The sequence below is a fragment of the Nilaparvata lugens genome, chromosome 3 (genome assembly GCF_014356525.2).
Source record: "Nilaparvata lugens isolate BPH chromosome 3, ASM1435652v1, whole genome shotgun sequence".
NCBI lineage: Eukaryota > Metazoa > Arthropoda > Insecta > Hemiptera > Delphacidae > Nilaparvata > Nilaparvata lugens.
In genome coordinates, this window is record NC_052506.1 from 61,353,823 (window position 1) to 61,498,001 (window position 144,179).

Here is a 144,179-nt window from a genome sequence, read left to right on the forward strand (position 1 = left end):
AAAAACTGCATGACTGAAAGGCCAATCCTTTTGATTTTTGACGGCCATTCCAACCCATCTCAGCCTGGAAACAATCAAAGTGGCAATCGAGAATGACGTGACAATGCTGAAGCTGCCAGCTCACTCCAGTCACCTTCTGCAGCCACTGGACATCTCTGTCTACAAGGGTTTGATGGTGAGGTGGGACCAGAAGCTGACAGCATTTCAAAGAAAACATGTTGGTGTGAAAATCCCAAAGAAAGAGTTTTCAATCTTGGTTGGTGCAGTGTGGAGTGAAACAGGTACAGATATTATAAAACAGGGTTTCAAGAAGGGAGGGATTCACCCTCTGAACAAGAATGCAATTGAGAGGATGAAATTTGACTCAGAGGCACTCAATCAGTACGAAAATAGAAACACAGAGATTCTTCCACAGAACAAAAGTGCCAATGGAGCAGGACCTTCTTCAGCTACGGCTACACATGATGAGAGTACAGAGTAGCAGAATAGAGTAGCAAACATGCTTCATTCGAAGAAATGCTTTTGGAAACGATAAAACAAACTCCTATCATGAAAAAGGCAACCAAGAGAAGAGTTGTGCCAGGTGCAGAGGTTGTTACTGCAACTGAATCAAATCGTATTTTGGAAGAAAATGAAAAACAGAAAAAAAGAAGCAAGTACAGCCTGAGAAGAGAATAAAGTCATTGAAGAGTCTTAGCAAAAAGAAAATATCAAAAAAGTTTATGAAGATGAAGATGATGATGATGAAGATAGTGACAAAAGTATTAGAATTGATGAAATATCGGACAGTGACAATGATGATTTGGAAAATCTAGACCTGAGTGAGGAGGAGAATGAAGAGACAGAAGAGGGTTTTGCACAAGATCAATACAAAGTAGGTGACTGGCTGTTGGTTGCTTGCAGAACCAAGACAAAAGTAAAGCATTTTGTTGGACAAGTAGTAGAAGTTGATAATAATAATGATGATGATGAACCTATTGTGAAATGTGCAAGAAAGAAGAGTGGTCAGGGAGATGTGTTTGTTTGGCCTAAGCAGGAAGATATCTCAAAATTTCAAATTCAAGACATACTAGTTGGCCTTCCAGTTCCCATTCTGGGTCGCAGAGAGGAGATCAAATTCAAGGTTTCCTTTACATCATACAATATACATAGGCCAAAAAAAGAGAGAGAAACCCCAGTGTATATAATGTAAATAGACCCTTTAGCCCATTGACTGGGCTCAATGACTCAATAAAGGTTTTTTCGATCCGAAAATTAAATAAAAGCTGAATCTTTTACTCCCAAAAGTCATTCTCCCAAAAGTCCCAAGAAATCCCCTTGGAGCTTTCCCCCCTAGCCACCCTCAAAGTTGAAAAATGCAGGTAATCACGGAAAATCAATTATCTCTGTAGCCATTGATCGGAAACAGTTCTATTGTATGCCATTCGATTCGTTACATTATGGACTACAATATTAGTTCTATTCATTTTTTCAATAAAATTGACAGTTTTCTTGATAAAATAGTATATATGTAAAAATTTAGGGGGTTTGCGATTTGATTTTTTTGTATTAATATGGCCACTCTCATTGCAAATTCATTGATGTATATTGTTATGTATTTGCGATTCAATTTGATGCTGTGGAAGGGGAAACAGTTGACTCTCTTAGCCATAGTAAACAGCAAACTGGAAATCAATTATCTCTGTAACCATTAATCGGAAAAAAATCTATCATAATTATGTCATTCGATTCGTTAAATTAAGGACTACAATATTAGTTGGATTCATTTCCTCAATAAATCGAACAGTCTCCTTGATAAAATAATATAATGTGAAAATGTAGGGGTTTTTTGATTTGATTTTTTTGTTTTCTCCGATTAACTTCGAACCAAGTAATATTAAAGAACAATGTGACAAATAATTAACTTCGTAGGACAATATGACAAATAGTTATTGTAGCCACATTCATTGTGAATCCATTGATGTATGTATTTGCGATTGTTATGTTTGCATTGTTATGTTATGTTTGATTGTATGATTGCATTGTTATGTATTTGCAATTCAAGTTGATGCTGTGGAAGGGGAAACAGCCGATGCGGCTGACTCCCTTAACCATAGTAAACAGAATAATACTGCTGTCTACATTGCATCTTATTCACACTATGGCGCTCGAAACAATTAATTTTGTCTATTGTTTTGACAAGCGCTGTATATAGATTTTCACTTTTCTAAAAAAATATTACAATTTTCTTGATTTAACCATGCTCATGATAAAAGTCAGGATTCCGTTGTTTGCTCACAGAATTTATTATATTAATTTGAAGTGTGCCTTCTCCATAGGAGTCAGAGGTAACACAATTTGATAACTCTAGTTTCAGATATTGATGTTTTTCAACGAAGTTTCATGATATATTATTATGTGTCCGACTCCTTCATCTTATCCTTATTTTTTGAAAAATGAAGATTCAAAATTCCTTTTCATAGCTTTTTTTGTGTTTTATCTTGTTTCATCACTCTTTATAATTTAAAAACTTGATAATGGAATGAATATCATCAGATCACGTGAACAAAAAAAAACTAAAGGGTGAGCCTACCTGAGATACTATATGATAACACTGTACTCCTGATAAGTTGAAAATTCTCAAGCTGAAAGTAGATTAATTTGTTGCACATTCGGTTCAAATATTAACAAATGTTACCAAATATTACCAATATTATCACATATAGTGAGAACGAAATACTCTGAAGCTTTCTATTCTCACTGAACATGAAGAGGCAATACCAACCCAGAATCGCAGTACAGTTCAAATCATTATTATCAGAGCTTTCAAATTGATGCTATGTACTTATGGATGTTATCCCCATCTCACAATTTCCCTATTTATCCTTATCCTGATTCATAATAAAGTAGTTGATCTCTATAATCACAAAAATCAATGTACAGTACCTATAATAAATAGTAAAAATAACAAAATTTCTAGTAATAATGCAACTTTTTCTAGGTACGAAATTCAAGGCTCATAAAATGACTTTTTCTCAATCACAGGCAGAAATTCCAATGATCATCATAATAGTAATTTGATGAAAATTGTTTGTATTGTACATCTTTATTTACATCAATTGTTCGACATCTTTAAGGTAATCAACGTATTTAGGACTATCATGTTTATGAATGAAAGTGAGACTGTGATAGAAGATTGGTCAAACTAAAATATAAACATTATATACAATGCATATTTCTGATCAACTCAAATTTCAAATGATAGTATCAAGCCGAAATGAATTGAGCAACTAAATTTCAAAGTTACCATCAACTGTTCAAATCTCACTGTGATTTCCTTCTACTTCCAAATGGATTGAATTGCCTCACTCTTCAACGTAACAATAATTATTGTAAAAAAACCAGTGGAATGTGAAAGTCATCCAAATAGCATTTGAATTTCAATTTTCAGATCATGAAATTCATAAAAAACTAATTCTTGAGAGAATAGTGATGAATTGCAAACAGTGCAAGTAACATTGATACAAAGTGATACATTGGAAATCAACATCAATCAATTTAATACTGGACTTATCAGATATATATTACCGTTAATTTATATTATCTATAAAGCTTATAAAATGTAAAACCAACATTTTAAATTTTCTCTACTGGAGCAAAACATCGATAGAAAATAAAGAAGAGCCCATTATAAGCACAATATACTTATGTACTTGAATTCACTTGAACTAACTCATCACTTCAACCCTTCAATGATCACAATGAACTGGAATGGTATAAAAACCATGAAATTGATAATAGCTTCACCCAACTAAATCTGTGAATGCTAAGTCATAAGAAGTCATGTTCAATAGATTTAATTTGGATGCTTCAAATAGAAAATGATCTATTCTTTTGGTGCCCTAATCAAAATCTATTTCAATCAACATTAATTGACATAAAGAAAAGCTTCTGCCAACCTTGTGTAATAAATGGCAAGATGCGAATGGAGGTGAAAAATCGATATGTTAACAAAAATAACAGAAGATGATGAATCATCTTCTATTTATGAATAGTCTCTGTGTTTGAAATTTATGTGACTCATGGAAACATCATGTTGTGGTCATGGAAAGTGGAAATATCTTTTGATGTAGTTATATCTTTTCACTGATTCAAATTTCAATTTAATCTTATATGGAAGGGTACATTGTGGTTAAATGTGAAACACATTCATGATTTTCCTACCTTTTATGCATGCTTACTCTTCCTTAATTTGTATGTTTGCATGGCTTTCATTTTTAAAATCTACTGAATTTTCATATTGGACTGTCTAAATAATGTAGATTCAACTAGTAAGAACGGGAGATAAGCTACTTTACAGAGAGAATCATAGAAAGTTTCAACTCAACAAGCCCAATGAATGAATTTTTTATGCCTCAGCCGTCATATATATTTGGCTCAACTGAAATATTATATTTTCAACCTGGCTTGGAGAATATTAACTGTAGAAAACAGCAAACACTGCACGCTATGATTTTTCAGGAAATTGCCACTGTTAACACTATTGTAATCTATGATTTATCTCAGTTTTTGACATTCATAACTTATGATAGATTTTAGCATAGAATTATGATCATACACACATATTTTAAATATGTATTATATTATGTAATAGTATGAATATTTTATCGGTTGCAAACAATATATTTGTCTGTCATAGAATGCATGATTTAGCACATATATAATAACAAAATGATTTTAGAGAATTAAAATGTAAAAATTAGTTTCATTGCATGTCAAAACAATAGACAAAATTTATTGTTTCTAGCGCCATAGTGTGAATAAGATGCAACTTAGAAAGTAGTAGGCCTACTACTGTATTTTACTGTTTACTATGGTGAAGAGAGTCATCCACGCCGTACTGTGTCGACTGTTTCCCCTTCCACAACGTCATATCAAATCGCAAATAAATAACAATATACATCACTGGATTCGCAATGAATGTGGCTACATTAATTATTTGTCTAATTTTCTTTAGATTATTTGCTTCAAAGTTAATCTGAGAAAACAAAAATCAAATCGAAAAACCACTAAATTTTTATATTACATTATTTTATCAAGGAAACTGTTCGATTTATTGAGGAAATGAATCCAACTAATATTGTAGTTCTCAATTTAACAAATCGAATGACGTATGATAGATTTTTCTCCGATAAATGGTTACAGAGATAATTGATTTCCAGTTTGCTGTTTACTATGGCTAAGAGAGTTAGCTGCGCCGTTCCGCATCAAGTGTTTCCCCTTCCACAGCATCAAATCAAATCGCAAATACATAACAATATACATTAATGGATTTGCAATGACAGTGACTACATTAATTATTTGGCTTATTTTCCTTTAAAACTACTTGTTTCGAAGTTAATCGAAGAAAACAAAAAAATCAAATCACAAACCCCCTAAACTTTTACATATATATTATTTTATCAAGAAAACTGTAATTTTATTGGAAAAATGAATATAACTAATATTGTAGTCCATAATGTAACGAATCGAATGGCATATAATAGAACTGTTTCCGATCAATGGCTACAGAGATAATTGATTTCCCGTGTTTACCTACATTTTTCATGTTTTAGGGGGCTGGGGCAGAAAGCTCCAAGGGGATTTCTTGAGACTTTTGGGAGAATGACCCTCCGGGAGGTTTCTATCGATGGTGGGAAATTCAGCTTTTATTTAATTTTCAGATCAAAACTTTTTTTTTGGACCTTCATTGACTGGGCTACTATGGACAATATGTTTTTCATAATTATCAATAGAAATACAATATTATACTACCAAGAGGAAGAATCAACTGAATTTCAACACAGGTATGTGAATACAACACTTTTATACATTTAAATATACATTTTAACTATTTTCTTCATTTGCAAGATTTCTAAAGGTCATGTCATGAAATTTAAAAAAGTTCATAACTCAAAAAGTATTCAAGATAGAGATGAGATGGAATTTTTTGCGGAAAGGGAATTTAAAAAGCTATATTCCTATTGCCCCAGAATAGCTCTGCATTGAATAATATAGAAAGTAAGGGCTGAGATTCCAATTGCCCCGGTTCCATGGGGTAAATGGGATCACGCACAGCAATTTTTCAAAAAAAAAATTTTCATGCAATGTTAACTGCCCCGTGAGTCCACGTTGGCATCACAGCGAGTGCTTCACTCTGGCCCCGTGAGTCCACATTGGCATCACAGTGTTAGTCATTACTTCAAGCCCCGTGGTATCACAGTAGCATCACAGTTACTATTTATTTCCACTGGGATGCTTAGAGATGGGCCACATCGATGTGAATGTGCCTTTGGCCTGTGCAAATAAGAGATATGACAACAGAAAAAATTATAAAACTGACTTGCTGCTTAGCAAAGCTCTGAAATAATTGTTATTGTTGAGCTTTCATTTATTTATCTCGAAATACTTTTCATATGTTATCCAGTTAGTTATCAAATTTTGTTCACTGTTATTTTCAAGTCATGATACAGTTGGCATTGCCTATTTTACCAGCATGGTCAAAGTCAGAGCTAACCTCCTCAGTGATGAAAGCATTGTTATGTGAGTTTGTTTACAAATGAGTTTGCTTACAAATGAGTTTTTTTATATGTGAGTTTATGTATCTTTTGAATAAGAAACATTGAAGTTGTGTTGTTGTTGTTTTCTACAATGTCGCGAAGCTATGATGAACAACAAAAACAAATACTGAAATTGTGGCAGGAGCTTATGTCTGATGAAGAAAGTGAAAGTGATGGCTAATTCAACTCCAGGTACTCATTTTTTCGGATGCAATGATTTGGCTACTCTGGTTTCAAGTGTAACCAAAAAAAAGAAATGTGTTGTTGTATTATCAACTCTACATGATGGAAATGAGGTTGATGCTGAAACTGGGAAGCCGGTACAAATAATGGACTACAATTCGACTAAAGGGGGTGTCAATACAGTTGACCTGATGTGTTCGCGAATAACAACATCAAGAAGAACACAATGTTGGCCAATGGCACTTTTCTTTCGCCATCTGGACATTGCCGGAATCAACTCAATGAGGATATACCAGATGAATAATCCACAAATATCTTTCTTGAGGCGGGAATACATATATGAGTTGGCACTGGAGCTGATGGAAAAAAACTTGAGGCAACGGGCTAAGCTAACTTGTCTTCCAAAAGACTTGAGCTTATTTCTAAGTGCATACAAGGAAACTGATGTTCCAGTTGAGAAGCCAGTGAACCCAAATAGGAGATGCTTCTGCTACATTTGTGGTTCAAAGAAGAACTGCATCACCAAACTACTCTGCAACACTTGTAAGAGAAGTGTTTGCAAAAAACATATTGTACCAATATGCTCCAACTGTGAAAATGCTGACCTGGAGAATTCAGACTGAGCAAAAAATCCATATCAATAATATCAATATGAATAATTATCACATTATTAGTTAATTCATTTATTATATTATTTCCAATATTAATTTTTTCTTATGTACTGTATTTAGTTTATCACATTATTAGTCAATTCTTTTATTATATTATTTCCAATATTGACTTTTTCCCCTTTTAAAACAGCTGTCTGTGTATGAATGTTTGTTGCACAATAAAGCTGGATTCCCAGACAAAAGTAATAGTAAACAGTGAAAATATAATTCCCATTAGTTCAAATAGAATTATCCATATGGCCTGAGTGTGAATAGTCCAATTAGAACTCGTGGGAATAATATTTTCACTGTAGTGTGGGAATCCAGCTTGATAAGGATCTCTACAAGCAGTACGACAGCAATCATCCATACACAGGCAGTAAACTGTCTCAGCTGTTTGAAAAATTTTTTAAACTTGAATTTTTGACTATTATATTGTGTGAAACGCAGTTAATAGCTTCATTACACATTCACAACAGGTTGTCGGTGATGGCTGGTTTCTACCAAGATTCGAACGCCACCTTCAAGTAAAATATTATTTCCTTCCATTATGTCATGACCTGACTAAGTCAGGTAGGCCTGTATTGAACTGCTACTTCTAAAATGAATTTAATGATAAGAGCTGGCATGAAAGCTGATGCTGAAGCTGGAAAAACTGATCCTGATTTGACTGTAATTGCATTTGATTTAATGAAAACTTTACCTACACCTTTACTTTCTATAGGAACAGCCTACTACAAGAGACAATTATGGACCTATTGTCCAGGAGTGCACAATTTGTCCACTAATGATGATCATATGTATGTATGGGATGAAACTATTGCTTCCAGGGACCAGCAGAAATAGGTTCTTGTATTATGCATTATATAAAAAATCATGTGTCTACTAGCAAACTGATAATGTACAGTGACCAGTACAGAGGTCAGAATAGAAATATAAAAATCGTGGCATTTTGCACTCATATTACTGATTCAGTACAGTACTGTGTCAATGAAATTCATCACAAATTCTTGGTCTCTGGTCATTCATACTTACCGTGTGATCAGGATGCCACGGGTCTACAAAAGGCAACCTGGCTCCAGAAGATACTGCGACTACAGTGAAGAAAAACTGGAGCATTGTTTGAATGCAGTAAGAAACAAGGAAATAACACAGAGACAGGCAGAAGAAATCTACAACATACCACGACGAACAATCATCAACAAATTGAGAATTACAAGTGAAAAAAGTGTTAGCTGGGTTATCAACGAATCTTTTCCAAACAAGAGGAACAATGCTTTGAAAAATGTGTGATTGGATTTTGTGACTTTGGTTTCCCCCTCACTACGTTTGATTTGAGAATGATTGTCCATGCATACTTGAACAAGATAGGCAGAACTGTATCCAGATTTAAAAATAATGTGCAGGTGAAGAATGGGCATTATTATTCCTTAAGCGTCATCCAAACTTGAATGGGTCATGTTTGGCTTCCAACATTAAAAGAAGTCGAGCAGCAGTAGATAAAGATGTCTTGAAGGATTCATCAGCAACCTGAAAGAGGTTATTGGTGATGTACCAGCAGACAATATATGGAATTATGACGAATCTAACTTTACTGATGACCCAGGTAAGAAGAAAGTCATAGCCAAAAGAGGCTGCAAATACCCAGAACGAATTTGTAACAGCAGCAAAACCAGCATATCATTGATGATGTGTGGAAGTGCTGCTGGCGACCTCCTTCCACCTTATGTTGTGTACCGTTCACAGAAGTTATGGGATTTATGGACAGAAAATGGCCCATATGGAGCTCGCTATAACAATACAATCTCTGGTTGGTTTGACTCTGATGTGTTCACTGATTGGTTTAAAATGCTACTGTTGCCAAAATTAAAAAAGGTAGAAAAGTTGTAATTGGTGACAACCTGTCATCTCACATCACTAGTGATGTGTTGGAGCTTTGCTCTAGCAATAATATATCATTTGTGTGTCTTCCACCCAACAGCACACACTTGACCCAACCACTGGACATTGCATTTTTTGCTCCTATGAAAAAAGCTTGGCTCAAAATTCTATCAGAATGGAGAGAAGGTTCTGAGTCAAAAAGTGGCAACCTTGAAAAGTCTCAATTTCCAGGTCTATTGAAGAAGTTGATGGATGCAACACAGCCTAATTCCAGAGAAAATCTTATTTCTGGATTCAGAAAATATGGAATTTTTTCTCTCAGCCTGGAAGAAGTGTTCGACACGATTGCCCCAAACAACATCTGACCCTCAAGGATTGATTGAAGATTCTTTCCTACAATCCCTTGAAGAAAAAAGGGAACAGTGGACTGACACTCAAACTAAGAAACCTCGACACAAAGCACTGCAAGTACCTGCTGGAAAAAGTATTGGACCAGAAGACTTACAACCTAAAGATGACTTAGAAACCCCTGGACCAACAAAACGATCAATGCTATCTGCTAAATGCTTTGGAAGAAAAAAGAAGAAGCTTATTTCAATTAGAAATAAAACACTAAGCTCAGAAAAGTCTAGTGAAGATGAAGAGGGAGATATTGAAGATTTTTTGAAAGATGAAGAAGCCTTGGAGGCTGAGAAGAAAACAGAAGAAATTCTTGTGTCCTATGCAGAGGGGAAAACAAGTTTCTGAGGACTTCTTAATTTAAAAGAAGCTGATAGAGATGTAGGAGAGTATGTTGCATTCACATATGAGGGAGAAGTTTTTCCTGGAAGAATCATTGAATTAATTGGAGAAGATGTGAAAATAACAGCAATGCAACGTTCAATAAAATCCTGGAAGTGGCCTACACAGGAGGACATTCATACATACAGTTGGGATGATGTGCTCGGTAAAATCAATCCTCCTAAACAAATTTCCAAAAGAGGATTTTATACAATTCCAGAAATGAATTGTGTTTGGGACTTGGCATAAGTTGGTGTCTTTTCAGCAACATTTTTTTATTGACTTATTCTTAGATTTGAAAAAATATTCTTATTTCTATTCATCCAATCTATCTAAACTATAATTATTATAAATAAATATGTAATTATTATAAATAACTTATTTTGAATCATTCTATACCCAGTCATGGTCTTACTTTTCCCAATATCTTCATTCTCTGTATATTTTTCATGTGATTCAAGTCATGGAGCAAAGTATACATGTCCCATTGGTAGACTTTGCTCCAAGAAAAATTTATTTATATCCGCATAGATAAACTTGAAAACCCCTATCATTTTATCTTAACTATCAAATAAATCATTTAACTTTGTACAGAAAATAAAATTTGATGATTTTTAAAACGTTTATCATCTTAGAAATATAAATGTATTTTTCTAGTCAATAAAGTGGAGCAAAATAACCCCGATTGACGGTACCATAAGACACGGCCAAATTTCAAATGTTCTACATGAAATAAAAGATAAGGTAAAGAAATATTTTCAACATTCAATATTGTTATACACCCTTACAAAATATTGTGGCGGTGCTCTTTTCATCAATCAAGATCAAAATACACTATTTACTACCAACCTATATACCAATCAAGATGAGAATACTGTTGAAACTGAAGAAGATAAGGTGAAGAAAAATTTCAATATATATTTTATATGCCATAACATTCAGACGAATTTCAAATGTTTTAAATAAAATAGAAGATAAGGTAGAGAAATATTTTCAACATTCAACAACAAATATTGTTTTACACCCATAAAAAAGATTGGGGCATTAATAGGCAAAATATTAAGCAGGTAACTTTTTATTGTTCTCTAGAATGAAGATGTGGAAATTGGCATTAGCGGTGCTCTTTTCATCAATCAAGATCAAAATACACTATTTACTACCAACCTATATACTGCCCTGCCAAGGGAAACAGCAGTATCTTCAAAATTATCGATTTTTAGTTTTTAATGTGTTCCCATGTTTTGGAAGGCGCTGAATTCAATAAGCCAAGCAGAAAAGCCGTATCTGCCTCTGTTCTCGAGATATAAGGATACTAGTTTGCAGTAACTGTATGAAATAATGCTTTCTTACTAAGGATAAGAGCAGTAACTACATCAACCTAAGCAAAAACGCTGTAACTGTTCTCAAGTTATATACATATAGGACAATAGATTTAAGAACTGTAGAGTAAGCACTTTGTACTAGTATTTAAACCTCTGTAAGATTATTTCTTGTGTCATTCCGTTACCAATAGTCATGCTGCCATTATGTATGTGTTTTATTCCTTAAATAAATCTTTTTAAAAAGTGAGTTGCGCATTTGTTCATCTTATCTGGCGCCCTAACAGGGACTACAGAAGTTTTTTCGGTAAAAGTTCAATTACCTTTTTCACGACCTACGTTCTCAAGTGCCGAAAAATGGGAGTTTCAACTCTTTATCTGTGGTTCTACAACCCTACATGGACAACTCAACTCCAACTACACGCTGGCAAGCAGACAAGACATCACCCGATAGAACTTTCCACAGCCCATCGTTGGATGAGGAGGAAGACCCGGATCAGGACTCTACTGCAGTAAGTCCTTCCATCAATGCAGAGATCATCCATCAAGAAACAAGGTTAGAAACACTTTCTAATATTACCATGGCAACCAGCAAGCCCTTACCACATGAACTTCTTAAGTGCATACCAAGATACGATGGAACAGCTTACAAATTACCTCATTTCATTCCAACTTGTGAAGATTTACAGAGAGCTTATTGTACAGATCATATTGTAGAAAAGGAAGGTAATCATTGGCTTCTTTTTAAAACAGCTTTGTGCCACCTAGAAGGACCAGCGGAGGCTGTAGCCTACAACAATAGTTGCTCAACACTAACAGAACTGATAAATAGCTTAAAACAGAACTTTGCAGACAATAGGCCTGTTCCAGAATTGATAGCAGAAATATCAGCAATGTGCTCATTCAATAGGGAACACCCGATAGACTTTCTAAACAGACTAGAAGAAAAACGTACTCATATAATAACAAAATACAAAATAGATGGAGTATCAGGCGAATTGCTAACACATTTAATACATCAACTTAATGCAACACTAGTGAACACCTTTGTACATGGAGTCCATCCCATGCTAGGATCCCACTTGCGGGTGCTTCAAATTCAAAATCTAGATGATGCCAGAAGCAAATTGATAAATGATTGCAGCATTGTACTGAACCAACTAAACCTAAACAGAACTGACAACAGATTTTTTCAGGCTTCAAATACATTTAGAACCCCAAACTATGAGAGTAGTTATCAATCACGAAGCAGACAAAACAGAAACACCCAATATTTTTTTCAAAGCAGACAATGTCGATTCCAAAACAATGAGAGATTTTATCAACTGCACTTCCAACAACAGAGCTTCTACTCGCCACCAAGTAGCTCCCAACCTCACAACTTTCAACAAAGTTTTTCAAGTCCAAACTTTCAGCAACAAAGAAATTTTCAACAACAAAATTTCCAACAACGCTTCCCACAACAACAAAATTTCCAACAACGTTTCCCACAACAACAAAACAGTAATTTAAAACCAAGTACTCCGATAAATAAGTCATCAAACACAGTATCCATGCACACTCAGCAAACGGATCCAGTACAAAAATTGAGGAATTATAAGTCTCCATATGAAGTCAACTATCTGGAAGAAGACCACTTAGATTGCCAGAGTAGTGAGTACACTCAGAACCCGATTCAAAATATGCAATCTCAACTAGACACTTTGACTGAATCGCTGAACAGTCTAACCGACCATTTTTTAGGGTCAGGCCCCCAATATGCGACAGACCCACCCAGCGATTCAACTTAAACATCCTTAATGAATCGCTTCCTTACTTTGTAGATCAGAAGGATAGGAAATGGCTAGTTGATACTGGATCTGCAAAGAACTGTGTTCATCCTCCACTAGTCTCTCCTGGCGTAACTCGTCACAAAGAGGATTTTATTGTGAAAACTCCTGTTGGAGAAAGCACAGGGAATGAGTATGTGTTTTGTAATATAGAGCATGTATTTTCCAAACCTCATAAGATAAAACTGTATATATTTGATTTTTCGTCCAAGTATGATAATTATACTGCTTGGGAATGAAACCATGCGTGCATATAAAATGTGATTAAACTTTGATAATAATAAGCTAGAATATAAGGATGGAGAGAAAGATTTGTTATTTTTGTTCGATAATAAGAGTGTTAAATTGCAACCTGGCTACAACGTGATTTCGGTCCCGGTTAAGTCAGCCTCGGATATGACAGGAATAATTAAAGAAGTAAATGCAGATAAATATAGAATTGAAGAAGGACTTGTTAATATTGATAGTAATGAATGTATGTGTTTAGTTTTCGCCCATGAACTTACGACCATTTGTCCTGAGCCAATGGAGGTTGAACAAGTAGAAACTATAGTTGATTGTACAGATATAAATGATTCATGTAAATCGAAATTTTCTAAGCTTATACATGACATTCCAAATCTTCTACAGATCATATGAATGAGGAGGAAAGAGACAACATCTTGAAATTAGTAAAACAGTATCCTGAAATTGTAGAACTAGAAAACGAGATATCAAGTAGCAGGAACTTAATGAAACATAAGATAATTACTACAGATGAAAACCCAGTTTACACGAAAAATTACCGGCATCCCCAAATCTTCCAAGAAGATATTTGATTGGAAATAGACAAACTTTTGAGAAACAAAATAATTCAACACTCAAACTCTCCCTACAACTCCCCGATTTGGATCGTACCCAAGAAACCGGATGCATCAGGACAACGAATGATCAGAATGGTTGTAGATTTTCGAAAATTGAATAACAAGACTGTAGATTATAAGTATCCCTTGCCCAACATTGAGGACTTATTTGGGAAGATAGGACGTGCTACTTATTTCTCTGCTATTGACTTAGAATCAGGATTTCACCAGATTGAACTGCACCCCGACTCCATCCTGAAAACAGCTTTTTCTACTGAAAATGACCACTATGAATTTCTACGTCTCCCCTTTGGACTAAAAAATTCATCCAGTTTCTTCCAGAAGTGTATGGACATGATTTTCGCGAAAATGGACAATGTTTTGGTGTACATGGACGATATTATTGTTTTTTTCTGACAACCTCACTGAACATTTGAAACACTTCAAATCAGTATTTGAAAAATTAAAAGAGCACAACTTGAAAATCCAGCTTCATAAAACAGAATTTTTCAAGCGTGAACTGTTGTACTTAGGTCATATAATTTCAGAAAACGGAATACAACCAAACCCCATGAAAATAGACGCAGTGAAGAATTTCCCTTTACCTCTTACTCCTAAAGAAGTTAAACAATTTTTAGGACTTACAGGATATTACCGAAAAATGATTGAAGATTATGCAAAGATAGCAAAGCCACTCACCACCGTTTTAGGTAAGGAAAAACCATTCAATCCACATGATAAGGACTTCCAAGCAGCATTTGAGAAATTGAAACTTATGTTACAAAATGGACCTATACTACAATTACCTGATTTTTCTCGTCAGTTCTTACTCACATGTGACGCGAGCAACTTTGCAATGGGAGCTGTTCTTTCTCAATTATTTGATGGGAAGGACCTACCAATCGCGTTTGCATCCCGTACTCTAAATAAACATGAAGTAAACTTATCAACTATAGAGAAGGAACTACTAGCAATCGTTTATGCCTGCAAACACTTTCGCCCTTACCTGTATGGAAGGAAATTCTTAATTCAAACAGACCACAAACCATTACAGTGGTTACACAATATCAAGGAACCCAATTCGAAACTAATTTGATGGAAACTCTATTTAGAAGAATTTGATTTCAACATCAAATATGTGAAGGCCGGACGAATTTCGTGGCTGACAGCTTATCTTGCATTCCAAGTCACCCTGTTAACATGCTCAACCCTGAACCAGATGATGATTTAGAGGATCTCAGTTGAGTTGTTTTGGACGAGTTTCTTCATGAATGTGGAAATGGAAATCAAGATACTAATAATGACGATGCCGCGAGTATAGGTGTAACAATTCACAATTTCGTTAAAGGAAAAATAATAACTGAGAAAGAGACCAGAACAACAGAGTAAATCAAGAATGTGAAAAAGAGATTGAAATTCCGGATGAACCGTACATCAAGTCGACGTTCAATAAGAAGAATAGGCCGAAATATTTCAAAGTGAAATATGATAAAAACACCAATCTAGCAACAAATTCAAGAGCGATCCAGAAACGCCCCTTCAAGATTCATCATCCCAATCGCATTAAGTGACCATGTAAAGTGAACAAAACTAATGATAATTCTGTTTCAGATGAACAAACACCTCCGCCGAAGGCGAAACAACCCAAAGATCCGCCACAAGACAAGTCTAAAACTGGCAGACTTCGCCCTCCTGATTGTCAGCCTGGCACCCCTCAACCTGGCCCCAGTAGACACATTCAAGACAACTGACCTCTCACGATCAGCAGGAGTTGTACCCATCCGAATCCAGGATGCTTTCATCATTAACAGAACCTACACTTACATGCATAACATCAACATTACAGCTTTACAAAATGAACTTTCTACACTCAAGAATTCAATACAATTGTTAAATAGAAAAGAAACCGATAAAACGAAAATTAAATTACTTCAATTACATCTCGATCAAGTTACCATGAAATTCAATCATATTTTGTTAAATAAATTTCGAATAAAAAGAGGTCTTTTTAATGGATTAGGTTCCGCTATTTCTTGGTTAACAGGAAATATGGATGCTGATGATAAAGCTGAATATGATGAAGTTTTGACAAAAGTGCAATCTGTATCATATTAATGGCATAATTATGAAAAAAGTAGAAAATTTCAAAGACTTGGGAGTTGTTTTCGATCACAAGCTCAATTTCTCTCTGCATGTTGAAAGGATTGTGAATAAGGCATATCAGCAGCTTGGTTTCATCATCAGAACATGCTCACATTTCAACAGCATACGGACTCTGTGCTATCTCTTCAAGACACTTATTTGTAGCGTTCTGGAGTATGGTTGTGTGGTTTGGAACCCATACCAGAATTCACTGATACATCCTTTGGAGTGTGTTCAAAACAGATTCCTTAGATATTTATATTTTAAAAAGTTCAACAATACATGCCCCTTCGACTGTCCCACATCACAACTCAGAATGATGTTCGGTGTGGAATCATTGAAATTGAAACGTGATTTTAATATGCTTTTGTTTGTTTTTAATGTATTCAATGGCAGAATCAGCTCAATGTTTTTGCTTTCCCAGTTAAATGTGTACATTTCTGCAGTGCCTTGCCACTCCACTTTTAGATTATTTATACCTTTTTGCAACACTTTAAATCATCAGAACTCTCCCATATATAGATCATCATTCATTTTCAATTGCTTCTCGGATCATCTTGACCTGTCATTCGGTTACAGTTGCTTCCATAGGGATTGTAGGCGACTTCTGCGAGTGTGACTGTAGAGTGTTTTAATGTGTCTCTTGTCTGTTGAGTTGATGTTGTATGTTTTTTTGTTTTTTTAAATCCACTTTTGTACTAGTCCTCAAGGGTATGATTAGTACTGATTCGGTTTTTTTTGTTGTTCATTTCTTTCTTTTCTATTATTTTTCCTCTTCTTTCATTGTAATTTTTCAATATTCTTCTTTTCTGTACTCTTATTATGTATAATGAACTATTGTAATTGTGTTGTTATGGAAGCAATTTTTGGGAGAAATCCTGTATGCTTCCATGTTTTTCATAAATAAATAAATAAATATATATTTCAGAATTGTTATTGCAAACTTGAAGTTTGCAACCCACTACAAGCTCAAACCAGCTTTGGTCAAGTGAGCTTGTGCGATTGCACCAAAACTAAACTTGGTTTATTGACATATTTAGCCTGGTTGGCCAAGTATAGAAATTCAAATTCACAACCAGACCCACAATAAGCTTGTTCGCGGGAGTCTAGAAAACACAGATGCGCGCGCTGATTCTGACCACCAAGATTACCCACAATCCCAGTGTGTGCTTCTTGCTTTGTGTTCTCCATCACCATCTTGTTCTGTTCTTCACTCACTTTCTCCCTCGCAAGTCGAATTAACATTATGCTTACACAAACTCGACCTTGGTTCATCTTTCGTTTTATCCTTCAATCTTCATCGTTTTATATGGATTTCTTCTATTCTCGAGCACTTGAGCTTGAGTGGACCGTCGACCCAGCTGCAGCTACAAATCCAGCAGAGACTGCTCAACCATTGCTTTCGGTGAGTGTTAAAATCTTTTTTATACCTCAGCACATGGGCCAGTTAAAGATTAGACATGCAGGATCGTAGTTTTTCCGATTATTCATTACATATTATATACATTTTTAATATGTAGTTTATAAATAAACCAAGTTCAAGTAAGTTATCACAAATTTGACTAACTTATTCAAGTTGCTCTCTGGTGAGGATGACTCTGATGAAGACCCTGACTTTGTTCTTTCAGAAGAGGAGGAAGATGGCTCTTCAGATGAAAATATTGAAGATGAGCAAATGGAGAATGAGGTACTAACTAATGATTCTAATGACCTTCCAGAATATATTTTTGGGAGGACGAAAAAGAAAGAGTATGGACCTCCATACCCATGGTGCACAAAGGAACCTACAAGGAATCCTCACATTCGAACTCCAGCCCACAACATAATTAGGGGATGATTACCAGGATTGACTAATTATGCTAACCGTCTTGGAACTAAGCCTGAAATGAAACAAGTCAGGGATCTGATATTTGACTCTACAATAATTGATACTATTGTTGCAAATACTAATGTGAAGCTTGCATCAGTAAGAATGAACATAAATGATGCATCTAATAAATCCAACTACAGGGATACAGATGCTACTGAGATAAATGCTTTGGTTGGCTTGCTACTTCTGACATCAATTTTGAAATCAAATCATGAAACAGTCCAGTCTATGTTCACAAACGATGTTACTAGTAGGCCTTACTTCAGAACTACAATGTCAATGAGACGATTTGAAGTCCTTCTGTCTTGCCTCCGGTTTGATGATGTACAGACTCGAGCCCAAAGAAAAGAAACACATAAAGCAGCTGCAATATCAGATATCTTCAATAAAGTGATTAATAATTCCCAAAAGACATACTGCCTATCCGAAAATGCTACAATAGATGAAATGCTTGTCCCTTTCTGTGGCAGATGTTCTTTCAGGATGTATATCCCCTCCAAACCCCATAAATATGGGATCAAGATAATGTGCCTGGCTGATTCAAAAACATCATTCTTATTGAACACCTACATTTATACTGGCAAAAATAGTGATTGTGTTGGTCTTCCAGAGAAGGAACAATTGAGGATGAGTAAGCCAACCCAATCTGTTGTTTGACTTTGCAAATCAATAACACAGAGCAACTGTAACATAACAGCGGATAATTGGTTTTCAAGTATTGAAACTGCCGATGAACTAGGAAAAGTGGGTCTAACCTATGTAGGAACAATGAGGAAGAACAAAAGTGAAATACCAAAGGAGTTTCTCCCCTGCAAGCAGAGACCTACAAACTCTGCACGATTTGCTGTAAACGGACCTAGGACTTTGGTTTCATATGTTCCAGATAAAAACAAAGCCGTCATCCTTATCTCAACTATGCACCACAACTTTGAAATAAACAAAGAAAAAAACAAGCCAGGGATTGTGAACTACTACAACAAAACAAAATGTGGCATCAACCTTTTGGACATGCATTGTGCAGTATATGCTTCAAGCCGTAGGACCAGGCGGTGGCCAATGGCTGTTTTCTACCGTCTTTTGAACATCTCTAGTATAAATGCATTTATACTGTACATGTGCTACAGAGAGAATCAAATGCTGACACGGTTCCAGTTCACCAGGGATCTTGCTAAAGTGTTAGTGGAACCACACCTAAGAAAAAGACTGACTGTGCCAAATATATGCTGAGAGACAAAAGAAGCAATCAAGAAGATTTTGGGAGAAAATGTTGGTGTAAGAAGAGAAGAAGGAGTTCCTAATGACAAAATGGAGAAAAGAAAAACATGTTCCAAGTGCCCTTCTGTCAAAGAATGCAAAACACAATACAAGTGTATCAAATGTGATGCAACAATCTGTTTGGAATGCAGTCGGAAAGTCTGCATAGACTGTGCTATGGAATAAGGACTGTGTAAATTTTATGGACAAGATCTGAAGATTTTTTTTACGTTTGGCAATTTTTACAACTGTGTAATTTTCGATAGTTTTGTAATAAAAAAAAAGTTGAAAGGTATGTACATACTTTTATTTTATTCCTCAAAAAAGATTATCTTTCATTGAAATGCAATAAAATCAGATACCAGGAACTTGAGCAACACTTAGTAGCATAATTATCAAATTAAAATGATTAAACAGATTTATTTGACATCAAAATCAGTCTACAGGTCTCATAGACCGGTATTACAGTTAGTGTAATTTTAATCACATTACGGTTAAGGTGTTAAAGGTGTTTGCTGTGATGCTCCGGCAAAATCATTCATTTTACGCACTAAGGGCCACACTGGTTACTTCTCCTGTACTAGATGTAAAGAAGAAGGCCAGTATGTAAATCAGCGTGTGACTTTTCCTCAAATTGATAATCTGAATCCTAGGACCCATGAAGGATTTTTGAATAGAGAAGACAAAAATTATAATTTAAATGAGACGCCTTTAACTGCTTTGCCAGGTTTACATTTCGTACACTCCTTTCCACTAGATTATATGCATCTTGTATGCTTGGGTGTTATGAACTTTTTAAATATTGTCCATTCCACTACAGACAAGGTATATCTCATTTTCAAGAGATTTCTCACAAAGAAAAATATATTTGGACCACCCCTTTGCCCAAGCAGCGCTATTGGAATTTTTGAAGTTCAAAACATGTCAGAAGAACTTGAGATGCGAAGTATAGATGAAATTTACGAAAAAATGTTATTTTTGGAGTTCGAAGAAAAAACCATAGTTTTCCCTAAGTTACACTTTGAATAATTAGGATTAGGAGGAGGAGGATTAATAGGGCGGAGGAGGAGGAGGAAGGAGAAGGCGGAGGCGAAATAACAGTAGGAGAAAGGTGAAACATTTTATTTTGTCTTATTTTTATTCTTTACTGGTATTGTATCATTCAGGGTGCCGACATGCAGTCATTTTTATAGTAAATAAACTTGAAACATCAGTTTTATTAATTTACTCAAGTTTTATTTATTACTTTCAGTTATTTACTATAAAAATGACTGCATGTCGGCACCCTGAGTGATACAATACCAATGTAAACTTCGCAGTTCGTCATGGATCAAAACATACAAAGTTTTTATTCATCTTTTATCCAAGCACATCCCTTGAAAATTATTGTTCGATTCAATTATTATTACAGTATTATTTAATATCGAAAAAAGTTTCAAAACTACTTTTCTTAAATCCACCAAAATGATATTTTCATCATGTTACTAGCACAGACCATTGAAAAAACACTTCTGTTTTAATTCACGACAAGAAAATAAATGGAATATTTTCATAAGGCAAAGAAATTCACCACTAAAAAGAGGGAGAATTTTTAATGTTCTCAAGCGGAAGTGGCTTTGCAGATTATCCAATAAATAATGAAAATTCAACTGGCAATACAGTCTTTGTTTTAATGTAAATAATAAAGTCGACCCTAATAATAAAGAACCCCATCCATGTTAATATAGAAATTAAAACAGAATTATTATTGTTTTCCAATGAATAAAAACTCAAGTTCAACTCTCACATTATTGGAAATATTGTCTCCCAGAAACTGTAGTTCAATTGTGTAACATAAACTTATTAGTTAAAATAATGAAAAGTGAGACAAGGAACAATTTATTTTATACAGATTTTTTTATAAGTCATAACTGTGATATGTTAGTTTTCATTATACTGTACTATATAGGCCTAGTATCTAAAATATTCAGAGTAGATGATAATAAAATCATTTAAAATTTTTAAAACAACCCTAACTTGAAAACACGGTTTTGTTTTAGGACAATGGAGTTTGCTGTAGTGAAGTTTACAAAAGAGGATGACGCAATCGGAGTCATTCCTTTGACATGGGTCAAGGAAATGTCAGACTCTGAAGAGCGTATAATGGCCTCTTCTTACTACCCACCATCAAAATTGAAAAATGTTGAGCGTCTGGCAAGAAAAAAAGTCACCCCCAGAATCGATTGGGATCTGGTCGAAACCGAAATAATTCACCAGTACAGTAAGTATATTCTACTATTGTATTATTTTAACTGAGATTAGTATGTTACACAGACTCAAATCATGCCCATCCTAGCATCAAAAAAATAGTTTTAAAGTAGTCAACTGGTTCTTTCGGAATTTATAAGCTTAAAAATAGGAATCCTTTTTATGCTGCAGTAAATCTAAAACCCAAAGATGACTGATTTTTCAAATACAGTAGAGGAGCAGAGCCTCCATAGTCAGAAACTTGGTTATCCAAAAGTCTGATTAATCTGAATATAAAAATTAAATTCTGCATTAAATAATTTTGCTTATTCTGAAATATTCATTAATCTTTGATGGGTCCGGTCCCAATCATATCAGATTATCGGGGCTCCACTGTATCTGTGTTTCAAATTGAGTAGATAACAGAATAGGTGTGCTGAATTACCTCAGAATTCAATTTTTGAAGGCTATACTATCCCAAATGTGTAATGTATTTTTTTTCATCTGTGTCTCATTGCTGCATCTAATAAGGTGTACCTATAAGTCGTAAAAGCTTGTTAGAAATTGGTTTTCATAGCTCCAAATCACTACTATTGGTAGGATTATATCCTATTATATTAAGCAAGTAATTTCTGTATTTTTATATCTGGTTATTTATGTTAAACGAATCTCGAAAACGGCTCTAAATTTTCACGAAATTTGGAACATAGAAGGTTTATGATATAAAAATTTGATTGCACTAGGTCTCATCCCTGGGTAAACTTGCTGAAGGACATGAGAAGGATAATTCATCCTTGGAAAACAGATAATTTCGTCGTCTGTCGATAACAGAAGATGCGTGTGCCCGTGTAGGAGATCAGCTGTGTAATCAATTAGCTTACCGTATCTCGCAAGAAATCTATAAATTTTAATTGACTGCTCGATCAAAATAATCTGATTTGTTGACATGAGATGGTATATAATTATCATAATATTCCATGTTAATCATTATTTTACAGTTCTAAGTGATTAGTGAGTGTTATTTTGTTATTTAATCAATCATCGAATTTGGTATTTAAACAATCTAAATTAGAACTTCAATGTTTTCAAATATTTGGACTGAAAATTTGACCTGAATTAAAGTGTATGGAACATAACCAATTTTTTGGAATATTTATAGTGTATAAATCAAAAATCGGGGAAGAAACAGTTTTTGGCTGTGCTTGTTAGTCCTTCCCCAATCATTTTAAAGAATTGAATTTTGTTTATCAATAACAAGCGAAGCTCGGTGCCCCGATATTATCAATGAAGTAAGAGCGATAGCCTCTAAACCACCACTGTAAACCACTGGTAGCTGGGTCCATGGGACCAATGTGTTATTTTCTTACCAAAATAATAATAATTCTTTTAATTTCTATTTTTTAGAAACGTATGATGAACCAAGAAAAAAACTGCCAAAAGCAGCAGTAACATCCAATTTGAGTAGTGATGATGGAGAAGAGGAATTAAAAAGGAAAAGGAGACCAAAAAATTTCCTTTTTCCTGGAGAGGATATTCAAGAAGAGGATGATTCAGATGATGATCCAGCACCAACTAGAAAACATACCTCTTTCCCAGAATATCCTTCCCTTTCATCCTTTCCTCCACAGCCAGACTTTATCCAAGAGCATCCTATCCTATCATCACAAGAAGTCTTGAATGATAGTAACTTTACTCCCCCTGAAAATAGATGTCCCCTCACCCCACTCGCCAGACCCCTATTTCTAACTTCCCCTGCACTTCCTCCCATCATACTAACTCAAAATCATCCCTCAACCCATCAATCTGAGTCTGATTCTGAATCATATACTCCTCGTCCACAGCTGTTGACGCACATCAACACACAACACCCAGCACATCGACAAATGATTGCAAAAACGAGAGTGAGTTCAATTACATTAAAGTACAATTAATCCTTATGAATAATTTAATGGTCAGTTGTAAATGTAACAGTTTATAAACAGTTACAGTGCTGGTTGTGCAGCTGGATATTTAGCACTCATCATTTACATCAGTTGCTTAACATGCATCATATAAATTAGGGGCCTATTGCTGAATAACACTCTAGGCTATCAAATTAACCATATCTCCAATATGATCCCACTTAAACGCTCCATTTATTTTGTCACAATTAATTCTATCACCCTGAAACTATTTAATTACTAACAACACTAGGATGTTTTTTATTTTGTGTGATTAATATATTGTTTCTTGGAATTTCAATTTAATTATACATTCAATTATAAATAATTTTTCAAATTGTTTTTTATATAGTAAATTGGATTATGTATGTTTTATTATTTTATAACGTTTTTATTAGCTTGTTTTAGTGTCTGTCAGGCGAGTACCTAGTTATAGTTGAGGATGAGGAGTATTATAATTAAATCACATTCATTTAGATTGCCTGCGCCCCACATATGTACTGCACGTTTGTATACTGTTGTACTACATAAAAGTATTTTTCACTTCAAGGTATTCTGAACTCAATAGCTGTATTTCCCATAGTTGCCGTTATTACATATCTTTCTGGGTGAGATAAATACAACTCAAAAAACATCCAATTTGCAGATACATGTGTTGCATTGATTTTTTTCTATACTGACTACTTTGGATACATTTTAAATTAATTATGTATTTCCAGATTGTAATCGACTATTCGTCGTTGTGGGACAGTTACAAGAAACGGTTGCAGACCTCACAGACGTCGTGAAGAGATTAAATGAAAAAATAAATGAGCATTTCAATGTAAACACTCGTCAAGAACGCACCGATGAAAAATCTTACGAGGTTTTAGGAAAAATACCAGTACAAAGTTTGGAGGAAATGGAAGAGTTGGAGAAAATGATGGAAAAACCTCAATTTAAGAAGCAGCTGGTAAGTTAGTGTGTTTTTTATGTGACATTTTTTCTATTTTGAGTCTTGCCTATTGATAATCCAGATTACCTATGCCAGCAATAGCAAGTCTGTCAACCCCGCTTCCTATACAACTATCTTGTTTACAGCCAACCAATGAGAACAAAAGGGAGGAGCCCAACAGTACAGTAATGTTGAGAAAATCAACTGAGTTTGCCGCCATCTGTCACTGTCCGACTTAAAATTCAAATTTATTTATCTGAACCCATTGATTTACAAAACATAATGTGTTAACACAATATAATATACAAACAAAAACAATTATGAGCGAAATAGTCATATTAAATAGTAGGGAATGAAAACAATCTACCCATAAGACACATAGTCTAAGCGTGGGCATGAGTTCTAAAAAACAAATGTATGACTTACGGATTAATTGGAAACATTATGAAGTATATACACAGAAAAAAACTATTGACACAAAGAAGTTGAGAATTGAAAAATTAACAAAATAGTATTTAGAATAATTCAACCAGTAGCCTAGTTAGAAAAATGATAAATTTTGGGACTTTGGTGTTGTCTTGCTTCAAATTGTGTTTAAAGAAAACACAGGATAGTATATTTTTACAATTTTGCTGTCTTGGATCTGTGAATTTCACAAATTAATACAGCACTTATACTTTCATGAAATCTTTTTCAAAGTTCATCTCCATTTATCCACTTAGTCAAACAATCAACTAATTTTTTTTTCATTTCAGTTCAAAGTTCTGACTTCAGTTGGGGGAAAGGACATAAAGACGATGGTCTACAATTGCCTCCGGAGATTAATGTCCTACAACATTGCAGTTGAATATTCCTACAGCGGAAATACTGCCCAATTAATAACAATTTGAAAATTTAAATGAAAAATAGAAGCAGGTGATGTTTGCAATTGTGATGTTTGTCTCAGAAATTCTGAGACTCTAGTCTAGAATATACTCTAGTCTCAGCCGACTGTAGTATAGCTGTGCTCCAGCTAACATATTATGATGATACAGCAGTCTCCCTCTTTCCTATAGTAATCTGATTTGGACCCAGTCAGATTAAAATTTGGCAGGTTATACCAATGCATCCTAAAAATCATTAAATAAAATATACAAAAAGTATTCTCATTGATATATATAAAACTGATTTCTACTTATTAATTGCAAAAATCAAACATTAATATGATAGTGTGTCTTCTTCATATCACACGGGTGAATGTTAAACTGGCACATTAATGAAAGTTTAGTGGTTACAAATAAATCAATTACACACGGAGTATAGAGCCATTAGACTGACAGCCAGTTTATAGGTAGCTCAACAAAAATGTCTACTGTAGTACAATGCCATCCATTAGAGTTTGTACTTTGCTATGTCATAAAACTTAGAATTTCTTGAAGTTTCTTCAAGAATATGTTTGATTACAGAAGCTGTAAGGCAGGTCTACCCAGCGGCAACGGAGGATGTGGTGAAAAACTTTATGGGAAAGTGGCTGCAACAGGCAAAATACAGATTAGGTCGAAAGTGAGTTATTAAATTACTGTATACTTGTACTGTATTACTGTATACCGAGTTACAGTACTGTATAACTGAGTCATTTTTGGTGAATTGAATAACTTTCTCAAAAATTGATATTTTCAGAAAAGTTTTGTTTTACTAGATCAACAATACCATAAAGAATCTATCCGCTTTAATCTCATGGATATATATATCTCTTACCGAACTCGAAATGTTCTGTCCCAAAAATTTAAACTTTAGACGCTCATATCTCAAAAAGTAATGATCGGAAAAAATGTTTTCCTGAGAAAACTTTTTCATTTTGATAGTTTGATAGTATACAAATCGAAAAACTTGAAAACTTTGAAAAATATCACCAGTAGAAAGTTTATTTTTATCCTTTGCACAGCTTTAAATAACATTACAGTAATGTGGTTAACGAAGTCTATATTGTATAAACAGTTCTCATTTTGTGTTGCTGTTATTTGATATGCCGAAATTATGACTTTTGGCCAATCACTTTGCCTAGATTCTTGTGCATTGCAGAAACTGTCACCATTTTAGATGTTGCAGCAAATGTGTTCATTGCACTAATTAATCATTTGTACATTATTTATAATTTTTAATAAGATCTGTTAGAGGTCATGCGGAACTTGGTGAGCCTTGGCCTTGAACGGAGAACCAGCTGAAAATCGGGTTTGGGGGATGCCAAAAATTTTATGGGGTGGTAAATTATTGAGGGGTAATTTTGTGAGAGAGGGAGGGGGGTTTTAACCGGTGTTTAGCTGGTTCTCCGTTCAAGGCCAAGGCTCACCAAGTTCCGCACGATTTCTATAATTGTTAAAAGCAGGGTGTTAGTTCCTTGCCATGTCATCAGGCCGACACTGAATTCCCTTTAGCTACAGTGACTTTATAGAGATAGTCACTCTTTATATAGTCACTGTACCTTGAGCCTTCCCTAAACATGATTATGAGGTTATGATATGTTACTTTATAATGTTAATTTTCATAGTCTTATGTATATTGTACGTATTTTCACAGATGTTCTGAAGTGGGTGTGTTTTCAAACGAAAATGAAGAAGAGGAAGGATAATACAGAAAACTATCTACAAAACTGTAATTTGCTGCAGCATTGTAATTTGAGCAACCTGCTATTTAATAAATAAAATCATCTTGAAATGTGAACGTCTTGTTTTCTAAACCTAACAGATAATTTGTAATCTAAATTTATTAAAATTTTGTAATATAAATTTTGTCTTATTGTTTATCACTCAAGAATGATTATATTTAGTCTTTATTTTAATCTTATGAATCTATCTTTTAGTAGTTAATAATGAAAACATTAATGTTTTCATATAACAAGGTGGGCTGAAAAATTAATGTTGTGAAACAGCTTTTATATTAAATATACATATAATAAGGTAATTAAATAAGAGTTTTGACTGTCCGCTGCTTAAAATAATGAATATTTAGGTTATATTCATGTTTTATAGGTCAGAGAATCTGAATCAAAGCTTTATCTGAATTTCTGTTCATCCATTTGTTGGTTGGTGACGCTGTACAACACACTCTTGTCCATCTTTCACACAATAACTGCTGAAACTTATTTAAATCTAGTCTGCTGAAGCTTTTTCCATATACTTACATGTATGAGAGCATTTTAGACGCAATAATTAATTCAGCATAAGCCATTTTGATGTTTTTTAATCATTATTGGCAAAGCCAGAAAAATGCTTGTAATATTTTTATATTTTTTATTTCTTTATCTCTTGTGAAAAAAGTAAATAGAAGCATTATTATTGTTGATGACTAGAATGAATTTGTCTTTGTAGTTAAATAATTCAATTAAAGTGTTCAACTAATTTTTATCAATATTAATTAATACTAATCAATATTATTATCGCATCTGATCACGATAGTAATTGATGTGTATAAACATAATAGTTAAACACTTGAATTAAATTATTCAACAACAAAGACAAATTCATTATAGTCCCCAACAAAAATAATGCTTGTTTCACTTTTTTACAAGAGATAATATAATTTGAAAATTGTTGAGGGCTAAACCAAAACCTTGGTTCATAGCAAGTTCAGAGTAAGTCTTTCAGAGTGAGCCTAGAGTGGGCTTGTGAACATGAGTTCACGGTGGGTTTGTGTTCGGTCTCTAAACCAAGTCAAAAACAAGCCTATCAGAGTGAGCATAGAGTAGGCTTGTGCACATGAGTTCATGGTGGGTTTGGTGTTGGGACTTGGGTTAGGCCGGTCTCACACTGGAACCAACTTCATACGACTTTTGGTCGTGCGTAATCGTGCGACTATGCATGAACATTCCCGACAGTAGAAATATAATGAGCGCTCTCACACTGCAACCGACTTAGGCCCAATTTCACCAAAGTTTCTGAAACCGCCGGTTTCGAAACTGTGGTTCCTGGCTGAACAGAAGTTTTGAATGCTGACGGATTTCACCAGCACAAACTGACCAAAGATTCCGAAACCGTCGTTTTGGGGTATTGTGAAGGCAGTGAACCCACTTGACGTCATTTTATAACCTAAAAACTTTGTTGTGCTCTCGTAGATTGTTGTTCTAACATTCAATACGAATAAGAATCTTCATTATTAAAGACATTGTTAACAATGCATTTACAAACGTCAATAATAGGTACTAGATAATACATAATAGTACTAGTCTGCAAATATTTGGTCTAGTCAATCACATAAAATTCTTGTATGCTATATAAAATTTAGGCTTTCAGTAGTTTTCAATTTTCTTCTGAAGAATGCAAGAGACAATGATTTGATTCCTAGTAGTAAAGAATTGTCAAGTATACACAAGTGATGTATACTTAAAGACAGATGTATACACAAGATTTTTTTGCAAAGTAGTGATCCTGAGCTTTTGAGCTCTGATATTATTCCTATTTCTGAATAGGTGATTGAATATCTATTGTAAGTGGACATAATATTAGAGTTTTTTCTAGGTTCAATGAGAGATTTCATTATTCACATGAATCATTAAGGAGTACAGAGCTATCATCTAGAAAATTTTGTACTCCTGTTTTGGATTTACAACTAACTTTGAGATTAAAATCATCAGCAAAAAGTAATCCTGCTTTATGAGTACCTTCTATGTTACAAATTATGTCATTAAAATGTAGGCTATTAATGAGTATGTTCCAAGTATGGAGCGTTGAGTGACCCTATACCGATCCTTCCTGCCCTTAGAGAACTGACAATCTCTGTAAACAATCTGGTTGCGGTCTTTTAAATATGACATAACGAGATCGATTCATTCAGAATTGCAGCCATAATAAGAAAGTTTGCTACTAAGTATGTTATGCCAGTACCATATCGTAAGACATACCAGCATATGACCTAAAGCTAACAGAAAGATCCTTATCCAAATAATCAACAACACTATTTACTAGTCTTGTAACTTCATTACATGGCCTGAAGCCAAATTGTTTTTCAGTAAACATACCAAAGCTTTCAAAATGACTTGATATCTGGTCTTGCATTATGGCCTTGAATACTTTGGATATCACAGGTACAATAATTGATGGTCAGAAGTTTTTTATCGCCTTTTTTATGTACAAGTAATACCTTAATGTTTTTCAATACACTTGGAAAAATGCCTTGCAAACCAAACAGTCATACATATACGTATAAGTTGCCTTTTTCTTGTTTCTATAGTTTTTCCGGTGTTGTAAATTAGCTATAGGTATTATTTGTAATCGAAAATTTATTCGTTTTTATCTGTTAATTAGTTTTAATTGGGTCATTTATATATATTAGGTACCTAGTTTAATAAGAAACTCATGGAGAAAACGTTGAGTGGGAAAACGATTGGGGAGCCTCTGCATATATATATGAACAGTTCTGATTGATCTAATAGAAAAACATTTTAATATTATTGAATGTAAGAAGACTTATTACTTTAAATAAATTATTGAAACTGTTGGATTGGTTAAAAATAGGAAGCGAATTCAACAATTTTAATAAACTACTGCCTAATGAATTAACTAACAAACTTATAACTAAATCCAACAATATCAAAATAATCAACTGACTATTGAACAACATTTGAAATGTCAATACATGAGTGTGTGTGACCTAACATTCAGCTCTTACGATTACAGTAGGCTACACAAAAACGCGAAAGTAGTGCGATATAAAACTGTTTATAGGTTATAATCACCCGTTTTCGAAGGCTAACCGACCAAACTTGGCCGGTAAGTTTGAACTGGAGTTTTCGGAGTCACGTGACCCTAAACGAGTGTGGTGAAATTCGATTCTGTCGTTTACGGCCAAACAGCAGATTTCATTTTGTTAAACTGTTGGTTTGGTGTTTGGTGAAATCGGGCCTTAGTCGTGTGTCTGCGTGCGTTTGGATCCGACCTGCGACTCGATCCCGACTAGCTGGGATTTTCAATCGACTTGGTACGACCTTTTATAGAATTGAGTATCTTGTACAGTGTTCCAAACTGAGTGTTTGCAGAGTTTGTGTGTATTGTTTTATTCAATATGGATATGGAAAGTTTGATTATGTTGATCAAAGAAAGGGAAAGCCTCTGGAATCAAAAGAGTGAATACTATCATTCAAGAGATGTCCAACGGCACCTATGGAACGAAGTTGCCCAAGAATCAAAGATCAAAGGTAAATGTAATAAATAATTTAGGCTAAATGCTTTAAATTAGTTTTATTATTATATCTGTGTTTACATAAATGCATTCCTTAGATACATATGAATAGCAAGTTGTAAGTATCAACCTATTATGATATGCTAGGAAACAAGGTTAAGCTAGCAAACTATATGTATATAATGTTCGAGATTTATAAGGGATTGTTTACAAAAAAGTCTTGAATTGTTCTCGAATATCATATGCTCGTTTAGCAGCTCGGTTTTCACCCAGAGTACTTGCTCGAGTTGAAGTGGGTACGTTGTGGTTATAGTGATTGGTTGTAGGTAAGTTTAAAGGTACGTGCTCTCTTTCAATAACGATGTTGTGAAGGAGACAAATACATTTGATTATAACATCAGCTCGTTCGGGCTCAACTTCAATGGCTTTGGTTAACAGTCTCCATTTCTGGTTATAATGCCAAATGCACACTCAACGACCTGTCTAGCTAATGATAAACGTTCATTGTAAACTAATTGTTCACGTCCTGCATTTTGTAAGGGTAAGGGCGCATTAGGAAGGTCTTTAATGGGTATGCCTCGTCCCCTATGATTACATGAGGTAGGAACACTTCAGTATCAGGTAATTTTCGCTCTGAAGCAACATTGAGGGAACCATTTTGTAGCATTCTTGATAATTTTAATTCGAAAATACTCCTCCATTGCTTTCTTTACCGTACGCTCCAACTTCTATGGCAATAAATCTGTAGTCTGGACCAACAAGAGCTTGCAGAACAATAGAAAAGAATTGCTTGTAATTATAATGTAAGCTGCCTGAGTGTCGAGGGGCTTTGATACTAATATGCTTCCCGTCGATGGAACCCATACAATTGGGGAACTTCCATCACCGCCAAAACTCTTCTGAAATGCTGATGGATTCTTCATTTGACGGGAAATTCATGTGTTTTTCCACTAGTTTTTCCCAAATAGTCCTGCACGTTTCGTGGACAATGCGACCAATAGTATTGTTAGCAATTCGGAACCAATAGCCAATCGTTTTGAAAGACGATCCAGTGGCCAAATACCTAAAAAAAAAACTATAAGATTTTTCTAATCTTAAAATACAATGTGATGAAATAAATTCCTCTACTCATTGTTTGCATATATAGTGAGCGTGTTGTTTTGATGTTCGGGCTGTTCATAAACATCTGTCCTTGTACCATACATTCATAATACAACACAACAGACGCCGTATATTGTTTTCATAACATTCCTCCTTATCCGACCAATCTGCTAATCCGAACAATGTTCGGTCCCAATTAGTTTGGATTAACCGGACTCCACTGTCATATGTCAACAAAGTTTTTGGAACCTTTCATATAGGTCTACGTGTAAAATTTTGAAACTAGACATTTTGAAACCGCAAATTTTCTGTTTCAGTTGAAGAAGTTGAGAAGAAATGGAGAGGTATACGAGACATTTTTAGGAGGGAATTTAAAAGAGCTAATGCGCATAAATCTGGTGACCCAGGAGAAGAGTATATCCCTAAATGGCCGTATTACAAAATCATGTTGTTTCTAAAAGATACAATTACTTCAAGAGACTTGACAGGTAGTGTCCATCTGAGGTTGATGAACGTGATGAGCCAGAGCCCGACGTTTTAAGCGAGTTTCCCCCAGAAATGATATTGCGACCTCACCATAAATTCTGTCACCATCAACACAAACAAAAATACCCTCCCGGACTGTCTTCAAGTCACCACCGAAGAAAGCATCCAAACGGCCCAAGGAGACATCTACTATTGACGACAAACTTCTCAAAATTGAAAAGAAAAGCTAAAACTTTTTAAAGGGAATATGGCTGATAGCGAAATGCAGTTTTTGATGAGACTGCACCCTTTTCTAAAACGGGTACCCCCTGCTCGTCAGCTGGCAGTACGTGCAAGTATTATTTGAGTGATTGATGATGAAAACACTCAACAGTATTCCCCGAGCCCTTCCTTCCACTCATCTAGTGCTGATGAATGTCGAAGTCATTCCTCATCTTCAAGTATGAATTACATGGTCCTACAAACGCTACATCATCTAATCAACAGGGGCAACAAACGTATTTTGAAGATTTCGATCCTACAAAAGTTCATCTCTAAAGATTAAAATAGCCCAATAAGTGACCTGTTTGGTTTATTGTTTAAAAAAATATTTACATATCTCTGAGTTAAAAATGTGTCAAATGGAAAATGTGCAGTAGAGTTTAGTACCCTAAAACACATTTATATAACTTTTTATGATCACACATTATTAATTTTTTATGTTCAGGAAGATTTATAGACACATAAGAGTTATTTTAATTTTTGGACATTTTTGACCATTTTCAGTTTATAATAGCCTTAATACGTAGAGTCCAATTTATTAACTACCAAAATGTAAACATAGTTAAAATAGTGAAAAATACAAGTAAACACAGTAGAAATGTTGTTTTATTGACTACTTACCTCAGTGTAACAGCCAAACGCTCTTCCGGTGATATCACTTTGCGAAAGTTGCTGTGTTTTGTCAGCCCTGTATTAACTTGTTCCAGAATATAGTTGAATGTGTCCAAACTCATACAGAAGTAGTCAAAGAATTTTTCCAGATGATTTTTCAAATCACTCATTAAATGGTGAAACTCTCCGTTCTCTTCTCTCTTCACAAATATCTCATTAACCATTCCGTTCTTCGTTGACGTCTTTTTCTTCTTCTCCTTGTCAACAAACTATTACTCTCTAACAAGTAAAACAACCCATCCATACTTTAAATTATATATTTAAAGTCTAAAATTTCTAAATAGTGCCCAAAGCTTACTGTATACGAGGAGCAACTATGACGGAAAGTATGCTACAATGTGAGAGCTCAGGTCGTGCGACTTAAGTCGCACGACTACGCACGACCAAAAAGTCGTACAAATAACGAAGAAGAAAGTGAAGTTCCTGCAATACTTAGTGGAACTAGCTGAACAGCTGGTTCTCACAGGTCGTCAGACTGCTAAAGTATCACGCAAGCTCAGCAGTTCCAGAGGGCCTCGATCTAAAAAATCCAGGACAATGCTGAATATTGGTGATCATCTACCAATTGCGGCTAAAGGCCGTCGTCGTTGTGTCAGGTGTGCTGAAGAAAAGAAAGAAAAGAGAACAAGCTTAATATGTGGTGCATGCAATATGCCCCTTTGCAATGCGTGTTTTACTCCTTATCATGAATAATAATGTCTCCAGAACATTGGAATTTCAATACTGTACATTATTTCAATTATTTTATTTGTATGATTATTTTATAAGATGACATTGATATAATATTACATTGAATCATTTTTAATATTTACAATAAATATATTGAATTACATTGAATATGTTGTTGCTCAAATTGGTCACTATTTGTTCCAGCATACCATTGGGATATATGGTCCCACCCAAAAATACAAGTGGGACAATATGTCCCAAAACATTTTCCAAGTTTTCCGGGTTTCCTGTGATGATGGAATTTTTTTACAATTTTTTTCATATTCATATTTGGCACTTTTATGAATATCCATGTTAATATTTGAAAAATTAAGAAAAAAATAATTTGGTATTTTATGGGACAAGTGAATAGCAATAGTTTGGTAGTCTAAGGGTTAAATTTTAGTAAACCTTATACATTTTGGGAAAGTAATATTCTATATCCTACTGAAGTACCGACTTATGAAAATAAAATAATCACTAATTTTACTTTTGACAAAATACATAAAGCAAATACTTATTTAGAGCCATTACTGATTCTTGAAGATTTTGTAGTTAGTAGCAACTTATCAGAATATGTAGTTTATATATTAATGGCGAGCTTAATACTTATATTATATGTTGTTTTTCATTCTCATGTATTCAATAAACTTGTGATTCCAGACAAGAAATTAGATACTGTTCAATCTCACTTAGAAAATTCTAAAATATTTCTTACACCCCAGCTACACTTATGAAGGTGAGGACACCTTCATCTTAAGGGGGGAGGAGTTATATACATATAAGACAATAGATTTAGGAACTGTAGAGTAAGCACTTTGTACTAGTATTTAAACCTCTGTAAGATTATTTCTCGTGTCATTCCGTTACCAATAGTCATGCTGCCATTATGTATGTGTTTTATTCGTTAAATAAAACTTTTTTAAAAAGTGAGTTGCGCGTTCGTTTATCTTATCTTCAGATACTGCTCATTTCCTTAGTATAGAGCAGATACTGCTTTCATGCTTGGTAAACTTGTGAACAGCTGATCATATACTGCCAATTTGCGCCAAATTCCTTGCTTTTGAAGGTTATGTTCGATTGCTTGTTAGTAAGCTGTTGATCAACTACAATTTTACTGTTTCTTGTGATTTGTTGTTGTGATCAGTGTTTTAGTTATGAAGAAACTTAAGATTTTTTCATCAAGAACAAGGAAGATGGTACTCCTAAATAAAATAGCATCTACTAGTGCAAAAGCAGCTGAAGACTGTATTCAAATTGAACCTGCTACTACAACAAATGAGGAACCAGTACCAGCATTGAGAGGCAAAATTTACACAAGTGAGCCCATTTGTGGACCAGGTGAGCATATTTTCATGAATTTAGAGAAACAAACTGATATCATGAACAGACAAAACAGTGACATTGAACTTGAACTTGCTTGTGAAAATGAAGTGAACAGACAGGACAGTGACAATGATTTTGAACTTGCTGGTGAAAATGAAGTGAACAGACAGAACATTGACAATGATTTTAAATTAGCTTGTGAAAATGATCTGAACAGACAGAACATTGACAATGATTTTAAATTAGCTTGTGAAAATTATGTGAACAGACAGAACAGTGACAATGAATTTGAATTTGCTTGTGAATATAATATTAATACAGTTGATGAGCTCCAAGTAGGCTTAGATTTGCCCATCATTATAGTTGAAAGTCTACAACAGGATTCACTTGCTCCAGCTGCTGAAGACAATGAGAATATTGAAATGCACAATAACGTTGGAAAAGATGACAAACTAATCCGCAAAAGGAAGAAAAATCAATCCACATCAACGGAACGAAAGAAAATTAAGACTGATGCTATTAAGAGGGAGCATACAATTCATCCACCTTGTGAGAATTGCAAAAAGAATTGTTTGGCAAAAATTGATCAAGAACGAAGAATTTCCATAAATGAGCAATTTTGAAACATTGAAAAATATGAGGACAGAAGAACATTTGTATTTAATAGCTGTGAAAGAGTTGATGTGAATAAAAGGACAGTTACTGTTTCAGATGAAGAGAATAAGTTGAGAAGAAATAAAACAATAAAATACTACTTAACTGATGGAGATGACAAGAGACATGATGTATGTAAAACGTTTTTCTTGACAACCCTTGGATTCAATAAGAAAAACGACAAGTTTGTAAATACAATTCTCTCAGCAGAAAAAGGGTCAATCAAACCTAACATGAGTATGAGAGGAAGACAACCTTCTGTAAATAAAGGGCCACATGAAGAAATTATTCTTCATATTGAGTCATTTAATCCACAAATTGCACATTACAGAAGGGAACATACACCTTTGACTCGTTATTTGCCAAGTGATTTAAATATTGTATTGATGCATGGAAATTTTCTTCAAAAACATCCACATTTTAAAAATTCAGTATCATATGAATTGTACAGAAGATTTGTCAAGGAGAGAAGGATATCTTTCGCAAGATTGGGAAATGAGGAGTGTGAGCAGTGTGAGGAATTCAACCTCTATGAGCATGATGAAAATAACTTGATTGATGATTGTGAAATTTGTTCCATCTGGAAAAAACATAAGAAGCTAGTTAAAGATAGTAGAGAACGTTACAGACAGTATGCTGAGAAGTCTTAGAGTTGACTCTACATTGTGTGTTAGTGCAGATCTTGAAAAAGTTATCATGTTACCAAGACTTGAAATGTTTCAGCAAGTAATATTTGCACCAAGACTTACTGCTTTCAACCAAACGTTTGCACCAGTTGGTAAAAAAAGTAAGGCAAAACCTTATGCAGTACTTTGGCACTCTGCATTGCGAGGAAGGAATAAAGAAGACTTGGTAAGTGCATTTTATGCTTTTTTTAAAGAGAACAGAGACATGAAAAACATAGTTTTATGGCTGGACAATTGTAGTGCACAAAATAAAAATTGGTGCTTGTTTAGTTTTCTAGTGAAAATGATCAATTCGATGGAAATTGATGCAGATGAAATTTCATTTTTCTATTTCGAGCCTGGACATTCTTTCAATAGTGCTGATAGCTTCCACCATCAAGTCGAGATGTCACTCAAAAGACAGAAAAAAACATACGATTTTGTAACTGCAGTTAAAAAAGCCAACAATGGACATGTCAATGTGATGAAGATGTCCATCAATAACTTTTTTGATTGGAAGGATTGGAAGTCTGAGGCGAAAATGAAGTCAACAGCTGAAAGAATCTATTTAAAGGATATTGTGCAGCTGAAAGCCATCCGTGGTAGCTACACTCTACAATACAAGAACACTTATGAAGAAAGTGAAGATTTTAAAGTACTTGACTTTCTACAAACCCGAGTTTTGAAGAAGAAAAGAATGACAGATCCTAAAATTATCACAACGCCTCAAGGATTCTCAGAAGAGAGTAAGAAAAACCTCCTTAATGCACTTGAAGGAATTATCCCTGACAACAGAAAACTATTTTGGGAATCGTTGCCAACAGAATGTACTGACTAATTAACTTGCTAACTAACTGTAACATTCTTAAAATTTTCACTATCTACTCATGTAGGGATATTGATAATCGATATTGAACTTCGAAAGTATCATCTTAGCAAAATGTTGATCTGTATTGAAATAATATGAGCTGGCAATTAGAAAAATTATGTCAGTGTAATAAATTTATTGTTGTTTGCAGGTTTTTGCTTTTTATTTTTCATTTTTACTTATTATATTTTATATGTGAATGATTGAAATGTTTGATGATGGTTAGTTGAATCTTGCTTCAAAAATATAATCTTAGGCATGTGACTAAATTCACTTACTGCTACTGAATATTCTAATTTTGCTAAGGAGTAGAGCAGTAACTATTAGTTACTGCTCTTACGCTTAGGAAAGCTGGTAAGATAAAAGCAGTAAGTGTCTTTTTTTATTGAAGAAAGATAAATATTGAATTTTTGTGACCAGAAGGCCAATTTAAACAGTCCAAATAGAAGACTGGTGAAATTTCAAAGCAAAACCTTCAAAATAACATAAGTTACACCTATTTGAATGTTTGTGGTCGATTAACTAGAAACAATGTTTTGGCAGATACTGCTCTTTTGATTAGCAGGGCAGTATACCAATCAAGATGAGAATACTGTTGAAACTGAAGAAAATAAGGTGAAGAAAAATTTCAATTTCCAAACAGATGTACCTATTATTGTTTTATATTTCAAGATTTTAAGTTTTGTAACCACTTGTGAAATCAATGTTTTTAACAGCTCACTTCCAATTATGTATGTTCATAATGAACACATCTTGTAATGCCTTTTCCAAACTCTTCTGGACTATAGTAAAAAATAATTGGTGAGACGGGTGATTGTGGCACCATCTCTAAGTGAAATTGGTTAATTTCAAGCTTTAAATTGCATATGTTATTAAAAATATTGCAGATGTGTTAATCATATGACAATTTTAAAATTAGGTTTCATTTATGTTTTAGAAAACAACAAACGAATACTCGTCACTTGTACAATTACAACGGTTTAGTAAGGGTTTGAATTGGTGGTTGATTTCCATTCAAAAATTTTCAGTTAAGTCCAGTTTAACATGTCCAGTTAAGTGTATTGAGTGTTCATTTGAATATTTTTATTAATTAAATACTTCCCATAATTTTTTTATTCATAAGGCTAATTGATAGGTTTATTATAAATATTAAAACAAGTATCTTTTTCATTTTATTCCAACACTTGATGAAACTTTCAAGGTTGATAATGACCTGTAACTAGTCATTTCATAAACAAAAATAAAAAGGTTACAATACTCGTAATTGAATGTAATAAATAAATATAATAGTTCTCAAGTTTGCCAGAATTATTTTTAAATGAAGATCCTGTTACCTATAATACTATAAATGAATTTCTAATGTTATTCCAGACTGAAGATCTGCAATGTGAAACAAGTGGAAGAAAAAGAAAATGTATTTCTGTTGAGACGGAACTAATTTTGAGTGCACACACTCCACGAAAAGAAAAATTACGGAAGAAGATAAGAGTTTTGCAAAGAAGAAATAAAAGGTTAGAGAAAAGGTAAAACATATTCACTTACACAAAGAGATTCAGAAATATCAACTGAGCAATTTATTAAAAAATGCGAAAAGGTTCTTAGCAAAAATTTAAGTGATGTGGTGAAAATGGAACTGAAATCGTCATTGACCGATGCAGGGAGGATGAGATACAGCAAACATTTTAAAATAATGGCTCTTACTTTGTTTTTTCTAAGCAGCAAAGCATATAAATTCATGAAAAATATTTTCAAATTGCCAACAGAAAGGACATTGCGATTAATGACGGAGAAATGGGAATATGCTCCAGGCATTAATGATTTTATTTTTTCAAGTTTGAAATTAAATATAAGTAATATGGACGAGATAGAGAAACATTTTATATTAAGCGATGATGAAATGCCACTGGAAACGTTTCTATTTTATTGCATCTCCAAAGACGATACTGTGGGGTTTCACAATACTGTGGAAAAAATCAAATGAAGCCCGCAACATCGGTCTTGATTAAAAGTATACAATTGAAAAGTATACATACAAATAGATTAAAAGTAAACAATACAAATCATTCATGATTAAAAGTATACAAGGTAATTGGAAACAACCTATCAGTTATCATTTTACGAATCATGAATGCAGCTCTAAAGATTTTAGATCAATACTCCAACGAGTTATAGAGATGTTGATTACAACTGGATTGAATGTGAGAATACTAATAACAAATTTTTTGAAATTTGCTACGGAGGAAGGTGTATGCTCTCAAAACTTTTTATGAATGATAAAAAAATATATTACATATTACATGACATACCTCATTTAATGAAATCGTTGAGAAATAGTCTACTAAAGTATGATTTCACGAATTCCGAAAAATCAAATTTTTATAGCTTCTTGGAATCATATACTGCAGTTTTTTGAAAAAGATAAGAAACAGTCTCTAAGATTGGCTAGGAAATTGACTGAAGCACACATAAATCAAAATGGATTCTAAAAAATGAAAGTGAGTTTGGCAGTTCACGTTTTTAGTCACACTGTTGCAAGTGTTATTTATACACATGTCAGTCTAGGACCCTTGGATACTACTGCAATAGCCACAGCAGAATTCATCGAAACTTGTAACAATTTTTTTGATTTATTAAACACGAGTTGTAAAGATCCAGAAAAAGTAAGGAGCAATTACGATGTATGGAAAGGATCCACTGATCAAATGGAGTTGATAGGAGAATTTTCCAACGTGATTGATGGTATTGTGGTCTTTAATAAAGAGGGGAAAATGTTACCGCCACTATTAAGTGCTTCAAAGGTTTGAAAAAAAAAACATCGAAGCATTTTTACAATTTTGGGAGAGTTCAAGAAACATTTTCAGTTACTTAGCCACGAGACGTTTTAACCAGGATTGTCTAGAAAACTTCTTTGGGGCCATCCGACAGCAAGGAGGTAACTGCAACAATCCAACTCCAATACAATTCATAAGATCGTTCAAAACACTAATATGTTTAAAATATTTCTAACACAATGATTCAGAAAACTGTGCACATGATTTTGATGCCCTTTTGACAAAAATGTCCGAAAATGAACATACAAAAAAACTGATAATGTTACAGATAAATTCATTGTGTTTGGAGAAAACTTAACCAAACTTCACCGATTACAGGTCAACAGATTTGCCGCGAGAAAACGCGCTGCAATATGTGTGTGGATATTTGCTGAAGAAATGTCTTCTTATACACGAGTGTGACATCTGTAACCAGTATTCTACAGTGGGAGCAGATACATTCAATTTAAGATCCATATACACACACTTCAAAGCATACGAAAGCAATACGAGTGGATTCCATACGAGTGGATTTTATGGAAAACTGAAGATTGGAGACACTGAATTCATTGAATTTGTAGATGAAATGGAGAAAAAATTCATTTCAAACCAGTTTTTTCCTTAAAAACTACAACTTTAATCAGCCGCCATTTTTGATACAAGTACCATAAAACATTTTTATCGATGCCATCTTCCTTGTTTTAATAAGGCCTTTAAAATAATGTACCATACAATGGGTGTAAACATTAAAAATATGCGAGTTACAACCTCTAAGTCACCCCCTTATGATGGGTTGAAATTCAGTTGTACGTCAAAAGGTAGGGTACTTGCCCAATAACTTATCCTGATGGTTACAGTATTATATCTACAAGAGTCTCCAACTTATTGAAGGGTTCCCATACATATGACTCACTTTGTATGTGACTAACAACTAGAATATTGTTATTGTAATAACTGTAACTAATATTTATGTAACTGAATGAGTAACTGATATTTGCATAAGTAACAGGCTTCGGGGGATGTTAACTTCTTTTTGATTTTTTTGATTACTTTTTTTTCATGTTCACAACTATTACAACTTTCACACTATGCTTAGCTTAGTATACAGCTGGTAACTTTAAATGATATTATTCATATTATTCCAATTATTAATTTTAATGGATTTTATTTATATATATATAATTATAATTTTTCAACTGCAAAATAAATAGTTTACTGAAAATCAATTAATTCTAATCACTGAAGACAGCAAAATTATTCGAAACAAAGCAATGTCTTTAGAGCATGAGTAAGTCTTTAACCTGAGGCCGCACTGCTGGATGGTTACAAACAGAACAGTCATTTTTTTTAATCGGGGCGTCTAGAATGAAATACGTAGGCGGTTACGGAGCAGCACACACTCTTGTCTACTATCTACCATCAGCTGTTGGATGACACAATGATTATAACAGCTGATTTTTATTTCTGTGTGTGGCCAGCTCACAAAAATATTCTCCCATAGGGATTACTCATATAAACTTTGGAGGACCGTAGGAAAGAATCCTGAAGTCGAATTATAAATTTGATAGGCCATAAACCTGGTCCTGAACATAACGAACACAGCTAAAAAATAATAGAATTCGGTGCACACATAAAAAAGTAATTGAATGTCAAAATTTGAGGCTCGATTTTTATTTATATATATTCCGAAGTGCCGCCTTGCTTGTACCAATATTACATACCATAATGTTACTTATTATTATAATGCACTACACCTATATATTTGCATAGTTACCTTAGTAAAATATTTAGTAAAGTTATTACTAAATTATTATTACTAAGTTATTATTTCGCCACGGGCGAAGCCCCCGCCAAGCGCAAAGTGCGAGTTATAAATACTAGGCGCAGGAATAATCATCTTAGAATAGAATTTCTACAAATTGCAAGATCACAAAAAAGGTGGCTTTACAAAATTATAAGTCAAAATTATTATAGGTACAAAATTATATGTCTGATTGTAATATATATAGTAATTGTTAGAAACATTTTGGGTATATTTTTCAAAAAAACTGTGAAAAATATTTTTAAGGTAGAATGTTTAAATAAAGTTGCCGATTTTTCAAATCAACTTCCTAGATTATATAAGAAGGTTATTACTCTAATCATCGTACTATGTAACCTTTTTCGATTCTCTGAAGCTAATTAATTTTGTAACTTTCAAATTGTTTTGATGTTGACTATGCATTGGAAAATGTTTTATGTCAATAAATGAACTTTTATTTCTATTAAGTTCAGCATGTAGAATAAAGAAACCCACATCTTTCCACCCTCCAATTAAGTTTCGTCAACAAAGGTGGTCAAGTCTTATTAAATTGGAAAGAGCATTAAGTTCACCCGATAGTATGTTTGATATGATATACATTCCAGTACTTGAATGGTGGTCCCTAAACATATTTTTAAGTAATGGGAATCCATTACTACTGCATTATGCCTCCTTCATTGACAAATCTATATATCTATCTATCTTCTATCTATCTATCTATAAGAAGAGATGGTGTCTGTCTTTCTGTCTGATTAAGCAGCAATTCTTCACAAAAATGGCCTGTATACCGACAAGTGTCATAGGCCTATTTTCGTTCTGAAAATCCTTTAAAGATAAGCCCTACGATCCATCAAAGTTCATATGCTTTTTTCATGAAGGAAGTTTCCATTATTTGGTTTTCAACAAATCAGATGTTATAATCATTACAAAATGTATTTCATAACATCTATTGAACACTAGATAAAGATGCACTATTGACCCATTAGTACAGGTACAGTCTGGTATCGCAGTGGGATGTGTCCTCAACTGTCGTCTGCAGCAAGTGACTCTCTAATTTTTGTACAGGCCCGACAGTCGAGACCTGCGACATTCGAGGCCAGCGATGGTAGAGGACTCCTGAAAGTGGCCTCAAATGTCGCCTGCGTTAGGCGACAGTTGACCTCAAATGTCGCCTGCGTTAGGCGACAGTTGAGGCCTCTTCAATTTTTGAACAGCCCCGACAGTTGAGACCTGCGACCGCAGAGGACTCCTAAAAAAAGAGTCCTCAAATGTCGCCTGCGTTAGGCGACAGTAGAGGACTCTTCAATTTTCGTACACTCCTGACAGTCGAGGCCTACGACCATAGAGGACTGGAAAACAGTCCTCTACTGTCACAGGCCTTGACTGTCGCGCCCCCACGCTGAACTTTTTTACATCTTTGTTGATTATTGGCTTTATCAGATTGATGTGGATTCTCCCTGTTCCACATAGTTATTGATCCTGTTCTATAGGGATGAATACTTGGTCCTAACTTAATTTTAGAATTTGAACGAAAATGTATTGGCTCTAAATTATTATGGTTATCCCTCATGGGTGAGATGTCTCCTTTCAGGCTTTGGTAGGATACTATTTTACTAGCGGTATATACTCATAGTTATTTGATGTAGGCATTGATAATAATATTTAGTTACTTAGTTTTCTTGTTTATTTTAAAGGGGAATAGCCAGGCTTTGGTTAATCCTAGATGCCTCATCTGGTCAAGTATTCGCAGTGAGGCATTGTATGTTGTCAAAGGACAGGTTGTTTCTGATTTCTGTGGTAACCTATTAGTGTCCCATTTTGCTGTTTCCAGCAATTTGTTTTTACGTCTGTGCGGTATGTTTATTTTGTAACCCTATGGTTTTGCATAAGTAAGTGTCGAGTTTGTTAGCCAAGGATTTATCTTTAGTAGATTATTTGAAATTTTGAGGTGCATGATTCCCTTTTTGTCGTTATTAGTCTTTTACAGGGCGCTACCGAGAGCACTGTCATGTTGTTTTCTGCCAAATTTTTTACGACTTAACCTGGTGTTCTACACTCAAGAAGGGGGAGTATTGTAACAATATTCATTGTTCCAATTGTGAATGATGAGGATTATGCGAATTATCATGAGAAGTCAGTCTGTTATAACAATTTATTTCACTGCTTTGCTTTTCTGTGTTGTGTTGTGTCGACTCTGTAAGTGTGTGCGTAGAAAGTATGCTACTGGGAAAATCATTGATTTTCCTGGAGCATTAGCCTGGTTCATGACATTATAAGTCTAGGAATTTGTGTCCGATTGATTATCAATCATGCCTTATTTGGTTAGGAATTTGGAAAATAGCTGTCACTTGGTGGGAGAATGTATCTTAAATTGTAGTTGTACCGTTCCTTTCTATTGGTGGAAATTATGATAAATATTTTCTAGAAAATAGTAACTCCCAATCACAGTTGACTTTGGTTGAGTTGCAATAGTTGAGAACTTAGTATGGCCGTACACAGCTGTCCACGGCAAGACGAGAGAAGTGATGTGGCTTCATTCAGCATATGTCCACTGCGGGTAACAGAACTGAACATAATGTAGTCTCTCAATAACTTTGTTTAAACTCATGTAGTGGTTAAATATTTATTATGGCTTTTGGCTGGCTCTAGTCTTTTTTTATTGGGTGTGCAACCTTCTGTTGCACATATTAGTTTGCTTGTGTTTTAGAAGTTTCTTCAAAAGTAAATGCTTTAATTACGATATGTAAGACGAGAGAGTATCAAGAGTTGTCGCCTTACAATGGAAATTTTCCTCCTATAACCGCTACTAAAGGAATGTCATAGATTATAATATAATTTAGGAAATTATTATCGATGAAAGCTTCCATCAAAATATTTATTGTAATATTATTAAAGTATAATAATTGAGAATAGTCCTTTTGATTCTCTTGTAATGGAAGATGGTATTTGTATATTCAAACTGATAAATGTTGAAAGAAAATGAATTAGAAATATAGAGTACCTATTAGAAGGAATCAAGATATTTGTTTGATAATATTTCTGAAGAGGAAGCATTAACCTAAATTTAAATGACTGTAATTTGTGATATAGATACTATTTGTTTTGCTGATTCTAATGAAAAGCTTTCTAGATTCTTAAGGAAACACCTATCATGTAATTTATCTTTTAAATTACACTATATGTAATTTATGTAAGAGAACAGACTGAACAAAATAACAACAATACTCGAAAGACATTGTTATAAAAAGTGATTCAATCAACTAGTGAATTAAAGTATTGTACCTATTGAATACTATGTACTCACCTCTTCTTACCTAATGTTAATGAACCTAAATAATGTTGAGTTTATGATATAACTGAAGTTGAGTTAATTTGTATTATCATAGTTTATTGTTTATTCTAACAGCGGTCAATGTACGAGTCCATCAATGTATGAGTTTATGAATGTCTCGTGAATGTGTGTCTTTAAGCCGCTGAGATGCCTCTGAATCGATGGCAGTCCTGGAAGCTTGGGGTATGATGTCTCCTGTCCCATCTGGACGTGTAGAGCTCAATTACCGAGCCTAGATTGAAATTGAAAAATACGCTAGTCATTTCACAGTGCGGAACATACATGAGCTTATATGTATGATTTGGAGGAAAGAAGTCATGCCGCAATGCTGGAACATAGGCCTCATTATGTCCCATTTATAAGAAAGGAGATAAACTAGAATGCTCCAACTACCGTGGGATAACTCTGCTCAGTGTAGTTTATAAAATCCTTTCAAGTGTAATCAACAAAAGAATGACGATATATGTAGAACGAATCATTGGAGAGTATCAGTGTGGTTTCCGTCCTGAAAGAGCGACAGCAGACCAAATCTTTACAATAAGACAGATCACAGAAAAGTTCTATGAGCATGACCTCGACCTACACATTTTATTCATCGATTTTAAACAAGCCTTCGATAGTATAATAAGGGGTGAGTTATGGAAAGTACTAGAGCATTATGGCTTACCGAAGAAGTTGATCAAACTTGCCAAAATGTCAATGAGCAAGACTACGGCCATGATAAAAGTTGGGTCTAGAAAAAGTAGAAAGTTTGTGTTCAATACTGGCGTAAAGCAAGGTGACGGACTGTCAGCACTCCTATTCAATGTTGCATTACATCGTGTGATAGACGTCATTGACAAGAGAGGCAGCATTTTTCATAAAATGTATCAAGTATGTGCTTATGCCGATGATGTAGCCATAATTGCCAGAAGAAAAGATATCCTCCAGGACACGTATAAATTACTAGAAAGAGAAGCACAAAAGATTGGTCTCCTAGTCAATGAAAATAAAAGAAAATACATGAAAATATCAAGAAGTCAAGCGCGAAGGGTTCCACAGAGTCTGAGAATCGATAATAGGTTGTTTGAGGGAGTGAAAAACTTCAGCTATCTGGGTGTTGAATTGAATAATCAGAATATGATGAGCACCAGTATCAAACAAAGAATATTGTCGGGAAATAGAGCATACTACAGCAACATGAAGCTTCTAAAGAGCAGGCTCATCAGTAGAAGCAGCAAGCTTAAGATTTATGAAACCCTTATAAGACCTGTAGTTACCTATGGCTCTGAATCATGGACTTTGACTAAGGAAGACCAACATAATTTAAGTGTATTTGAACGAAAGGTGCTTAGAAAAGTGTACGGTCCTGTAAAAGAAGGAGAAAAGTGGAGAAGGAGAACCAATGCTGAACTTGAACTATTAATAAAAGGCCGTAGTATAGTACGCTTCATAAAGGCACAGAGACTAAGGTGGTTCGGACATATTTATAGGATGGAGGAAACCAGAATGCCAAAAATAGTGCTTAAAGAGAAGCTTCACTCAAGAAGAAAACAAAGCAGACCAAGAATTCGATGGGAAGATGAGATAAGGGATGATTTGATAAGGATGGGTTATAGAGGATGGAGAGGATTTATAATGGATAGAAACGTTTGGAGGAATGTTGTGGAGGAGGCCAAAGCCCACAATGGGCTGTAGAGCTATAACAGAAAGAAAGAGAAGAAACAGCTTTGAGGTAACAACTATTTTCCAAATTAAACAAACGTCCCAGGAACTCCGGATGTGACAGAATGGGTTTTAGTGACTATAGACTTTCAAAAAGGGAGAGTAAAACGTGAACCATTTAATCAATTAAAACGTGCTGAATTAGAGTCTTTTTTTTGTTGAATCGTAACTTTGAGATTTGGAAATTGGGGATTAATAGATTACAAATTTTATTAATTTGGTTTGAGTAATAGATTTTCGGTTGTATCTTTACATTGAAATGTGAGGCCATATTTTCTCTGTAAGGATCCAGCTGGGAATTTCAGTTTTCTTTAAATTTATATTCTATAATCTACTAAACTACTTAGAGTTGAACTAGTACATAAAATGTTTAAGAGTCCATTGTTAATAATATTTTCATCTTTAAGTTGTAAAGAATCGGTTGAAGTTTCAAGGACCCTAGCCTTTTCTAAATTTGTATGATATAACATATTTTGAATAGTCTTCCCATGTAGAATTCCGTGATGTGATACTTTAGGAATATTTGTCTTTGCAGCTTTCATAATATAAAGATACAGAATAGATATTATCGGGGAGTGAAGTTGTGTTTCTTTCTGGCTCAAAATTTTGCAAAATTACTCAAAAATTTCTAATTTGTAGAGATTTGAGTGAAATATTTTTGTTTTTAATCAGTTTTTAAATATCAAAATTCAAAATTTTTAGTCTAGTCATTAGTTTTGAAGTGGAAATTGGACTTTTTTAAGTGAAAGTGAAATCTTAACCTTATTCTTTTTTGAAACTTTTATTTGTAAAAATTTGGGTGAAAACAGTTTTGGGCTATGCCTGTTGTCTTCTCCCAATCATATTATTATATGTATTATAATAATGATCTGTAATTGCCAATGAAATAAAAAGATCGATAGTCATTATTAATATTTGATGATATTTTGATAGTGTTTTAAAAGTTCCTAAGAGTGTTCTAAATGTTCTAAGAGTTTTCTGAATCTTATGTTGATCTTTCTTTTAAAATATTTATTGTTATTCATGATAAACTTCTGAGAAACATCTATGGTAACTTTCAATTCTTCTTTCTGAAATTGGAGTCCTTTAAGCTTCTTATGATTCAATCTAAAACGTTTTCAATGTAAAGCAGATAGAGTAGGCTATCGAATTAGCTATATCGGAGATAACTTTCTAAATTTTAGTGATTCTATTTTCGGTTTTCATTATACAACTTAATTTTTGTTTTATTAACTGTTGAATTTAACTGTAAGAGGCGACAATATACTTGATATCTTCTCTCTATTTCGTTGTCTCTTTTTGTCATTCCTGGATTCCCATTCTCTAGCACTAAGTATGTTTATCAAGCATCGCTTTTTTACATTATATTGTGTGTGCTTCTAAATTCTAAATTCCAAATTAACCTTCTAAATTCATAGCATTGCACAAATAAGAATAATGAAATTCTACTCCAGTCTACTTGTTTCCAGTATTCCAGGTTGAGAATGTGCTAGAGAATGAGAAGTGATCATGTCATTGATGGTCTTAAAATTTGATTCAAGCTTATTCCTGTAGGCTAACTCATTTGTTTTCTATTCTGTCTAACTTGTGTCAACAATAAATTTGGGAATTTATTTTTCTATAGTTTGTCATTTTTTATTATGAAGTATTATACTTGGTCTGAAGCACCTTTTGAGCTATGCATATATATGGACAAGGTTAAAGGACATTAATTTGTAGGGGGACTTACCTTACTAGTCTAATTTACATAAAATTTAGGCTCTAGAAAAGGATTATAATTTTAATCCGTATATGGCTATGCATGGTCTACAACTCATGTTAACCAGAACCCTTACTATTATAACAATAATTGACTATTCCTTTCTACATCTGCCTAAAAATCATAATTTGTTATTAATGTATATTACTGTATGGTTTTTTTCAGTTTTCCTCTTACAGACAAGAAAAGGCTTCAAGAGTGGTTGGTAAAAATTCGACGAGAGGGATTTGTTCCAACTATCTACAGCGTTATCTGCTCAGAACATTTTGAACCATCATGTTTCTGGCAAAATCCAAATAAGAAGCTTTTGATGCCCTCAGCTATTCCTACAATCTTCAATTTTCCTGGATCACTTAAGAAGGTTAGTTTGAATTCCTGGAATTTTTAAACTCTTATTATTTCTACAAACAATATAAATTGGGGTATGGTCACAATACAAGCAAGTTTGCTGGCACATTTCATGCTCCAGGTTTGATTCAATGTAAATTCTACTTGCCAGCAAGTTTTATGCTTCTTAAATGTAATAATGAACCAAACCTGGAACACAAAACTTGCTCGTAGTGTGACCATATCCTTATGAAAACAAATTCTTATGTACTGAATTCTCATGAGTGAGTCTCTCTCTGATAAAGTACAAGTAATAGAACATGAGTTAAGACTAGCTTATTCCAAACCAGAATCTCATAAATAATTCTGAGTCAAATTACAATTGATGGCCTCTTGATCATTACAACAAAATACAACAGGATTAGAGGAAAGCAAATTAAATTTCTCCTACTTGCATGCAATAAACTTCATGCTTACAGCAAGTTGTATATTATTATGATTCATTAAATTTTTTGCACATCATACAATAGATATAGAGTACAACCGCTATTACTAGCCTATTCATCTACTTTTCTAGTATACTATGTCCTTTTTTCGTATACTGAAATTGTGTGATAGATTCAAACTTCTGTTTATGTATTGTGTATGAATTGGAATAAGGCAATTTATTGTTTTGATTTGAAATAAAATTGATAAATTTTAGTAGACCTCTGCTATTCTTCTACTTTTTCCAGAAAAAACTCCTAATTCATGTTGTACTATTTATCAAATACTTCAAAGCTTTACATCACAGCGTATACCATACCTACTATTATACTATTATTTATGTATATATTTTTTGTTTTTGCAGAGGGTGCACACACGGCCGCCTCCAAAAGAAAGATCTGCTGCTTTGGATTCTGGGAATGGTGATGTAGAAATGCAGGAGGAATCTGGACATTCTACTGTGGAAGCTTCCATGAAAGATCTTCTACATGACCATTCATATGAGATTAATAGTGAAGATAAACTTTCAAAATGTGAGTATGTACTCAATAGGAAGGTGAAAAGTATTGAAAAATACAAAGCTAGGTTAGATAATAACGCTGCCAAGATTAATGTTAGGGATAGAAAAATTAAATCCATGTCCAACATGATAGAAGAGTTAAAGGAGAAGGTACACATTACCAAAGGACTTGAGAGTGTTCTTGAGAATAAATTTGCAGATATTTTCATTGAACTTACCAATCTAGAAAAAAGTGGAAGAAATGCTGGATATAGTAAACGTTAAGAAATGCTGGATATAGCAACGTTAAAAGGTTTGCTCTCACCATGTATTTTTACTCTCCAGCTAGTTATAAATTTGTCAGGGACTGTTTTAATAATTGTTTACCACATCCAGCAACCTTGAGAAGGTGGTATAATGTGGTAAATGGCAATCCAGGCTTCACTGCAGAAGCATTCGCTCTTATCAAACAAATGACTGATAGTAAAGATTATCAGATTCATGCATGCCTCATGATGGATGAGATGTCCATAAAAAGAGATGTGATTTGGAATGGAAAGGAGACTCTGGGGTATGTTGATATGGGGCATATTTATTGTGAGGGGAGAGAGAAAGGGCTTGAAGCTAGGGAGGTACTTGTTGTGATGGTAGTTGCATTGAATGCATCCTGGAAGATACCAATAGGGTATTTTTTGGTGAATGGCATCAGCAGCAAGGACAAATGCACCATCATCAACCAGAGTTTGTCATTGCTGCATGATGTCAATGTAAATATTGTATCTGTAACATTTGATGGATTATCCAGTAATGTAAATATGGCTCGAGAATTAGGATGTAGTTTCGATGTAAGTAGTTTTAATTCATTTTTTCAGCACCCTCTGACAAAACAAAATGTATATATAATTTTAGATGTATGTCATGTGTTGAAATTGGCTCGCAATGCTCTTGATGATATGGGTGTTTTAATAGACAAGGATGGGAACCTGATAAGATGGCGTTTTTTCTCTCAATTATTAGATCTGCAAGAAAGTGAGGGTTTGGCACTCGCAAATAAATTGAGAAAAAGCACATTCTATATCACCCTCAAAAAATGAAGGTGAAGTTGGCTGTCCAGCTGTTGAGTGCTTCAGTTGCTAAAGCACTTGAAGTTTTGGAGCAGGATCTGAAACACCCCCAATTTGTTGGCTGCTTGGCAACAAGTAAATTTTGCAGCATTGTCAATAGGCTTTTTGACATAGGGAACTCAATGCATCCTATTGCCAAGAGTTATAAAAGCGCACTGAATGATAACAATGCTTTGCATGTATTCAAATTTCTGGAAGAGGCTGAAGACTACATGCTAGGGTTGCAAAGGGAAGATGGGAAACCATTGATTAAATCTCCCCGAAAAACTGTGATTGTTGGCTTTTTATGCCTCATACATGGCATCAGAGGCATGTACAAGGACTTGATTGTATCTAGAGAGCTAAAGTACATTCCTATGTATAAAATGTCACAGGATCACTTAGAAATGTATTTTGCATGTATAAGGGGCCGCTTAGGCTGGAACAATAATCCAAATGTAATACAATTCAAAGCTGCTTATAAACAGCTCCTTGTAAAAAATGGTATAAAGGTAAGCAGTAATGGAAACTGTGTTCCACAAGATCCAACTGAATTGCTAACGGTTGATTTTAGTTTGCAGTTGGATCCAATAATGTTCGCCACCAATAAGTTGACAGGGAAAGAGCCTATTGAGAAAGATCTGAGTGATGAGGATCTCTTCTCAGATTGTAATATTGATGTGAGGCTTTCAGAGTACATTGAGAACATTATTGTTTATATTGCAGGATATGTTGCTGGCAAAGTTGCCAAGGTATTTAATTGTATGATTTGCATGGGAGCTTTGTTCTCTGGCTGTTCCTCCTCAAGCCACCACTTTTTAATAAACAGAAAGGACAATGGGGGACTTGCATATCCCTCACAAAGTGTGATAAGTATTTGTAGGGTATCTGAGAAAAATCTAAGATTTGTAAGCTGCCAAAAAATGAAAATTGATTCAATGGTTAATCATATTTTGACACAATGTAAATTTGAAACTTTGTTTGTGGAGCTCAATAGCCACATTTTTGAGAATGAATTTCCTAACAACCATGCTGTGATATTGACAAGGAAAATCATTGAATTTTATTTAAGACTGAGAATGTTCCATAAGGCCAGATTGGAAAATGATAAAAGAAGTGTTTCCATACGAAACAAATTAAACAAATGTGTTTTGTTCAGGAATGAATAAACAATTTATAGTCTCTTCATTCAAAATTGAACACATTTGTTTAATTTTTTTGAATATTGTTGTTCTATCTGTAATTATGCATAAAATCATGTGCGAATCATTATTTTCAAATGCAGTTTGTGTGAGATATTTTTTAGTATATTGTAAGTAAATTATTTGTAAATACTGTTTGTTATAATGTTGTAATGTAGGGAACATGTACCTAATGTAAAGTATTCTCAAATACCGTATATTGTAAATGTGAATATATCAAGTAAATATTGATTGTGAATGTGTGATTTTTAAGTAAATAATATGATTTATTATAATATACGATTTATTCTTAAATAGTTGTAGCAAACTTTTTTGTTTCCCTACTCCAGTCTAGCCTATTCTAGTTTGATCTAACTTAATGCTCGGTAACAGAATGATGCATAATCAAATATTTCTTGTTTTGAATTGGGAAATTTTTCAATTCTTTAAAAAAGTACGGTAAAGTTTTGACGTTTTAAACTGATAGATCATGATGATTTTCAATATCTTGATGGAAATCCTACAGTTTTACGAATTCAGTACTTTTCTAAATAGCAGTGCAGTATTAATCTTTCACAATATTTGTAGTATGATATATTATGTGTTTGCTGTCTTCTTCATGGTAAAATGAATAGTGAAAACTATTAAATTAAATATCATTGAGAATTACCCTGAACTATGAAAATATTTCAGTTGTATGAAACTTGAAGCCAGCTTACAGACTGATGTATTGTACTCATTCTGTATCGAGCATCATGTTTTGAAATTTGTCACAATAATAACATAATTTTGAATATTTAAAAAATAATTCAAAAAATGAGGCTCGATACTTCATACAATAAGTCATTGTGTAAGCCGGCTTAGAAATAATACAAAGACCATTGTCGCTTGACCCTGCGATAGCTGGAGCTATTAAAAATTAATCAGATGATGATATATTATTATTTTCTAATGATAAAACCATAACTATTTTATTAATAGTGGGTACGGTAGACCTACCTACTCATTAAGTTACATTCAGGCCGCTGTTGTAAATAATAATAATAAAAAATAATAATAGGTACCTACCTACGTACCGTAGGCCTATAGCGCCTAGTAAATCGGTTCTGGTGCTGTCCTCATAATACGGTATGTAGAATAATCAATTGGAAAAATTAACTCTAGACCATTCATTTAAGAAATTGTCTACAAGTTCATTAATAGGCTATTTATCTTCTATTTGATCGTTGAAACTGAAACAAACCCAGTACGGTACAGTATTGTAGGTACGGTACGGTAAGTTAGATGACTGAAACTTGAACCAATAAGGTGTACGGTTCGGTTTATCAATAACTATAACAATAGTAATAGTGACTCGAATCTTGAATTACAAGTTTTGAAACAGCATTATCGCGGTGTATTTGATATAAGATATAATTATTATGTCTTTGTGTGATAATAACAGTCAGTTATCCCATTCCTTTCAATACTGGTTTTGAATTTGCCGCCTGGAAGCTCCCTGAACATGGCGACGATGTTGACTTTCAATTTGCAGAGTTCAGGCCTGTACAGCGGTATAGGGATGGTAGGGGCTTGATTCATTACTATCAAATATTCAAGTGTCATTATAAATAATTTGGTTATAACTTCAAATTTGGTTGAAGTATATTATTATAATAATAATTATTTAATTATAATTATTTAATTATTTTTATAAATAATTTGGTTATAACTTCAAATTTCCTAACACTTTTCCATTAATAAATAATTATTCCCAAACATTGATTGTTTTACCCAAGGTTCCTCATGTATTCTAGGTACATTGGCTTTTCCAAAGAAAATAGAAGGTAGCTTTCTATAAAACCAATGGAGAATAATGCATAACAGTTTGTTGATATTCACTTCAAACTGTCAAACATGAAGTACCGTTGCGATAACTTCAAAAACCTTCCGAGTGTTTATCAGTTTTTGCGTATTTTATCTTATAAATGTATAAGTAACTGTGCTTATAAAGTGACTAGATAAGTGACTAGAAAGAGACTAGATAAAGTGACTTGTGACTGTGACTCCGTGTGAAGTACCGTAAGTACCCAATTTCAATTCAATTACAAATTAATTTCTTTACAGTTTTCAAACTTTCATCTTCCCAACTTCAAATAGGTACTGAATCATAGTTTAGTTGATTCAATAAAGATAACTTTTTGATAGGAATCGGATACTTTGATCGGATACTAGACTACATAGTTCTATGCAACTGAAGGAGAAATATAATGCGACAACACAGCACAGCACATTACCCTCAGATGTCAGGTAAGACAGGTGTGCTTATTGCAAACATGGTCAAACGAAAATGATGTGTATCAAGTATAACTCACACCTGTGATTCACCCAAGAAATAAATTGCCTTTACCAGTTTCATAGTATACATTGAACATTCAACACAATGAAATGTCTGTATTTTTTATGTTTTCAATATATTTTTATAAAATGTATAATTCATTCCACCCTTTGCATGGTATCTTTTTGGATACATTGTCAAGAGTAGGGAGACATCTGAGCATAATGATGACACTGTATCCAAAAAGATACAACTACCCGAAAATGTAAAACTGCCAAACTCCGTGATCTACCAATTGCCGTGATTCCAAACTTTGAATGTCGAATACTAGAGAACTATCTAACGTCTTGCATTTGAACCGAGCTAAAATACAATAGCACACTTTTATTTTTGTCTTTATGTTACCTACTACCCTATTCGCGCCAATTCCAATTTTTAGATTAATGTTGAACTAAAGCATGTACAGAGTTGGTTCCATTTTTCAATTTTGTTACCATCTTCAACAAACATAGAGGTAAGTTGAATAAGCTTTTAATTATAATTAAATAAGTTTAAATAACACATTTTTATGTTATATTGAGCCTTAGAAAACACATTTCAATAGTTATTACATTTTAAATTGATTTTCTCAGTTTTGGTTTTGTTAAAATGGTTTTGGTGAAACCCAAGACCGTGATGATATCACGGAGTTTAGTTTTTGGTAATACTTTTCTTAAATACAGTTTATAATCATTGTAAATTATTTAAAGAATGCACTTGATATGAAGATTAGTTTTCTTAATGTAGGTTGAATGTCTGCTAATATCCGTGAGTGAAGTTTCTCATTCGTTCCATCTCATTACAAATAATTAAAAAATCAGGTTAAATTAATGATATTCACATGTTTGACTGCTTTAAATAGAACCAGGTTCATTAAAATCTGCGTTGAGCAATCAATGAGAGAGGTTGTATTTCTGTTTCGCTCCTGCTTATCGGTAGATAAGAGCTGTACTAAAAATGAGTAACTGCGTTAAATGTTTAAAACCGGTGAATCGGAGTACCAAGGATAAAGTGAGTTGTAAAGTATGTTCGGGTTATTTCCACACCACTTGTGTTATGTTGAATGAGTCTGGATCCCCAAGGTAGAGAAGAGCTGCGCAAAATATCCTTGTTGGTTCGTTCAATAATGATATAGTCAAACATTTAAAATTGAAGAATAAACTAGCTCGTAAGAGAAAAATTTCAAGATAATCAATATTATGTAGAAAGATTTCAGGAAGTTGGGACCACCTTGAAAATGCAGATAGCTGTAGCTTATCATAAACTAACAGCCATACAGAATGATGCTAAGACTAATGTAAGAGCTTTTTGGAACTACATAAAAAACAAAAGATTAAATAATACTGTACTCAGCGAATATGAATTGAATGGTGTTAAGATTCCGGTTAGTGAAGTACCACAAAAATTTGCAAACTATTTTGCTTCAGTTTATAGCAATGATGCTCCATTTGGCTTTGATGAACTTGTTGAAACAGATGCTGAAATCAGTAGCACAGTTGATAGCTTTGGTATAAAAATATAACTGTAGATAAGGTTGTTGAATCCATTAGGAATTTGAAACCTAAAAGGTCATGTGGGCCATACAACATTCCACCGTATATCATCAAGGGCTGTTCAGAAATTTTGATCGAGCCTCTTCAATATTTATTCAATCTCTCCATTGACAAAAACAGATTCCCAAGTAGATGGAAAGAAGCAAGAGTGACTCCAATCCCTAAAGCCGGTAAATTGAGCAGCTTATCGAATTACAGGCCAATATCTAATTTGAACTCAACTGCGAAAATATTTAAATATATATTGTATAAACGTATCTACAATCATTTTAAACCAATAATATCTGGAAATCAACATGGTTTCCTGACTAAACGTTCAACAGTTAGCAATCTTCTATTGTTTACTAATTTTGTTTCTGCAAACCTTGATAGAGGCTCACGTACTGATGCCATTTACCTTGATTTTTCTAAAGCCTTCGATTAAGTAGACCACAAAATCATTTTAAAGAAAATGTTTGCCTTGGGATTCAGGTCTGAATCGGTAGCCTTTTTCCATTCATACCTACTTGATCGATTGTTTCTTGTACTCTTTAACAACATTAGATCAGGTACATTTTCTAGTAATTCAGGAGTACCTCAGGATAGCAACTTGGGGCCGCTCCTATTTCTACTCTCAATTAATGACATTTCTTCTTGTGTAAAAAATAGCAACTGCCTAATATATGCAGATGAATTGTCAAAATTTATCGCGCCATAAATGACTGTCGAGACACTGAGTTATTACAACAAGGCATAGACAGGATACATGATTGGAGTCTGAGAAATAAACTGGTACTCAATATACAGAAGTGTAAATACATGATTTTCACAAGGCAGCGGACGCCGTACGTTTTCAGCTACTCAATGCAGGGTAACCAACTTGAAAGAGTTTATTTAATTAAGGATTTGGGCATTTTCATTGACTCCACCCTCAATTTCAAGGAGCATCTTAATTATGTTGTTAAAACTTCCAATAAGATGTTAGGCTTCTTGATAAGAAATGTTATACATTTCACAGATATTGGGCTTATCAAAATGCTGTACTACTCTTTGGTGAGAAGTCGATTAGAGTAATGTGCTGTGATTTGGAATCCATATCAGAATTCTTTTGTAAACTGTGTTGAACGCATACAAAATAGATTTCTCAGAAATAAATTTTATAAAAAACATATTTATTGTCAATATGATCAGTCCATGCGTGATCTGAGAAGCACTTTTCAAATAATGTCTTTGAGTAAAAGACGTGATTACCTATCACTAATTGTGCTCCATAAAATTCTTAATACTCAGATAGATGTTCCTAATTTTGTTCAATACATGTATTTCTTTGTCCCATTAAACCGACCACGTTTAAACCATGTTATTTGCAATAGAAAGATCTAGAACAGTGCAACATACAAATTGTTTCCTTCAACGAACATTGCGCCGCCTGTACAATAGTTTAAATCCGATTCTTGACCCATTTGGTGATAATTTACGCAAATTTTGTTTTAAATCCATGCAAGCTCTTCAATTTTAACTGTCACATTATTTTGCAGACCTTCAATATATTCTTCATTTCATTTTCCCCCGTTCTTTTTTTTATCAAACTTTTCGTTTTCTTCATTAAGTTTTTTTTCAATTTTCAAAATGTAGTTCTTATTTATAATCAACGTTTTTCTAACTATCTTATCTTCTTTTAAGCAACTTCTTTCTGTTTTCTTAATCAAGTTTATCTATTTTTAATATCAAGTTCTCATTTCTAAAACAGTTTTTTCTCTAAGCAACTATTTTCTGTATTCTTTATCTAGTTTTGTTTTGCTTTTCAATTTTATGTTCTTGATAATATTATTTCTAAATCATTTGTGTCATACTTTTTGTGTAAATGAGGTTTGTTTTGGCGTTTCACTGACGGTCGGTCGAGCTCTGTAACCGGCCTTAGCATAAGGAAATGCTGACGGTTCATCGGCTACTACTAAGTACAAATAAATGTTTTCCTATTGAATTCGTGTACTTTTTTCCACATCAAGTGACAATCGGAAAATGACACCTGATAATTGGATAAATGGGATAAGCATCCGAGACTAGTTGTGTTTTTAAGTAAATGAAAAGGATACTAGTAATTCTATGTAATGAAACGTTCAAATAGTCATTTTAAAATAAATGGCAATTAAAATCATTCATAGTTTTTCTTTTAGTTCGTACTATTGACTTTTTATGGCCAACTGTAGGGCTGATAACTATTAAATACCCAAAAGTGTAACTAAAGTCAAACTGAATTAGATTAAATTGTTACATAGATACTTGTCGAACGTGGGATTCAATTTTCCTAATAGATTTAAAATATCACTGTAAGTGTTTGTCTTTTGAATTGAATATTACAAAACAAATATTTTTTTATCCTATAGAACAGTGGTTCTCAATTGAATATTACAAAACAAATATTTTTTATCCTTTAGAACAGTAGTTCTCAACTTGTGGGGGGGTGGCGAGGAAGGATTTCAGGGTGGGCGTGAGCTCTTCTAGAGAAATAATAAATACAAATTAAATGAAGCAAAAACTTTCGCAGTCAAAATTAGAATTGTTGATGAATGTTAATACAAAAGAGGCTGTAAGAACTTTTATCGGTTTTACATACTAGCCTAACTACTCAATACCAATTTATATACATCATGTATATTTTATTTTTAAAGGCTGTATTTTATTTCATTTATCTATAACATTGTAAAGGCAGGAATTGGCTTATACTGTTATACATGTATGGAATAGGAAAAACACGATTGACGCATTATCACTTATGAAGTAATAAACTGATTAACTTGCAATTCCAGATGAAGATTCTGAATTTACTGAGAATGGATAAGCTTATTTTTATTAATAAATAAAAATAAGGCTTATTTTTTATAAGCCTTAGGCTTATTTTTTATAAGCCTTAGGCTTATTTTTAATAAATAAGCTTATTTTTCATTTTTATTAATGAATTAATTCCAATTTAATGATTGAAACATTGTTTTCAATTTGTGATTCAAAGTTTATGCAACAATAAAAGGTCAACCAAACAGAGCTTTCTCCAAGTGACATAAGGACTTAAGGAGATTGCATTCTACAACACAAAATTATTCCTGGTGCAAAGGTTTACAGTTAACTGGGTTACCTGTTAGTATTCATGAAAAAAAAAAGAAAAAAGAAAATTCCATGTTTTTTCTATTCCAACACGATTCTTTCTTGGCTGATGTATGAGCTGAATATGGGTGGGGGAGGTGTTAGTGATGTGAGGAAAATTCAGGATTCTAAAGCTCATAGCACAAAGGATGCGTGCTTCCGGTGTGCGCGCGAATTCCAACTCACATAGATGAAAAGTATTCAACCAGATGATTTAATTTAGGAGTGCTTTGAGCTTAAGGGGGGTGTGAAGCAGGAAACGTTGAGAACTCCTGCTAAAGGACTTCACAAAAGTTTAGAAGTACCTAATCTTGCACGGCAAATACATTCCATACGTTCATATGTTTGCAAAAATAGCTGATTTTGTTCAAATAGCATAAATATAAATCAACTATAAATTATTTTCATTTCGTACATAAGTAACTGCGTTACCTACCATAATCAATTGTGGTGCTCAATAATGTTGATATTATCAATAAAAGATTGAATTTGAATATAAAATATTTCAAAATACAGCTATCACAATTTATGTTGAATTATTCGAAATTTTATAAATTATGATTTGAAGCAGTAGCCGTCCTTGATGATTGTGGGGTTCGCATGATGTACTGTGTATAAATTCTTTTGTTCCTACCTTTGGCGCATGTCTGTGAGAGTGTGTCCTCTGAATGAATGAGAGCTTTTCCAATAACAGTAGTTGCTATTTGATGCCTTTTCCTTCGGTTGCTATTTGATGCATGTCGTCACCATTTTTAAGATCCTCTTCTTTGTCAGTTCCTTGCATGCTGCAAAGCATATTAACAACACATTAGCAAAATGCAGTGGCGGCTCATGTTAAGGTTGCACGGATCCATTTTGATAATAGATTATTTTTTGGAAGTAAATGGAGTGATTACATTTTTAAACTGGGTTCTCTAATATTATCTTTAATTAATTGTGTAATAGCTTCACAATTTCATCATTTATCCCATAATAGCAACTATACATAATATGCATATGGCATGTCAGCATGAAAACACATAAAAAACACAAAATTTATTTGCCACTTTCCTGGCAGTCACTTCTAATTCTATTCAATATGGCCCACTACCTTCTCTCCAGACTGAAACCCTCAACTCTCTTTGTTGGATCAGCTATGATTTCTTGGTTTTTGACAGTATGCTCTCTCCACTTCTTGAATCAACTATCTCCTATTGAGAAATTGTCAGCATTAAGCTGTTGGATCCTTAACCAGAAAGGGAGCCTGGACCTCAGCCTGATTCCAGGTGGATTCCTCAGCACATCTTTCAGCAAGAAGTCATAGATAAACGTTTTTTGCGACTGAGCAAATAATAGCAACTGAGCAACTGTGAAACTTGAAGCCGTGAACAAAATTGGAAGTTGCAGTCCTCCTGCAACCAAACTCCTATACTCGCACTATAACTATGTGTTATATATATAATATAATATATATATATATATAATATATATATATATATATATATATTGATATATTTTCTACCCGAGCCCATCAGACCAATTTGGTGGCACATTTTCTGCAAGCACACACTTGTGGCGCTAGTAGTTAATACTTAATAGTATAGTAGTTGTGAAATTACCATGTACCGGATTCTCATGGATGTGAAGGATCGCTATGTGCTCTTTTATGTGTGTGCAGTCTGTTGGTGAGGCTATAATAGCCTCAATAACGTGATAGTTTATTATCATGATAGAAAAACATTATAATGATTATCATTTTTTATTGTTATGATATTTTCGGAACAAAACAAGTAGATCTCTAAAAGAATGAATCAACCTCGAATTTATTAAATACAAAGTTCCAGTTGCACAAAAGCCAGTTGAATTTTAATCATTTCCAAAGCATTTAAACATTTTGTGGAAGAATAATGATATAGTGATTGATATTATTCTTTCACATACATTTTATGTAGGCTATGACTTATGCGCTAATTGGAGGTTGAGAAAATGACCCTCGTATATCAGTAAAAACTAAGATAATAATGCATAATTCTTTCATTAAAATAATTTTATGAAAATATTGCAGACGCTTATTGTTCTATCTAACTATGAATGATAGTTGTTGTGAATTTCGATTCAGTTTTCTATCACAAAAAGAGGTTTTGATTCCTCAAATTGGCAATGTTTGAAAACTCTTCAATATAAACTGAACTATGTCTCATGCTAATCAGTGAATTAATTTTCTCATACAATATAATATTTTTCCATGCACATTATGTTTTTTGGTTCATATTACTTTATATCAGCATTTTTTAGTTTGAATACTTTGAAAGATTATGCATGGAATAAGTGGAGAGACTCAGTCAAATGAAGCGTTATTAACTTCTGAGCGACTGATGAAAAATCAATGAGCTATTCCAACAATAATTTGTTTTGTGAAGATTAATCGGAAAACTCCTAATCTACCGTAGGTCTGCCTTTCATATACAAAAGTCAATTTGCTTGGGCTGATAAATTGAGAAGTAACACAGCCATATCTAGTTGGTTGCCCTGTCCAACGGTTGGTAACCTTGTGAAGGAAGGACCTATTAGGTCCTAATAGGTCAAAGAAGGTATTTTCAAAAAGAAGGTTTCCCTGATTAGTTCTTGTACCATTTAATCAGTAATGATTAAAAGTTATATTCAACAGACTTCTGTGCAAACAGGTTGTTAGATATTGAATAAATAATAAACACAGGTGATATATTGTTAATAGCCTATTTGATTCTTATGAAACTGTTCTAATTGGAAAGGTATAGAAAAACGATGATTAGTTGAAAGCAGTTGAACAACTGAATTAATAAATTGAAATAAATTAATTAGTAAAACTAGATTCACGCACAACATTGACAGTGGAAATATAATTCCCAATTGTTCTAATTGAACTATTCCCACTCAGCCCGGCTGAGTGAGTATCAATAATACCATATTGAAACTTATGGAGATTATATTTCCACTGTTCGCTATCACTGTTACATGCGAATCCAGCTTTAAGAGCCTGTTCACATGACAGCGATTTACGCTCGGTTGTCTCGCGATTGACCAACCGAGCGGTTGCCAGATATAGGGAAACACATGGTGCCGTACACATGCATCGCTCGGTTTTAGTAGTCGCCGGCGAATCGCGGCGGTTTTAATCTCAGACTTAACCGAGGGCGAATCGCTCATGAATCGCTGTCATGTGTACGAGACTGGCAAATCGAGTGGCCAATTTAAAGAATCAAAACCTCTTTTTGTGATAGAAAACCGAATCAAAATTCACAACAACTATCATTCATAATTGGATAAAACAATAAGCGTTCTTATTTTCATATTTTCATAAAATTATTCTAATGTAAGAATTATGCATTATTCTCTTAGTTTTTACTTATATACGAGGGTCATTTTCTCAACCTCCAATTAGCGCATAAGTCATAGCCTACATAAAATACGAATGTATGTGAAAGAATAATATCATCACTATATCATTATTCTTCAACAAAATCGCCGTGAAGATTAAGGCATTTATGAAACCAGTGGGCCATCCTACTAGTATCCAGTTCATAAAATTATGCCAAATGAGTTGAAATGCGCTACGACGTTGGAAGATCCTCATTAGTTTGAAAGCAGTGTCTTCCAAGTCGTCTTGAGTTTGGGGAAAGGTATAAGTTAGGTTTATGTGACCAAGGAGGTTTTCACAAGTGATTGAAAATATCCCATTGATTTTGATTTTCTGAAGAAGCCGTTTGGTTGCACCAGTACTATGAGGCCAAATTGTCATGAATCACAACGATTCCAAAAGTCATTTCAAATGACGTCTTTAATTCTCTGACATCATTTATGCTCAATATCATAACTCATCAAGTATTCTGCATAAACGTGAATCATTCTTCCATAGATTTATGATGAACTATTGTCATTTGCTTGCAAAAACAAAAAATGCTATGCAGCTAGCACTAGGTGGGAGACTTAATTGAGACGATCATGTTTATGGTTCTAAAACTCGACAACAATCGACGAACTGGCCACGCCAGTCACAGAGCGTTTGATGGGGAGGACACACTGCTCATCTTTATGAATATTGCGCCGGAGGTTGAAGAAAATGACCATCGTATTATTTGTGACTACATACTTAAGGCGTGTTTTGAAAGGGACTGTAGAGCTGGAATGTAGCATGTGGCAGGTACCCACAGAGCACAATACAACAGTGATTCAGAAGTAAACAGTGAACAATGTTTTGTGTAGTTTGGCTGGTTTTAATTGAACAAAAAAAACAGATAAAATAAAATAAAAATATCTATTACAGTACCCTTTTTTTAATTCCATGATAATTCATGGCTTTGAAAGCCTTTAAAATATCAAAATGTCATCACAATTCCACATTAAGCTTTTTATTTTTCTCTGCAGTAGATTTTCAGAATGCACCAGAACAAATGCAACCAATGAAAGTGCAATCATGTGGCCTACTAAAGAAGAATCACGCGATCAGATGAAATCGGGAATGCTTGAATTTACCAAATTTTTTTCTCAATGGTCAGCTGATCGAAATTCATCAAAACATATCGGTTGGAACCAAAGACCTTGAAGAGGTATTAAATGCATCTTTAAGGTCTTTGGTCGGCACCTATGAACAAACAGGTTTGGTCCTACATGCCGCCGGTAATATCATTCCAATGAATTGGCAAATACCCATTAGATAGCTATTTGCATTTTAGTCAGCTGTTCATATTTTCTGCATTCCATTCCTATAAGCTGCTCTATTTGAAAATGACCCTCATGGGTTGAAATATGTTATGCACCAATAGAATAAAGAAAAGTAATGTAATATTTTTTTATTATTACTTCCATTAAAACTAGTCACTAGGACTAACCATCAATTTTGTTCTCTTATTTCTTATCCTAAAATATTAATTTTTATTGCTAAAGTCTTCCAGTGAAGCCTACAGTTCTAATCTATAATTCTTCTACTTTAAATTCTTTTATTTAATTAATTAGTGCTTCACTAGCACTGCACCAACTCGAAGGGCTTTGTTCTCTTCAACCTCCTTGTGAGTTCAGTGCTGTCTAGTAGTTGGATGACTTCGGTGTTGTCGTGTTGATGAAGACGTGACTCATGATGGGCTGCCAATCGTCTTATTTCACTGGTCACATAGGGGATGTGTAGATCTCGGTGAAAATCGCTGTTCCTTAAGTACCAGGGCGCATTCACCATGTTCCGCAGTACTTTGTTTTGGAATGTTTGTTTGAATCTGATTGATGTTAGATGTTCTAGAGCAGCCCCAAAGCTAAATTCCATACGTCCAGACAAGTTTTAGAATTTGTTTATAAATCAATATTTTGTTGTCCAATGAGAGTTGTGATTGTCTGCCCAACAGCCAATAGATTTTACTGTATTTGAGTCCCAGCTTACTCCTTTTCATCTTGATATGCTCTTTCCATTTCAACTTGGCGTCAAGAGTCATTCCAAGGTATTTTGCTGTGTTGCTGTGTGGTACTACATTCCCATTTAGATTTATACGAATCGGATCATTGATATTTTTGTTTGTGAAGTTGATATGAATGGACTTCATCTCATTCAATCGAATTCTCCATTTTTGGTCCAGTCACTGAATTTGTTGCTAGCATTCTGTAGTTTTGTGGCTGCTTTTTGTACTGTTTCACCTTCTGTCAGTATTGCAGTGTAATATTTATGATAAGTACTGTAAGTGATATTTTTATTGTTACATTTGAATTGGCGAATCAGCAAAAATACTGTTTTATTTATTCCTTCTTCCTTCAAGTAAAACTAGACAAAAGATTACTGACTCAATCACTGTTACCTCAAGTTTTATTGAGCTCGGTGTGTACTTACATGCCACATGTATCATGCCAGCTCTACATTCCCTGTCAAAAAGCGCGCATAGCTACTAAAAACACATACCTGACAACCAGTCATCTGAATATTGCAGTAGTGTGATTTTATTTCGGCCACGACCTCGGAGTCCTGAGGGACGCAGCTTGCAGCGGTTGCAGCCGTGGAAAAGTACACTTCAATGCCAATTGTATCACGTCTTTATTGAACCCTCTCTTTATAGCCGTTCTGTAGCAGTGGAAGGCAGCAATAGTGCTCTGAATTGTTGGTGGAGACCAATTGATCGGTGAATCTGCGCTTCGGAAATCATTGGCCGACAGGTGATGTTCATCCGGTCCCTCAACCTCCTATTATCTCAAACTTGGACGTTCTGTTGAAAAGTAAGTTTTAGTGAAAACTCTAAATATCATTAAAAAATAAACACTCGATTTTGGAGTAGGCGACTATTGAAACACAATGCCGTTTCCATAAGCAAAAATCTATCGTTTTTTTCTAAAAAGAAGAACAATAAAAGACCAGAAGCAGATATAGCGTTTTCTTGTAGTTTGTCTCATGAATGAAGCTTCATTTTATTTGATATATACATAATTCAAATTTATATAAGAAGTAACTATCAGTTCGACATCACATCATTCGAATACAGAACAGTAATACATACAGGGTGTTTTCGAACTCCCTACCAATACTCTACGGCATTGATCCTGGGTAAGAAACATATCTAAATATCATATTTGAATTGTCCAGAAGTCTTCAGTTCCTTACACGGCCATTTTGCTTTTTGCACTCATTATTTTTTTTCTAAATAATAGTTCAACATACGAAATTGAAACTTTGCACAATCATTTATAACTAGACAAAGCTACAAAAAAATTATAATATTTTTCAAATTCATAAAACAAAATGGCGGCCATTTGAAATTTTGTTTCATAAATAACTCAGAAACCGTTGGTTTTTCAAAAAAATTACAAGAATAACTTTTTTAGTAAATTTAATTACCTATCGATTGGTACCTGATTTTTTTAAGATTGGACAGCTTTAGGCAGAAAAATACAAAAGAAATAAATACCGTACAATTAACAGAGGTTGGAACAAATAGCGAAAATTCAAATTATTTGCTCCAAATGCCATCCACCTGCTCAGATACATCATGCCCTGAAACGGTTTTCCATTGACTGGAAAATGTTCACATTTTGGAAAATGTGAACATTTTCCTCTTGAATGACGGCCCCAGCCTCCACAATTCTACCCACAAACTCAATTATTTTTTCTTCGTATTTTTATTTATTTCAGAATGTATTGAAGTTTCTGTATTAATGTAAATAAAAATCATATTGTTAACAAATATTTACCTAATTTTTCTCGTAGTAAAATAAATTACAGTTATTCTAAACTCATGCCAAGACCAATAAGGTTATGTAACATTAATTATTGTTTGAAATAACCTAAAATAGCATACAAATGACATGCAAAGCAGCCGGAGACTGTTACATTGTTGTGGCAGACTTTAGCCGCATACCTTGGCATGCAAAGGACTCAAAAAGCTATGCAGGCATACTATTCACTCAGTAGAAGCATTTTTGGAAGGCTGAGGTGAGTAGGAGAGTAAAATCGAAAGTTAATGTTTCAATCATTGAGCCCATCCTATTGTATGGAAGGGAAAGTTGGACAGTCAGTGAAAAAGAGAAGAGCCAAATAAATGCAGTGCAAATGAAATGTCTCCGAAGAATTGTTGGAAAAACAAGACGAGACAGAGTAAGAAATGACCGCATAAGAGAAGAATTGCACATTAAAGCGGTTGAAACAACAATAAACGAATTCTCTCCTGGAATAGACATCTCCTGAGAATGGACGAATACCAAAAGCCTCGCCAATGCATGGAGGCCAAGGCACAAGGCAGGCGACCGACAGGAAGGCCACGGGTGACATGAGAAGCAACTGTTTCACGGATAGCAGCAGAAAGAGGCAAGACCGTGCATCAGTTGAAGAGAATGGCTGCGGTCAGAGAGCAGTGGAGAAGATGGATCCGAGGCGACCACACAACGCTGTGAGAGCGGCACATTGGGATGGATTAAGAAGCCTTGGCATGCACTGCAACTAACCCCCAGCGGTCACCTATCTCTAAAGCTGCCATATCTCAGTTAATATTCTTGAAAAAATCAGGTAACAATCGATAGGTGATTAAATTTACTAAAAAAAGTTATTCTTTTAAATTTATTGTAAAACCAACGGTTTCTGAGTTACAGGTAGGGCTCCTGCACCAATAAAAACACTAGCTGATATAGATCAGCTGAAATCAACAAATTATTATTGGTGTAGGAGCCCTACCTGTGTGTTGACGTCACCAGAATGCACTATGGCTTTGTTTACGGAGGTAGTGGGTCAGCCCGAGTTGAAAGCAGAGAAAGGTCGAGAGAAAATACTATGTTACTTTCAGTTGCATGCGTCAATGCATGCAACTAATAGTCCACACAACAGCTGATTTTTTACTAAGTTACATTGAGATATTAATTGCATACAATGACGCATGCAATGCATTTCCTTTTGTATTAATAATCCACTCGACAGCTAATTATTTATGATGAATAATTCTATTATAGTCTGATTTTTACGGTAATATTGGCGTTCGAATGAGACTCCTTTTCCTTTTGTATTATCCTTAAGATGCAAAATTTCAAGAAAACTTTTATATCGTCGACGCGCCTTGTTTCTTAGTATTTGTATACCAAATTTTATCCAAATCGGACAATAGCTGCGACTGTAACTGCGGTACAAACAAACGGAAAATAGCCGATTGAGTCCAAACTAAGATATCAGCTTCACTTCGGTCAATGAATTTGCTCATTCTGCTCAAAGAAAACGAATTTCTCATGTAGTTTAACAAAAATATCAAATAGTATAAGAATTAAATATAAAAAAATAGATATAAGTACTCACTCTGTCCAAAATTATAGGCTTCAAGAGAAGTTACAGGTTATCCCCAGCTCACTCAAGCACCAAAATAAATCCTATGAAAAAACAAAAATGAATGAGTGCTGTATAGAAAGTTCACTGTTTGTAAGTACGTACAACAAGATTTTTAACAATAAATTTCACTTAGATATTTTTTAATAGACGATGAAAAGCCAAAGTAGGCTACTGTAATTGAAATGCAACATTTAACTCTTATTTTCCAATCGCTCATTTACCTATTTAGATAAATATTAGCTTTTTAAAAGTATTGAAACTCCATACTAATGTGGAAATGCTACAATCGATTCAAATTTAAACTAATTCCAACTTAGATCTCCATTAATGAAAGCCAATTAATCTGTGAAATATTTTAGTAAGGACTGTCAATTGGTTGGTCATTGTGTTATTTCTGATTGATTATTATATTTATTCTAAAATGAGTAGTTGCGATGTTGGGAGTTATGAATGGGAGAAACGATAATAATTAATAATGATAGGCTACTCCAACTCTTTGTGTTAGCTAAAGCTTCGACAATTTAATTTAGCGCTAAAGTATTCTAGCATATAAGTAGTTGGTTCAGTCCAATCTGACTCACTAACAACCAAGTTCAAATCAGTGGTAGAAGCACAATAGAAGACATCAAGAATCCACAGATTCAAATTAGCCCTACATTAAAATACAAGAGAGACACCAAGCATCCGATACAGTCGCGGGGCATTGGTAGTTATGACGCTATCCCTTTAGGACACCAGATCTGAGACCGTAGTTGTGTCCTAGAATCATAGTAGGGCACTGACCCGAACTACTGCCATTTTACACTGACAACACTGATGTTCTAGCCTGGTGTCTTATTTAAAAAGAATACGAAACTTTAAACTTGAATAGTAATAGAATAAATTTTGTAAAATGACTTCAGAAAATATAGGTAAATAATAGTAAACCAATTATGGAAAATATTTTTCCTGACAATACATGTTAGTTGATAAAAGTGCAATTATAAGAGAAAACCTGAGTAAAATCTTATACAAGAATGTTTTTTTACTAAAAGTGGTATCAGGCCATCGAAATATTACAAAGAAAATATCTGTCGAAAGGATTTTTGAAATTTATAGGAGTTATGATAAGAAATAAGATGGGGTGTACCACAGCCCAGTGTTATATTAGTGATTAATTTTCATAAATAAAGTACTCAATCAATCACTCTCTCTCTCTCTCTCTCTCTATATATATATATATATATATATATATATATATATATACGGTATATATATATATATATATATATATATATATATATATATATAATTCATTCTATAACAGGTTTAAAGGTTTTTATTGTGGGATGGGTGGGGGATGGTTGTCATGTGATCGTTCTAGGGCCAGACAGTTTCAGTCATTTGTTCCAAAAGATGTTTTTTTAAAGTCAGGATGAAGTTCGCTCGGCTCTCGATGGACCTGATAGAAACAGGAAGTGCATTCCATGCACGACAGGCACTGACTAAGAAGGATTTTGTGAAAATAGTAGTTCGATGATTGGGTATCCTTAAAGTACTTTCTCCGGTTCTAGTATGTGAAGCATTTATCCTCCTACCTTCAGAGACAAATTTGAAATCATCTTTAAAATAGTTCGGATTACCGTATTTCAAGATATCTCTAACAAGCTTGACTATTCGAAAAAGCCTTTGATCGGGAAGCTTTAATGTTGAACTAGCAATGTGGGCTGTGGTGATATGATCATGGCGTTGGAGAGAGTAGACGAAACGTAGACAATAATTTTGGCACCGCTGTAGTTTATCATTCAGAGTGACTTGCATATCGTTAAGAACAGAATTACAATACATTAAATGTGGGAAGATGAGAGATTGAACCAATAATAATTTAATGTTTCTAGGGAGAATATCGTGCATTTTCTTTAATGCATGCATGGCTGAGAATACCTTTTTACAAGTTTTGTTCACTTGTTCTGACCAGTCAAGAGTATTATTCATATTGATGCCTAAATTTTTAACTGAGCTACAGTAAGGAATGTCATTACCGTCTACACTAATTTTGTGAATCGATTCAAGGTCAATATTGTTTATAAGACGAGAATATCCAATTATAATGGGTTGTGTTTTCTTTGTCCATTCCACTATCGAATTGATATCCTGATTCATTATTCCAACTGTTTCATTAATTTTTGTTATGGGACAGTTTAAATAGATTTGAAGGTCGTCTGCATAAGTATGGAAACTGGAGAATTTGATAATGGAAGAAAGGTCATTGGCATACAAAGTGAAGAGGAGAGGGCCTAAAATTGAACCTTGTGGTACTCCATGCATAACGTTTTTCCAAGTAGACTTTTTGTCACCGACAGATACACATTGTTCCCTACCTAATAGATAGGATTTAAACCAAACTAACGAGTTGTGACTGAAACCAAGAATAGCCAACTTATTCAGAAGGACTGTATGATCAACAGTATCGAATGCTTTAGAAAAATCAAATAGGGTGAGGATGGTGCATTTTCTTTGGTCCATAGCTAACCTTATATCATCAGTGACACGAAGCAGAGCTGTCTCAGTTGAATGGAATTTTCTAAAGCCTGATTGAAAGTTATGAAGCGTACTATTGTTGTCTAGAAATTTTACAACTTGAGCATGAATGAGTCTTTCCAGCACTTTGGACAATGCAGGTAAAATACTGATTGGTCTAAAATCCTCAACTTTATTGGGTGATGGAACTTCATTTAGAGGGCGAACCAGAGCAAACTTCCAGTTTTCAGGGAAAATGCCTTCTTCAAGGGACTTGTTGAAAATGTATGTAATGGTTGGTAAAACAGCAAATAACATCTTCTTGATAAATTTAATAGGAATTTTGTCTACACCCGTAGCATTACTATGAATACGTTGAATTGCTCTGAAACTGTCTTCTTCTGAGATTGGATGAAAATGAAATTGATCAGAAATTGGTAAATCTAAGTTTGTAACCTGCTCTTCAAGATCATCGATATGATTAGCAATGACAACTTCATCGCGTTGGTTAGAATGTGAAACGAAATGATCATTTATATTGTTCAATAGTAAGTCTATTTGTGGATTCGATTTCTGTTTGCCAAGACCAAATTCTTTTATTCCCTGCCAAAGTGATTTAGAGTCTTGTCTATTGTTCGTCATAAACGAATTCAAGTACCTAATCTTTGAGTTCCGTAATTCCTGTTTAACTCTATTTCTAAGGCTCCTATACTCTATCAAACTGTCCAAGTCAAATGTCTTTTTAAATGTTCTATGTGCTTTGTCTCTACGTCCCATCATCTTAAGTATGTCTTCAGTCATCCACGGTACTCGTCGTTTTCTATTAATCCTCCTTGTCACATAAGGTGCATGTTGTCATACAAAGTCAAAATCCAATTCTCGAAAGTCTTGACCATGTCATCAACTGAGGGTAACGCTTCAATTTGATGCCATGGAGTCTGAGCCACATCAGTCAGGAAGGCGGCTTCATCAAAGTTTTTGAAGTCTCTATAAGTGATAATTTTCTGTTCTGGCTTAGGTATCTTATGGGAAAGTACACAGTAGATCAAATCATGTCCAGAAATAGCTGGGACTGGGATTTGGCCTGCTTGAACAACCTCGTTAGGATCACTAACAATGAGAAGGTCAATGAGTGTGTCAGATACATTAGTATGATGAGTTGGATCGAGAGGTAAAATAGTCATGTTTAGGCATTGGAAAATAGTAGTCAGTTGAAAGTAGTCAAAGTTACGATTTGTCATGTTCAAGTCGGTGTTCATATCCCCCATAACTAGTATACGGCTATAACAAGGCATAAGAGAAAGCAAGGCATTTTCAAAATCTGTAAAATGACCTATTTTTGGTGGGCGATAACAGATACCAACAAGTAATTTATCAGTACTAGATAAGGATAATTCAAGTAGCATAAACTCTGGTCTGGAACAATAATCTTGTTTAGATGTGATTAAAACTTTTGTTTTGATACCATCTTTCACATAAATTGCTACACCCCCACAAGCTTTATTTAATCTATCATTCCGGAAAAGATTATATCCAGGTAATGCAACAAAATTTGATGAAATACTAGGCTTCAAAAATGATTCAGAAATTCCAATTATATTGAAGTCCTGAAAACGGAAGATTGCTCTGAGTTCATCAATGTGGCAGCTGAGGGATTGGACGTTAAGGTGAGCAGCCTTGAAAAGTTTTTTGGAAGAGTGGAGCTTATTTGCTAGAAACATACCTGCGTCATTATTACTATTATTGAAATAATCATACCTACTTGAGGGCGAGCGAGCTGACGTGTCAGTGAGAGGCATCATGGAAGCAGCAGACCAATCGTGAACCGACCTAAGAACGACACATGACGGGGAAAATGGGGATGAAACTGATAAAACTTAACCTAAATGAAAAAGTCTCTTGATTCGAGTGCATCCTGTATGCCTTGACAGTTCGGCTCCCTTCACTATTTAAAAACACTAGTTCAAAAAATTCACTAAACACATCAATAAGATGTAGATGTTGTGATATGTGGAGTTACGGTGATGAATAATTCACCTAATGGTGAATAAGATGAAGATTGAGGAAGAAATGGTAGTGGGAGATCTAGTCCAAGTTGAGTCCAAGAGAGAGAGAGAGATTGATTGATTGATTGATTGATTGACTGCCTTTATTAAAAAACCTAGGAGGGCGAAGTTAGGGCGCAGCCGGCCCTCTCTTACACTTAACCCTCCAATACAATTCTAAGTAAAACTAAAACACTGTACAAGAGAGAGAGAGAGAGAGAGAGAGAGAGATGATTTTAATGAACCTGACTTTTGTGAACATTACAAAATATATTTCAATTGACTGGAAATAAACTTAAGGCCTTAAGAAATCAGGAGAACCAAAATTAATACAGATATCTTCAAAAATAAATTAATTCAGCAAACAAAATCTAAGGTTGAGAAGTTACTCAAACAGGAACTATGAGGACTCTAGTAAAATTCGAACTAAAACAAAACAGGTTTACAAGATCAGCCTATTCTTCACATTACAGAAAATTAACCTTTTAAATCTATTTTATAGTCCCTAGGCGCCTTTCATTATTTTTACCCCAAAAGGACTTAGATTGTGTCAGAGGTGATTAAACATTTTAAGAAATGCCAATCACACCAAACACAGTATGTATTGGCGAACCCCTCCCCTTTTTGAAACAGTCATATTCCACTTCGTTTTACCTGTTTATCTCTTTTTACGACGAATTATCTTTTCATACCTTGTTCCGTTGATCGTACTGGGTATTACCGGGTGATTACAAATGAAATAGACAGTTTGAATAGCTTGTAGAGAATTTATTATTTAAAAGTTTAGATAATTACTTACATGATTACATAGAAGAATTCTTGAAGTTCTTATTGAAAATTTACAGATGTTCAATGTGTGCACCATTTGCAACACGACAGATATCAACACGGTAGTCAAATTCTGACCACACACGACTAAGCATCTCACGGTTAACTGTAGCAAGAGCATTTGTGATTCGTTGTTTATGATCATCGATATCAACAGGAAGCGGTGGTACGAAAACTCTGTCTTTTACATAGCCCCACAAGAAAAAGTCGCAGGGCGTTAGGTCCGGACTACGAGGTGGCCACGGCTGAAACACAACGTTTTCCTCACTTGCACGGCCGATCTAGGAAGATGTTCATCCAGATACCCTCTGACGTCTGAGTACCAGTGAGGCGGAGCTCCATCTTGTACAAAAATGAAGTTACAACTATCTTCATGGAGTTGAGGCATTAACCATTCGGTTAACATGTCCAGATAAATTCTTCCGGTTACTGATGGTTCTTGGAAGAAGAAAGGCCCGTAAACCTTTTCACAAGATAAAGCGCAAAACACGTTCACTTTAGGAGAATCGCGTATATGCTGTACAGTCTCTCTTGGGTTTTCTGTTCCCCATACTCGTACATTATGTCTGTTAACTTTTCCACTAATGTGAAAAGTGCATTCATCACTGAAAATTAGGCGATTAAACAATGTGTCGTCATTTTCAAGACAATGTTGCATCTCTTGACAAAAATTTTTACGTACAACTTTATCATTGTCATTTAAACTTTGTACTAACTGCAATTTATAAGGTGTCATTTTCAAACGTTTCCGCAGAATTTTCCACACAGTAGGTTGAGGAATTTGCAATTCTAAACTCGCTGATCTAGTCGATTTTCCTGGACTTCGTACAAAAACATCACGAACACTATCAATTTTTTCTTCTGTAACAGAAGGTCTTCCAGTACTCTTCTTCTTACACACACATCCACTGCTTTCAAAACGTTCATACCAGTCATAAATTGATTGCCTTGTTGGTGGTGGTTTACCGTATTTTGTTCTGAAATGACGCTGCACAACAGTAACAGAGTTTGTTTTGGCTAATTCAAGAACACAATAAGCTTTCTCCACTTGAGTAGCGGCCATATTGCTAAACTAAACTGGCTGTTGTAACACGGAGCAGCCAACAATAGCCAGCAACAGTTCTACCAACATAAATTGATTCAGCAAACAAGAACTTTAACAAAATCTAAGGTTGAGAAGTTACTCAAACAGGAACTATGAGGACTCTAGTAAAATTCGAACTAAAACAAAACAAGTTTACAAGATCAGCCTATTCTTCACATTACAGAAAATTAACCTTTTAAATCTAATTTATAGTCCCTAGGCGCCTTTCATTATTTTTACCCCAAAAGGACTTAGTGTCAGAGGTGATTAAACATTTTAAGAAATGCCAATCACACCAAACACAGTATGTATTGGCGAACCCCTCCCCTTTTTGAAACAGTTCATATTCGACTTCGTTTTCCCTGGTTATCTCTTTTTACGACGAATTATCTTTTCATACCTTGTTCCGTTGATCGTACTGGGTATTATATTGATTTGATACTGACGGTTTATTGTCGTCCCTGACACGCCCTGCGAGTCCGTAGTACAGAGCCCATTGGTAGAAGAAACCACTGCGGCCTTATAATGATGCGAGGGTTCCTGGTCAATTGTGAAGGCCGTGGGTCGTCAACTCGTAAACCGCTCTAGGCGGAAATTGTTCAAGTATAAAATCGAGCCATTCTCGTATCTCTCTCTCTCTTCCCTAGTTTTACATGAAATTTATTAAAGCATAATAGAAGAAGAAAAAAATACTAAAGAATGTATACAATTTGGTCACAACCAATGAACGACTACATATTTTGACTAGAATCCAGAACTAGAATAAATTGCAACAAAAATCGGGCAGATACAAAGATGTCCCCTGGTTTCAAAGTTATCCAAGTGACGGGCAACGCCCTAGCAAAACCCGGGATAGAGCTCAATCAGGCTTGCCAATTAAGAAAGGACAAAAATTAATTCCCCTCATAAGCATACCTCTCTCTCAATAATAAAGTGAGAGAGAAGACAAGTAGTGGTACCGATATTCCAGTTCTCACGCTGTAAAATGAAGACATCAGGCAACAAGCGATAACAAGACAAAACTACACGACGAGAAAATTGTAATGTATATTACCATTACAATACTCCTCCTTTTTACTATGTGGAACACATGACTCAAAGTGAGACGCCAATCACATCGTTGAGCAATTTTACAACATCTCTCATGTAAGTGAGAACTTGGTACATTACTGAAACTTAAGTTAATATGACTTCCTAAAGCTAATCGGTGACTAGATGGTATTTTCAAGACAAAGCTACAATTCAATGAACATAGGATTCCAACTTCTTGTAAATATGGAGACGATATAAAGGTACCTCCTTGATAAGTCTGGTGTCCGTGGAAACAGTTTCTCTAGAACTTTCAATGGAGAAAATAGTAGATGACATGGCTAAATTTTCACAATATACTGTACTGGCCCTTCTCATTAGTTTGAAAGTTGTATTCATGAGCGAGGTCTACTGTTCGCAGAACTACTAGTATCTTAATGTGCCAGGTGGCTCGGCTTGTTACTACTATAACAAGCTACAAGCACAAAGTAGAATGAATCACTTTCTTCTCTGTGGCTACAAGAGTAATGAGCGATTTAATGGCTCCGATTGATGCGTCTCCAATCGAATGTATAGTGTGTGCAGACATTAATGATTTTTATTTCAATTATCCAACATTTGAGCCTTTGAGGGATGGTGGCAAAGCGGTGACCCATCAAAACATAAGAAGCTATAAGAGAAATATAGATGAATTTATCATTATCCTAATTAGTCTCGAACATCATTTCAGTTGTATAATATTGACCGAGGCATGGCTGAATGACGAGAGTGACCTCTTAGATATCCCAGGGTATAATCTATTCACATCTTACAATAGCTTCAATCAGTGTGACGGAGTGGTAGTTTACATTGATTGTGAGCTTTCAGTTAATTGTAAGGAGATTCAGCTGGGTGATGTGGCCACCTGTCTGTCCATCGACTTTGACTGGCAGGGTACACCCTGCGAGCTTCTTGCGGTGTATCGCAGTCCAAACTTATATTTTAGATTGTGATTTGGTGTAGAAATTTGAATGGACATAACCTATAATATTTGGACAATTTAAAACTAGATTAGGAAATTGAAAAAGTTTTAGGCAATAGCCTGTTTTTTCTTTTCCAATTCTTGTATTTTTTTTTGCTAACCTTATAAATAAATAAATAAACTCAAGCCTACCCCTATTCTTAAACGCCCTGGACAGTCATCTTATAGAATCAGCAAGCCGTAATAGGGAAATACAAATTCTAGCCGGGGACATAAATTGTGATATTCTGAATGTTTTTTTCAGGTTCGTTAGAAGAGAAATATATTGACACAATAAATGAAGCAGGATTGACAGCATGTGTAAACAAGGTGACTAGGCCATCCAGCGGTACTTGCATTGACCACTATTTTGTTAAAACACGACATTCCTTCACTGTGTCATCTACAATTGTTCAAACTGCCATAACAGATCATTATAGTATTTGTATGAGTATTCAATCAAGTAAGAATAATAAACCATCCGATAAGGTGGAATATTTTTCATAGATTGATTATCTAGGTATCAGAAATTCTCTTTCTTTACAGAACTGGGCCGAATCACCAATGAAAATAATATTAATTTGGTCACTCGCCTTTTCACTGAAACACTCCAGAATTCCATAGATTCAAATACTAAAAGAATACCGGTTACTGCAAAAAATAGTAAATTAAAGCCATGGATCACTACAGGTTTAATTCAATCAATCAGGCATCGAGACAAACTGAAAAAGAGACTCAATAGACAACCCTTTTGTATAAATCTAAAAAATGAATTTATCCAATACAGAAATACTCTTCATTCATTGATTAAGCAAGCCAAATACAATACCATTACAGAAACAAAATAGAAGAAGTTTCCAGTAACCCTAAAAAATTCTGGATAACAGTAAATGAAGTTTATGGCAGACTCGAAAACTCGAAAACAAACATTCCCTGTCAATGAGTTTACGTGTGATGGCCAGACTTCCGTACAACAGAGTGCCGCTGAAATCAGCACTAACTTTAATAAGTATTTTGCCTCAGTTAGGAAGCAATTGGCAGATTCTATAACTCCATTGGGCGAGCCAGAATTAAATGACTCTGATCATGCTGTAGATTGCGTGTTCAAGTTCCAGCATGTTGAGGAGGAAGAGCTCAGGGAGTTTGTTGCTAGTATAAGAGGTAATAGTGCCCCAGGCCAGGATCATATACCTGCTAGAGTAATTAAAGAATTTTTGTGTACTGGAATATGCGCTTAAGTACTGTGGTGCTATATTTAAATGCCTCACGTTGGGCCGGCAAATCATGTAAAGCGTGATTTTACTCGCCTCACATATGTAGAGAGATTTGCCAAATCATGTAGTGCTGAATCTAAATGCCTCACGTTGGGCCGGCAAATCATGTGGAGCGGTATTTGATGGCTTCACACATGTAGAGTGAATCTTGTACTGAGTCAATGGTGTAGCGGCTATAAATTTTGTAATTGCGTGCGTGGACGCTGAATGTACACCAGACTGATTGATTCACTACAAGATTCAATACAATTGTCGGAATCGCGGGAGGCCTAAACGCTCGCTCACCCTTGATTCTTCTAATGACAAATTGTATAGTGATGAAATTTTTATAAATAGTGTAGCGATCGCTAAACACTGAAGACGGATACCTTAAAATTATTACCTGTGAAGAATGAGCATACAAAATCATACAGGTCGAGCAAAAATCCCGATGTAGATAATTTACGGGACTGCGTCTCTAATAAGTTCTGGAGGATTAAAATACGGTATTTGGACCAAATATCGTTCAGAATATATTTCGAGAACAGAGTCTTGTCGGGTTTTAAGCTCTATTGTAGGAATTTATATGATCTCTGGCTGCCTCTGCTGTACAATTGATGCATTCGCTCCTAAGTCGAGGTAGGTAACAGATAAAAGCCGATATATGAGCAGGTAAGGACAAAGAATAAATATCTCGATCTGACCCCACTCGCTACATCCACTTAGACCTGTTCCAATATCCAGCTTAATTCAATTATTCCAATGATCGTATTCGATCGGTTCTTGATGATATAGAACGTATCAGACACAATAATTGACAGGCTTAAGAAATAATCGAACTCAGAAAGCGAATTAACAAAACTGAAATATATTACAATAAAATATGCAATCATACAGTGCAGGTTCAGAATTTGATTTACAGGTTGATAATAATTTAGCATTAACAGAATAGTTAAAAATTTTCTTGTGCTTGCATGATACCATGCGTGATTCAACAGAATTTTACAATTGATAAAATTGAACAGTTTTGAAAAAATAGTGAAAAAATGAATTATAAAATATTTTTAAAATGCTCGGGGTCGTGGTTCAGGCAGCGGAGGATAGTTAATCAACTACAAATTCTTATAAATTAAATATGAATAAATTCTAGGCTCTTAATGCTAAAGCGCTTGTCGGCGTGGCCAATAATTTAACGAAGAAAAAATTTATGTTTCTGCACTGAAATATTTTTCGAAGCGTAGATTGGGGCCCCTTATAACTTATAACTCACGTGAATTTCCTTGGCGGTCGTGGTTTTCTTCTTTAGATCAAAAATCGTTTGATCGGCGGCAATCCAGGCTTCGGTTTCAGCACGTGGGGAATTTTAATTTAAATATCTCCTTCACCGAATTAATTAAGGGATAATTTACTTTAAGCTTTTAAATTTATCGATTGATGAAAACAGAAATTTACAAATAACAAATAATTGGCCTAAAATATCGGCTCACAAATAGAACATTTAAAATCGAACAAGAAATTTACAAATAGGTCTTTGGTAACTATAAAAAGAGATCTGCACGGTGAGGATTTCAAAAGGGAAGTGCTGTCTTTTCTCTAAGCTTCTAGGCTAGACCTTGCTTCTCAGAATCTCGATGTAATAATTTGCATAAAAATTTGCCATTGGTAGAACGCTTGTGACGTAAACATGACGTCAGTGGCAAGCAGTAGAATACAATTCCTTTAATTACAATAATAATTCAATTTATGTAATTCTTAAAACTGCTTAATCTTATAGACATAGTTCCTCTCATACAATGTACATGTGCTAGTGTAACTGATAAGGCAGGGTTGTGTCTGATAATAGATTAACATGTGTTGCTTTCAAACGATCACCTCTTGGTGCTATTTCTATGCACTGTGATTGGCTTAGACCTGCCAAAGAGATTTAATTACCATGTGGTTCAGTTGAATTAAATCATTAATAAATTAATATTCTTGTACAATTTTTATTAGGTTTGAGATTGTTATAATTAATTTCTGCCATTTTATCAATAATATAATTTCATGCTATGACCTATTTAGTTACAATAAGACCTGACATATAATATAATTTCTTAAATAATAAATAATTTCAACGATAACACATACATTTTATTTTTTTATTTGAAATTCTTGATCCTTTATGATAGTTTTGATTTTTAGAGATGGTATTATATCTTACGTGAAGCCAGCGTGACATTTGACAATACTTTGAATCAGTCAGCTGCGTTCGAACTGTTTTAAAAACATCTGATCGATAGTAAACAAAGTGTAACCTCAAAATCAGTGAGCGATTCATAAATAATTTGTGCTTTATTTGCAAAATAATTATAATTTTATTGAATAATTTTCCTAGAAAAATATTCAGTACAGAACGGTACTCTTATCAATATACAGTTATTGATAAGTAAGCTTTATCGCTCGGTCGCTAACTATTCCTTTAGCAAATTCTTTCATTTTAAAAGGTAATCACAATTTTTCTCTCTTTTCATGAGATCTATTTGAAAGATTCATCACACAAAAGCCCCCAGGATATTTTAATAGGTAATTGGGAGACGAGTCGAAACAATGACTATTTGAAAAATCCGATATTGTGATGAATACACTATTTCATCTCCTTACTTCTACGAAAACTCAACACTTAACACTAAAAACAATATATCGTGCACTTTTGGCTACGAAAAAATAAATAATTGATTGTTCCTTCCATTGGATACAATCGAAATACAATAATTAATGAGGTCTCTTTGGATCCTTCATTAAAACAACTCCACAACTTCCATTCACGGGTGGCTTATGAGCAGACCCATAACTATAACAAATATACAAAATTTCACATATTACTTCTTAAGATTTGAACAGTATTTGCAACAAATATAGACTTTCATCATTTTTTCATAGTTATTACAGGTTTCGACTCTTTGTTTGGCTTTTACATAAATTGGGTGAGAGTGTGATTTTACTTCGGTGACTTGACAATCGTCTACCGTTTGACTCGAGCAATTTCTTATTTGCGCTTAGTACGTTGCGTACAAACAGGGTTACACTTGAAATGGCTTTCTTGATTTTTATCAATGTTGGTTACAAATATTAAGTCCTTAAGATTATATTTATCAATTTGAATTTCAATTCATGATCTTTTGATGCAACAGTAATAAATTTCACATTTGAAGGTAAGAATTTCATTTTCTTTGGAGTTTTTTAGAGATACATTCATATAACACAGAACATGCGCATTTCGTGCAATTCAACATAAATATATATTTTTGGTTGCGTTTTTGCATATAATTTCACATTAAATGACAGGTTACAATAATTAAATAACGATATTGCTTTGATTCTATACATTGACTCTAGGATTTCGCACACATTGGTTGGTGGGACGAAGAAAATTATCGAACAGGCTTTGGTTCTGAATAGATTTTTCTATTGATTCTGTATTTCGAGGTTAGATTTACACATTTTTTCAAATAAACTTTGTTTATTTTCTTTCCTCCTATTCACTACTAACTTCATGTTATTTCTAATTTATAATTATTTTCCGTGGATACTATAATTCTTGTTTCTATTTTTCAGTTGTGCAGATGATACCAGGCGATTGTTTCGGTGATGACTCTGACACGAGGTGGATGGCTTGATCAGGTTGGTAAATTTTTAGAGTTGTTTTGTAGTTTTATTTTCTTCTGTTATTAAAGTTGATTTCGGTTTCTTCATTTGAAGTGAATTAATAATATTTCCTTATTAGCTGAGATGCGGCGAAGTTTAGGTTATGTTGATTAGGCTGCAGTAGAAAGATGCTAGTCTGCAAAGATATGATTCGGTGGGTAGGCTGTGACCATGAAGAAGTTTGATAGCTGATGTACTTCACAAATGTAGCTTTTAGTGATTAAACATATTTCTTTCTTAAGCCCCCATCTAAATTTGATTCCGGTGTTATTCAAAGGTCCAATTCCGATTTGCAACTATCCGTTTTATCAAACTTGGCTTAAAACGAATGTGCCGACGAAGTAGGTAGATCTCTTCAGCCAATGTTGTTCTTCTTTGTTTACCGGTGACATGTAGTTTGATCTTTTTAAACCTTACATGCCGGTGGTGTCTGTGTATTTTTCCGAATAATATTTTCTTTTCTGCATGGCGGGTACAGTCCGTTTGATTTCAACCGGACATGACTGCGGTGGTTGTAGGTTCTTCTGGATATTATTTTCCTGTTTTCTTGAATGCTGGTAAAAGATTTGATGTAGGATTTCAGCCTTATATGACGGCGGTGTAGATAAATTTTTCTTGAGACCATTTTTCTTTTTGTGAAGCTGCTATTTTACTTGTGTGTTGTTTGGATTTAGAGGTTTTTATTTTCAGTTGTGACTTTGACTTTTTGTAATTTTCTGTTTCATTTCTATTGTTTATGTGACTATCTTCATGAATGCTGGGTTTATATGTTGCAGGCGCTGTCCTCGGTGGATGGACGGTGATGTGGGCGGTCGGCGGTCCGGGCTGCTCTTCTACGCGGCGGGCAACGTCCTTGGACTCCCGGTGTCCAGCGCGCGGTGGTACGGGCTGTCCCTCTACCTGATGGATGTCGTCCTCGGCCTGGCGGGTGATGTCGGCTGGTCCCTCTCGGCGTTCTGCGGGGTGCGGCGCGACTTCAATCCTGACATTCTCGGTGGGTTGGTTTTCCATACATGTGTTATGTTCGCTTAACTGTTTTATGTCCTCTCCTTCGATTATGTCTGCTTCCGCATGCATGGGCTCAATCTCTGGTCCAATATTGATTTCCATTGCATGACACTTCTCCTCAATTTGCCGTGTTACCGTCCTGCTTTCCTCTACTGCTTCCTTCAACCTTTGTTCCGGTTTTTCAAAATCCTGTTCATATACTTTCTTTAATTCTTCATTTGTTTGTTTGGTATCTTCAATTATTTGGTCGTAGTTCTTATCTATATTGTTTAGTGTTTCATTCATTTGTTTCTTTTCTTTCTTTATTCTTCTCTTGCTTGTTTGTCGGCTTCCCTTGCCTGTCTGATTTCTTCCCTCCACTGTCTATTGTCTTCTTTTAAGTTGTTTATTGCTTCATTTGTTTTCTCATTCATCTTGGTTATTGCTTTCAGGAGGGTGTCCATATCCATGGCGGGATCGGGTGTACATCTAACGGTCATCCGCTGGTTCTTCATCCGAGCAACAGTACGAGAAATGGGAGTTCCTGTCACTGGGGCGTCGTCGTCCGTATGCTCTCCCGATGTTTCGTCCTCCGGCTCTTGGGCGGCCGATGGATCTTCCACTAGAATGCAACTCTCCTCCACCTGCGTCGAAGATAAATCATCCAGTACATTGGGATGGAAATCGGCGGATGCGGTGGCAGATGCGGATGGCGGCGAACAATCGGGTGAGATGTCTTCGGTGTCCGACAGACTTGGATTGACCTGGTCGTTTCCTGCCATGTTTTGTGAGAAAATAATGCAACAAACGTGTGCGGTGAATGAAAACGTGAAAGTGTTGACGTGATATACAAAATAATTAATAAGAAATCCAATAGAAATTGCTATAGCTTCGTAGTGAGTGAAATACAGAAAAAGTGGTTTAACAATGTGTTCAGTGATAAAATGAGTCAAGTTAGCAATATCGTTAACATAAAAATGACACGAACATACAGGATACACAGTGAACACTTATGCGGTATACAGGTACGCCTCTTATAATTTATTATTACTATTATTATAAATATTTTACTTTTATAATTTCTTGCCGCAATTCTATATATAGGCTAGTGTTCTTTGCAAAATTTTATATAAAAGCAGTGATGCTCTGCTTGAATTCCACAATATATCCGTGATTTAATTTTACTTCCCTCTTTATGTTTTAAAAACTTTTAAAACTGTAAATAACTTCAATCCTCTTTTCTGTAAATATTTATAAATTGTTTCAATATAGACCTAATATTCTTCAAATAATATGACCTTTCTTATGATATCTCTTATACCTATGACTTATAGTACGACCAATTTTCGAATAACACGATAATAAAATTCTGAGTTCGATTTTTTCTCTAAAAATTCATCAATCGATAAATTTCTTTTCTGTTCAAAAATTGGGTATGGTACTTCTTGTTATTTTATATAATAGTGAACAGTTAATATTAAATTCGAAAAAATTCACAACCATAAATTTTTCAAAAAATTTTCCCGTTGTCAGCGCTATAGTATACTGAGCAACTAAATAATCCTCGTAGTCGATTATCCACCTCTTCAATGCCTATCACTGTTGGGCGCCAAATCATGTGGTGCTATATTTAAATGCCTCACGTTGGGCCGGCAAATCATGTAAAGCGTGATTTTACTCGCCTCACATATGTAGAGAGATTTGCCAAATCATGTAGTGCTGAATCTAAATGCCTCACGTTGGGCCGGCAAATCATGTGGAGCGGTATTTGATGGCTTCACACATGTAGAGTGAATCTTGTACTGAGTCAATGGTGTAGCGGCTATAAATTTTGTAATTGCGTGCGTGGACGCTGAATGTACACCAGACTGATTGATTCACTACAAGATTCAATACAATTGTCGGAATCGCGGGAGGCCTAAACGCTCGCTCACCCTTGATTCTTCTAATGACAAATTGTATAGTGATGAAATTTTTATAAATAGTGTAGCGATCGCTAAACACTGAAGACGGATACCTTAAAATTATTACCTGTGAAGAATGAGCATACAAAATCATACAGGTCGAGCAAAAATCCCGATGTAGATAATTTACGGGACTGCGTCTCTAATAAGTTCTGAAGGATTAAAATACGGTATTTGGACCAAATATCGTTCAGAATATATTCGAGAACAGAGTCTTGTCGGGTTTTAAGCTCTATTGTAGGAATTTATATGATCTCTGGCTGCCTCTGCTGTACAATTGATGCATTCGCTCCTAAGTCGAGGTAGGTAACAGATAAAAGCTGATGTATGAGCAGGTAAGGACAAAGAATAAATATCTCGATCTGACCCCACTCGCTACATCCACTTAGACCTGTTCCAATATCCAGCTTAATTCAATTATTCCAACGATCGTATTCGATGGTTCTTGATGATATAGAACGTATCAGACACAATAATTGACAGGCTTAAGAAATAATCGAACTCAGAAAGCGAATTAACAAAACTGAAATATATTACAATAAAATATGCAATCATACAGTGCAGGTTCAGAATTTGATTTACAGGTTGATAATAATTTAGCATTAACAGAATAGTTAAAATTTTCTTGTGCTTGCATGATACCATGCGTGATTCAACAGAATTTTACAATTGATAAAATTGAACAGTTTTGAAAAAATAGTGAAAAAATGAATTATAAAATATTTTTAAAATGCTCGGGGTCGTGGTTCTGGCAGCGGAGGATAGCTAATCAACTACAAGTTCGTATAAATTAAATATTAGTAAATTCTAGATTCTTAAGTGCTAAAGCGCTTGTCGGCGTGGCCAATAATTTAACGAAGAAAAAATTTATGTTTCTGCACTGAAATATTTTTCGAAGCGTAGATTGGGGCCCCTTATAACTTATAACTCACGTGAATTTCCTTGGCGGTCGTGGTTTTCTTCTTTAGATCAAAAATCGTTTGATCGGCAGCAATCCAGGCTTCGGTTTCAGCACGTGGGGAATTTTAATTTAAATATCTCCTTCACCGAATTAATTAAGGGATAATTTACTTTAAGCTTTTAAATTTATCAATTGATGAAAACAGAAATTTACAAATAACAAATGAATTGGCCTAAAATATCGGCTCACAAATAGAACATTTAAAATCGAACAAGAAATTTTTACAAATAGGTCTTTGGTAACTATAAAAAGAGATCTGCACGGTGAGGATTTCAAAAGGGAAGTGCTGTCATTTCTCTAAGCTTCTAGGCTAGACCTTGCTTCTCAGAATCTCGATGTAATAATTTGCATAAAAATTTGCCATTGGTAGAACGCTTGTGACGTAAACATGACGTCAGTGGCAAGCAGTAGAATACAATTCCTTTAATTACAATAATAATTCAATTTGTGTAATTCTTAAAACTGCTTAATCTTATATACATAGTTCCTCTCATACAATGTACATGTGCTAGCGTAAATGATAAGGCAGGGTTGGTGTCTGATAATAGATTAACATGTGTTGCTTTCAAACGATCACCTTCTTGGTGCTATTTCTATGCACTGTGATTGGCTTAGGCTGGCCAAAGAGATTTAATTACCATGTGGTTCAGTTGAATTAAATCGTTAATAAATTAGCCGAAACTACAAGGTTTTTGGGCCACTCTGTATCTAGCACAAGGAATTTTGCATGAAGAAATTGGTTCTGGACTTCTTTTATGTACCCAAATAATATACTAAGATATCAGAAAGTCTACAATATAAATTGCAAGCACCAATAGATATAGTGACTGGACTATAAGTACCTATAATATACTAGTTTGTATACAACCAAAAGTTTCTTTTTTTTAGTTTTCAATTTTCAGTTATTTATTTTAGCGTATAGTTGGTATCATTTGGAAAATCTTATTGCTCATTTGTATAAGCTTATTGAGGCCTCGCCAGGCTGACCTGTGTAGGGGTGAGCTACACACAGATGTATAGTATAGTCTTTGTAGGGGTATTCCATACATTTCTATTAGAAATATTGTAATTGTATTTAATATTGTATAAATGCATTTTCTGGAATAAAGAATATTTGAATTTGAGCTTATCAATCAAAGTCCGATTAGAGTTTTGTTTTATTTCATAGAGTGTAATAGTTATTCTAAAAGTAGAAATATTGGAAAAATTTGAATGAAACGCACACAACTGAAAGCGTGACTGTTACAGAATTGGTTACCAGTACTCATAGTCCTACACTCTTTCAAAATATGTTGTAATTGCTTTTATAAAAGGATAAAGAGTATCAGTACTTCTTGATAGAGGAAGCTCTTCAAGTTTTATAAACACTATTAAGTATTTACACTACATTTTCTTTGATTGTGGTTTGTAATGATGTGTGGACGCCATAATAACTCCATCATTGGGGGTAGACTTCCAGATTCAAATCTTATGCTAAAAAAGTGTTTATAAAACTTACTTCAAGTTTAGTAGTTATTATGGTGTCCACGCATCACTACAATCCACAATCAAAGAAAATGTAGTGTAAATACTTAATAATAATAATCAGTTTATTTCCATATCAAGCAAGATCACAAGATTGAAACCGTCAGTTTTTCCTAGCCTCTAAAATTTTTTAAAAGGAACATATGCACTATACAGTACAAAGAAAAAGAGAGTTAAACAGTGAATCTATAAATTGAATAAATATGAAGAATATATTATTGATATAGTAATATTATATAATATACAATATCATATAGTAAAATGATTGATATTAGTAGTCACTAATACTATATATCGGCCTGTCTCCCAAGATATTTCTTATTGAGATTTTAATTGGTTGCCTTTCAGAAATTTGTTTTGCTCTGGCAATTTATTGAAAAATATGACCCCTTTAATAAACGGATCATTCTCAGTTAGTTTCTTATTTACCCTTATCCTGTGATAAAATTTAGAGTTTCTAGTGTTTTTGCTATGTATGTCACTTGAAGCAGTCAATTTATGTGAATTTTTGTGGATGAAGATTATGGTTTTATATATGTAGAGAGCATAAACTGTCAATATTTTATAGTTTTGAAATGTAGTTCTACAAGAGTATCTATATCCTAGTCCAAAAAAATATATCAATATTCTTTTTTGAACGAGAAAAAGTCTATTCATGTATTTATTGGCAGCTCCTCCCCATATCTCTATACCATAGGCTATATGAGAGTACACGATTCCATAATAAACCAGAAGAAGCCGATCTTCAGTTAAATATTTGGATAGCCTTCAAGAATGTAGGAATTTCTATTTATTTTATTTGTGATGTTATTGATATGCTCTTCCCAGGTCAGTTTTTCATCAATGTGAATACCAAGAAAATTCACATTTTTCCTTACTTTTTAGTGGTTCATATCTACGAGAGCAGTTTGGATCCAGTGAAAATTGCTTGCAAGCTTCAAAGAGCACAACATTGGTTTTTTCAGGGTTGACAATTGAAGCAGTTGAGTTAAAGTACTTTGTTATTTCTGCAAGAGCCTGTCTATTTGATGTCTCCAACTGTGCAGTACAACTGTCCCATGTTAGCAGAGATGTATCATCTGCATATGATGATACTATTAGGCTGTTCAATATTTTAGGCATATCATTTACATCGATTAAAAAAAGGAGGGGTCCAAGAATAGATCCCTGGGGTACACTCTTTCTTACAATTTTCAAATTTGATCTAACTTTTGTACTTGCATTTTGAACCTCTAAGTCAATTTCTGTACATTGCAGCCTGTTTGAAAGATATGTCTCCATAACTATCAATGCTAGACATCTAATACCATGTTTTGTTGATACTATAGAATGGTCAACTGAGTTAAAAGCCTTTGAAAGGTCAATGAAAGTACCTGAAAGAGGTTTATTTTGGTCAAGGCATTCGTAAATCTTTTGGGTGAACTCAGCAATTGCATTTATTGTGGATAAGCCCCTTCTAATCACAAATTGAAGTTCGTTGAATATATTCTCTTTTGAGAAAAAATTAACAAAACGGTTGTAGAGTATTTTCTCGAAGATTTTGCTGAAAGTTGATAGAAGTGAAATTGGTCTGTAATGTTGGTCTTACTCCCTTTTTTATAAATTGGATTAACTATATCTAGCTTCAGTGACTCTGGGAACACGCCTTTTTCAAGACGTTATTGATTAATTTAATGTGTCAAGTAGAGCTTTGTTTCAGCAGCCAATACAAGAGCATATACAAAGTTTTCAGGTTCAAAGTTGTTTCAGCAATACAAAGAGCATTGTTGTCAGGTGTACCTGGAAATCTATATGAGATAGAGCGCTCTACCTTATCTCAGATTGTAGAGCACAAAAATACGCCCAGAGGGATTTTGAATTATACATCTGAATGGTAACAATCGGAAGATATTGTTGATCAAAAACTAAAATTAATCAAAATTGATTTTTTCTTCAAATTTCACTCATTTTAAAAAAATCATAACTAAGTGGACCTACTCATTGGAAATAGATAGTTCCGAATGATCTTATTTTATTCAGAATTTTATAACCTAAAAAAAGGTGAGAGAAAATTTTTCTGTCCAATTACGATATTTGGCAGAAATAGCTGAAAACTGGAAAATGAGCCGAGAATACGAGGTTTTTGAGTCACCCTGTATGTAGCACAAGGAAATTTTGCATGAAGAAATTGGTTCTGGACTTCTCTTATGTACCCAAATAATATATTGAAAAATCAGAACTACAATATAAATTGCAAGCACACCCCCTTTTTTATGTAGACATAGAGACCTACACCCCCTTTTCATATAGACCTATATTGACTGGACTAATAGCAATGGTTTACAAAACATTCTTCGGCGTGGGTTGCTTTTCGTGAATTAACGTGAGTCTACTTTGCGGCGTGCCTAAACGATTACTTGAAATAGAAATTATCAAGCCAAATAACTTACCTTGGAGGGCACACTTACTTCATACTTCTCTCCTTAGTCATGACCAGATATCTGGATTGACTGTGTCAGAGAGAGGACCTAACTTGGTCCTTGTCTTAGGGTTGACATGTAATAGTATATTTCGCACCTAGGGCCGAAAATGAGACTTTTCTGGCTCGAAATCGGTTTTGAGCCGGAAAAACATTTTTGCCCATGGTGAGAACGTTATTTTTCGCCACACAGAAAAATAAACAATATATATATGAAAATAATTTATTGTCTATTATAAGCACTTCCGAAAGCCAAAGTGGAAGGTCAAAGCTCTAGAAAATCTGAGGTAGGTAATCTGAATATCAGGAAATTGTCCAAGTATTTTTATTTTTTATTCTGATTTGTCTAAATAACCTAAAAGATTATGTTCAATTATGTAAGAGGTTGAGTTTAAACTTTTTATTCTTCCAAATGACAATAAGATGATATTATTATAAATGTTTTAATTATTATTGAATGATAAACACAAATAATGAAAAGTTTTTGATCAGCTGTTTTAGCACACTTGAAATTTGGCCAATCTGAATGTCAATGGAAGTTTAGGTTAGAAGTTCTATCCTACTCTGAAAATAGAATTATTTGAATAGTTTATAATAATATATATCTTATCTGTATTTTATTCATCCAAATAAAATGATAGTATATTATTGCAGAATACTTTATTGAATTCTAGAAGCATAAAATGATTCCGTTTATCCACCATGTTCCGTGATAAACGCAGTACTAGGAGGTTTGAGGTTAGATTCTATTATACTCTGAAAATTGAATTTGAATAGTTTATAATATCTCATTTGTATTTCATTCATCCAAATAAAATGATAGTATCTTATTACAAAATACTTTATTCAATTCTAGAAGCATAAACTGATTCCGTTTCATAAACTATTTTGTAAACACGTTTACATCAAATCAGAATCAGCTGACTTCAAGGTTATTTTACAGCCCTAGGGCCGTAAAAATTTTACCGGCCTGGTCAGAAAACAATCACTTTCGGCCTCCATATGACGCACGTAAACCAGCTCATTACATCCAAGTGGGGCGAAAACTATGTTAATAATATACACTTATTTACGTTTGTAAACTTAGTTAAACATATAAAACATCTACTAAAAATATAAACACAAGTACCAATAACGCAAACCGCCAATCACAAGAAAAGGGTGGTGATTGACTGCTCCAGAGCAAACGATAGATTGTTTTTTTTTCTTTAGGGCTACTTTTGAAAATATAAATATAGGCTAAATCTGAGTACCCTTTTTAGATTATTTCGTCACGACATGTTTCGGCTTCTAATGCTATTTTCAACTGTAAATGAAAATTGCATTAGTAGCCAAAACTTATCATGACGAAATAATTTAAAAAGGGCACTCAGATTTATATTTCTATTTATTCACAATTGATAGATATACGCATATGGATGCATAGCCTATCCCTTACCTTGAATTGATGACATTATCAACAATGCAGCATTTTACAAAGTCTTCAGTTCCATAGACGTGAAAAGTGCATAGCACCAGATCCCTATACCGAAGAAAGATAGAGCCAGCTTTTGAATCGTCGAATTCATTCTTTTAGTTTACAAGAAAACCTTTTGGCGTTACCAATGACTGAATGGCTGCTTTTTCAAGTGTACTTGACAGAATTGAAAAACTGAAAAGCAGGAAGATACATTCTGTTATTTAGATGATGCTACTGTGTGTGTTGATAGTCAAGAAAAACATTATTTCATTTTGAAAAGATTTTTAGATGCTACTCAAAAGTACTCTCAGTTGATTTAAAAGGGCCACTAACTAACTGTAATCGTTATATTCTTACTATAGTGTATGAGTAGGTACTACACAAGATTTCCATTTGCATTTCCATGCTCAGACCAATCGACAAATATGCTTACTGTGATCTCGGAATCGACAGAGCGTTTTGCATTATTTGGAATGCCAGAGTATCTCCATTTAGATCTAGCAGCCTCTTTTATGTTACAACTGAGATAATTTTCAACTACCAGAGGAGTTGCCACCAGTCGAACACCATATATAATTTACAAGGAAAGGCCAGGTTGAAAAATGGAATGGAATCATTTGGAAAACAATAAAAATAACAATCAAAAGCCAAAAGATTCAATTAAATATAAGAATAGGATAATGGAAACAGACCCTCCTTAATGCATCTACACGCAATAAATACATTGGTACGCAACAAATTAGGGGAGAGCTGAGTTTTTGCAGAAATATGACTTCAACATCTGTTTGAATCAACAAAACTTGAATAAGGGTTTATCAATGGTATAGCGGATACAAGTTTCTGTTATTGTAAACATAAAGTTTGAAAATAGGTTGTACATTTATTTTACACAAAACTTAAATTCATAAAAACTTGACTAGGTAGCTTGATGTAAACGACCCTAAGGCTAAGACATTGCACATTATTTATATAAAGAATACAGGTGCCGGTAGGCCTACTTGGATACTCTGCAGTAGGTGGCCTAAGGTAAACGTGTAAATCAAACTATCAACTTCAACATTATTTTTAGTAAAAATCTACATTTATTTAAAAATTTGTAAAATATATATTTTATTTGAGAACCAACCAGCAGAAATTAAAAAACAACCAGTTGACTAAAATGTACGGTAACTTACTTAAAACAAGAGGATTGAAATGTTTGCTAGAATGCGTTGTCAGGTTTTTAACTACTTTAGTGACAGAGTTTACGCGATTCCTGATTTGTCAAAACAGAAAACTAAAACTTTCTAAACTTTATCTATATGATAATTAACATTACCTGAATTCAAAAATGTTGTATTTTGCAACACTGCAAGCACGTGTTTTTTCATGTCAGTTTAATGTTGATATTGCTCTATGAAATCTGTAGACTTTGTATTGTTTAATAACATAAAATATATAGGCTATAATATATGTTTATATATCTAAATATATATATAAATCCAGGCAAATAAAATTTACTGGTCAATTTTCACAGAGTAATAAAGTTAATCACGCAGGTACTGCGTTTCTGTTTCTTGACTTGTTACTTCTTGTTTGGTTATGTATTCTTGAAGAGTACAAGAGATTCTTGAAGAGTGACGACTTGAACACAACGAGCTAAAATATAGTAAACTATAGAGTGGCTGAGTGGCCGCTATACCTGTTACGAATTGAACATGGGAAGCCATGACAGAGAGAGGCAAGAAGCGGCGGAAAATTCGAATGGCCCTATTGATATAATAGAAAATTGCATAAAAGACAATGTGGAAATCAGTTATATTTCATAAATACTACTATTAAATAAATACTGGTTCACTATGTCACGTTATTTTTTATAATTAAATAACGATTAGCCTCCTGCTTGGCATCAATCGGTAGAGCATAAGAATATTTTAATAATTATAAAAATCTGGTCGTGGTTTTTTCTAGGATATAGTTCCATAAAAATCTTTATAAGCCCAGATATGAGCTTCCACAATAATACTGATAATTTATTAAAAAATATATATATATAAAGCTCATATCCTACAGTATTGAGGAATAAAAATAAATCGTACACCATAAAAATTTTATACATATATTAACAAATATCTCAAAAATAAATCAGAGCAAAAATATATAGAGCGACAGAATATATAATATAACAAGAAACGAAATCAATAAAATATCACAGATTAATATTATTCTTTAAATTCTATAGCATGAAACGCTACCATGTGCTTTCATTTTTATGATCATATGCATTTATTTGCATTTAGCTACGATATCAACTTGCTGATACTTGTCAACTTGGACAATTCTATTTAGAATCTAAATATCTCAAATCAGCATGATAAATTGGCAAACTAGTAATCCAAATATATATATATATTAAATTCTATAGTTTCTAATAGATTTCTTTGTAATAAATATATTTTTTTATCTCAGGGTGCGGGATTCTGCACCTGACGGAATAGATAGATCAATTCATCTAGTGAATCAGAGCTACATAAAATTATCGCAAATTATATTGTAGAAATTAATGATCATATAAATAATGTATTAACAGCCTGGATCTTAGTCTTCTTTGATTGATGGATCATTTGATATATGGATTGATTCGTTACTATCTAATAAAATACCTTTTATACTATATTTACTTGCGCAAGTATTTTTACCAAGTTCTTAATTCATGAAAAACCCTTTCGATGAGCTAGCTTTGATTCTCATTTAATTTCGAGGCACTGAGGGCGCCCTATCACTATTTCAATATTTTTCACTCACGCGCCGGAATTTTCTATGAGCTGCTGGTGTCGATCCAAACTCCTGGTGGTCCTGGATTATTGTAGCTGGAGTCATCTCTTCCAAGGGGTTAAAAAATTATTTAAAATGACTTTTGCTTTACATTAGCATCACAAAGTCTTATGAGAACATTTAGTAATTCAATTTAACTTTAAATTATTAAGAAGGTACAGTAAGGTATTGTGCTCTATAATTTTTGGTGACCTCTCATGGTGCTGGTTGGCAGGCAAGTGGGAAGTTCTCTCTTCTCTCATTCACAATTTTCATTTCCAATTTCCAAATTTACATGGAATTTAAATACTCTGTTCCTCCGCCATTCATGGCTCAAATAGACCGTACCAAACTATTAAACTATTACCTATGTTACATCTTTAATAATTTATTTGCCTTCGGGCCATATCCAGAATATAAACTGTACAACAATATTTTATAAATTCTTATCATTTGTAGAAATATATACAAATATATTTGAATCGGCTCACTATTGCCGCCTATCAATTGCCACTATTTGATTGGTGCATGCAAATTATTACAGTATTCATGCGCCTAGTAACCTCCTACTTCCTTAATACATTTAATTATTTTTGTTGGGGTTTTTTAATATGCTTTTTACATGCAAAGTAATTTTTTACAGATTATAAGTTGTTTTGTATATTACAATAATTAGCCACATGGGACGTTTAGTTCCTCAAGTTGAATACTGTTTCACCACAATAAGTTTCTGCCAAGGTGTTTGGTCAGATTCTACGTTGTGCGACTCGGTCGATCATTAGGTCGCCGATCAGTAGATGTTTTATGCCTAACCTCAAATTTTCAATATTTTATATATATTAACACTGATAAATACAATAAATAATAATAATAAATAACATTTTTGGGTACAATACTTTCTTCATAATCATATGTTTGATGGCTACATTTGATTCAGGTGGCTTTGGCCAGCTGAATGAATTTTGGAGTTCTATGTTATAATTTGCTAGCTTGAGTTCTACAGCACAAAACTAACCTATTCGTTACATTTTCCACATTTAAGGTAATTTAATTCATTTATTTTCTACTATCCCCGTTTGTGTCCTTTTTTATATGGTGTAGATTATTAAATTACATACTTAAAAAATTATTCTTTGACTGTTTCAGGCTTCTGACAGTTGGAAGGAATTAAAACGTTGAGTTGTTGCCATGCGGTCTAGGCCAAGACTGAATTTATCATGATAGGTCAGTAATTTCTTTTGATAATGATGTTTCTCTTGATTTCTTATCATATTATTTCAAAATCTGTGATATGGTTTAATATTGGCTACATTTTCCCACCAAACAGTGTGCATATTTTCATTCTCTTGCAACTGGACTGTATTGTGATGCAATATGGCTATGATAGTGAATGGCCCTGAATAAATTAAAAAGAATTTACGGGTTACTTTCTCCAAAGCATTTGATAATCTGTGGCTCTTTACTAAAACTTCATCTCCAATCTTATACAAGAATATTTTGTAGGCTTGGTCGTGAAATCTCTTTCTATTACTTGCCATTTGTTCTAGCTTTAACCTGACTAGATGATGGGTATCAGAACTTGTTGGCTTATTTATCTCTGAGCTTGGAAAATCAATTAATTTTTCAATAAATGTAGTGTTTCTTTTACCGAACATGATTTCATAAGGAGTATGACCAGTACTTTCATTTAGGCTGTTATTATAACACTCTTCTAAAAATGGTACATATCTAACCCATTGTTGGTGTTTTTCATTACAGTAAGTCCACATAAAACGAGAGATCTCTGCCATATGTCGCTCCACTGGATTTGCGCTGGGGTTGTAAAGAGATGTCCTCGACCATTTAATATTAGCCAGGTGAAGTATTTCCTTCCACTGCTTGCTACAAAAATAGGTTGCATTGTCAGATAGGATCCGTTTAGGCTTTCCTACTTCGCTAGTCCATCTTTCCGTTATACATCGGGCCAAAACTTCTCCGGTCAATTTACCTATGGGAAATAGCATTGTATATTTTGAAAAAATACATGTAAGCACGAATATGTATTTCTTTCCGTATTGTGCCATGGGTAATGGACCATATATATCCACTGATATCAATTCCAATGGTGCACTAGGGAGAATGGGATTCATTTCGCCTCTGATATGGTATCGCGGGTATTTGGCTTTCTGGCATATATCGCAAGCTTTTATTATTTTGGCCACTTTTTTATGCATGCTTTTGAAATAACAGCTTTCTTTTAGTAGGTGGAGGGTCTTCGTAGTTCCAAAATGTCCAATACATTCGTGAGCTTCTTTTATCAAATCTGTTTCCATGTTAGTGGGGATTATTAGGCGCCAGTCGTAAGTATTTTTAGCTGGTCTGTGGAACATAAATCCTTTGTAGCGGGTGTACTGTCACAGGTAATCGGGCGGTTCAGTAGCTCCTTCTTCCATCAGTTCGCGGATCTGGGACAGTCTTGGGTCTTCATACTGGGTGGTGTGGATTTTTTCAGGGGTCAATATGGCAGTGTGAATTTGTGGTTGGATATTGGGGGGATATGGTATGCTTTCTCCACTCTTTACTGCGAAACATTTTAGGTTAGTATCTTGACAATATGTAGCATCTATTTCTCTGGATAAAAAGTCGGCAGTCTGATTTTTCTTTCCTGGCAGATGGGTCAATTCGATATCGTCTTCTATCTGTACCTGGTTCTCAGTTGTTAGACTTGGTACCTCCATATGCTCCATAGCATTCTCAATTTCGTGGATACTCCACATCCTCGGCGCACCTTCCATGTAGTGAGCGAAGTGTATCTCTGTAATTCCTTCAGTGTGCTTTTTCAAATCAAGTGGTACTATAACTTCGTGTGATTCGGATTCGGTAAAAGCATGAAATTTCAATGTTTGGTAATTTAAACAGGCTTGGAAATGCTGGAGAAAATCTGTACCTATTATTATGTGTGGACCGGATACAGGTAATACAAGAAATGTATGAGCAAATCGTTGTTGTTGAAGGTTTATTTCCAGTAAACATTGGGTAGTTATATGTATTCGCCGTCCTGGACTGATACCTGATACATATACATTGGTTAGCGGTAGAGTAGTTTATTTTGTTTTTTCCTTTAGACGTTAGAATATGTCTATTTGTATAAGGCTACATTGTGAACCACTATCTACTAATGCTTGAACCTTCATTCCATATATTTCGATATCGATATACGCTTGCATTTGGATATCGGGTAGCCTGCATTCTTCCTCAGTTTCTTCTAACAAAATTTCTGGCAAATCATTTCTGAAGGTGGTGTACAATGCTGAAATATCTTGCTTTTCTTTGTTTGTTTCATTGGAGCTTGTAGGCATTATATCGGGGGTATCATATAGTCATGGTTTTTTAGCTGTAGTCTCCTGTGTGTCTGGTGGTGGGTTGTTGGGTGTTGGGTTCTGTGTTCTTTGTTGGTTTAATCCTGTTGCATGCGCTAATGTATAATTTGTACTTATTTGATGAGGTGGCGGTTTATAAGCTCTGTTGTAATTATTCTGAGTGTTTAAAATGTGTTTAATCGATCACGGCCATCATAATAATTCCTGCGAGTATATTGCTGTGAGTAATGATTAGTTGTGCGATTTTGAAAATTTATACTATTCCAGTTATTATTTTGTTTGTGCTCATAGCGGCATTCAAATTGAGGGGCAGATCAAGAGCGATCATATGATACCGGTTTATAGGTTTGGCTGGTATACTGATTACTTTTTGAATTATGTTGATTCTGAGTGTACCTTTGGTCTGATCAGTGATTTGATATTGCCATCACCAACTGTATGCCATATAGATGATTTATTAGTTGCTTGCAATCGTTAATGGGTTGGGTGGTGAGTGCCATTCTAACTTGATACGGTAGTTTCTTTAAAATAATACTCGCTAATGCAGATTTGTTAATTGGCTCATTCAGCTGCGAATTCCTGAACTGTAGGGCAGTGACGAAAGTGGTACATGCACCGTCTAAATTAGGATTGAAATCGCATGATATGATATCCGCTAGCACGTCCAACTGTTTACTTCTGCTCCAATACTGTTCCAGGAAGACCGCTATAGACTCCTCCAATGATGTAAACTCATGGGCTCTACTCCGAAAAAACATCAGGGGTTCACCAATTAATAAGCTGGTCAAACGAAGACACCACATACTCCAAGAGGTGGGTGCAAGAGTTTGTACTAATTTTATCTGATCAATGAATGGTTGAGGTTGCAAATGGCAATCAGTATTATCAAATTTACCCAGTCCCTGCAATATACTATGTGAATTAATGCTATCTGCTTGAATTCCATGAGGTCGTTGTTGGATATGACTTTCTAATACTGTTATTTTCTCCTGTGCCATCTGCCATTGATTATTATTTGTAATTTTATTAGCATTTACTTCTTGATTTAGTTGAGTTAGAGTGGATTTTTGAATTTGCAGAGTTCCATTTAAAGCCTTACAGGTTTCTGTGTTCTGATTAATGCTACCTTGCAGTTGGTTCATTTTTGTGTACATATTAGTTTGTTTATTTTGTATAGCTGTAATACTATTAACATTTTTATCAACTGTAGTTGGTAAATTTTGGTTAGCGACGGTAATTTGTTTTTTGATTTCTTGATGGCAATCGGCTTTAATGCTAGTTGTTATTTCCTGAATAGGTGTAGTGATTTGTGTAGTTAAGTTATCTATCCTTTCATTTAGTTCACAGGTAACCGTATCCAACTTTTCCGATAATCCTGCCGTAACTTTATCCTGACTTTCCCTCTGTAGATTTATCATTGCTTTTAACTCTTCTCTGTGATTCTCTACTTTACTATCAATAGTATCTAACCACCGTTCTATTGATTGTATGGCGTCTGCTGTCTCCTTCATGCCCTGCTCTACTGTTTGTTTGTTTGCCTCTTTAATTGCTGCATTCTCTTTTTTAATTTCCTGCATCATGTTATCCATTGTGTCCATTGCATAATAGTGAACATACTACTAGTTTGTTCCATTATTACCTTTTTAAATGGATCTAGCTCTGTGACTGAAAATATACTTTGTTTGCTCAGATGTGACTCGGCCTCTGGAGATACCGGATCTGCAGGCTGCTCCTTGCCCCCCTCGAAGTTGATCTCTGCTATCCTCTGATTCAACGGTGTGTCAGTGGCGTCAATTCGAGTGGATGATAGAGGTTGCAGACCTTGTGGATCGAAAACTATCAACCCGACACTTCCTGGTTCCCTTTCTTGTGGCATATTGGCATCTACCATGGTGGGGTTTGATGTGCTGGGAGTCGACAAAGTGGGATCTGTACAACTGCCATACATATATGAAACTTCAGAGTTTGCGGGAGTGTGGTTCATTATGCCAATGTGATAAATGCTAATTAAAAAGTGATGAATAATATGCAAAAATGTTTAAAAGACACAAACAAGGATTCACAGTGAAACAGTTATGTGCAAAGTGTTTGGATAACCCTAGACAAGGTATTTATACTTAAGTTTTTTATAATGCTCTAGCGCTTTAATATTGGAATGTTGATTCCTGACTAGCTTACAGACTGGTTTATAATGTTCTCCAACCGGCTTATATACAAAAAAATTAAGCTATGACTAGATAAATTTGAACAGTTTAGGCCCATAAAATATAATAGGTCTCTCTATAAAATATATTTTCCACAATAATAATATAAAAATTTCTTTAAAACAAATAATTTCTCCTTATTTAAAGCTATTGATTCCCCAAAAAGTAATACAAAAAGTAACCTGCCTGCTTCCTCAATACTCCTATATATATTATTCTATTATCCATCCACAACAAATTTCAATATGCCTAGATTTGTCTTAAGTTATTATCATCAATATAGGTCTTGACTTAATTTCAATAATTATTTAATGAGCTCTGCTCTCATCATCAGCCCCACATTGGGCGCCATGTTCTTCTGTCATGTTATTTTTTAATAATTAAATAAAGATTAGCCTCCTGCTTGGCATCAATCGGTAGAGCATAAGAATATTTTAATAATTATAAAAATCTGGTCGTGGTTTTTTCTAGGATATAGTTCCATAAAAATCTTTATAAGCCCAGATATGAGCTTCCACAATAATACTGATAATTTATTAAAAAATATATATATATAAAGCTCATATCCTACAGTATTGAGGAATAAAAATAAATCGTACACCATAAAAATTTTATACATATATTAACAAATATCTCAAAAATAAATCAGAGCAAAAATATATAGAGCGACAGAAATATATAATATAACAAGAAACGAAATCAATAAAATATCACAGATTAATTTTATTCTTTAAATTCTATAGCATGAAACGCTACCATGTGCTTTCATTTTTATGATCATATGCATTTATTTGCATTTAGCTTCGATATCAACTTGCTGATACTTGTCAACTTGTTCAATTCTATTTAGAATCTAAATTTCTCAAATCAGCATGATAAATTGGCAAACTAGTAATCCAAATATATATATTAAATTCTATAGTTTCTAATAGATTTCTTTGTAATAAATATATTTTTTTATCTCAGGGTGCGGGATTCTGCACCTGACGGAATAGATAGATCAATTCATCTAGTGAATCAGAGCTACATAAAGTTATCGCAAATTATATTGTAGAAATTAATGATCATATAAATAATGTATTAACAGCCTAGATCTTAGTCTTCTTTGATTGATGGATCATTTGATACATGGATTGATTCGTTACTATCTAATAAAATACCTTTTATACTATATTTACTTGCGCAAGTATTTTTACCAAATTCTTAATTTATAAAAAACCCTTTCGACGAGCTAGCTTTGATTCTTATTTAATTTTGAAGCACTGAGGGCGCCCTATCACTATTTCAATATTTTTCACTCACGCGCCGGAATTTTCTATGAACTGCTGGTGTCGATCCAAACTCCTGGTGGTCCTGGATTATTGTAGCTGGAGTCATCTCTTCCAAGGGGTTAAAAAAATATTTAAAATGACTTTTGCTTTACATTAGCATCACAAAGTCTTATGAGAACATTTAGTAATCCAATTTAACTTTAAATTATTAAGAAGGTACAGTAAGGTATTGCGCTCTATAATTTTTGGTGACCTCTCATGGTGCTGGTTGGCAGGCAAGTGGGTAGTTCTCTCTTCTCTCATTCACAATTTTCATTCCCGATTTCTAAATTTACATGGAATTTAAATACTCTGTTCCTCCGCCATTCATGGCTCAAATAGACCGTACCAAACTATTAAACTATTACTTATGTTACATCTTTAATAATTTATTTGCCTTCGGGCCATATCCAAAATATAAACTGTACAACAATATTTTATAAATTCTTATCATTTGTAGAAATATATACAAATATATTTGAATCGGCTCACTATTGCCGCCTATCAATTGCCACTATTTGATTGGTGCATGCAAATTATTACAGTATTCATGCGCCTAGTAACCTCCTACTTCCTTAATACATTTAATTATTTTTGTTGGGGTTTTTTAATATGCCTTTTACATGCAAAGTAATTTTTTACAGATTATAAGTTGTTTCGTATATTACAATAATTAGCTACATGGGACGTTTAGTTCCTCAAGTTGAATACTGTTTTGCCACAATAAGTTTCTGCCAAGGTGTTTGGTCAGATTCTACGTTGTGCGACTCGGTCGATCATTAGGTCACCGATCAGTAGATGTTTTATGCCTAACCTCAAATTTTCAATATTTTATATATATTATACAGTAGCAAAAATTATTCCAATTCCTATTCGGCTGTTGTACAATTTGGCCAGGATGCCTGATATTATCCAATCTTTAACGTTATCATCTTTGGCGATATTAGCCTAGACTATTATTTCACTTAGACCTATACATTTTTCAAATAGGAATTTTATTTATCCATCCAAATTTAAATACGTTACAACTATTTTAGCCCATTGCTTGAACACAGAATAGGTACAGAATGAAAACTGTCAATAATACGCCTACCTAACCAATGCTTTTAACATGACGCAAATAGTAGACACGTCACGTGACCTTAGGAAGTTACAATCCTGGTCTTCTAATTGGCTCGTGGCAATGAATGAGATCAATTGATCCAGATCATCAAAGTGATCCGAACCTACCATCATTACTATAATTAATAGTGAGGTCCACGTTATAATGGCAGTGGATAAAGATAGAAGAATAGCTATACCGATTCTCTGCATAAATTAATTATATTTCTACACTGTCAAAAACATAATTGGCATCGTTTTGGACCTAGAAAAGGCTTTGTCGAATGATAAACTAGGATAGCAAAACCAAAGTTGATCAAATACTGTAATTATAACATGGACCGCACTATATTACAATGCGGCGCTTCCTAACAAGATGGCGGAGTTTTGCTTCAGGGTACTAGCCAAGTTTCAATACTATATGTATACTGCTTAGACCAGTTATAGATTAGACACGGCCCATTGTATATTCATACTGAAAGTCGATGAAGCCAACATCTAACTGCCAAATCCGCCCACCTTGACGTCACAAAAGTTTGTTGTGTAGGTAATTCAGTATATTCAGTCCATGACCGGCAGTCGCCAGACAGACTTCGTCAAAATATAAAACAATCAAAACACAACACCTCAGGTGTTTAACTTACATTGTTGTTATTCAATGCATTGTTGTTAGCTTGGTAATGACTTCAAGGTGGGCGGATTTGGCAGTTAGATGTTGGCTTCAGAGGCTAGGCTTCCCAGCGTGTCTATTCTATAAATGGTCTTTGGTATACTGTGACCAATCTTGAACTTGAACTTGAATCTTGAATATCGTTTGCCTTGGGCGGGACCTCCTAAATAGGCGATGTAAGTAATGACGTAAGCCGTTGCTACGCCGCCATTTTGGTTTCTAAACAAACCGTTGCTATGGAGAGAGAGCATGTTATTCAAATGAGACTAAAACATCACCTTACATTTACGAGTATATCAATGAAATAATAGATTTCTAAGAGTTGAGAATATTTTTTTCAAGTTCTACATAATCAAATCATCAACTCTCAGTATTTATTCAGATCAAATAAATTTTTTTGGGACAGCCAAAGCAGAAAGTCTCACAAAGTAGAGCTTATAGTACCATGTCTGTAGTCTGCTATGGATAACCTACCTGTAGAGAAAGTTGAAGTGCAATTTGAATTATTACCTAGAATTTCTTCAGATTGTTATAAAGTTGTAATCTAAAAATTCACATGAATATATTCTGTTTCCCTATTGTTTAGTGTAACTGTTAGAGTAGACTAAAGCTTAAATATATAGGTTAGGTATTTTGGTTTAGCCTAGGTACTTACTTATAAGTTTGGTGTTGAGGTATTCTGAAGTATATAATTGTTTTCAATTTACGTGAAATAGTAAGATATTGAATGAACTCAACGCACAGTAAAAAGATGTAGATGCTGTGACCACTAATCATGTTGTATACTTCCTACATTCCAACTAAACGGTGATGATGTTTACAAGAATTTAAAAGGGGTAAGTGAACATGTAAAGTAAAGCAAATAATTATGTACTTTATGTGCTACATTCACTGTAAACATAATTGTATTATTAATTTCACCAATGTAGTTATTCTAGATCAGGGGTGCCCACAAGGGGGGGGGGGCATGGCGCAATTTGCGCCATCAACATTTTTGGGGGGGGCATGATTTTATGTCAACATTTTGAATCATGGCTAAAAAATCAAGGTATTAAATAGAGATATCCTAATGTAGTTAATTTTAATACTTTTTCCCACCTTTACAATGTTATATTCTGCAAAGTGTAACTCAATATAAAGCATAAAAAATACAATTGATAGTAATATGTTGTATGCAGGAATTTTAGTAATTTTAAGCCTATGAGTTTGAAGGTAAATCTTTGAAAAAAATAAATTATAACTTCATCATCCACTATTATTCTGATTTCCTTTGCTCAATTTTAATTTTTAATGGTCCTGTGTTTGAGTTTCCTTGCTGTTGCAACTAATTTTCTTAAAGCACAATGATAAGTTAAATTGTAATGTACATTTTAATCTAATAATTATTTTAATTTCGAAGGCGTTTTATGATGATATTAATGTCTCTGAAATGGGAATGCAATTATAAACAACATCGCAAACTAAAATAATCTCCTCTTTCATGTGAGATGAATGATTTTTGTAAAAATATAATCGTGAAGTAAGATACGTTTGATTCAAAAATCAAGAAATTTTCGATATTTTTTTCATTTTTACAGTCTCGACAGTTTTTCGATATAAACAGTGATGCAAGATCAATTTATGGCAACTCAGCTTATAGAGCATGAAATTTTCTCTCATTTAAGACCAATCGCAAGTTTCTATCATGTATTGTACTCATTTTAGAGACTCTTTAATAACAGTAAAATCGCAAGAAAAGTGAGAAAATAGAGATCATTCAATTGGCTGTAACTTTTTAACGGCATTGAAAACAGAAGTATAATTCATGGGAGTGAAAAGAAGAGAAAATTCATCACAACTTCGACCACTTTTTGGATTTTTTATCTGAAGTGTTCCACAAGATACGCAACGTTGCATATGCAAGGCTGTGAAAATGGGGAAATATCACAAATTTCTCGCACATTCAAAGTTGTGTATCTTGTGGAACAAGATATTAATAGATAGAATTTACAAAATGTACTTGTTCAGATGGTATCTTTATTCCAAAAACCAAACCATTTGAAGATACAAGTTCGACTTGTGTTATTATTTACTCCTGTAATGTTAAAAAGTAAATACTACCAACAACACAACATCAGGGACAACCTGTTCCAATTTATGATAAATATCGGGGCACCGAGCTCCGCTCTGGGGTACCTACAAAAGCATATAAAAATTATCAAGAAAGAAGAAATTATAATAAATATTCATAGTTCATATAGAAAGGTTCTATCTAATCACAGTGGATTGAGATTAATTCGCAGAGGAATGCAAAAATTTCTCTCTCAAAAGTATGTTAAATTTTAATCCTGATTAATTTCACGAGAACCAAATCACAGAAGACCATCTTAAAAAGATAGCTTATCTGATTGGTTCTACTGGAATTAATCAGGATTAAAATTTAACCGGCTTTTGTACAACTGCCACTAAGTACCCGATTGAATTAGGTACAAAAGTTCAACAGCTGAGTCATAATTTTGTCTGAGTCCTACACACATGCACTCGCTCACTCACTTCCATTATCAACAGACTTCGGAATTATCAGCTGTTTTTCCAAGGATGAATAAATTCTTTTAATGTCCTTCAGCGAGTTTCCCCAGGGATGAGAACTAGTGCAATCGAATTTTTATATTACAAGCATACTATGTTCTGAATTTCGTGAGAATCGTTAGAGCCGTTTTCGAGATCCGGTGAAATACAAACATATAAACATCTAAACATCAAAACATCTGAACAGAAATTTCTCATTTAATAGTATAGGATTTAGAATACCTAAACTTGCCGACATTATATATTGTATGAATAAAATCGTTCCAAATTTGTATGAATGTTAACCAAAATAGATAGGCTAGGGGGTTAGGATTTTGCTTTGAAATTGCAATATGCTGGAAGGGATTAGAGGTTTTTACCAAGAGTTATTTTTATTAATGTTTCAAATGTAAAAGGGGTGGTTGGAGGGTTAGGTTTCTGCTTTGAAATGACAATATGCTGCCTCAGTTATAGTGTTTTTTAACATCAGTTAAAAACAAACGTTATATTTTATTAACTATATTTTTCAAAAGTACTCTTTCTTTTATTGAATAAAATAATAATATATTGATTATTATATTGAATTAAATGATAAATCATCATATTAGTAAATTTCTTGACACAAAACAATTTTATAGTTCAATTGTCAAGATTAGTGAGTACACTGAAACTTCTCGATAACTCTATAATTCGTAGTTTTGCCTTCAAAAACACTGTAACTAGTATTCCCATAAAGATAAATACACTAGTATGCCATAGTAACTGATAACACTCCAGTAATGAGTTCATCGAAAATTATGCTACAGTAACTAATAACTCCAGTGATGAGGAAACCGAAAATCACATCAACTGATGAAGTGAATTGGAAAAAAGGGTGTTGTGATTTATCATTAGTAAGCTGGAATATTAATTGCATGCAATTACCACAATTTACCCATTTATTCATAACAGCTAATGCTATTTAAGAATAATCACATATGTCCTTAATTCCCCGAATTCAGCTGATTAATATACAAATTTTACATTAAATCGCTTTTGTTAATGTCTGTCTGCCTGTCTAGGTATTGTTTGTTTTCAACATAGCCTACATGTATTGGATAATATAACTTGTGATAGTAATACCTTTAACGTTATAGTAATTGGTATTATTAGTTTAGGGATTTTGAATTCTGATTGTGAATATTATTCACCCATACAGAGTGAACTTTAAAGTTCTATAGATTCACATATAATAATATAACTAGAGACACCCTTGGTTGAAGTACTCGCTCATGAACAGTTGTATTGATCTCTGAAATCTTTTACAAGTATGTCAAATTAATATTTAACAATATTTTCTAATATTCAATCATAGAGGCTATATTATGAATTAATCATGGGTAATGATGGGATAAGTATAAATGATATAATTTTCTCGTATTTTGTTTTATCAGCCTCGATATTGCAGAGCTTGATATATAATTCGTCACCCTCCAAAATTCGTATTAAATGCTTGGTCCCGTAAGCTACAAATTATAGAGGTTCTACTGTGTTGAATGTAGTCTAGGCCTACTGGAGGGTTAATTACTCGAACATTGAGAATTTTGAATATAATAAAATTATTCAGTATTGTTTTTCATCTTGAATGTCATTTTCAATACTGGAAGATATACAGTTATCGTTTCCCTAAATAGCGGGAAAATGTTATTTTTTCATGATAATATTTTAATGATTGATTTTTCTACGTTTCAACGACGGGATTTTCTTTTGTCTGTATATGTATGTTGGCATGTTTGTAAATTAGCTTTTGATGATTACAACTTGGCACTGCTCTCGGTTTTATTTATAACAGGTAATATTGTCATCGTCAATACACGCCAATCAGTCATTGGCCGTTTCAACACTTACGATTTCTCGTCACGGTACTGGTTTCTTTTTTCCGATGTCCGAAGGGCTGGCTAATTGGGGTGACATATTGACAATGAGATCTGTTCATAAATACTGTACGAGGTCTACTGTTCACAGAACTACTAGCTACAAGTATTCAACTACAGAAGTCGGAAATAGATATTTCATTTTACTCATGGAAGACACCCACCCTTATCTATCTACTTCACGTCTATGAAGATAACAATATCAAAGAAACAGAGTTGAAAGTACAAAGACATAGAGATGGAAATTTAGAAGTAAATGAATTGTTATAATTCAATTACTCAGGTATATTAAAACTGACTACTTTAGCATTTACCTGATTAATATTACCGCAATCATTATGTTTCAAATTCAAATTTGCGTTGCGTTGCTGTCACTCGGCTGCTCTCTGCACCTATTTTCTCGAATCTTGCAATAACTTCAAAAAAATGACGTCAACAAACTTGGTGACTCAACACATCTGTCTCGTTTTCAACTGACAATGGCAAACTCTCTCAGTCAGCTGCTACTCGGTTGATGAATATTATTACCTAATCATTTTTAAGTTCCCTCAGTGAGTTATCCTAAACATGAGTCCTAATCCAAATGATGATTTTCGTATCACAAACTCTATTTTTCAAACTATATACTATATTTTAAACTTAATCAAAATCGTTAGAGCCGTTTTGAATTCCATCAGACATACAAACAAACTAACAAACAGAAATTGAATACGATGATAAATACGTCTATAGTAACATCCATATGGGAACGTCTGTTATAGTAGACTGCACAAAACTAATCCGATGTTAGTTGGATGAGCTGAGTACCTCCTCACCCCTTACCATAAACTTTGCCAATTCTTCAGGTGTACTGTATTATGAAAATATCAATATTAATTCTTACTTATAATCAGCTGCCAAGGGGGCCTAGGCCCTCCTCAAGGATCAGATAAATAATGCGAATCTACACGAATCCTTAGAGTCTCATAATGATTTAATACTTTTCTTTATCATCAGTAGTATAGTTCCTTCTACAGTATCAACAATGTAGCAAAATTGCCTTGAAAGTATGGATACGGGTACAGAGTAATAAATAATATACCGGGTGATTACAAATGAAATAGACAACTTCAATAGCCTGTACAAAATTAAACTGGTGTATTTCAACATAGTAAGTGATATAGGTTTGTAGGGAATTTCTTAAAGTTTATGTTGGTAGAACTGTTGCTGGCTATTGTTGGCTGCTCCGTGTTACAACAGCCAGTTTAGTTTAGCAATATGGCCGCTACTCAAGTGGAGAAAGCTTATTGTGTTCTTGAATTAGCCAAAACAAACTCTGTTACTGTTGTGCAGCATCATTTCAGAACAAAATACGGTAAACCACCACCAACAAGGCAATCAATTTATGACTGGTATGAACGTTTTGAAAGCAGTGGATGTATGTGTAAGAAGAAGAGTACTGGAAGACCTTCTGTTACAGAAGAAAAAATTGATAGTGTTCGTGATGTTTTTGTACGAAGTCCAGGAAAATCGACTAGATCAGTGAGTTTAGAATTGCAAATTCCTCAACCTACTGTGTGGAAAATTCTGCGGAAACGTTTGAAAATGACACCTTATAAATTGCAGTTAGTACAAAGTTTAAATGACAATGATAAAGTTGTACGTAAAAATTTTTGTCAAGAGATGCAACATTGTCTTGAAAATGACGACACATTGTTTAATCGCCTAATTTTCAGTGATGAATGCACTTTTCACATTAGTGGAAAAGTTAACAGACATAATGTACGAGTATAAGGAACAGGAAACCCAAGAGAGACTGTACAGCATATACGCGATTCTCCTAAAGTGAACGTGTTTTGCGCTTTATCTTGTGAAAAGGTTTACAGGCCTTTCTTCTTCCAAGAACCATCAGTAACCGGAAGAATTTATCTGGACATGTTAACCGAATGGTTAATGCCTCAACTCCATGAAGATAGTTGTAACTTCATTTTTGTACAAGATGGAGCTCCGCCTCACTGGTACTCAGACGTCAGAGGGTATCTGGATGAACATCTTCCTAGACGATGGATCGGCCGTGCAAGTGAGGAAAACGTTGTGTTTCAGCCGTGGCCACCTCATAGTCCGGACCTAACGCCTTGCGAATTTTTCTTGTGGGGCTACTGTGTTGAATGTAGTCTAGGCCTAGTGGAGGGTTAATTACTCGAACATTGAGAATTTTGAATATAATAAAATTATTCAGTATTGTTTTTCATCTTGAATGTCATTTTCAATACTGGAAGATATACAGTTATCGTTTCCCTAAATAGCGGGAAAATGTTATTTTTTCATGATAATATTTTGATGATTGATTTTTCTACGTTTCAACGACGGGATTTTCTTTTGTCTGTATATGTATGTTGGCATGTTTGTAAATTAGCTTTTGATGATTACAACTTGGCACTGCTCTCGGTTTTATTTATAACAGGTAATATTGTCATCGTCAATACACGCCAATCAGTCATTGGCCGTTTCAACACTTACGATTTCTCGTCACGGTACCGGTTTCTTTTTTCCGATGTCCGAAGGGCTGGCTAATTGGGGTGACATATTGACAATGAGATCTGTTCATAAATACTGTACGAGGTCTACTGTTCACAGAACTACTAGCTACAAGTATTCAACTACAGAAGTCGGAAATAGATATTTCATTTTACTCATGGAAGACACCCACCCTTATCTATCTACTTCACGTCTATGAAGATAACAATATCAAAGAAACAGAGTTGAAAGTACAAAGACATAGAGATGGAAATTTAGAAGTAAATGAATTGTTATAATTCAATTACTCAGGTATATTAAAACTGACTACTTTAGCATTTACCTGATTAATATTACCGCAATCATTAGGTTTCAAATTCAAATTTTCGTTCGTTGCTGTCACTCGGCTGCTCTCTGCACCTATTTTCTCGAATCTTGCAATAACTTCAAAAAAATGACGTCAACAAACCTGGTGACTCAACACATCTGTCTCGTTTTCAACTGACAATGGCAAACTCTCTCAGTCAGCTGCTACTCGGTTGATGAATATTATTACCTAATCATTTTTAAGTTCCCTCAGTGAGTTATCCTAAACATGAGTCCTAATCCAAATGATGATTTTCGTATCACAAACTCTATTTTTCAAACTATATACTATATTTCAAACTTAATCGAAATCGTTAGAGCCGTTTTGAATTCCATCAGACATACAAACAAACTAACAAACAGAAATTGAATACGATGATAAATACGTCTATAGTAACATCCATATGGGAACGTCTGTTATAGTAGACTGCACAAAACTAATCCGATGTTAGTTGGATGAGCTGAGTACCTCCTCACCCCTTACCATAAACTTTGCCAATTCTTCAGGTGTACTGTATTATGAAAATATCAATATTAATTCTTACTTATAATCAGCTGCCAAGGGGGCCTAGGCCCTCCTCAAGGATCAGATAAATAATGCGAATCTACACGAATCCTTAGAGTCTCATAATGATTTAATACTTTTCTTTATCAGCAGTAGTATAGTTCCTTCTACAGTATCAACAATGTAGCAAAATTGCCTTGAAAGTATGGATACGGGTACAGAGTAATAAATAATATATTTTACTTTCCTTGTCCTATTACCATAGGTAAGGAAAGTATTGCTTTCCGAAAAAAATTAAGGTACCCCAATCTCTAAATTTCTATACGTTTCAAGGTCCCCTGAGTCCAAGAAACTGGTTTTTGGGTATTGGTCTGTATGTGTGTGTGTGTGTGTGTGTGTGTGTGTGTGTGTTGTGTGTGTGTGTGTGTGTGTGTGTGTGTGTGTATGAGTGTATGTGCGTCTGTGTACACGATATCTCATCTCCCAATTAACGGAATGACTTGAAATTTGGAACTTGAGGTCCTTTCACTATAAGGATCCGACACGAACAATTTCGATCAAATGCAATTCAAAATGGCGGCTAAAATGGCGAAAATGTTGTCAAAAACAGGGTTTTTCGTGATTTTCTCGGAAACGGCTCCAACGATTTTGATCAAATTCATACCTAAAAAAGTCATCGATAAGCTCTATCAACTGCCACAAGTCCCATATCTGTAAAAATTTCATGAGCTCCGCCCCATCAATGCAGATAGATTCCCAATTATCAGGCTTCAGATACAATTGAAACAAAGAAAATCAAGTGGAGTAGATTGAACATGAAAATCTCTACAATTAATGTTCAGTAACATTTTCACCTAAAATTGAAAATAAGCTTTAAATTCGAGAAAATGTGATTATTCAATTGCAAATTATTGTTGATTCTATTAAATCATTCACTATGAAGAGATAGCAGACCTCATGTGTGTCTCCAGCGTTATTGCCCTGTCACCAGCTGGCTCAAATATTTGAATAGTAGACTTGATATGCGCGTGAACACTAGCGTCAGTGATCAATTTTCATTGGCAAGGAAAATTGTGTGAGTGCGCCACACCAGATTTTTTCTCTGTGGTATAGTTTGAATACAGAATGGGTACACTTATTGATCAGAGCACAATAAGTGAGTTATTGAATAAATGTCAATGTGAGAATTAACAAGTTGCAAGATGTCACAGTGAAAGCAAAAGAAAGGGCACAATCAGACATTCAAAAATGTATGTAAAGTGTTGTTGAGAATTATGGGAACGGCTTGATGTATCTTTAGCTTTCTAACTGAAAGTTATTTTCGAATTAGAATATGATCCCCTATGAAATTGTTGAAATTGTCATTGTAAAAGAAAAATTTATCTTTTTCCATGATTTTTAAGAAATCTGTTTCAGTGTATTCCTACTTTAGGGCCTCTCTGTAGACCCATATTTCTAATAAATATTTCATGATTGAATTTAATAACTAATAATGTATATGTTTGTATTGATACTTCAACCACATTTGTTTATAATTGGAAAAAATGAAGCATATAATAACATCTTCTAATGTAACATTTATGGGGAAAACCCAGGTCCCTCTATCCTCCCCTCTTATACCTCTTGGTTTTTGCCCCCCCCCCTCCTTAGCAGTTTGGTTAAATGGCATCACTGAAGTTGAATGAAATCAACTTCAATTATTATATGGTAATTGTATGGTAAGATTACGATTCTTATGAGCTCTACTTAGAAATGGATTGTGAAACAAGATAATTGTACTGGAATGTAATAAACTGTGATATTTTCATAATTATATAAAAGCAATTAAGCCATTCATTTCAATCATTGAGAGAAAAACCAATAAGATGCTCATATTATCTTCTCAAATCTTAATACATTAAAAATACACTACCGGTAATTCACGTGTAAATACTGATGTGGTCGATTTCAATGAACATTGAATGAAATGGTTGTTTTCTTCTAAATGTCTATATTTGAGCATTCTGTTAATTTCGAACAGAGATCACTTTTACGGAGTTTTCTCAGATGATGCAGCAATCACTAAGGAATCTCCAACACGTAACTCAATAATCCAGGAGAGAGTCATCTAAAATTAAAACTATAAGTGCAATATTGCTAAATTATTAGTGTTTTTCAATAAATTATTAATCCCATAAATGTCTCTTAATTAAATGATAAGTTATGGAGTTCCAAATATTATAATATTTTTCGCATTCCCATTTTTCTTTTTTTTATATTTGAATCGCTTCATTTGGGTCACTCGTTGTTTAGTCGAATATAGTATTTTTTGTCATATTTACTCAATTGCAGCTGTTTTCCATGCATTTAATCAAGCCGGTAAACAGCTGTTTGCAGAACAAGAAAACATGTGATTTTCATTACAGCATACTGTACTGTAGAGAGATCTTATGTTCTCTTTACAGTCGAGTATGTTAGGACTCTACTGAGTCCTAATAACATCTGAGTAATTGATAAACTAACTCAAATAATTGAAGAACTCATTTAAGCGAGTTTCAAGTTATAAGAACTCATCTGAAATCCTATAATTTAGGCCTTTATTATTTTATTTGAGCTCAAAGGGTCGGTCTGTTATGAACTAGGCGCTACGGACTAGGTCATGTTTATAGAATGCAGTAGCTCGAGCAGCAGCAGGTATTGGTTTCTGTTTCCCAGCAATATTATTCTTTCTCAGATAATTATGACAAAAAATATTGTATGTTACTTGTACGGTAACGTATTTACCGCATTTGTATGATAATTCTGCCCTCAACTACGTTTCGGGCAGAAACAATCATACTTATGGGGTAAATTATCGTTACCGGACTTGTTACGTAAAGTACTATAATAGTATTATTCAGGTATATCTACTCAGCAGCTACTATATAAACGCTTAAAATAGGTTGCTAGGGAACGATAATGATAAGAATATGTGATGAATAATCTATCCTGTTCTAGGCGAGCAATATTTCTGTATCACAGATATACAAAACCTTCAACACTAAAATGTGAATATCTTTGAAACGGTTTGATATATTGATGAGCGTTGTCCACCATTCATTGTCTCTTGAAATTCTTCATTTGAATCTTGTATTAAAACCTTCCCATAGAAAATTTTTGATTCAATGTGGTGGAACGAAGATGGCAGACCAAAATTATTTTGAAGCTACCTAAAGAATTTTTTTCAATTTGAATAGGAATCCCAGTGGAGCCCACTGTTATATTATCTTTGGAAAAGGAACATTAAGCTGTTTTCCTATTAATATTACGCTGTAGACCTACGTGAATCCATAGGACTTCATAGGTTTCTCCGTATGGGTGAATGATTCAGAATCAGAATTCAAATTCTGTTAAATCAATAATACCAACGACATAGCAACTGCCATCACAATTTGTATCATTAATATTACGCCTATGCTAATGAAGGATAATAGTCGGGCAGACACACAGGAGCAAGTTATTTTGTCTTATGCAGTACTTTCAATGTTACTTTTATATCCTGAAAAAGGACGAAGAAGTGAGTAAAATATTTTTCGCCACACTTGGATGTAATGAGCTGGTTTACGTGCGTCATATGGAGGCCGAAAGTGATTGTTTTCCGACCAGGCCGGTAAAACTTTACGGCCCTAGGGCTGTAAAATGACCTTGAATAACAGCTGATCGTGTCCGATCTCACAAAAATCATAGAGAGATAATCTCATAACGACTGTAATAATCTATATAATTATGTATCGTGAATCGCGGTATTATGTCTATAATATATTTTATAAATTACTGTTTAATAATTTAATATTTATTATTGTGTTTTTGATATCAAACAATGAATACAATGGCTGCATTGTTCATTGTCAGAAAGGTACGTATCGCAAGTATTTAAAAGTGAAGAATCGAATTTGAAATCAAAGTACAATAATTGTATCAATATTTAAAAGTGAGGTAGAGTAATAATTGTTTCTTTTTTATTATCGAATTCCACTTCTTAATGCAATACAATCAACTATAATAACAAGAAAATACAGCAGAGATCTGAAGTTTAAGGTAAGCCTACTGGTGAAACTCAGCCTTGACTAAAAAATTCCAAGTAATTTTTCCGTAATTCATTATTAAAACTTTTAGATAATTTTTCTTTAATATTGAACCATATAGAGAAAACATTAGGCCCACTCAAGAATGAATCTTCGAATGTTTTCTCTATGATTTCAGAGCAATATTTTGTTGTGAAAATGCCGGCAAACCGGCTTCAAATTAATATGCCGCTATACACTATATTATAGTAGCCTACATACGTTACCTGACTTAATTCAGAGTGAAAATTTTATTGTGAAACAGATAATAATATTAATTTTAATAATATAAGTCATGAGCCAAAGTCTGTTGTACCTTTGACTATAGAAAGAACCTTCTTCTATAGAAAGAACAACCTTCTTTCTATAGTCAAAGGTTGTACGCTTTTTAGGAGTGAAGTAAACTTTTTTAGAAGTCTAGTTTACAGTATTACGTGTATGCTAAGAGTTATCAGTCAGGCCTTTTCGTTCAACAATACGCAATAGCCGAGAGCATAAAGGTGTAATACAAAAGAACTCTCAAAGCTCAGTGAATAACAAACACGATCTAGGTTCGAATCTCGGTCAATGACATTTTTTTTTGTCGATGAATTTCGACTTTTATTAGCTATTTTTTATATTAGTTACATAATTTAAATTTCAATCAACTTTTTAGATATATTTTGAGACAAAACTGTGAAATATGCAATTATATTAATTTTTTCATCACATTATTTCAAAATAGTAATGAAAATTCTATTCATCCATCTATCCATGAGATATTGCACCGGGCGCAAAGCGCGAGCTATAAAAATTCAAACAATTATTCGAAATATTAATAGTATAAAAATATGGTCACTATTGTGAATTATTAATTAGTAATATTGAAATTAATTGACAGTAAAAGTTGTCATAACCAAGATTCAAACTATCAAAATAGGCTGTTTGAATTTTATTAATTTTTCAATTTCTTATAAATATTGGGAAGTTTTTTTTTTTGGTGTGGCGAAAAATAGCGTTTGCAACACGGGCAAAAATGTTTTTCCGGCTCTCGAATGCTTCAAGTTCTCGACTTCGTCTCGAACTTGAAAACCGTGATCTCGAGCCGGAAAACGTACATTTTCGACCCTAGGTGCGAAATATACTATTGTTGTTCAACGAACTTGACCTGTAAAAAGGTTCGAAGAGTGCGTGTTCAAAATTTGAAGCTGATCGATCAACTCTTTCTAAAGTTATTGTAGTGCATTCAAACAAACAAGCAAGCCCACAGACTGGCAACAACTTTGAACTTGAGTAAAAAGTAAGAACTTGCTAACGCTCGTTCAACAAATATTATTGAGAGAACAACGGGCGGTATTATCAAGTTGGGAGCACATAACTTGAAGGAGTCAAATTACTTCAGTGTAGGGAATTGTGTATTTTACAAGAGAGTGTGGTTCTGAGGGATATAGGCCTATAGTGAGAAAGTGAAGAAGTGAGGATTTAATTGAATTGCAGTTTTAGTTTTTTTTTGCACGGCCGGCCCTCTCTCACATTCAACCATCAACCCTCCAGTACGATGCTACATCAACTATATTATACAATCCTACTCGGTGGAATGGGGGAATTCACAATATTATAAGCAATAGTTGATAGTAATGAATATTAATTTCAAAGAAAGTACAGTCTGTGCCAAAATTGAAACCAGTTTACTTCCAAGCTATTCTGCCAGCTTAACTGACATAAGTGACAAAAGCTGATAGCGACAACCAGAGACTGTTTTCCAGGTAGAGAAATTAGTCACGGACTCGCCCTGCCAAAACAAGACACTTCTTTTTTAGCACAAGAACGACAAAAGTAGCCACCGCCAAAACAAGACTGATTTTCAGTGCTAGGATGGATGTGTCTGACTTTGACGATGGTGTATCCTGACATCGCCCCAAAAAGGGTATAGAGGAAAAAGTTTGGAAGACAATTTTTGACCCCGCAGTTCTGTTTAGGGTAGTGAGGGGGTAAACATATCAAAAGTCTCCACCCCTACCCACTGTGCTAAGAGGGTGGAGGTGGTTCAAAGGTACCATTTTTTGGTTTCTCGCATGCATATAACTCGAAAATTATGGATTTTACAGACTTAACTATTCTATAAGAAATTAAAGCTTACATAATTTTCTAAAATATTTATCAAACAACTTTTTCAATATCTCTTTTACTTTTCAAGATATCCTCTCTAAAAGATGTGACATTTTTGAAAAACACATTTTTCTTCGATTTTTTTATATTTTTGCTCTTATAACTTTTTTAATATCGATGGGAAAAATTCATGCTGATCATGAGCTTTTAGAGCATCAAATTCTCTTCAATTTGATGTATAATTTTACAAGTTTACGCACATCCCCACTACTGTTGCAGCAGCTTCAGTGTTGAGTGTGAGATCATCAGTAATTTTGCATAAATAGACCAATTGACAAAGGAATTTAGAGAGAATGTTTTGAACACAATTTTTGACTTCGCAACTTTGTTGGGACCAGTTAGGGGATGAAAATATCAGGAGTCCCCATTCCTACCCCTTGTGCTAACTGGTCCCAACAAAGTTGCAAAGTCAAAAATTATGTTCAAAACATTCTCTCTAAATTCCTTTGTCAATTGGTCAATTTTTGCATTACTGATGATCTCACACTCAACATTGAAGCTGCTGCAACAGTCGAGGGGATGTGCGTAAACTTGTGAAATTATACATCAAATTTTTCTCATCGATATTAAAAAAGTTATAAGAGCGAAAATATAAAAAAATCGATAGATATTGGCCATTTTTTGTGTATTGGAATATGGGCTTAAGTACACTCAACAATAAATCTTCCACTTTTCAACCGAATTCGACTTATGATGCATGATTTTTGACAGCCTTGACGAGCCGAGAAGAATGAAGTGTAGTACAATGAAATCTTATAAAGTTATAAGTGTTTGAAATTTTGATCCTTGAGGTGTCCTTATACGTGCCTCTCCACTAGGAAATAATGAAAAAAAGTGCATCTAACAGGTGATTCTCATAGAACATAATCTTATGAACTCATGTCATTGTGCAAAATATCAATGTGAAGACTATGTAGTTGGTGATGGTGGTTGAAGCTGGAAATTAGGTGTTTTTCACAATTCAAGGACCATTGTTGTCAGGTGTACCTGGAAATCTATATGAGATAGAGCGCTCTACCTGATCTCAGATTGTAGAGCACAAAAATACGCCTAGAGAGGTTTTGAATTATACATATAAATGCTAACAATCGGAAGATATTGTTGATTAAAATCTAAAATTCAACAAAAATTTATTTTCTCTTCAAATCTCACTCATTTTTTAAAAATCATAACTCAGTACTCATTGGAGATAGAGAGTTCCAAATGATCTCATTTTATTCGAAATTCCATATTCTAGAAAAAAGGCGAGAGCAAATTTGTCTGTCCAATTACGAGATTTGGCAGGAATATCTGAAAACTGGAAAATGAGCCGAAAATACAAGGTTTTTGGGCCACTCTGTATCCAGCACAAGGAAATTTTGCATGAAGAAATCGGTTCTGGACTTCTCTTGTGTACCCAAATAATATATTAAAAAATCAGAACTACAATATAAATTGCATGCACCTATGTATATAGTGACTGCGGACTAATACATCAGCGGATCAGCGCTCGACGACGTTGACCTTGTATATATTCCAAGGTCTACAACTGTAGATGCGGCATGTGTAGAAGTGAGCAAGTGACTGACCCATTCAAGACTAAATTACGCATGCGCAAATTTTTTCAGCAGTAGACTGATAATAGACTTTACTGACAATAGACTGAGTAGACTATCTTTCTAACAAAAAACAATCAGTCGGGTTGTGACTGTCTCCAATCATACATCTAACTTACATGAATATTTCTTATTTGTGTGCTTTTTGAAGTATTTTGTAAATTTACTCCAAAGAGGTGAGTTCTACATTGTTATAGGCCTACTAATGTTAATTTAATTGACCTTGTGTAATGAATTATTGCACTTGACTATTTGAACAAACTTTCTTGTACTCTTGAACTAAAACTAACTGAGCGCAGGGGCGGTGTAGTGGCTCATGGTTTCTCGTAGGGTTTTGTGTGCGTGTGTGTGTGTGTGGCATGTCTGGAAAATTGTAATGGAAGCTCTACCTAGTCTGGTTGACCTCCACCCCCCAAGCCTTTTTTTTGTCTGATACATTGATATACCCTGGAATGGTATACTATCTTGGAGAAACGTTAATGGTATTTTCCACGATTGTTGGTTTATCCATTAAAAACAATGTTTATGCACTCTAAAAAAATCTATTCACCCATGATATCATCTCAGATACATGTTGACAAAGCTATAATTGAGAGATTGATAATTGAAAAGCATTTTTTAGCAATAGAAAAAATCAAATCTTATGTTAAAAATTAAATATAGAACAATAAAAGGTTGTTCATTGTAGATTATATGTCCAATTGATATAGAAATAAATTTATTTATAAGAAAAACATATAAATTGTTTATAGTTCTCATACCTGCAGAGATTTCAAGTATATCTTCTGATCCACTTACAGTATTATTGTCTGCTTCAGATGTGTCACTTCTACTTTAATTCAAAATTCTGTCAATATTTCAGAGTTACTGATGCTATTTTTCAATTCAAAATAATCCTTAGGACACACTACACTAAATATAAGTCAAATTTCGCACTAAACAATAGTGCACATCTTATAAAAAATTAAAAACTAAAAAAAATATACCACCCAAAAAATAACACTACTGGTATTCGTAAAATATCTTCAACAATGCTCATAGGTAGATGAGTAATTGTCAACTAGCTACTCTGTGAACTTCGAAAACCGGTTGTGATCGGAAACCTGGCATGGCTGCTGGACGCAGTCGGGGCAATATTCATTCTTGTAGAACAAAAATACTTATTTGGTGCAGAAAAAATACGAATAGATACCATTCCAGGGTTAAGGTAAACCAGCCCTCGTTGGGACAATCCCAGGATGGGACACTTCAAGTTGTGGGAAATTAGTGAGTGTTAGGCTGGCAACAACTGTGTTGTTTTATCAGCTGTTCATAGCCTTATTTACAGACATAATAATTTCAGCTGTAGCACCAGTCGTTATAAATAAAAAATAAAACACATTTTTGTAACCTCAAAGTTTTTTTTGGAGAAGGGGAATTTCATTTTTCATTCTGAAAATCCACCATTCAAGGAAAGTCTCACAGCTTATATGCCTTTTGTATTATTTTATGAATAATTTGACATAAGTTATAGAACATTATTGTACTCTTATTTTTAATCCAGTTATTCTGTCTAAAACAAAGCCATGACCGTCTGCCCACCTTGGGACAGCCCACATTGGGACATTTCAATCATATGATATGCTCCTATTATAATAATGAGCACTGCTTCTGAATCATAGTTTACTCAATGTAGGCTACAATGGAATAAATTATAAATAAATATGATATTATGATTATAGCAAGTAATCTTGCTTCAGAGGCATTGATTCAAACACACTTTGAGATTTTCAAATTTTCAAATAATGTATTAAACTATTAATATTTATAATGAAATGTAAAATCAAATAACTTATGTTTTTAATAAATTAACAAAAATAATGGATTGCTTATTTTTAATTCAATGTCCCAAACTGGGCAAGGGATGTCCTATCGATCTTAAGCCCAGGTTGGGACACTCCCAAAAAAATTGTTTTTGCAATAAAACAAAAATCAATTGACAGTGCAGTTGCCATCCTCAATGATGAAAGTGTAAGCAAAAACAATAAATATAAAATTGAAAAATGAAGATTTTTTTCTATTTTTGTCCAAGTTATAGCTGTTTGAAATTTGGTGTCCCAACGTGGACTGGTTTATCTCAACTTGAGACAAACTGAATAGTTGGTTATAGCTCATTATGGATGTCAATTTTTGGAAATCTTATTCGCTTGAATAATTGCTCAATGTTCAACGTTCACTGTTGAACGAAGAAATTTGCTGTGCAGATACTTGATCAATATGATCTAACTGAATGCTATTGAATCTATAATATTGGAAAAGTTGAAGATGAATGAGATACAACAACCTAGTTTCTATATGATTGAATTGTCCAAAATTCAAATTCAAAGATATCTTTTTATTTTGTATTCAGTGGCTGTTGATTATGTTGAATTATTATGAAGAATAGAAAATGGATGTTTTATTTGAGTATAACTTTTAAATGGTGAGTTTATCCATGTAATAGTTTAGGCTTTGGGGGGAATCTGAGAGTTCCTAAACCACTCCTCATTTTTATTTTTTCAACTATATTATCTCACCAAAAATGAGAATGATTTGAATAGCTTTTTAAACATAGAGGCAAATTTTCCAATACATGAGTATAGTTGCTTTATTATTGGAAATAATGGAATTCTAGAGTAGGAAATTTGAAATTATTGGGTAGAAAGCTCTCTTCTTTGAACAGCATCAATGAACGTCTCTGATTTTTTAATACATTATTTGGATATATGAGAGAAGTCAAGAACCAAATTCTTCATGCAAAATTTCCTTGTGCTAGATACAGAGTAGCCCAAAAACCTCGTATTTTCGACTCATTTTCAAGTTTTCAGCTATTTCTGACAAATCTCGTAATCGGACAGAAAAATTTGCTCTTGTCTTTTTTTAGATTATAAAATTCTGAATAAAATGAGATGATTCGGATTTCTCTATCTCTGATGAGTACTGAGTTATAATTTTTCAAAAAATGAGTGAAATTTTGTGTTCTACAATCTGAGACTACGAAGAGCGCTCCATTTCATATAAATTTCCAGGTACAACTGACAACAACGCTCCTTGTAATGTGAAAAACACCTAATTTTCAGCTTCAACCATCATCACCATCTATATTGTCATCACAGTGATATTTTACACAACGGTATAAGTATATGAGATTATGTTCTATGAAAATCACCCGTTAGATGCACCTTATTCCAGTATTTCCTAGTAGAGAGGGGCGCGCTTAAGGACACCTCAAGGATAAAAAATTCAAACACATAACTTTTGACACAATGCTCGGATCTCATCGTACTACACTTCATTCTTCTCGGCTCATTAAGGCGGCTCAAAACCATGCATCACAAGTCAAATTCGGTCGAAAAATGGATAATGTATTCTTGAGTACAGGTACTTGAGCCCATATACCCATACACAAAAAATGGCCAAAAATTTGCTTCTGGACTTCTCTCATGTATACAAAAATATATTAAAAAATCAGAACTACAATATAAATTGCAAGCACCAATGTATTCAGTGACTGGACTAATGAGAAAGAAACTAGGATGATCCTTTTTATAATTTTACTGTTTGTCAAAAGCTTCTATAGGCCAAGTAAACGCGAATTGGAGAGGGGGGTAATGGTGGCACCATCTCTGAGTGAAATTGGTAAATTTCAAGCTTTAAATTGCATGTGTTATTCTAAAATATCGGGGCACCGAGCTTCGCTCGTTATTTTTGATATCGGGGGACCGAGCTTTGCTCTGGAGAGTAAATAGAAAATTTGTAACGAAAGATTGAATTTAAAGTTTATATTTATTTATTCATTTTCTCAGTCGTACAATTATTTTTACAGTTATATGAGGAGGCACAAACAGGCTTATGCCCAAAACTAACCCTTTTCAAATTTATACTACAGTCCAAATCAAAATCTAGGTCAAGCTACTATCACTCATCAAAATAACAATTAGTAGGTATGTACTATTCTACACCAACAGCATCTATTTAACAACATCACTTTGGATTTCCTGAAGTAAACATGTTTTCAAAAGAAGGAGAAATAAACGAAAATGAGTTTTTCTTGCTGAATTTTTCTTCTCGTGAGATCAGCTGGATGATCCCACACACATGCACTCGTTCACTCTCTTCCATTACGGTATCGACAGACGACAAAATTTCCAGCTGTTTTTCCAAGGACGTATTTTTATCCTTTTAGTATCCTTCAGCGAGTTATCCAAGGGTTTAGAACTAGTGCAATCGAATCTTCATATCATAAACCTACTTTGTTCCAAATTTCGTGAAAATCGTTAGAGCCGTTTTCGAGATCCGTTGAACATAAATATATACCCATATAACCATATAACCACATAACCAGATAACCACATAATCATATATAAATATATAGATACAGAAATTGCTCGCTTAATATAATACAAGTAGGATTTATTGTTAAACAGAACACAATCTCTAAAATGATCGTGTTTATATTTTTACAGCTGGCTATACATCAGCTTATGAATTTCGGGGATGCGATATTTTGATTTCCCAGGGAATCACTGGCTCACTTTTTTTTACCATCCACAGACGATGAAAGTCTCAGCTGTTTCAGCCAAGGATGAATTATCCTTTTAATGTCGTTCAGCGAGTTTTCCCAAGGATGAGACCTAGTGCAATCGAATTTTTATATCATAAACCTACTATGTTCCAAATTTCGTGAAAATCGTTAGACCCGTTTTCGAGAACCGTTGAACATAAATAACCAGATATAAAAATATTAACAGATATACAGAAATTGCTCGCTCAATATAATAGGATTGATACAACAATAATGTTTGTGGAAATTACTGAAATTTTTGAGTAGTAGCGCTCATCGAATTTCCATCTAGCTGTTTACCCTGTTGAATCTCAATCCTGAGAATGGGTGCTTGGCTTGTGGCTCCGGCTTGGAGACATTGGAGCATTTTTTCATTAATTGTAGAAGATATCATAATAATTTGAGAATCAAGTATCTGATGAAACACATAAACAATATTGTTAGTCCTTCAGATCAAGTGTTAGTTTTATTATCAAACCTAAATAGCGAAAAAATAAAAAACGTCTACATGTTCTGTATTGAGGCTATCGAAGAAAGATATAAGGCTATGGATAGTAATTTATCATCTGCTTGAATGTATATATAGTAGGATAAGGATGCTCCGGTGTTTCCGGGCCGGGGTTGCTGGCCGTGGTCGCCTATATCAAATTACTTTTGACAAAGTATATATCATTGTTTTAAGCTATGTTGCTTGAGTTGTTTTTGGAAAGTGATAGTCATTGATAGCCGAATTATTATTGTACTAATATAATCTAATCCGTCGAATTAAAAAAGTTACAATTTAGGTATATTATCATTGTGTGTAAATGATAGGTTTAAGTTTTCTAGTCAATAATCACTGTTTCTGGAACAAACGAACTTTCAATGGTGCTTGAAAACTTGTTTATATAGATTTGAACTTCTTGCCTTTTTTATGTAAATTTATTGCTTCTTGTCATTATGTTACCGTACGTTTTTACAGTTTAATATTAGTATTGTTATTCATGGGCTCTTATCAGCAACTCCATTTGTATGTGCTTGTGCTCGTTTACAAATAAAATGATTATTTTTATTAAAATAATCTATTATTATTATTAATAGATCGTGGAAAATTTCCTAAATGAGAATGCAATTACTTTTGGAGTGATTTTTTGAATTACTGGTAACAATCGAAGATTTAACTGGATAACACTGAACATCTTAAATTTCAGGCTTTACGAAAATTTTACACTTTTGTGAAAAATCATATCTTATTACTCTGAAAAATCATACCTATCTTTTTACTCTAAGAAGTTGAAAATTTATGGAGAGATGAATCAGAAAACTTTCTCTCTTCAAAATTCAATGGATGAGACAGGAATAATATTATATGTCCCCCAGTTAGGACGGGAAACTGAAAAATTGGGCTAACCAAACACTTATGATTTCATTTTCAATGAATCATAAGGTGAAATATTTAACAAGTGTGTGTAACAAATTATTGATATAGAGAAACAAGTTTTACACCAACTGGAAATATATCTCAAATCTTATATTCTGTTATTTTATCATTGATTGAATTGAGTAGGCTTTAAGGATAAAATCCGGTATTGGAAATATTAAAAACAACAAATCTGTGAGGGCCATGACCCTCATGTTTCGAAAAAAACTCAGTTTGTTACTCATAAGCATAAGGACTTGGAAAAATACCTATTCTTAAAGCTTACTGAAAAATGGTAGGAATAATTTTCTCTATCTCTCGCATGAATTTCCATTATTGACTGTAATCTCAGAAATGACTTATATAAATGGTTTCACAAATATTATTCAATTTATTGAATTTTATGATATTACTCAGAAATGATACACAAATTATTTATATATTTTTTAAAACTTGTAACATCATTTTATTTTGATAGAATCCTGTTTAAATTTTAAATATAATATTTTCTGAGCTCTCAGGGGGGGGTGTCCATGTCCCCTATGCCTCCCTCCACATTGGAGCCGCCATTGACTGAGTTCAGGCAAGTACTCAAACTGTGTCATACATGATTCTGATACAAATTTAGGGTGATTTTATTAAATGCTTGCTAGATGTTGTATAAAATTATCCGTACTCATTATCCGTTCTCCATTAACTGGTGAATGTCCCAAAAGTTGTATAAAAAATTGTTTCAAATAATTCAGTATACATTGTATTATTCATATTAACCAATAATATTGTAGAAAAATTTCGGAGTACAGTACCTTTCGCTACGATGATTTTAAGAAATTGCATCCCAACTCGTGGGTGCTGAGATCTGAGACATCTACTTGAGGTTCCCGGAATACTGCTTATAAGTTGATGACCATTGCAGGTTCTCAGGATATAATTCCTCCATCCTCAAAGAGAACTTCGGGGGTAGGCTGCAAAGAGAGGGATCTCTTCTTGGAAGTTTTTTGTTCATAACAATGTACAGAACAGTACCTAGCCTATAGTTTGTTTAAAACTTCTTCATACTTCGCCTGGAGGGGCGAACTAAGGTTGGTGGGAGCTGACAAACCAGTTCAGCCAATTGGAACGGGAATAGAACCACGCGGTAGTCATGGCAACAGGCATAGATGCCAGATTGTTTCACCCACACGCACAGTATCGCACACGTGCATTCTGAACCATAACTTCGCCAGAGAAGGTATGCTCTGCTTTTGTCTTGCGTATGTCAACACTCAGTGTTCTGCGTAAAATAATCACTATTATTAGATTTATAGAGTTGTGAGTGTGTCTTTTGATTGTACAGTGTGCGTGAGTGTGTTTTTTTTAAATATAAGTTACAACTAAAATTTTTAAAGTGTACAATCATTTTATTGTGTATTCAATATATTTATCCGTGATGGAAAGTGGAGAAGCTAGGAGAAAGAGAGGTCACTCTAGTGTTCAGCCAGCTAAAACACCTCCTTATTCTAAAATCGGCCAAGGAACTGCTCTACGAAGTCAAACACGTGAACTTGTAGTGATAATTCTAAGCATATTTTTATCTGGGAGAGTTTTAATATTGTTGGGCTGAAATGTGTTTTAAATTATATCAAATTCCAGTGACTATTTTGGATTATTTTTTGTTTTGTTTTGTATAAACTTGATTATAATACTCTTAAAATCCTACAAAATCATGCCAAAAACAAAACGCAGGTTGATGGTTATAGATTAGTTTTTTGTATTGTTTCATGATCACCTCAGAAGCCATTGAATTGTCAACGTATAATCAATGGTGTACAAGCATGACAAGAAAGGAGCTACAATGAGTTGGCTGGCGCCGATGCGACCCCTGCCTGTTGAGCAGTTAATAGGGCAGTTGGATTCATCTGCTGGGGGGCTCTTGGCCTTTGCATGTTGTGTACTTCTCCACAACAATTGTGTAATTTCTGCAAAACATTTTCTATAGGTTTTTAAAAATCTTTCTCAGAATAGCCAACAAGCTGCAGATTTTAAAATCAGAATGATATAGCTCACGAGCGAGTACTTCAGCCCAGGGTCTCACTAGTTTTTATAGTAAGTTTCATAGAAGCACGGAATAAAGAAGTGCTTATTGCTCATTACTTAGCATTACTTACTTAATTAGCATTAGCAAATGCATTTTTTTATTACATTTCATCTCTTGACTCACAAACTATTACTTATTAATCTCTTCATTACTCCGTGGTTGAAGGGAAATACTCACATATTATGTGAGACGTCTTATTAAGACGTCTCACAGACGTATAGGCCTACTTCAGCTATGAATATTATTTATACTCATTAAAGTCAAAATAAGTAATGCCGACTATGTAGGCTCATATTGTGTCCCTTTGTGTTTTGTAAATCAGTTAATTCTTCATCACAGACACACTTTTTCTCTATGTATTTAACACGACATGCAGTCAAAATTTATCTTTTGACTGCATGTCGTGTTAAATACATAGAGAAAAAGTGTTTTAATACATCGCAGCTCGGAATGGATCAAGGAACCATCATCATTATTATAGAGTTTTCTTGTACCCAAAATTGATTTGATGGAAAGTACCTACTGACCGCCTCTTCTTTCCCCGTCTGTAGGCTTATAAGAGAGTACTCATTATTCTAACTCGTGAATGACCGTGTAAATACGGCAACACCGCGGCAGCTGCATCCCACCTTTTCGCTACTCACCGTATCCCTCCAAGTACGAAGTAAATTAAAACACACTATAGTAAAGAAGTTGTCTGTAGTGGAATACGTTTTGATTAATTTGTGAAATTTTATTGTTATCGAATTTATCGAAGTCCAGAGTTTGAACTTTCAACTTTCAGAGGACGTTCAAACTTTTAGAAGATGACGATCTTGAAGTTCGAATTTCAATAAGAATTTCGGGAGTCCTTCAAGTTGTGATGAGTGAAGGAGAGGGTTTCCTTTATAATACTATTCTTCCTTCAGCTGCGTTGATTATGTAGATTCCTTCAAGTGTTGCCACGTCTGTTTCAGTTTTACTCTTGATGTTGAAACTATTTTTTTTCGGTGAAACTGTCAGGCATTGCTGCATATCGGGGGTCCACTTTAGGAGATTTTCTGCAATTTGGACAACAGTGTATTCACAGTTGTCCGTTGTGCCGAGATAATCGTTGCTTTGCAGAAAGTTTTTTATGGGAGATATCTTTAGATTAGCATGCATCTAGGGTCTAGGATATAGGATCTAGCATAGGTATTTGTTATCTTCTATCAATTTGAATTTGAATTTTTCGTTTTATTTTAGAACTTTCCTGATTGTCAACAGATTTCAATATACAGAGTTGGTAGAAAGTATGGAATATTTCTGAATGGAAACAGCTGAATATATCTTTTAAAAGGGGGATTTGACGATAGGTCGGATTGGGGATCCTATTTGAATAAAAAATCTACTTTTCTGTCGCAGTCCTCTCAAGAATTAATTGAAAATATTGTTACAGTTTTTCCTGTCAGAAACTGTTTATATGTAATGATATTATCGGTTAAAATAAACTTGTCTACATTTTCTTGAAAACGTTATTATAAACGCCGATCTATCAATTTTAACATCCATTTTTTAATTAGAGTATTTCCCATCCATTGTTTGTATATAAAGTAGAAAGTTGCTTACTAAAAATTTTTTTCTCCAATTTGGGCTAGAAATATTTCGTTCAGGTAATTAATTACTTTACCAAGTCAAACTCACTGTTTGAAATAACATTTTCCATTCAGGTAAAGTTGAAGATATTTTGAATCCAAGGAGGAGTTAAAAATAATGGATTATAGGGTACCAGCACATTTGACTTTAACATCGCATCCTCAGGAAAAAATCCTATTTTGTTGAGGTTTGGACTGTTATCATCTTTATTTCACTTTTTTCAGGTGTTGTACTATGTCTTCTTGGAAAAGACCAAAAGATGTACCATATCCCTCAGTTTGGGCAAGATTTCAAGGCAAAGTCAGTGAAGATGGGAAACCACCTCTTTGGTACACAATACAAGACGTTCCTGAACACTTATTTGAAGATTTAATTCAACACATGACTCGATATTTCCTTGTGAGAGAAATCACCTGCGCAACACTTGGTGAGAGAAACTTCACTTCACTAATGTATGATCATATATTGTATGTACGCCAGTAAAATTGTTTACCATTCGTTACTCAACCTATTTTTCAGCTCACATTACACATGGTGACATGATTATCTGACAGATCACTCCACTAAAAATAATAATTTTTCTCAATTCTAGTACAGATAAATGATATCAAAGGTCTTGAATAGGTAAGATATGAATCAAGGAAGATTTTTGGAGATTTAATCTTCTTTTTTGAATTAGGGTAGGCCGTTGTTTTATACTTGCATAACAAGCATTCCGCTTGCATTAATCAGTGATCTGTGAAATCGAAACCCCTTAGTTTTACCTTCAATTATACTACAAGATAGAGCAAGAATAGAACTGAGAACGACCATATTATTATAACTAACTCATTGATACGTTTTTCATGTTCCAATATCCAATTAGAACGCTCTTGAAATCTTTAAAATGTCTTTGTGAACGCTCAAGAGCCTACTTGAATCAGTCGAATGATATTGCATATTTTGTACTGATTTGTCGTTTGTGGAGTAACATCCATGATCAATTTGTTTTCTATTTTGTAAATATAACTTAAACACAATGTGGATCAAGATAATAATAATTATTGGGGCTATGACAAGGTCTTAAGGTATTTATATACCTTGGTCTATGAGCATCTTCTGATCTGCACTCTGTCGGATAATCATCGGAATTGAACGCGTCAAATAGGCCACTTTTTAACACATAAAGTATATGAGCTAAGTATATAAAAGCCCATTCATGATTGGATTCATGATGAATTAATTGTGGATATTTTTTGTTCCCAACGAATGTAGAACCAACTCTTTTATAATAAATTTGAATAACATAATTTACAAATAAATCGTAAAGCTCTAAATTGGAGTTATACAATCCTATTCGACAGTTAGTGGGGTTTCACACCAAAGCTGGGCCGAGCCGAGCGGAATCCGCGTGCGCACTAACTATGCAGAATCTAGTCGGGAGCATTCAAATCAACAACGGGCCGAGCCGAGCGGATTTGTGCAGTCGGCTTTACGCCCAACTCGAGCGTTTTCGGCGATTCCGCAATATTTCGTACACTAATCACATTAGGCCTATTTACACCAAAGCTGTGCCGGGTCAGGCCGAGCCGAGAGGAATCGGCCGGAGGCCGATCGCCTGTGTTCGCACTGAAGCCGATTGCCGATTCACTCAGTAGGTTTTCTAGCCTTGTAGTGAGAAGTGATTACTCTCAGATAGTTTCCATTGTCAGTTGAAAGTGCAAAAATAATGTCATCTACTTTGATGATGATGATGATTTTACTGGATAGTAGTTCCTCATTTGATGATGGGAGAGGAAGAAGATCCTGGACTCACAATATAAATAAAGATCACGAGACTAGTGGACAGTTCGCAACTCCGAGAAGATGAAGAAAGGTTTTGGAGATAAATTTTAGAATGAGTACCCATACATTTGATTACATACTGGAATCCATTTCTCCACAAATCCACAAAAGAAACACGAATTATAGAAGAGCTATTCCAAGTGAAGAATAAAAATCGCACCTGAAATGATGCAAGGTTTTCTTTGGAGGGAAACACATTTTCTCGAGAACACATTAATTGAAGTACAGCGTGTGAAGACATAATAATAATTTTTAATCTGAGAAAACGATCTACATTTCATAGATTTGACATTACTCTGAATCTCTTGCACATAAAAGTTATAATGGAAATGAATTAGAGAAAATGGGGAAAACAATAATTGTTGTAGGGTTTTGGGAGGTTATGAACTGATAAAATATGTGTTTTAGAGTGAAAGTTCATATAAAGTGCGATAAAAATAGTAGAGAAGGGTTTTCAATTAGTTTCGTGTAATAAAGTGTGGAATATATTGACCAGTTATCAAAATACAAGCGATAAAAGCAAACCCTGATAATTTTTGGCGGCCATCTTGTTTTCGAGGTGTTTGTCTGTGATTTTGACCCACCATCATTGTATTCCTCATTACACTAGATCTATCCATGAAATTGAGACGTCTGCCACGGTTGTTACCCAAAAGTGACAACGGAAGTTCATTTGCGCCAGGACTAGTATTCTGATTGGATTAATGAGAAATCATTTCAGCCATCTCATAGTATCTGCTTTAATGATGCCGTTCAACTGAACGTTCAATTTGCTCCTGTTCACCATACCGATAAGTGGTTTAAACGGAGTTCAAGTTTAAACGCATTCACTCTAGACGAGGTTCAAACGTGTCATCTACATAATATATGAGCCTAGATCATTTAATTTTATTTATTTCATTTCCTACGTTTTTTATAGTGAATAATATTATTGTCTACTATATTGGTATCTGTTCCTTTTCATATACCTTTGATTGATTATATTTTCAGGATTACTTGAGGATCCTGTTTCGCTTGCAGAGTTTCAATCACTCTGGAGAGAAAAACTCAGTCAAAAAATGAGCATAGTTGCTCTAGTGGATGGCGATGAAGAACCCTCCAAGAGAATCGCTGGATGCAACATGTTACATACAATCACGCTCGAGGACCAACAGAAAAGTAAAAATGTCCAGGTAAACAGTTATCCATCATGAAAATTGTTATGTATTCTAGCATTGAGCTACACAACTCATACGGTAATTTAGGTTTTGCATAACCTAGCTCGTACGCGAAATGTTTAAGACTTCTATTAGGCCAATGTCAAGTAATAATAATGAAGCAGAAAGTACCGGTAGGCCTACGTATTAATAGATACATAATATGCCATATTTCATTTCATTCATTCATAGACAATAGATACAATGCAGGTAAAAACAACAGGCATTTGCCCAAAACTGCTTTAAACCTTAATTTGGAATACACAGACTAGAGGTTATGTAAATATGATAACTTAATTCACACACTATTTTGAGTCCAAAAAATGTATTTACTACAATAATTTTGAATTTTTATATTGTGGACAAGAAAACAATTTTTCATACAATTTGAGGTCTATCTTGAAATTGAAGATTTCTCAAATTGTTAAACCAACATATTAGAAGCTATTCAGATCGAAGGTGATTCAAATATGTTGTATTGAATTTTTTTAATCTTTTAAGTCCAATTTCCATCTGGTCTGCACTCTGCAGTCGGGCCGGGCACAAGTACAGTACAGCTAGCTTCATAACGACTAGTTTCTAGCTTTCCATCGTTGGTGACTACCACATTCCATTCAACTTAATGACTTATAATTAATAAGGTCCAACACCAGTCCTGAGCCAGCTGGGTCACTCGATATTATCATTATAGCTTGTAATGTGCATTGTGCAATTTATATGGACTTTATAATTTATTCATGCATAGACTACTTATCAATATGCATGATATGTATGACATGTGGACCTGAGAGTACAATAATGTATTCCAACAATTTTCTCAACAGTATAATGGAAGAGTAATGCAGAAGCAGATGCTTGTATTCGATGATCTATACAACCGGGAGAACATTTTTGAGAAATTCAACGTGGATGTTTACATGTCGGCGATTGGCCTGAGCGTAGCTCCCCAGTATCATCAGGACAACGTGGGGTATCATCTGCTGATGGCCCGAACCCCTCTCTGTCGAGCCACCGGACTACGACTCATGGTCACATACTTCTCAAGTGCGGCTGCAGTTCATGAGGCTTTCAAAGCTGGATTCAAACTGCTGCAGTACGAGTCGACAAAAACCTACAAACTAAACGGTCAAGTTCTTTATCCCAGATTGAATGGTCAACTTGTACTCACTGCTAAAACTGTACCAGAGTTGATGGAGAAATAGAAGTGTGTTTCCAGTTTGTTAAAAGAACTCTAATAGGCTATCAATATAGCTGTTTCACTTACGCCAACATCTACTATTATTATGAGCACATTTTTCTAATGGATACAAGTTTTTGAAATATTAGATGTATCAAATTAAATAAGACGTTGTAGTAATATCAATATTGCTGTTGCTAATGTGAATTTTTCCAGTATTATATTCTTTTCAATCATGATAATGACATTTGTCATGATTATTATTCATTCATTTATATAGTGTTAAACACTCATAATCATAAAACGATTGTAAATGAAAAAACAGGCTTACTCTTTTGTGTATATCATTTTTATCCTTACAGAATGGTACTTAATATTTCTACTATTTTATGAACCTTTCAAATTCCAAATTAATCATGTACGTTGTGCTATACAGTTTTTCATTAAGAAATAAAAATTACTATATTATAATATAATAACAGAATGAATAACAATATTAAAATAATATATAATATTATATATCATATTATAATAATATAAATATTCATAATAATGAATAACAAAAAAAAACTTTTTCAATGTCAATTCTTGGATAAATGATAAATACTCAGTTTTTGTTTGAGAAATGTGGAATACCGGTATATAATGTTTTCGAACTTGATACAAGTAATTAGAACAACACCGTATGTAATTTTCAGGCACTACAGAAAGATCTAATTTCAGATCACACTCCAACACTTGGGAACAAATGCCCCTGGTGACAGGCTAAAGAAATGAAGTGTATTTCTCATAACAGATACACAGTCTCCACAATAAAGTGGAGGTTTCATGACAGAACTACTCGTACATTGTTTCGCTTAATATTATTCACGGAATAATATTGTTTCATGGAAATAAGTTATTGAAATATTATAAAATATAAATATATTAGCCTACTATCAGCTAAAGCTGTATTGAAAAACGAAAATAGAGCAAGGCTAATTATATCATAAAATAAGGCAAGAGGGATTCGCCGAGCAAAGCAAAATGTACGCGTAGCTCTCTTGAGATGTGGAGTGTCAATAAGAGATGATGATTGATCTTGGCTGAAACATTCATAAACTGTAGCCAGTTGCCTTCTGAGAGAATACTGAAATATAGAACTTGCTTTCCTTGCTAATACAATATGCTAATTGGATTTTGGAAGACAAACAAAGAAACTCTGGGCCCTATTGTGTTTTCATACCTCTTGGTAGCTAAGATCTCCTGAGAAGCAATAGACTACTTGAAAGTACCTTCGCATCCTATATATGGAAGCAGATAATTATCTGTCCATATGATTAATGAAATTTGAAAGCACTTTGGTCTGTTAGTTGCAAATTCCTCCTACTCTTGACTTTCAATTTTTGCTTTTGTTGGTAGGCCTATACGTATGCCAACAAAGGTATGTAGGCCTGCATAGTATGCATAGTATGCATCGTAGTGTATCAGCTACAAAATAGTGCGTAATGAATGAAAAACGGCCTGACCTTTATATCCACATGAATATTATAATTATTCAAAATGATGTAAATCCAATTGAACAAATATTCTACAAGTACTACTATGCTATCAATCAATAAATGTACAGTACGCGTCCCATAGCTTTGCCTCCGTGACGTTCAAACGGCTTATAGGAAGGTTATGGTTTGCAAGGTAATATTCCTAATTTTATAAAAACATAAGGCTCTAGAGTACCTAGATCTCTAGATGGAGGAAGCTTTCTACAGAGCTTCCTTGAAGGATGCTCCCTACACGCAGAAACTCTTCATGAATGAGAGAGTTGCAACGTATCATCAACAATGGAAAGAGCATGTTGAACAAATGTCAGCTGATAGGCTTTCACTCAAAATTTTCAAGTATAAGCCTGTAGGCAAAGCTACAGCACCCGGACTGTAAACTGTTTTGTGCTAAAAGGACGTAACTCCAAAAATAAGCTCCTTGAAATTATGGTTGAAACTGTATGGCAACAAAAATTCACTTTGTCTGGATATCTCAGGTCACATTTGCATCTAGAATATTTTTAAAATAAACTAGCCGTCAGGCTCGCTTCGCTCGCCATATTCGTCTACCCCGGGGGGCTCCGCCCCTTGGACCCCCGACTGATTCGTCCAAAGATGAGATCATCGGGCGCGCTTCGCTCGCCTGCATTTTTCATTTGAGCATGCTTCATTCCATCAGAAAGTCAAAGTACTGAGAAAACGCAGGAAAGCTGAAAAACGTTGGAAAAATGCTGATTTTGGGCGTATCTTTGATGAAATATTAAAGTCACCTCATCACAAAATTTTTAGACCCTAGCTAAACCTCTGTACCAAATTTGAACATTTTCTGTCTATTACTTGATGAAAGAACTCAGAAAACGCAAAAAATCGCTAATTTAAGGCGTATCTTTGGCGTTATTTCAAATTCTTTCTAACACAACATTATTACACCCCAGCTGAGCTTCTGTAGTGAATTTGAACATTTTCTGTTCATTTGTTCCCGATAAAGCTGAGAAAAAGCAAAAAAACGCTAATTTTGGGCGTATCTTTGACGTTATTGCAAATTCCTTCTAACACAACACTATTACACCCTGGCTCAGCTTCTGTACCAAATTTGAACATTTTCTGTTCATTTGTTCTCGATAAATCTGAGAAAAAGGAAAAAAAAAACGTTGGAAAAATACTAATTTTAGACGTATCTTTGACGTTATTGCAAATTCCTTCTAACACAACATTATCACACCCTAGCTGAGCTTCTGTACTAAATTTGAACATTTTCTGTTCATTTGTTCTCGATAAATCTGAGAAAAAGCAAAAAGCGCTGGAAAAACGCAGATTTTGGGCGTATCTTGGGAAATTTTTCCAAATCCGTTCCTAGTGCGCCTCTAAAGGGCCAACTGTACAATGAACATACCTACAAAATTTGAACGTTTTTGGTCCGGTAGATTTTTAGTTCTGCGAGTGAGCACAGAGAAGAAATTCCTCCTACTTTGTGGAGTGAGTGAGTGAGTCAGTGAGTAAAGCCGGGTTTAGACGCTCAAGCCATTTGTGCAAACTGGCTTGCGCAAGCCAGTTTGCGCAGTTGAATTTGTGTGTGTGAACGGTGGCTTGAGCAAATTCTGTTCTGACAGAAAATCGGCTTGCGGTTGGAGTATTGGAATGAGCGTTTAAACACTGCTCAAGTCATTTGCGCAAACTGGCAGGCCAAAAGTACATTTTCGCGCATGCGCACACGATTCCTAACCACAACTGAACCTCTAGTTTTTCTGTCTCGTAATTTTGACGTGACAACGTCTTATAAATTGGTTTGCCGGGAGACACTTCAAGAAACTGCATTGTTACGTTCCCACGTTATGCGCTCACAATGAGAGCGAGTGAGAGCGTTCGTTTCGGTTCACGGTCGTCTGGAAAGAGCACGAATAGGAGCAGTGGCGCGCAACCCGAAGGCATCTGGAGAGAGAGTGAAACAGAGCAGTCAACCTGCGCAGGCGCCAAAAGCAATCTCCTGCGACTGCGCCACTAATTCAAAATATCAAGTCAATGGTTGTCTCTCTCGCTCTTAGGTGGGCGCGGGCTAACCATGCCCGAGAGGAAGGGACGCGTGCCTCTCACTCACTCTCATTGTGAGTTATTATTTTTTATTAACTATTACCTATTCAAGTTTTCATGCTAAGTGTTTAGTTCTCAAGTGTTTCATAATTAATAGTGTCTATAATATTAGTATATCATAATAATGAATAAATATGGCAAATTAAAAAGATTTCCTGAGTGATTTAATAGAAGTTTATAAATCTTTACCTTGTCTATGGCAAATTTAGTTCAAAGAATTCAGTGATCGCTAGGCTAAATCTCATGCTTATGATGCCCTAATAGAAAAACTGCAATCAGTTGAGCAAGAAGCTGACAGGGAGACTGTGGAGTGATATATGTATACTATAAGTGATCTGGATAACAATCTGATATAGATCAAAACTGATTTGGATAGCTACTGCTTCCATAGATAACTGCTACTGATAGCAGTTTAGCTGGTTTTTTGGTTAGTATCAGTGAAATTCACAAGCCAAATAGCAAAACTGAACTGAGCGTGTGAACAGAAGAATATAATATTTGGTAAATGAATCTTTGAAGTACAGTGTATTCCCTGATAAATTAAAAGAGTCAAAAGTAGTACCCATTCACAAAGGCGGTGAGGGAAACGTTGCAAATAATTTCAGACCTATTACTCTTGGGAATTCTATTGGTAAGGTTTTTGAGAAGTGTATAATGTTTTGCTTTGTTGAACATCTTGCTGAAAATCAAATTCTGACCAAGGAGCTGCATGGGTTTCGGAAAGAAAGATCCACAAAGACGGCAATTGTATCCATTTTTGAGGATATAATTGATATGATGGATAAGGGTGAGAAAGTTGTTGTAGTTTTTTTGGATCCAAGCAAAGCTTTCGATTGCGTTGACCATTCAATTTTGTTAAGGAAGCTGGAGTTGGTGGGTGTGAGAGATGTTGAACTGGAATGGTTCAGGTCCTATCTCCTGGATAGGTCTCAGTGTGTGGAAATAACAAGGGAAGAGAAAGGGAAGATAATTCATTACTTATCGGATAGAGTATCAGTGAAGGCTGGTGTACCACAGGGCTCTATACTTGGCCCTTTGTTGTTTTTGCTGTATGTAAATGATGTGCCAAAGTTATATCCCAGGGTAGAGTTTTAATGTATGCCGATGACACATCATACATTTGCAGCTCTCAGGATGCAAGTGTGTTAGAAATAGAATCTTTCTTGAACATTAATGCCATAGCCCAGTACCTCTCTCAACTCAAATTAGGAATTAATGAATCAAAATCCCATTTTTTACTATTTAAACATAGAAATAATTCCAGGATAGATCAACTTATTAATGTACAGATAAATGAAAAAAATGTTAACCAGCCTCATTTCGTGAAATTCCTAGGGGTTGCTCTGGATCAGCATCTCTCTTGGGATTTCTATACTGATCAGCTCTGTGGGAGGATTGCATCTGGAGTCTTTGCACTCCGACAAATAAGAAGATTGAATGATACCAAACTCACAATGGCAGTCTACCACTCACTCATAATGTCACACATCCGCTATGCCATTATTGTGTGGGGTGGGTCGTGCCAGAATTTGGAGAGGGTGCTCAAGCTCCAAAAAAAAGCTATTAGAGCGATCAAAGGTATTATGCCTTTAGAGTCCTGTAGGAACCACTTTAAAGAATTAGGCATACTAACCGTTCCCTCTTTTTATATCTATGAGGTGATTATGCATGTTAGAAGACGGACAATGACTAGAAATGCTGATTCGCATGGATACAATACTAGAAATAGAGGAGACTATGCTTCACTGTATCACAGAACAGCTCTCTTTGAGAAAAAACCTACATATATGGGCCTTAAATTTATTAGAAAGCTTCCTACTCACTTGAAAAATTGTGAAGATGTCAATGTTTTTGAGAAGGGATTAAAAAGTTGTTTGATGCTTGGAGTATTCTATACCACAGAAGAGTTTGTGTGTAGAGAGGGTTCCTTTGTGTGATTGTTTTCTTCTTCTTTTGTTCGCGGAAGTTACTAGTAAGTGCGAAAATGCGTGCAAATCAGTCGAACTCGTGCTCCAGGAGAACTCTCAACTTAAAGAGGAGCTACAACAAGTGAAAGGTGACTTAAAAGACTTGCAACAACACACACGCAAAAACAATATCCTTGTGTCGGGTGTGCCATTAACGAAAGGGGAGGACATGTTTACCGTTCTAGATGCTGTTGCCAGAGCAATTAACGTTAACTTTAACGAATGGGACATTTCTGCAGCTCATAGGTTACCGTATAGGAAAAACGCCAATATGCCGCCCTCAATTGTAGTCAATTTCACCTCAAGATTCACGAAGTCGAACTGGTTATCAGCGAGGCGATTCAAGGGTACGCTTACAGCTAACGAACTAAACAGCCACTTTCCTAATACTCCAGTTTATTTGAGCGAGCATCTCACTCCAGAGACACGATCACTCTTTAATGCAGCTAGACAACTAGTGAAGGACAAAAACTAACTTCTGTTTGGACCAGAGACTGCAAAGTTATGGCTAAGGTTGCCGTAGGTCAACGTGCGATTCGGGTCCTTCATATGGAGCAAATCGCTGAGTTACGCGGAAACGACAACTCGAACTATATTGCGGATGACAACACCCAGACAACACCCATGGATAATCAACAAACATCCCATTAACTAGTCTATTTTCTGATATCAGAAAGTGATTGAAAATATAATTTTTGCTGAAGATAAAGTAATATATATAAATATTTTTTTTCTTAGAATGCACTAATTATATTTTTATCATTAATACACTTTTTAGGGCCACATTCATACGATGAGAGTCTTGCATGCGTTAACAATTTAAGTGTATAATGTGCATATACATATTTATTTTAGCTTTCAGTTTATTTAATATACATATTAAATTTAATTAAGTGAAACCGCTATTCAATATTAAACTAATTTTTCAACTAATTATCAAATGATTCAAAAGATTATATTTTTTTTTAGTAAATCTAATGATATTACACTATAGGCTATTGTCCTGTGTCTACAGACACAAAGAAATCGTATATGAGAAATCGTAACTTTTATTAACGTAGGCTCTCGAATCAATTTATTATTTTGACGGAAAATAGGAAATTGTACTCTTTAATCTAAAATACTCCACAATTGATATTCTCTTACTTAAATCTGTCTCTATTAAAATAATTGTGTACTGAGCATACTGTAATGAGTAGATTAGAATACTACTGAAAACGAAAGTGATTAACTGATCTTTTAGTGCAGAGATCTATCTGACAGTAGGCCTACGTATTTTTATCACAAACCTTGAATGACAAGTAACAGCAGTATTCTCAATAGTTGACAAGAAAATCGTACGAAATCGACCCCCCTCAGCTTTGAAGAAAAAAAATTATCGGAGATAAGATTAAATAATAGTTGCAATTCCATTCCATTCTCTCTAGTCACTCTTTCATTAGGCTACAGTTTTAAATGAAAAAAAAAACACTTATCATCTAATCATTATAATATAATCACAATCGTAATGGTGATTGTAATATTGATTTATGAAATATAATTATAAAACATACATAGTTCCGATTATTTATTATACATAGTCTAATTATAATATTTGATAGGATAATCAAAGATTTTTAAATATAATCTTATTATTATATTATAATAAATCCTATAATATTGAGATGAATAAATATAAAGCAATAATTAAAGAGGTATATCTTTCTATATATATAATATTACATTATATTACATGAATATCTTTATACTAATGGAATCCTACCTTAGGTGTGAACTATTTATAATCGAAATTATAATGGCTGAAATATTACGTACTAACGTGAATAATGCATAGCTCCTTATAAGAAATAGGAGTATGCATCTTATATTATTTTAATTTGTATTTAAAAGTAATAAATAAAACTAAGTCTCTTTGCTTTAGAACAATGATATAGGATTACGGATGGGTATTGGTGCATAGATGTGTCGGCACCGGTCATCGATATTCTTCTCAAATTTAAACAATATTTAATTCCATATAAGTTTGACATAATAACTATCAATTTTATAACAATTTGAAAAATAAGCAAAGAATAATGATAATAAGATTATTCATGGATATTGCAGCGGTTTCCATATTTTATGTCATTTTCCATGAATTATCTATAACCCAGGAAAAATGATCCTATGTATCATTGACAAATGTACCTATCACAGATCGTTTTTAAGATGCGTTGTTCTCTTTAGCGTTGGTTAGATAAGAGGAGCATCGGTTTCCGGAGCGTCGATCTGTGTTTTGTCTATCGGTGCCCATCCTTCATATAAATATCTTTTCACATTCTCTGAGCTTTCCACTTATCTATTATTATGCTATACTATGCTGAAATTTAAATTCTAATATCACAATCTTATCAATTAAAAATTCTGTTTACCACAGTCTTATCAATTAAAAATCTTATTGAGAAACAACCTACTTTATTTTGAAACAAATTTGAGAAAATATTTGTTCAAATCTCGTTGAAATAGTTTTTTAATAGTGTAATCATTTATTTTTAAAACTTTTATTACATTTACTGGTATATTATATAGTTACTGTAGTATATTAGGGCACTTGAGTATTCAATTGTGGTATCAATATAACTGAATCCAAGTAGCAGTTGAACTAAAATAAGTTTTCATTTATATTAGTATTCATCAGCCTAATGTTCCCCTAAGATGATATTTTATTTTCAATTAAAAGCATGTTCTGTCTCTCGCTAAATAACTGAGTTAGTCAGGCGGCTCGGCTTGTTACAACAATCGTTTGGTTGATAGTAGGTCTAATGAGCGATTTGATGGCGCCGATTGATGCGTCGCCGATCGAGTGCATAGAGTGTGCAGACATTAATAATTTTTCTTTCTACAATCCTACATTTAATTTTTCAAGGAATGGAGACTGTGCGGATTTCTCAGTGATTCATCAAAATATCAGAAGTTATAAGAAAAACATAGACGAGTTTATGGTTATCTTAGAAGGTATCAAACATCGTTTTAGCTGTATTGTACTGACTGAAGCATGGCTGAATGACGAGAGTGATCTCTTGGAAATCCCAGGGTATAAGCTACTCAGATCTTACAATAGCCTAAATCAGTGCGATGGTATAGTCGTATACATAGATAGTAATCTCACAGTAACATGTGATGAGCTCCAACTGGGTGGTCTGGCCACCTGTCTGTCTATAGATTTTGACTGGGAGGGAACTCCCTGTCAACTTCTTGCTGTATATCGGAGTCCAAACTCCAGCTTACCTCGATTCTTAGTAGCTCTCGAAAATCATCTCAATTCTTTAACAAATAGGAAAATGCTAATTATAGCCGGAGATCTGAATTGTGACATTTTAAATGTGTTTCCGGGTTCGCTGGAAGAGAAATACATTGATGTGTTGAACGAAGTAGGACTAACAGCTAGTATAGACAAGGTGACTAGGCCGGCCAGCGGTACTTGTATAGACCACTATTTTATAAGACTACCACAATCCTTTCAAGCCTCTACAATAATAGTTCAAACAGCTGTCACTGACCACTACGCAATATGTATGAATATATTCTCTAATAAGAAAACACAGCACACAAATAAGGATGAGTATTTTTCAAAGGTTGATTGGCAATCAATCAATAATTTTTCTTTCTTTGCAGAACTGGGACTCAATTACTAGCGAAACTGACGTGAATGTGGCAACACGTCTGTTTACTGAAACTATCCAGAAAACTATAGAAACCAACACTAAAAGAATTCAGGTTACTGCAAAATATACAAAATTGAAGCCATGGATCAGCATTGGTCTAATTCAATCTATCAGGCACCGGGATAAATTAAAAAAGAAATTGAATAGACAACCCTTCTGTATCAGCTTGAAAAACGAATTTCTCCAATACAGGAATAGACTCCACTCTTTGATTAAACTTGCAAAATACAATTATTATAAAAACAAAATAGATGAAGCCTCCCACAATCCCAAAAAATTCTGGTCAACTGTAAATGGAAGACCTACTCAGAAAAATTCTTTCCCTATAAATGTGCTTATACAGGATGGGCAAGCCACAGGACAACATAGTGTTTCAGATGTTAGTAATGGCTTCAACAAATTCTTCTCCTCTGTGGGGAGGTGTTTGGCTGATAGTATTACTCCCAGGGGTGAGCCAGCAGTAAACGATTCTTATCATGCTGTCGAGTCTCGGTTTGAGTTTCAATGTGTCACACAAGAAGAACTCAAGCAGGTGGTTGGCAGCATGAGAGGAAACAGCGCACCAGGCCATGACCGGATTCCTGCAAGAGTTATTAAAGAAAACGTGCTCTCACTCATACACCCTATTCACTATTTAATTAATTTGAGTTTACAAACAGGCAAATTTCCAGATGTACTCAAAATCTCCAAAGTTATCCCTATCTACAAATCTGGCCCCAAAACCAATTACAGTAATTACCGTCCAATCTCTCTTCTGGCAATAATTTCAAAAATACTAGAAAGATGTGTGAAAAACCAATTAATGCAATATTTGACCGAGAATAATATTTTATCAACATCACAATATGGTTTCCAAAAATCAAAAATTGTTCAGACGCGTTTTTTGACCTATCTAAACATATTACTGAAAATATTAAAATAAAAAATAAATTGATAATTACTTACCTTGATTTGGCAAAAGCCTTTGATTCTGTTGATAGGGAGAAACTCATGATAAAACTGGAAATGGTTGGACTCAAACAGACCTCCTTACAGTGGTTCAAGAGTTATCTACAGGAAAGGTTTCAATATGTTCAAATTAATGATAATATGAGTGGCCTGGAAAAGGTTGATTACGGAGTTGTTCAGGGAAGTACTCTGGGGCCTCTACTCTTTTTGATCTATGTCAATAACCTACCGCTGCTGAACATCAGCAGTAAACTTTTTTTATTTGCTGATGACACAGCGGTGGTTTCTACAGGTAGGCAGTGGGATGAGGCGTTCAAAAATGCAACAACCGACCTAGCTATGATAAAAAGCTGGTTCGACCATAACTGTTTGACCATAAATACGAGTAAGTCCAAGTACATGCCTATTGTAACCCGTGGTCAGCAAGATCCAGGCCCCAGAGTCATGAAACTTCACTCATGTGGAGACCCAACTTCTACCGTGTGCAACTGTGAAATCCTAGAAAGAGTAAACCAATACAAGTATCTGGGCATAGTAATTGATTACAACTTAAATTGGAGTCCACACATACAGTTTATAAAGCAGAGGCTCCGAAGATTGCTGTATGCTTTCAATCAACTGAGCCAGGTACTGAGCTTGCAACATTGTAAGACTGTCTATTATGCTTTCGTTCAGTCTATCATACAGTACGGTATTCTCATCTGGGGAGGACTGTCACCTTCTCTCCTGGAGCCGCTTGCGGTGTCGCAAAGACAAATAATTAAAACAGCCCTGAACAAACAATACCGATACCCAACTATACAACTATTTTCAGAATTTCCTGTTTTAAACATAAGGCAATTGTATATAAAATCTCTATTAATTTTCCTTAAGAACAATAGTCATAATATTTTGCCAGAAATTCTCCATACCTATCCTACTCGGTATAGATTGAATTATGGATTTGCGACGCCGCGGGTGGATCACGGAGTGGAGCTGAAAACACCATTCTACCTGGCTCAGATGGTATATCGTAATCTGCCTGCAGAGATGAGAGACTTCGAATGCAGTATTGCTGTTTACAAGCGTAAGGTCGAGAGGTGGCTCTACTGCCTGGGGTGGGAAATGTCTGAAAGCCTGCTTCATTCTGTTTATATGCACTAAAACCTATCCTTTATTTTTTCTTCTTTTTTTTCTTTAGCTCAGTTTGGTCAATTCTTGCTATCCTACTCCTTTTATATTTTTAAAAATTTTACAAGGAAAATCGCTCTCATAAAGATGAGTCCTGTGAGTCCGCTGGTCTCTTTTCCTTTTTTAAAATATGTCTTACTTTAGTTAAGTTATAAGTCTAGTTATAATGATTTAATTTTCCCATTTTCTCCCATATGGATCTGAGAAGTCCCATTTTTTTCTTTAATTTATAGTTTCATATGTCGCTGTTCTGTTCTCTACAATCAATCAGACTTGTGTTGTTCCAGACTTGTGTTTTCATATTCCTTTCATTATATTGATAATAATTGGCTACCGAGAACTCACCCCTACACACAGACGTATAGTCTTGTAGAGGTATTCCAGTAACCAATTTTCAAGTGTCATATTTTTTGTAACTGTGCATTTTGGAATAATAAAGAATTTGATTTGATTTGATTTGATTTTTGTAATACTGTATGTATTATAAATTTTTGACAATTCCTATACTCTGATTAGAGTCTCTGGGAAGCTTTAAAAAACAAACAAACAAATTTTATTTTGCTCGCTTGCGCAAATTTTGCTTGCGCAAGCCAGTTTGCGCAAATGGCTTGAGCGTGTAAACCCAGCTTAAGTGCCATTTCGCTTTTATATGATAATAATATAGAATATAGATATAGATAGATATATATAGATAGGCTACATCTATATAATAAGAAAGAGTGGAGTTGTGTTTGTTCGTTTTCGTGTGCTCGTTTGTTCATTTGTTCCTTTGTTTGCATCATAACATGTCAACTTTTTGATTGCATACCGGAAAAACGGGAATGATTAAGATCTCCAAATTTTGAACATAGATTCTAAAAATATCAATCTCGTGCACCTGGAAGCACAAATTCAAATTTTCCTCCT

The 144,179-nt window shown here is 34.3% G+C and overlaps 3 protein-coding genes and 1 long non-coding RNA gene across 9 annotated transcripts; 3 read left to right on the plus strand and 1 right to left on the minus strand.

Moving 5' to 3' along the window:
* Positions 1-17,447: 17,447 nt before the first annotated feature.
* Positions 17,448-25,318, plus strand: LOC120350268. The gene is made up of 4 exons (XM_039422857.1): positions 17,448-17,609; positions 21,368-21,588; positions 24,214-24,446; positions 25,184-25,318. The coding sequence occupies exons 2-4, from the start codon at positions 21,372-21,374 to the stop codon at positions 25,316-25,318; spliced, it is 585 nt and encodes a 194-aa protein (XP_039278791.1). The 5' UTR covers positions 17,448-17,609; positions 21,368-21,371.
* Positions 25,319-31,281: 5,963 nt separating this feature from the next.
* LOC111059542 lies at positions 31,282-92,511 on the minus strand. 5 transcript variants are annotated; one of them, XR_005570853.1, is made up of 6 exons: positions 92,237-92,511; positions 90,898-91,110; positions 68,114-68,184; positions 65,249-65,549; positions 59,987-60,137; positions 31,282-31,644 (listed from the first exon to the last, which is right to left on the minus strand). It is a non-coding gene; the product is annotated as an uncharacterized LOC111059542 (long non-coding RNA). The 5 variants fall into 5 exon arrangements; XR_005570852.1 differs by lacking the exon at positions 31,282-31,644 and adding an exon at positions 33,509-33,702; XR_005570851.1 differs by lacking the exon at positions 31,282-31,644 and adding an exon at positions 43,345-44,499.
* LOC120350526 lies at positions 48,898-51,454 on the plus strand. The gene is made up of 2 exons (XM_039424273.1): positions 48,898-49,088; positions 49,905-51,454. The coding sequence occupies exons 1-2, from the start codon at positions 49,038-49,040 to the stop codon at positions 50,322-50,324; spliced, it is 471 nt and encodes a 156-aa protein (XP_039280207.1). The 5' UTR covers positions 48,898-49,037; the 3' UTR covers positions 50,325-51,454.
* A 25,400-nt stretch (positions 92,512-117,911) lies between the features above and the next one.
* On the plus strand, positions 117,912-132,208 carry LOC111051849. Of its 2 annotated transcripts, none has more exons than XM_022338427.2 (4): positions 117,912-118,183; positions 127,904-128,106; positions 130,494-130,675; positions 131,524-132,208. In XM_022338427.2, the coding sequence occupies exons 2-4, from the start codon at positions 127,914-127,916 to the stop codon at positions 131,899-131,901; spliced, it is 753 nt and encodes a 250-aa protein (XP_022194119.1). In that variant the 5' UTR covers positions 117,912-118,183; positions 127,904-127,913; the 3' UTR covers positions 131,902-132,208. The 2 variants fall into 2 exon arrangements, with proteins under 2 accessions (XP_022194119.1, XP_039280209.1); XM_039424275.1 differs by lacking the exon at positions 117,912-118,183 and adding an exon at positions 121,852-121,969.
* The last annotated feature ends 11,971 nt before the right edge of the window (positions 132,209-144,179 follow it).

What these genes read in the sequence shown, in the direction of transcription:
- LOC120350268 (XM_039422857.1), top strand. Translation starts at nt 21,372, where the DNA reads ATGGAGTTTGCTGTAGTGAAGTTTACAAAAGAGGATGACGCAATCGGA. An exon ending in CGAAATAATTCACCAGTACA is followed by an intron (nt 21,589 to 24,213) that starts GTAAGTATATTC and finishes ATGTATTTCCAG; the next exon opens with ATTGTAATCGACTATTCGTC. An exon ending in CTCAATTTAAGAAGCAGCTG is followed by an intron (nt 24,447 to 25,183) that starts GTAAGTTAGTGT and finishes TTTTCATTTCAG; the next exon opens with TTCAAAGTTCTGACTTCAGT.
- LOC120350526 (XM_039424273.1), top strand. Translation starts at nt 49,038, where the DNA reads ATGCCCTCAGCTATTCCTACAATCTTCAATTTTCCTGGATCACTTAAG. An exon ending in TTCCTGGATCACTTAAGAAG is followed by an intron (nt 49,089 to 49,904) that starts GTTAGTTTGAAT and finishes TTGTTTTTGCAG; the next exon opens with AGGGTGCACACACGGCCGCC.
- LOC111051849 (XM_022338427.2), top strand. Translation starts at nt 127,914, where the DNA reads ATGTCTTCTTGGAAAAGACCAAAAGATGTACCATATCCCTCAGTTTGG. An exon ending in AATCACCTGCGCAACACTTG is followed by an intron (nt 128,107 to 130,493) that starts GTGAGAGAAACT and finishes TTATATTTTCAG; the next exon opens with GATTACTTGAGGATCCTGTT. An exon ending in AGAAAAGTAAAAATGTCCAG is followed by an intron (nt 130,676 to 131,523) that starts GTAAACAGTTAT and finishes TTTTCTCAACAG; the next exon opens with TATAATGGAAGAGTAATGCA.